Genomic DNA, 144,179 nt, shown 5'->3' on the forward strand with positions numbered 1-144,179 from the left:
AAATTTACAATTAAAAACTCAATTCATTAATTACATTAAAAAATTAGAAAACACATTAAATATACAGTTGTGATTAAAAATACTACATACACGATAAAAAAAATACAGTAGACATGATTAAATGTGATTAAAAATTGTTTACATGATTAGAAATTATTTACATGGTTAAAAAATTAAAATCTTTCTAAAAACATGTTATTGCCAGTGAGGAGTGATTAAAAAATACATTTGTAAAAATTCTATCCAAAAAACTGAGAGCGAAAAAAGTAAAAACACTAATTTGACTTTCTAAACCTAAATTCGAACTGAAAAAAAGTGGGAGGGTATAAATAGAAGCGGAAGGCACTCTCTGCTCATTCCACTCCAAACCATCGGACAGAGCAGATCGCTGAGAGCAAGCCTGTTTCTTTTCCTTTTTGCTGTGTGCCTAGGCCTGAAGAAGACCTTTTACAGGTCGAAACGTCGCCGCACGGGCACACTAATTAATATTCATTTGGCCTTTTTGTAATTTTATTTAATTTTTCTTTAAAAACTAAAAGGTTTTTTTCAAAACAATTGATTTTTTTCTTTTCATTCTTTAAAAACTTAAAAATTTGAGTTAAAAATTTAAAATTCTAAGTTAAAATTTTTATTTCATTTCCAATTTAATTTCATTTGGTAGAGAAAACAAATTAAAAATTAAAGCTGCAAGCAGCGTTATGAGGGCCCTCGCACCCCATCACATCGAGCCACGCCCAACACCTAAAACCAGCACATCCGATCTGATGTCACATTGATGGAATTCATGCATTTAACCACCAGCTAACATCTCACCTAATTCAATCATGATTAGTTAGTCGTCCCACTAGGTGGCGCTCTAACCATTAATGACAAATGGCATAACAAACATTTCCGAGCTCGAGTCTCATCACGCCTATGACCTTTGGGAGAGACTTGACATTGTGTCACAGCTGTAGACGTGATAGGGTAGGATCCTCCTCTGTCAATAGTTTGTATACGTAGCTATTTTCTCTATCGTCAGCAGCTAAAACGTCAGCCAGCTGTCATCTGATGGTTGCTGCTTAAAAATAAAACACTTGGATCACTGCTTTGAAAACACTGCCCTTTCCTGTGTGATGTAATATGTATACTACTAGCAGTAAAAACAACATCCTTTTTCTGATGGCACTATAGCACAGAGTAGTTTGTTTAAACACAAAAGAAAGAATAACAAAGTGCAGCATTTAATAGCTTCTAAGACGGATTTAATCCAGGTTTCAGAGCCCATCACAGCACAGAAACAGCTTTGCTGAAGATCACAAATGACCTTCTTATGGCCCCTGACAGTGGACTTCTCTGTGCTTGTCCTGCTAGACCTCAGTGCAGCATTCAGTACTGTTGACCATATTTTATTAGAGTGATTAAAGCATGCTGTAGGTATTAAAGGTACTGCACTGTAGTGGTTTGTATCATGTCTATCTAATAGTCTACAATTTTTGTCATGTAAATGGAGAGTCCTCTTCACACACTAAGTTTAATTATGGCGTTCCACAGGGTTCAGTGCTAGGACCAATTCTGTTTAAACTATACCTGATATGCCTTGGGCAGTATCATTAGAAGACATAGCATACATTTTCACTGCTATGCAGATGACACCCAACTCTATCTATTCATGAAGTTGGGTAACACACACCAATTAGTTAGACTGCAGGAACGTCTTAAAAAGACAGCTCATAAAGATGTCTCATAATCACATTGATGAAGTGTTTTGCTTTTTCTTTTGCTTCTAATCTAAGAAAAATGGTATCTTTTTTTTATACTTTCTTTTTATTGTTTTTCTTTAAACATTATACAGGGGGGTAGGGGGGTAACAACAAAACAAAACGACTACAAAAAAAAAAAAAAAGAAATACAACAGGTAGGATAACAAAAAAGAAAAAAAAACATGTTGGATCTCCTTGTTTCTACAATTTGATCATTTCTCATTATCAATGTGTTGGTCTTTATCCTTGAAAAAAAAAAGAAAAATGGTATCTAAATAGATGCTTGGCTTGGATGGCATCCTGCTAATTGCATACAAGGTCTTGAATAATCAGGCCCCATCTTATAGTACCGTATCACCACATGAGAGCACTTTGCTCTCTGAATGCTATCTTACTTCTAGGGTTCCTAGGGTATTTAAAAATAGAGTGGGAATTATACTCCTCTCTCTACATTTAATTATTAGTTCTTATTAATCCGTAGTTCTCTTCCGAAGCATGTCTTTGTCCTGTTTTCCTCACCTAAACCAAACCGGTCACAGCAGATGGCCCCATTCCCTGATCCTGGTTCTGTTGGAAGTTTCTTCCTGTTAAACGGGAGTGCTTCTTTCATAATGTCTCCAAAGTGCTTGCTCATAGCGGGCTGTACGATTGTTAGGGTATTCACTCTACCTAGCAATATAAAGCACTTTGATGCACCCGTTTTTGTAATTTGATGCTATATAAATAAAACAGAATTGAATATTCATACAATTGCTTGTAGTTAAGTATAGTATTAAGTATAGTAAAAGCCAGTTCTATTTTCCAAAGCTGGTTAGGTTATGGTTACATTTTTTGGTTTGCAGTAGATCACACATGATGTTTTTCTTTGGTGTGTGTGCGCGTGTGCATGCGTGCGTGTACAGAGAAAAAAAATAGCTTAAGATTTGATCTACTGTAAGGATACATAGATGGATAGATATTCAAGGATAAATCTGTTTTGTTGTTGTTGTTGTTTTCTACTGCATTTCCTAACCCTTTCCCATGTGAGGAAATGATAAAGAATACAAAGTAGCCTCCTTAAAACTGAATTCCTGTCCTTTCTGAATAGAAAATATTGTTTAAATATCTACAGCTGAGAAGTTTTGTAAGCACAACACCAAGTATTTATTAGACTGCCACAGACACCTAGTGAAATGATGGCAAAGAACTGTTTGACAAATAAGCATTGTCTATCCTTCGTTTTTCTGCTGCCCAGAGCTTATCATCAATATCTACAGCTTGGGGTCATTGGTGAGGGTAAATTTACAGCTTTGCTCAGTTCCTCCCTCACCACACTGGACTGGTACAATGTCTGCAGCACTGCTGATGCCACATTAATCAGTCTCTCCCACTCCACTCTTGAACAAGACCCCAAGAAATTTAAACTCCTCTCCATGGGCCAGTTCAGTTCAAATCAATGCAGTTTTATTTATATTGCACCAAATCACAACAACAGTTGATTCATGGCACCTCATATTCTAATTTAAAGGAAAATATATAAACTTAAAACAAATTAAAAGAATTTCAAGAAAACTGCAAAAAATATTTGTCAGACAGCTGATAGATGCGTGACGTTTCCCTTTGGTCTGCAGTCCAGGCCCAGAGACCAAAGTGGTGGATCTAAAACAGACATAACTAAAGTTAATCAATTGGTTAGCTGCACAGAGATAACCAAGAAGCATAAAAAACATAGCTGCTGCAAGCTGCTCTGTTTTAAGTTTTGTTTCTTATAGCACAGATTGGATCACAGGGAAAGAAGGACAGTGGGGAAAACTGAGTTTGAAATGTGAAGTTCAGGTTAACACAACGGTTTTGTTTCTAGGAAGTTCCAAGGGTGCAGGCTCTGGATGGAGTCAGGAGTTTAAACATCATGTTAAATCTTTTAAACTGATTTTATTCCTTGAACACAGGTTTGCAGGCCCGGAGCAAGTATACTTGAGAGGAGAGTTGCTGAGGGTTTTAGAGAAATAATTTGACTAAGCTTTTTCTATTAATTTTATAAGAGGTGGTGAAGTATTTTCAGTTTCACTAGCTGGTCTTTAGTTTATTTGACACATGAAGTGTGTCAAGAAGGGGTGATTTTGTGTTTAATTTGAAAATAAGGGGCTTTGCGATCATGTTAGGATTTTCTGGGTGTTTGATAATTTAGCTATGATAAAACTTACTCATAAGTAATTGCTTTTATGCTTAAACTTAATTGATTGAAAATGCTTGTTTTGTTTTCTCTTTGATTTTTTAGTAGAATACATAGGGGGTCAATGTAAAAACAAAATGCTTCTAGACATAGATAACATGAAGGTTCACTTGTAGGTGAGAGTTAAGACACATTTTGCTTGGAAACTTTTGCACTTGCAACAGTTTTTTAATGCGCGCTTACAGACACAGACATGACGTAGATTAGTTTCTGGGGTAGAGGTGAAAAACATTTTGCTTTGTTTTTGCTTAGCAAGCAGTGATGGTGTGATAGATAAGCATGCCCTGAATAGGTCGACAGGAAACATCTGGAGACTGAGAGAACCATATAGGCCAAATGTGGTAGAGCTTGTAAATGTATGTCTGACTTAAAAGAGGAAGTAAGTTGAGTACAGGACGTGCTTGAGATGATCAGATAAGAGAAGAAGAGAGTTTCTTAAAAGGGTGTCAAAGGTTGTTAAAAGTGTAGCTTACCCAAATGAATAAAATTGAAGATATAGATAGATAGATAGATAGACCCTAGAACATGATTGGTTTTGATACGCATAGTAGACTAGTAAGGCATAGTCGGGAGAGGTGTTTTGTTTCCTTTACAGGAGATTTCGGGACCACAGCAACCACAGGGGTGGCGAGACTCCAGGGAGCACCGGACCGAACGGAACCACCAGAGAGGGGCACCCAAAAGAAGCACAGAGCACCACAGTTGAATAAAATTTGTTGTTTAGGAGATTAAAAGCTTGTCAAGGTTAAATGTGAGCATAAAAGTAATGAAGAGTTATGTAAATTGCCCAAGGAATAGTGTTAGGATCGGATTTATGTTACCCATAGAGGGGGTGGGAAAACTTAACTCTATAGAGGCTGTTTCCAAAGAGTGATAAACGTAAGTAGGCCCTTTTACCAGGAAAAGCTAATTCTATTTGTTGTTAGTAAACAGTAGTTATTGAGGGAGTCAGTTAATTAGGTTAACTAATAGAAATATGGTGACCTTTCTGGGGAAAAGGTCAAGAGGGGGTCTGTTAAGTAATGAATATATAATCTTAAATGCTCATATGCTGATTATATTGGTTTATATAAGAGAGGCCCAACTTTTAGTACAGTTTGTGCCGACAGGACTGACAGGAAATTACATGCTTTTGCAGGTGGAAAGTGAAACTAAGCAGAGGAATATGTAAATTAAAGATCATTTTTAAAGTAAAAAGACCACTTTTGAGCCGTGTCTTTCTTGGCCGTAAAGAATACAAAAGAACCGGAATTTAATACCTTCATTGGGCTCCGCCTCGAGGCAGTCAAAGTGCAAGCAGGATTTCTCTCCGAACACAGAGAGCTACCCACAATAATGGGTACTGTTGCAGCACGGGCAAAGTGGACACTCTTGCGTACTGAACTTCTTGTGCTTGCAGTGTGCTGAGTTCTATGCACGCTGAATTTAATTGCGACCTTGAAATGAAATTATTTCGCAGCCTAACATGTCTGGGCCTAAAAACTAGATAATACTACAAGCATAATCATTGCAATTATTGCACAAATGTAGTACAGAACAAGATATTTATGGTTTTCTGTTAACAATGGCTTTCTTCTTGCCACTCTTCCATAAAGGCCAACTTTGTGCAGTGCACGACTAATAGTTGTCCTATGGACAGATTCCCCCACCTGAGATGTAGATCTCTGCAGCTCGTCCAGAGTCACCATGGGCCTCTTGGCTGCATTTCTGATCAGCGCTCTCCTTGTTCGGCCTGTGAGTTTAGGTGGACGGCCTTGTCTTGGTAGGTTTACAGTTGTGCCATACTCCTTCCATTTCTGAATGATGGCTTGAACAGTGCTCCGTGGGATGTTCAAGGCTTGGGAAATCTTTTTGTAGCCTAAGCCTGCTTTAAATTTCTCAATAACTTTATCCCTGACCTGTCTGGTGTGTTCTTTGGACTTCATGGTGTTGTTGCTCCCAATATTCTCTTAGACAACCTCTGAGGCCGTCACAGAGCAGCTGTATTTGTACTGACATTAGATTGCACACAGGTGCACTCTATTTAGTCATTAGCACTCATCAGGCAACGTCTATGGGCAACTGACTGCACTCAGACCAAAGGGGGCTGAATAATTACGCACACCCCACTTTTCAGTTATTTATTTGTAAAAAATGTTTGGAATCATGTATGATTTTCGTTCCACTTCTCACGTGTGCACCACTTTGTGTTGGTCTTTCACGTGGAATTCCAATAAAATTGATTCATGTTTGTGGCTGTAATGTCACAAAATGTGGAAAAGTTCAAGGGGGCCGGATACTTTTGCAAGCCACTGTAGATATCTATCTATCGATCGATCGATAGATAGTACCCTCCATGGAGAAGAAGGCTAGAGGCTAAGATCAAGGTAGCACGTAGGGAGGTTAGCCAACTATCGGAGTTGCAGAAAGGCACGATGAAGAAGGTGCACATTCTACAGAGGCACTGTTAAGAGTATCCTCACCAGCTCCATCACTGTGTGGTATGACTCCTGCACTGGGTCCTGCTGGAAAAAGCTACAATGAGTAGTAAGAGCAGCAGAGAGGATTGTGTTTTCCTTCACGACATTTATTGCCTCACCCAAAAAGCCCTCTGCACTCAAACAGTTTTTTCAGTTTGCTGGAGACTGAAGAGCCTCTGGGCTAGAACCAGCAGACTGAGAGACAGCTTCGTCCATTAGGATGCTGAATTCTCTCCCTGCTTATCAAAAAGGAAAGTTTTAAGCCAAATTTCAAAAGTACAGTTGGTGTATGTCTCCTGAATCTAAACTGGAAGCTGGTTCCATGAAGAGAGCCCTGAAAGCTGAATGCTCTGCCTCCCATTCTACTTCTAAATATTCTAGGAACAACAAGTAAGCCTGCAGTCAGAGAGCAAAGTGTTCTAATTGAATGATATGGCACTATAAGGTCATTAAGATAAGATGGGGCCTGAGTATTCAACGACTTGAATGCAGGATTTTCAATTTGATTCTGGATTTAGCAGAGAGCCAATGAATGCTCTCTCTTTCTAGTCACTGTCAGTACTCTTGCTGCAGCACTTTGAATCAACTGAAGGGTTTTTAGGGACTTTTTAGGACATCCTGATAATAACAAATTACAGTAGTCCAGCCATAGAGACATAGAGGAGTACAGACTCTACTCTGAGCCATCCTCATGAGGCCTGTATTGCCAAACAGGAGTTCATCTTAACTCTTTAAATACTATGACGATTGTTGACTTCTGACCTGGGTATATCACCTTGGTAACTCATGCTGAAAATCAAAAGTCAAAATATGCCTTATTGTATAAAAACAATATGTATAGATCATACGCAAGAATTTGAAATTGCAATGCTCCCACAGCCCTGAGTGTTATACTAAAACAACATAAAGACAAAAAGATAAAAATCTTATATGCAATATAATACAATACAATACAATCTTCTTTTTTTTTTTTTTTTTTAAAAAAAGTGTCCAACACAATCAGAGTGGTTCTGAGATTTGTATGTTTGGTGTGTGTGTGTGTGTGTGTGTGTGTGTGTAGCCCAGATGCTCTTCAGTCTCCTTCCTGATGGCAGCAAACTGAAAAACTGTTGAACAGATGAGTGGAGTCACCTGTAATGCAGAGGGCTTTTCGGGTGAGATGGATGCAATAAATGTCCTGGAGGGAGGATAAAAGAAAACCCCACGATCCTCTCCACTGCTCTCACTACTACTGTGCCTCAAAGTGAGCAAAAAATGCGTTTAGCTCATCCGGTAGAGAGGGGGAACTGACCAGATAAGCTAAATGAATTTTTATCTTGCTTTGAGACACAGAACTACACCCCACCTCTGTCTGCTTCAGAGCAGGTTAAGATCGAGATTAGAGATCAACACGTATGAAATGACCAGTCATTGACCAATTCTTTAGAAAATAGCATCACTATCCCTGTGCTAATGTCTTCGTTTACCTAATGAGCATCTTTTCAATTTTTTTCATTGTCTGTTTTTACTTTATTTCTGTTGCTAACAAACAATTCCACAACAATTTTATTGGTCTAAATCCTCCAGTAAGGTAAGTAAGGTATCCTGGAGCTGTCTTTGACAAGCTTCGGGCAAATTATAGGAAGTGTGCATAAATAAAAACCAGAGTGCGTGTGGTGATGTGATGTGTGTGAGAGTCCAGTCCTACACCTGGTTCAGGGCCCGAATAGCCTGGGGGAAGAAGCTCCTCCTCATTCTCTCTGTTTTGGCCTTAAGGGAGCGGAAGCACTTCCCAGACCTCAACAGTGAGAAGAGTCCATTGTTGGGATGGGAGAGGTCCATCATAATCTTCCTAGCTTTGGTCTTGCACCGCTTGGTGTAGATGGACAGCAGGTCAGGGAGCTCTGATTGAATGATGCGTTTGGCCGAGCGCACCACTCTTTGCAGATCTCGTCTGTCATGCTTGGTGCTGTTCTCAAACCAGGTGCAGATGTTTGCCGTCAGGACGCTCTCGGTGGTGCAGGAGTAAAAGTTCTTGAGCACCTTCAGTGGCAGATGGAAGTCTCTAAGTCTTCTGAGGAAGAAGAGACGCTGACGGGCTTTCTTAACCAGGGAGTTGATGTGGCAGGACCATGACAGGTCCTGAGTGATGTGGACACCCAGGTATCGGAAACTGTCCACTCTCTCCACTGGCGTGCCACTGATGATGAGGGGCTTGTAATTCCTCGCCTGCTTTGTAGTGAAGTCCACGATCAGCTCCTTAGTCTTGCTGATGTTTAGGAGGAGGTTATTCTCCTGGCACCAGGTCTCCAGGTTCCTAATCTCCTCCAGGTAGGCTGTCTCGATGTTGTCGGAGATCAGGCCCACAACAACAGTGTCGTCAGCAAACTTGACAATGGAGGTGGTGTCTGATGCGGCTACACAGTCATAAGTGTACAGTGAGTACAGCAGGGGGCTTAAAACACAGCCCTGAGGCACTCCAGTGCTGAGTGAGATGGAGGGGGAGACTTGTTTTCCCACCCTCACTGATTGGGATCTGTCTGTGAGGAAGTTGAGGATCCACTGACACAGTGATGAGCTGAGTCCTAGATCCGTCAACTTGGTGAAAAGCTTAGAGGGAATCATTGTGTTGAATGCTGAACTGTAGTCCACGAACAGCATCCTAACATAATTCCCTCTGCCAGTGTCCAGGTGACTCAGGGATGTGTGGAGCAGGTGAGATATGGCATTGTCTGTGGAACGATTAGTCCGGTAAGCAAACTGGAGTCGATGGTAGCAGGAAGTGAAGAAGTGATGTGATCTCTCATCAGTCGTTCAAAACACTTCATCACAATTGAAGTCAGTGCTACTGGACGGTAGTCATTGTGGCAAGCAGGCTGTTGTTTCTTTGGAACAGGAACAATAATGGACTGTTTGAAGCACGTGGGAACCACTGCTTGGGCCAGGGAGAGGTTGAAGATCTCCGTGAACACCGGTGCTAGCTGGTCAGCGCAGGCTCTCAGGACCCGGTCAGGGATCGCATCTGGTCCTGCTGCCTTCCTGGTGTTCACCCTCCTGAAGGTGTTCCTCACGGCATGCTCTGTGATGATGAATGCATTTTCTTCACTGGTGCACTCCGAGCGCGCGCAGCCGTTTGTTGTTTTATTTGCTGCGGCTTCGAAGCGAGCATAAAACGTGTTCAGCTCATCAGCCAGTGAAGCATCGGCATTCATCACTGAAGAAGCTGGTCGTTTATAGTCCGTTATAGTCCGCAGTCCTTTCCACAGACTCCTAGAGTCGCACTGTCGTAGCTGTGACTCTAGTTTTTCCCCGTAGCTCCGCTTTGCCTTTCTGACCGCGCTGCGCACGTTGTAGGACGCAGCCTTGTATAGGTCCATATTACCGGAGACGAGCCCTTCATTGTAGGCAGCGGTGCGTGATCTCAGAGCGTCGCGGATGTTTTTATCCACCCACGGCTTCTGGTTGGGAAACATTCGGATGATAGTTCCTTCTGCTGTGTCGTCCGCTAGTTTCCCGATAAATCCCACAACCGCTTCCGTAAACATGTTGATGTCATCAGAGCTGCGCCGAAACATGTCCCAGTCTGCGTCATCCAGTGCGTCCTGCAGCGCGGCCACGGATTGGTCCGTCCAGCGAGCAACCTCCCTCCTGATTGGTGGTTGCTGCTTTAGCCTTTGTTTGTAAGCAGGCATGAGGAAGATGGCGGCATGGTCCGATTTTCCAAATGCCGGCAGGGGCTGAGCCTTGTAACAGTTCTTGAACGGGGTGTAGCAGTGGTCTAATGTCCTAGTGACCCGGGTGGGGCAGTTGATGTGAAATGTCCGTTTGAGATTCACTCTGTTAAAATCTCCCATAACAATGAGTGCGGCATCTTGGTGAAGTGTTTGTTGATGTGTGAGAGCCTCATGCAGCTCACATAAGGCAGTGTCCGAGTCCGCGTGAGGCGGAATGTAAACAGTGCAGGCAATGACCGCAGTGAATTCCCGAGGGAGATAGAAAGGGCGACATTTAACGATCAAAAGTTCCAGATTGGGCGAGCAAGAGCGTGTGAGTGGGGAGATGTTTGTGCTGTCGCACCATCTGTTGTTCACCATCAAACACACTCCACCACCTCTTTTCTTACCCGACTCCATTGTCCTGTCCATGCGGTAAACCGAAAAGAACCGCGTCGGCTGCACGGCGCGGTCTGGTATCACTGGGTTCAGCCAAGTCTCGGTGAAGCAGAGGAGGTTGCACTCCCGAATGTCTCTCTGGAACTTGATTCTGGCTCGTAGCCTGTTCCTGATGCCGGCTCGTTTCCCTCGAGGCCGTCGCTTAGGGTCGCGTCCTTTGTTCTCTCTCAGGATCTCGTTTGGCCAGGTTGGGTCCGGAGTTAAACATGGTGAAATGTTCGTGTATTGCAGACCAATAGAAACCAGAGTGTCTCTACTGTAGCGAATTTGTGTGTTTTGCATGATGCCCATGCAAGATTATGGCAGATATAGCAAAAAGTGACGAAAAACCGCAAAAAGTGGAGAAGTTGGGGCAGAGCATCCAGCACGGCAGCCGACCTCACCTGCGCCATTTTGCCATTTTGCCCAAGTGACGTACGCAAGTTTTTGGGAGTTAGACCAGAGGACGAGGTCTGGTCACAGAGTTGTTGTTACGATCTTTGTGGGAAAAATTAGCCTCTGCATCTGCCAATCCCTGGCAACCTTCAGTGGGCCCAGGTCTGGGGTTGAGGGGCTTGTCCTCGGCTTGTCTCCTTCCTGGACAAATGTTGATGAAAACTGACGCTGCTCTTGGTTTGTGAAAGGTTGAGCGATGATGGATTTTCTTTTGCACTCAACTTTCTCGGCTAAACACCTGAGAACCTGGTTGTGTCTCCATGTGTATCTGCCCTGAGTAAGGCTAGTCCTACAACCAACCAAGATGTGCCTGAGTGTTGCTGGGACTGTACACAGGGGGCAGGATGGGTCCTTTCCAAACCACAGCTGCAGATTTATTGGGGAAGGTAGCACATCGCATGTCGCTCGGATGATGAAACTTAGTCTATTAGACTCCATGCCCCAGATTTCACTCCATGAGAGTTTCCTCTTTTCCATACTCTCCCAATTCATCCAGCGACCCTGCTTGGCCAGTGCCATGGCTCTGGCATGTCTGGCTGTTTCCTCCTGTCGACGCACCTCCTCCACCACCATTTTTTGACGTTCGGTTACAGATGCCTGTTGCCACCGAGGTGTTACTGCGCCAAGACCAAATCCTCCTCTACCCTGTTGGACGTGACCACATCACAGTGCCGAAGAGCGGATTTCGCCTGTAGCACAGATGTGGCTGCGGTCCACTTCCTCCCCATTGCTAGGGTGGGAGCAGTGCCTCTCACTATGGGGTCCCGGGAGCCCGTGAGTGACATCTCAAGCCTTACTTTTGCACATTTAAACTCCTCAACCAGGCTAGGGATAGGCAATGACAGTATCCCGTCGCTGTAGAGTCCAACGCTGCTGAGGCATTTGGGAAGTCCGAGCCACTTCTTAATGTAGGAGCTCACTAGCCTCTCTAGTTGATTGGCATGATTGAGTGAGACCTCGTACATTGTCAACTTCAGTTTCCCTGGGAGTGCAGTGTTGCTAATCTGCTTGAGGTCATCAGCCAAGTTCTGCCTTAGTTGTTCTAGTTGCCACGTATCATTGAAGTCTGCATTATACCACCATCCCAGGCTCTTTATGGGCTTCTCTAAGACTGCTGGAATTGGTTCTCCACTGATATAGAATTGCTCGGCTGACAGTTTTCCTTTTATGATGGAGATACTGCAAGATTTACTTGGCTTAAACTCCATTCTTGCCCATTCTATGTTTTCCTGGAGCTTCTGTAGCAATCGCCTAGTACATGGTTTTGTTGCTGTAATGATGGTCATGCCATCCATGTAGGCCCTAATGGGTAGAAGACGAAGGCCACTCTTGAGTCTCTCACATCCCACTACCCACCGGGATGCCCGCATAACCAACTCCAATGCCATGATAAATGCCAGAGGGGAAATTGTGCAGCCAGCCATAACGCCAATTTCCAGGTGCTGCCAAGGAAATTGGAGTTATTAGTTATTATTAGTTATTAGTGATGTGTGAATGATGAGCAATACCTTTGTAGAAAGGCAATTTATAAAGTTCGTCCATTTACTAGTATAAAGGGCAGATCTGCCAGATGCAATGTGGTACGTGCTGACTAATCCACTCAATATGCTGTCTACGTCTGAATATAGATTTGAAACCTTATACCTTAAATTCCCCACCCCAACTAAAAAAAAAAACTTCGTTTACGCCCATGGAGCTTAACCTAAACCTAAATCCTTGACTTTAATCCCACTATTTTTAACAGCTTCTGAGCTTTCTTAATATTATTATAAGTTTTAGTGGGGAACGCTGCCTTGTTTATTGTTGTGTCATGAAGCCTTATGCAAACTGCAAGAAAACAGAGGCACCTGTTGCTACTTTTTTCCATCTTGTTCTGTGTGTGTAAGGTTCTTAAATGAAAATAGCTGCAGAGTAACTTGAAAGCTCTACTTTGGAGCTTGGAAGCCTGACACCGGACCAGCATGAAACAATGGAACTGTGAGAAGAGCTTGATGATTGGACTTTTCAACAACCCCAATCATGGAGCAAAGAAAGAACACAGATGTCATGAACAGCATGGAGTAGAGTGAGTGTTTAAAAAAACAAACACAAAAACAACACAAAAACAAAACAGGTGATCACCTTTGGTAAGCCTGCTTAAATTCTCATATTCATGGGATGCAACAGTGTTATAAGAGTTTCTGAAATTATGATTTCCATATCCTTTGGCCATGGTACTCAGAAGTTTACATTAGTTTGGACAATCTAGGACTGGGAATGAGTAAGACAAACACCTAGACCAGTAGTTTGCCCTGTCCTTCTCTACAGAATTTGTATATCTAATCCTAACCTGGAGATTCTACTGACTAAACCAAATCCCAGCGTTATTCCACTTTTGACAACTAGGGTATTCAAAGCACAGGAAATAAATCAGGATTGGACCCTAAATTTAGCTGATTTTATGAATGTAAATTAAAATGTAGTGCTTTTGTTGCCGTCTTAGGTTATCCTGGTGACTGTGCAGTTAGCTATATGGGAGTAGGGAGCAGACATGATTAATGGGGAGTCACGGATTACACTACACTTGTGGTTGGCTTTCTATTTGATTTATTCAAAGCAGTTAAGACAATATAAAGTCAAACTACAAAATCATTTACAATCACATCAAACAAAGTTCCAGGATTCAGTGCCATATGATATATTTTTTTCCTCCACGTACACTGTATATAAAAAGATGGAGATGGAGGCAACCGCCAAGACATTAAGTATTATTTCCGAGAAGCGTGGTGCGTTGAAACTTAGCTGTTTTGAAAACAGATGCAACAAATGAGGGGTGGAGCCCATTGAGGAAACTGAGGGATGCTCCTATGGTAGTGACATGCCAACTACACGGCTAACACCAAATACTAATATGGTCATTTGATTCTAACACCAGGCTATAAGGCACATCCTGTACAAGTGTGATGGATTCTGATTTGCTACAAACACACGATTCACTACGTTATGCCCCAAAACACTTCCAGCCTTATCTTGAAGTCTTGGCATCTCTTCAAAGAAAGGTCTTAAACCAGTGTTTTGTTGGCTGTGAGCTGTAGAAAGACATTAGTTTCTGTTCAGGACTGAGGTTTGATATGACAGGATCATTCCAACAAAAACACAGTGATGCATAATTACATGGTAATTAAATACTATAACCCATTTCTGTCAATACATTGCCCAAAATTTTACACACAACATCATTATTATGCTTGAAGCTATCGGCTGTAAAGTACTAATCAAGTCCATAAATGAATCAGGACATTCAGCATAGTGTAAATCATGATTTAAAGTTAATTCATCACTCTGCCACCAAAGAAAAGTTATCAAACTGGGCCAGTTCAAATGAGCGTGTTCCTATGGCAGCCCAGCCAGCCTTTGGGGTCAGTACCACAGCATTCTTCCACAGAGGGTATCCATTCAGTGACCCTGATGCATACTGTCCCTACAGTAAAGAGAAAAACATCTTTACATTTTCAAATCCGTGCAACAAGATAGACTTTTCATAGGTTAATTCGTAAATTAATGTGGCTGTGACAAGACAGGCATATTGCTGAAATGTTCAGTTACAGTGTGTCAACACAATAACCTACATCAGAAAGGACTGTTCCTGCACAGCTACCAGCAAGCAGGACTGATTACTGCCCCAGTTAACTGTGTCGTCAAGGTTATAATCCTTCACTTTTATTTTGTCTTCATATATGATCACAAACTGTTTACCTTGCCTTTTTTCAGTACAACCTCAAGTGTGACGTCTGTTATTTCTTGATTTTGACATACTGTATTAACACACCTACAAATCTACAAATCACCTAAAAAAAAAACAAAAACCTCCACATAAAATCCAAGTAGGAAAAAGGCAGAATTTTTGCTCTGTCTTGCTAATACATCATCTTAAATCTCTCATGTGATTTAGATGCTGACTCAAAATACTATTGATAATGAGAGTAGCTAATCTGAGTTGACGTAATCGCCAAGTCCTAACATGGTTTATTGGATTACAAACTCCTTTAATCATCATGACAGTGGAAGAAGTGAGAGTACAAAGAAACATTAGAAATAGTAAAAAGTGTCTACTTACTTTTACAGTGAGTGACAAGGTGTACCAGCTATGTACCTCAGTACCAGACTGTCCCTCTGCAAGTACAGTCTCGCCAACTGTTGACAAAAGAACAGTGATGAGAGGCACAGCAACAACAAACTGTCCAACTATGGAAATTATGGAGAAACTGTCTACGAAATAAAAGACTACAAGTGATGATTTTGGTTTTCAGTTTGGAGTTAAGTGTGATGAACCAATTCAATTCTATTTTATTTATACAGTGCCAAATCTTAACAGCAGTGGCCTCAAGGAGCTTTGTCAGTATTTTCAGTACTCTTGCTGCAGGATTTTGGATAATCTGAAGGCTTTTCAGGGAGTTTTTAGGACTTCCTGATAATAATGAATTACAGTCGTCCAGCCTAAAAGTAATACATGCATGAACCTGTATTTCAGCATCACTGAGACATGATATTTCTCATTTTAAAGATATTGCACAAATGGAAGAAAGTAGTCCTACATATTTGTTTAATATGCACACTGAAGGACATACCCTGGTCAGAAACAACTACAAGATTCCACACAGTGTCACTGGAGGCCAAGGTACTGCCAATCAGAGTAAGCCTCTGGTTAGATACTATATTTCTAAGATTTTTGTGGCCGACTATAATAACCTCAGTTTTATCTGAATTCAGAAGCAGGAAATTAGAGGTCATCCAACTCGTTATGTCTTTAAGACATTCCTGCAGTTTAACTATATTGGTGTGTCATTTGGCTTCATGGAAAGATAAAGCAGGGTATCATCTCTATAGTACTGAAAATGTATGATATGCCTTCTAATGACACTTCCTAAAGAAAGCAAGCATAATGTACATACAATTAGCCTAAGCATAGAGCCCTGTGGAACTCCATAATTAACCTTACTGTATGAAGAAGACTCCTTAACAGGAAAAAATTGGAGTCTATTAGATGAATGTAATTCAAACCACTGCAGTGCAGTCAGCCATGGAGCTACTCCAGCGCTCCATTAATAAACAGCTAACAACGCACCCGGACTGCGCTGTGACCATGGCAGGAGATTTTAACCATGCAAACCTGAAATCTGTCCTGCCTGGATTCTTTGAAAACGTGAGCTTCCCAACAAGCGAAAACAACACACTTGACCAGGTCTACACCAACATCCCAGATGCTTACAAAGCCACCCCACTGCCTCATCTTGGACTCTCAGACCATCTCTCTCTGTCCCTGATCCCTGCTTATAAACCTCTAATTCAAAGACAAAAACCATCTGTAAAAACAGTACGAGTGTAGACCATGGAAGCCACTACGGCCCTACAAGACTGTTTTGATAACATGAATTGGAGTGCATTTGCAGAAGGATCAGACTTGGAGGGCCACACATCTGCTGTACTCTCATTCATCAACTTCTGTAGTGAGAGTGTAACAACAACAAAGACTGTTAAAGTGTTCCCGAACCAGAAGCCATGGCTCAACAGTGAGGTGCGAGCCCTACTAAGAGCATGGGACAGTGCCTTCAGATCAGGAGACCAACAAAGAGGCACGCCAATCTCTGCTTAAAGGCATAAAAGAAGCCAAGCGGGAATACAAACAGCGCATCAAGGAACACTTTAACACAAACAATTCCAGAAACATGTGGCAGGGGATCAAGACACTCACTGGCTACAAGGACAGTCGCACACAAACAAACTCCCCGGACATCACCTTACCTGACACCCTAAACCAGTTTTTTGCCCGCTTTGACCAACAAAACAGGGACACCAACACCCATCCTGCTGTTTCAGAGAGGGACGACATGCTTTAACTGCTCTAACAGAATATTATGGGCAACAGTATGGAACGCTGTACTAAGATGATGTGCAACCTTAACTAATGCTGTTTCAGTACTTTGATAAGTTGTGAAACTTGACTGAAACTATTCTAATTTTAGATTTGTTTTATGTCTTATGTTTTTATGATTATGTAAACTGCATGCTTTTATGTTGCTTTTATTATTCTGCTGTGTACAGTGTCCTTGAGTGTTCTGAAAGGCGCCTTTTAAATAAAATGTATTATTATCATTTTTAATAAAATCAATCCTCTGTAGATGATCAGTTACTTGTTTTAGGACTATTCTTTCAAAAAATTTGAGAAAGAGTTGACAAATCTAATATTAATGTTAGGCCAATTTTCAAAAGGTTGAAGACTGGCCTAGAACTAGCTAAGACAGCGGGATCAAGTCATAGCTTTGTAAGTAATGGTTTAACTAGTGGAACATCAAAACCCTGTGGTACACAGCCCATTAATAAAGACAGATTGATCATTTTTTAAGACTCAATCATTAACTAATGGTAGGACATCTTTGATCACTCTTATATAAGGTTGGAGCAGAGACATATTGTACTGACCAAGATCATTGGTAACTTTGTAGGTGCCATCAGCAAACACCCAGAAGAAGACTCCTTTAGCACTGCGGATTGACTGTCCCCCTTTATCCACTCTGGCTGCTATGAACACACCACCAGCATTCATCTTCTCCATGAAGACGTCACATGTCACTTTCAGGCTCTGCCTGTATAAAATAACAATGTAACAGGGTGGAGAAAAAATATATATATATATATTTTGTGTGTCTGTGTGTGTGTGTGTCTGCCTACCTCCTGAGCCACAGACACCCCATGAATTACTTTAGTTGGGTTAGTGATAGTAGTGACTAACCCAACTAAAGTAATCATGGTAGTCACAGGACTACTCACCAGTAATAGTCTCCGATGACACTAATGGTCTGATCAGCATCCGTTGCCCATGTGATGGGCCTTTCTGTCAGAACCTGTCTTAAAGTGAAAACGTGAGGTCCAGGATCAGTCAGGTTAATGTAGTACTCAAACACTCCTGTCTGATCAGCAAAGTATGGAGCTTCTGAAAAAGGTGGGCTTCCTATACAAACACAGAAGCAGATTTAAAATAAAGGTCACATTTTCTGTCATTTTAATGGACGTTAAAAATTCGGTGAGATTTGGGTTCATGCACATGGTTAACTTACGAACATCAAAGTCATCCTTGTACACTTTAGGAAAGCGAGCTGAGGGAGGTGGGTCGGGATAGCTGCCTTTGCTTCCTGTGCTAACAGTGGTCAGTGTGTAAACCTCATCTTCAGCCAGATTCAGGGTAAACGAGCCATCTACAAGCTAATGTCATATAAAGACAGTGTTACAGTTGACAAACTGGTGCCCACATATCACTGAGGTGCATCTTTCTTCAGAGTGTAAACAGCACCTTCAGTGGTTTTAGTTTCTCAAAAAAGGAGGGCTTGTTCGTCTTAAAGTCAAACTGTGACCGCCACACTTGGAGCTCTTTAATGGATGCCTAAGAAGAAATAAATAATCTTGAACATGAGAGATGTACAAGTCAGAAACTCTAAGCAAGATTCAAGAAGATAACATGAACTTACAATAGACCCCTTTAGCCAGAAAGTTGCATTTTGGGATGTTACATTAAAGGGAGGTAGTGGAGGTCTTATGCACACTGAATGATTGTGAGTCTATAAAGGAAACAAAACGCTTTGTTAAAAGGAGCATTAGAAACATTAGAAAGCAGAGTTGGATGTGGCTGATAGTGCTCGTATGTTTGAGCTATATATTTATATGTATTTGAGCTACACACACACACAAACAAACATTGTCTACAAGTGTCTACAGAGTCGGCTAAAATGGTTTTACTAAAGCTCTGTTCCGCATAGTGATAAGATGATAAGACTCTCTGCTTGTATTTGGCATGACTTGTAATGAACAAAAGTAGAGGCCAACTTTAAGCCAATAGTACATCTTCATTGAGTTCTTGATGAAGGCTTTTAGGGTCCTGTTGTCAGTCATGTTGTACATTTCTAGCCACTCCAGGATCCATGTGTGAGGCATTGAGTTGGCATTGGCTTTCTTATAGTCAACCCAGGTGGTGCACAAGTTGGTCAGTCTGGTCTTACGGTCTACAGACTGCTCCATCTACCAGGAACTGATGTTTTGCCCCCTCTGATGTTTATTAAATTTCATTTTGGTTCCCTGCTCATGTATTCAGCCATGTGCCTGTTCATCTTAGCCGCTGTGAGGCCTGACAAGAGCTTCCATGTGTTGTTGAGGCCTGTTATTGACCAGAATGAGACCAGTCCCTTCTGGGGATCCTTACTGGATCCTGTTCAGGGAGGCTCATGGTGTCAACTCTTAGATCCACTAGCCACTAAGCATTGTAGTTATCTGTTGCGTCCTTCTCCCATATGTTCTTCCAGTGTTTCTGTCTCCAACCTGGGTAGAGCTATTCTGATATTATTTCGATGCCACTGAGTACACCAGACTGAAAGTGAATTACTATAAAGTACGTTAATATTTAAAAACATGAAAACTAAATTAAATTAAATTGACGTTAAATGTTCGGTACTTATTTTACCTGCTCTGTGTGTGTGTGTGTAACTAACTTACCATTGTTTCTATGACAACAGTGAGATTTCCCTTCCCATCAGTCAAGGCAATATAGCTTCCACCTTGTGCCAGATGTCCAACAGTCTGCAGGTAGGTCCATCCTGGCTGGGTGAACTGTGTGGTGTGGGCTGCAAGGAAAACATTTGAAAACAAAGGGTTACAAAACAATCACTCAGCCAGACCCAACAACTATCAAACTAATTCACTTCTAAAAAAAAATCTGATTGCTTTCATGCCAAAACTTTCGCCAACCCATCAAATCTGTCTCACAAGTGAGATGTCTTCTAATGACATGCAGTCTACCCCATCAGTATGCAACATACAGTCAACACTAAAAATGCAGTGACATAATGAATTATATTTACTGAGAACCTTAAGGGTTAGTGTCATGATTTCTGGATTTAAAAGTACACTGCTGACCTTTATGATCCGCGATGAATAAGTAACAGAACACTCTCTAATAACTTTGCTATTATGAGAAATGTTATGTTGATCTGAAACACATTTTCAAACTATCTGTCTCTGTATGCAGACCCGTGATCCAAATTGGAGACTCGACCACATAGTTGCCACTCCAGGGCTCCTCAGCTGTCATGAGCCCGTCCCTGCCGAATGGGAGATCCTCATAATAACTGGCCACCAGATTCCAGGAGATGGTGCTGGAGGAAGGATCACAGTCATATTAACCACATTGTTCAACATTAAGGCTTAACAGTCTGTCCAAAGCATGTATTCACCGAGTTTACACTTTATTCTAACTAAAAATAAACTTACCATCAAACTGATTAAAATTCAATAAATTTAAAAAACATTCTGTGTAATGCTTAATATTTTTGCTGGCATGTACTGCTTGTTTTTTAACTTACGCAGTCATTTGTCCATTGACATAGTTCTGGTTGAGGATACGAGCCCAACAACCTCCTCCCACCTCATTGTTAAAGGTGCTGTAGTCCTCTGACGACCACAGCTTCTTCTGTGTCTTCAGGGCCTCTGTTATTGTGGTGGTACCCGGGTAGTGAGCCCTGATCACCACATACAAAAGTCAAGTCAAGTCAAAATTTATTTCTATAGCACATTTGAAAGACTAGTGTACCGCAATGCGGGCAGAACAAGGAACAAGTAGTACAGTTACAATTAAAATTACATTGCATGGTGTAGTGCAGGACACTTGCCATCCCCAAGTTGAACAGGTGTGTTTTAAGCATGATTTGAACGACTGAGTTGATTCCGATTTACGGATATCAACTGGGAGATTATTCCAGAGTCTAGGGGCGGTAATGTCAAAGGCACGGTCACCTCTGGTTTTTAAACAAGACCTCGGCTGCATTACGAGCAGTTGGCTGGAGGATCTTAGTGCTCTCTTTGGGTTGTACAGATCAAGGAGATCACTTAGGTAGCTAGGGGCCAGGTTATTTAGAATTTTAAAAGTGAGCAGAAGGATTTTGAAATCAATGCGATATTTGATGGGAAGCCAGTGTAAGTTAGCGAGGGTAGGGGTGATGTGCTCATGCCTTCTAGTGCCAGTTAAGAAGCATGCTGCCACATTTTGGACTAATTGCAGGCGCTGAAGGAGGGAGAGTTGGAGGCCCAAGTAAAGAGAGTTGCAATAGTCCCATCTGGACATACAAAAGGTCAAACTTGGTGATCACAGTTCAGATTTCTGTATTCAAGCTGTTCCCATACAGCAAAAAAACAAAACAAAAGTAGCTACAAAAGGAGTTAAAGCTGAGTATCAAACAGTCACAGATTGTAAAGCCTGTATTTTATAGCTTGTGAAGCAAACAGTTATGTCTATTTGTCAGGGTTATATAGTGGATTGTCATTTATGCTTAGAAATATCTACTCATATATGCTTAGAGTTTTATAATCAATGTCATGTTGGTAGAGGTTTGATCCTTAGTAGTCTGTGGAGACTGTGTGCCTCCCAGAGCACTCTGGCATGCACACGCAACTTAAGGTCAGGAGAGAGGTTATATCTGCTCTTACTGATATATGGTATAGCAAACACACATATATCTGTTTAAGTCTAAGTGCCTTTTGTTTAGATGATCTGCTGGACTTCCAGACCAGCAGGTTTAGGGAAGTCATTTATGGGGTCACACACTGACCCCCCCCCCCCCACACACACACACACACACACACACACTTACACAACGCACAGGCAAGGTACTCTTTGTGTGTATGTAGACATCATATGTTAATGAACCTATGTATATTCATGTAACCTCAATAAAAGAAGTGCTATGGCTGAGAGTCTGACGGAGGTCAAGTGGGTGGAACGACACTTGGCTCCAGGCAGACAAGCCTCCCTCATGCATGAGTAACACAAAGAACTTTGCCTACTTGTGTCTTGCTTTTGCTGTGTAGTAAATTGTCCTTAACGTTCCAGCGAATAGGTTTATGCTACAAACCTATCACTATTACTTCTGTTCCTTGAAGGAGAGGAACGAGGTACAACACATAAGTATGGGATATCATGCCCTCACGTGTCCTGTCTGAGGAAACCTTTATTCACGCCTTTAAGTCAGATGACCCGTGATGACATGCGTATAGCGCCGCCTGCACATATAACCGCTGTCATCACAGACATCCCTCAGTTCGATAGCCGCTCTTCACCGAGCCAAACTGCTCAGTGGGGCCACCTTGTGTTGTACCGAGTGAATCAACTGAAAGGGAACACGCAGTTATGTCTATAACTTCTGTTCCCTGAAGGAGAGGAGCGAGGTACAACACATAAGTATGGAAGATATATACACGCCCCGCAGAGCAGCCACTGAATTGGACCACCACCACCTTAGTGTGCGGTAGACCCAGCAGAAAGGACAGTGTGAGCCACCGAAGGGGCTTTAATGTCGAACCAATAAAACCGCACAAAAGTGTGTGGTGATGCCCAACTAGCTGCTGCACAAATATCAGCTATAGGCACCCCAAAAGAGCCCATGAAGTTGCCATCCCCCTGGTGGAACTCTACCTCTGGCTGGACTAACGAAACAGATGAACAGCTGGTTACATAAACGCATATTCTGAGTATGCTCAATGTAGGTACGTAGCGCACGCACAGGAAAATGAGAATGTAGCCCTCTCTGCTCCTCAGATGCAAAAGGAGGGGAGCAAAAGCTCAGCAACTCAAACTCCATTGAGCTATAACATGCAGGCATGATCTTGGGAAAATAGGCAGCATCTGAACGCAATACACAGACATGTGTATGTGCACAGACAGCGCATGAAGGTCACCCACTCACTTTGGTGAAGCCAAAGCGAGAAGTAATGCATCTTATATGAGAGAAATTTCATATCCAAAGTCTCAATGTGTTCAAAGTGTTGGCCACAAAGGGCCTCCAGCACCAAAGATAAGACCCAAGCAGGGACACTGGGCCTAAGCATGGGTCTCAGCCGGTGAACCCCTTTCAGAAAATGTAAGGCAAGGGGAGGTGCATCTGGTGTCATCCCGTCAAAGCCAATATGACAAGCAGATATAGCTGCTAAATAAACCTTAATTGTTGAAAATGAAAGGCCCTTATCTAGCAGCTCCTGCAGGAATGTCAAAACAACCACAATAGAGCACTGAAATGGGAGAGTATGGCAGTCCTGGCACCATTGCTCAAAGCTCGCCATTTGTAAGCATACAAGCCTCTAGTGGATGAGGCCCTAACGCTCTGAATTGTCGCTATCACACTTATTGGCAGACCCTTAGCAATCAAGTTTGACCTCTCAGCAGGTAAGCATAAAGCCACCACAGATCCGAGCACTTCTCCTCGCGCCTGAGAGAGGAGGTCCCTGCGGAGAGGAAGCTGCCAAGGACTCGCTGCTAGCAGGCTGATTATTTCTGCATACCACAACCTTGTGGGCCACCAACGGGCCACTAGAATCAGAGAGAGCAACTGCTGATGCACTCTCTCCAGAACTGGAGATGTCTTTTTCACTGGGAGAAATGCACAAGGGAGCACGTCTGGCCATTGGTGTGCTAACGTGTCCATGCCCAACGGTGCATCGTGGTTGATTATGGAGAAGAACATGTGGAAGTGAGTATTTACCCTGGAGGCAAAAAGATCTACTTGTGCCTTGCCTAACAGATCCTAAATCTGAGCCACTATCAAAGGGTGCAACCTCCATTCCCTCACCAGAGGACCCCCCGCTAGAGAGAAGGTCTGGCCCCAAGTTCAGGTGACCCAGAACATGGATGGCTCTTAGAGACAGAAAATGAACACTGCACCATAACAGCAGAGCGAGACAGCTTCAACAGTTGAGAGGAGCGTGTTCCTCCATGCCTGTTTATGTAAGAGACCACTGTTGAATTGTCCGTCCTGACTAGGACATGTTGGCCCTCCAGGACTGGACGGAAATGTTTGAGAGCTAAGAACACTGCTAACAGCTCTAAGTGGTTGATGTGCAGCTCGCACCGGGCTGGGGACCAGATCCCTCTCACTGATGCACCGCACAGCGCTCCCTACCCCCTTAGGGAAGCATCTGTGGACACCACCTAGCGAAACAACACCCTCCCAGTCCAAGAGCCCTGATGCAACAGCCTGGGCTTCCTCCAGGGACAGAGAGCTAGCATGCCTCCTCCCGAGGTGACACGATGCCCACAGGCAATGAGAGAGAGTCCAGCACTGAAACACTCATCTTTAAAAGTCCAAACGGCACTACGGCGATCATAGATGCCATCATGCCCAACAAACCTAATATCGTCTGGAAATGCAGTCTGCGTCCCAGCTGAAACTGAATGAGGCAGCAATGCTACGACAAACGTGAGCGGCTGGAAAGCAAGCATATTTCTAAACCGAGGAAATAAATCTGCTGACTCGGGATTAGCGAGCTCTGAAAGTTCACAGAGAAACCCAGTGTGTGAATGTGTGACAAACCCAGTGACAGCTGAGTCTCCACCTGCTCTCTGGAGCAAGCTACGAGAGTTCAGTCGTCTAGGTAGGCTAAGATGCGGATGCCTCTCTCTCGGAGGGGTGCTAGCGCCACCTCGGCACATTTCGCAAAGGTGCAAGGAGCGAGCAAGAACCCAAAAGGCAGCGCCAAGTATTTGTAGGCTACGCCCTCGAATGCAAACCTCAGAAACTGCCTGTAGTTCGGGTGTATAGCCATATGAAAATAAGCATCTGTTAGATCGATTGTTGCAAACCAATCTCCCGGACCAACTGCATTCAAGAGCTGTCTGAGTGTTAGCATCTTGACCTTGTACATTCGTAGATACATGTTCAAGACTCACAGGTCGTGGATGGGATGAAGCCCTCCCCCCTTTTTTTTTTGAACAAACTAACGGCTGTACCAAATTTTTTCTATCTCAGACTGGGGGACCACTTGTATTGCTCTTTTCTGCATTAGCGCCTTTATTTTCTTCCTGCTGCTTTGATGCTGACAGTCTTGTTTACGACTCTGCGGAAATGAGGCGGCTTGACCTGGAACTGCAACTGGTAACCCATAGCAACAGTTCACAGCACACGAGAGGGGGTGGCCCTTTCTCAATTCTAAGTACGCGAGTACGTACTCGCGTTCTCGGCGAGACAGGACTTGCCGAGACCACACGGGAGTACGGACTTGCTGAGAACGCGAGCACGGACTCGCAATTTGTACAATTGGCACACCAGCGTACTTGATGATGTCACAGGTCCGGAGTTTTTACTGCCGTCCCCTCTTAATATGTTATAAGCTTAACGTTAATCACAGCCAAACCGATTTACTCAGGAACAAATAAAACACTGAAATAAACCAAACATTAACATTTAGAAGTGATCTAAGTGTCTTATATATCATGTTTAACCTCAGTAGCGAAATCTCTATTAATAAAAATAGTGTACATGTATGCCTTAATAAAAACACAAGTCACCACCGATGCATGCTCGATAAAACAGGCGGAGCGAGAACACATCCGGGACTTTTTCGCATTCTCAGCTTGATGCGTACTTTGAATTGGAACAGTACTTGGTCTCCGACTGATGACGTATCACGAGTACATGAGAACGCAAGTACGCACAAGTACGCATATTGAGAAAGGCCCGGTATGCCACCGAGGGAAGTGAGCAGCAAGCCGGCTAATCTGCAGCACTGTTGGCGGGGCGTTGTCGCCCCCAAGTGTGTCTGCAGGGGAATGCATCACCTGCCTGACCTGGCTCATTCTGCCTGCAGGATGACCTTTTTGCGATTATTTGAGAATAAACCCTCTTTGATTGCAACATGGGTACATTCATACATTTTGTTGGAGGCACCTTTCCTAGGGCACAGCAATGAAAAACAGCGGGAAAACTTGATGTGGTCACCTGAACATTTAACACACATGATCAGGGAATTACAACCTGAGGCATTTTGTGTGCAGGGAGTTTGTGCTTGGGAGAAAGTCTTAGGAAAGTGCAGAACCTTCTGGAGCTGACAACCTGAACAGAACTTCAGCGGCACCTCTGGGGCAGCAACAGAGGGGTAAAAGCAGCGTCTCCCTGCCACCGGACCCCCTTCTCTACTCAGAACCACAGCTACAGTGGCTTGCAAAAGTATTCGGCCCCCTTGAACTTTTCCATATTTTGTCACATTACAGCCACAAACATGAATCAATTTAATTGGAATTCCACGTGAAAGACCAACACAAAGTGGTGCACACGTGAGAAGTGGAACGAAAATCATTCATGATTCCAAACATTTGTTACAAATAAATAACTGCAAAGTGGGGTGTGCGTAATTATTCAGCCCCCTGAGTCAATACTTTGTAGAACCACCTTTTGCTGCAATTCCAGCTGCCAGTCTTTTAGGGTCTGTCTCTACCAGCTTTGCACATCTACAGACTGCAATCTTTGCCCATTCTTCTTTGCAAAACAGCTCTAGCTCAGTCAGATTAGATGGACAGCGTTTGTGAACATCAGTTTTCAGATCTTGGACGCCAGAGAAGGTTAGTCACAGGTGCCTCTGCGCTACTACTGTCGAAGCCATCCCTCTGCCCAGGGAGAGCACTGCACAGCGGGATGCATGGAGGATGTAATCCGTGCCGACTCTGACCTCGTTAAGAAGAGGTGCCAGCAGGCTTGTCATCAGGAACCAGCGATGGAGGCTAACACCAACAGCGGCAGTTAAGTTAAGTTCAAGTCAGCAGACAACGGACCTAACTAGCAGCAGATAGCTAGCCCAACTCAGCAGAGGTGTTCTCAGCGAGGGGAAGAGCGTAAGAACTGAGAGACGTCTGTGATGATAGTGGTTATATGTGCAGGCGGGGCTGTGTGCATGTCAACACAGGTCATCTGCCTTGAAGGCGTGAATAAAGGTTTCTGTTTTTTCTGAGTCCACTGTCAGAGGCCATAAGAAGATCATTTGTAACCTTCATCAAAGCGGTTTCTGTGCTGTGATGGGCTCTGAAACCTGGATGAAATCCGTCTTAGAAGGTATTAAATGCTGCACTTTGTTTAAACGCAAAAGAAAGAATAACAAACTACTCTGTGCTATACTGCCATTAGAAAAAAGCATGTTGTTTTTACTGCTAGTAGTTTAAATAATAATAATAATAATAACTTTACTTATAAAGTGCTTTCAGACAAAGTGCTGTACAGCTATTTGAAAATAAAGAGATAAATAAATAAAAGTGATGCATAGCAATACAAGTTAAAAACACAAATTAACAAGTTAAAAACATAATAAAAGTTAAAAACGATAAAAACAAAAAAAAACAAAGGCAAAGAATTAAGACATGTAGGATAGGGTGAACAAGAGGGTCTTCAACTTAGCTTTGAAAACCTCCACAGAGCATGCCTGCCTAATATCTTGAGGAAGGTTGTTCCACAAAAATGGGGCATGAAAAGAAAAAGCATGTTCCCTGATAGTTTTTTTTTCTGGCTCTAGGAACCTTTAAAAGGCCAGAATCCTGGGATCGGAGAGCACGAGATGGAACATAAGGGTGCAAAAGATCAGAAAGGTATGAAGGTGCCACACCATTTAAAGCCTTGTAGGTGGTTCATTTTTAAGCAGCAACCATCAGCTGGCTGAAGTTTTAGCTGCTGAGGATAGAGAAAATAGCTACGTATACAAACTATTGACAGAGGAGGATCCTACCCTATCACGTCTACAGCTGTGCTCAGCTCAGGGTCTAGCAGCAGAGAGAAGGCAATGGGCTCCCACAGGTTGTCACTGGCTATGATCTTGACCCTCTCCAGACCACTCTTATCCAGAGTGTATCGCAGCAGCTGGTGCAGACGGTCACAGTCATAGAAGGAGATTGACAGCAGAGAAGACGGATTCACAGCTAGCACAATTCAGAATTTGTCTATACAATGTTTGCTGCTTCCATATAAAACTTTTATATCCAGAACTAGTTTCTCAAGAAACTGGTGGCATTAAAGATGCTTTTGCAGAGACTTGATGCAATAGGAGGGATAAACTACTGACTACAGTTAAAATTTCAGTGATTCTGTCCATGTTTGGGACAATTTATTATCAATCAATCAATCAATGCTTTATTCGCCACATGCAGGTTGCCCTGCAGTGAAATGGGACCCCCCCCCCGACCATACACACACAACACAGACATCACATGGGGATACAGGTCGGAGATCGGTAGCGTTACAGAAAAACACTGAAATATACACTACAATGGGAAAGTACAAGAGGAAAAAAAGAGACCTCTACTCATGCTGGGCTCCTGGGAGGACAGCATGAGAACAGGAAACAAAAAAACCACATGAATGTCCACAGCACAACATTATGGAGCACGTGACAAGCCACAGGGTTGGGTAGGGGGTGAGGAGTAATCAGAAGCAAACACAGCAGCCATCCTGCCCAGCGCTATTATTCCAGCGTGGGCTCAGACCCACCGTGTTCCCCAGGAGGGAACAAGCATCGAAGGCGTTTGGAAAGGGAGGGGGGATGAGTGTGTGCATATCAGTGTATGTGTATGTGTGTGCGTGTCCATAGTTCAGCTGAGACAGTGTCCTTCGCCCTGCCAGGCTAAGTAAACAGTCTTCCAGCCAACCCAGGTGGCCTTGCATGGAATGGGAAGAACAGACTAAACACTGTCGTTATCAGGGAGTTTTTGTTCGGCTCCAGCCTTGAGCCCACAGCTAGCACTGAAGGGATAGCTGCAATAAATGGTGATTTTTCTTTTATGCGAGCAACTCATGAGAATTTCAAAGCTGCTCTTTAACACACACTGGTCTCTCAATCTCCTGTTGGAGAGCCGCGAGCCTCTCCATGATGTTATCAAACTTGTGCTCCGTGGTCTTGTCATTCTTGTGCTCAGAGAGCCGATTCTGAGAACTCACGATTGCAGTGAGCTGCTCCACGATGTAATCCAACTTTCCCTCAGAGATGTTATTCTGAGTGATCTTCTCCTTGATGTAATCCAATATACGCTCAGAGGTCTTATTCTGAGAATTCACGGCAGCCGTAAGCTTCTCCAAGCTCTTAACCATGCTGCACTCAGTGAGCCCATTCTGAGAAGTCGCACCTTGTCCCACCGTTTCAATCCCAGCGGGCAGCCTTGGGGGGGTTTGAACAGCCGGTTCCGCTTTCTTAATTCTCCGATAAGCCAGGGCCAAGCCAGGGCCAAGCCAGCTCCGATCAGCAAGAACCCTGTTATCATGGTTCCGAATAGGTAGATATCTTCAGCGTACTCGATCGACAGTCCCGCCAGGCACACGATCCTCCATGTCTGCCACCCGTCCATTGTGTATCCGGCAGGGAAGATCCCTCCAGGGCACTCGGGCTCTCCCGAGCCCAGACTTCTCGTTGAGAAAAGGGTGTCAATAGCATTCAGAGACCAGTTGATCAAATCCATAATTCTATCTTAGGTTTTAGAGAACAGACTGTGAGAGAGTGTTCACGGGAAAAGTAAAAACACGAGACAAGACAAGGACACAAGAGGCTAAGCAGGGAAGATAAGGGGAAGGAGGAGAGGAGAAAAGTGTGACTGCCTTCACCGAGAGCCAAAAGATAAGAGAAGATATTATAAGTCATCATTGAGGTTATGGCTCCCAGTCCTTCATATAATGTTTGATACATTTTGGTGCTCTCTGATGCTACAATGTTACTGTAAAGTCTTGAACCTTTCCTTTTTTTTCTTTATATTACACTAGGAAACGGAACATAGATGCATTCACTCCAGCTGTCTCTTCACCAGGCCAGCTATCACAGTCATGTGTCCAGGAAAGGGAATTTGAGGGGGGCAGGGATTGAGGCTGGTGATCAGCTTCATCTGCTTTTACACTAACTCTTGATATTTGGTATGGTTACCTTTATTCCTTAACAAGTTGCCTTTTGTTCTGTTCTGTCAAGATGATCCTACACTGCTTCAGTAATGTTAATGGGTCAGTCCATGACTGACAGTGTTTCACTATGTGTTTGTAGTGGGGTGTGGGGCAGTGTGGATGCACCTGCGTGGCATCCGCAATCACGCCCACCGTGTTAAAACCAATAAATCAATAAAATGGCTCAAAACTGTGATCTATGGACTGTTTCTTTTCACTGGAAATAAGAGGCTGAACACAACTCTTGAAAAACAACTTGTTGTCCTGGTGGCATCCTATGACGGCATCACACTGGAATTCACTGTGTGATGCTGTGAATTCCAGCATCACACATCACACAGAGCGACCCATTCTTTTACAAATGTTTGTAGAAGCAGTCTGCATGCCTAGGTGCTTGATTTTATAAGTGTGTGGCACAACTGTAGTCATTCGTTTTTTTCCTACAGTGGCACATCAACATGCTGTCACCCAGGAGAGACAGATGCAAATTAGACTCCAAATTCAATAAAAAAAATTCTCAGCACTTATGATTACTTTCTGTATTGGGTCAATATTCATGTTTAAAAAATGTTTTTAATGCAGCTTTAAAACCACCTAAGAAATGTGGCAGATCTGAAATTTTTTTCGGCAGCAACACACCTACACATGATTCAGCTCCGACTTTATCTTTCAAGTCCAGCAGAATAACAGCCACAAACATTCAGCTGGGTACTTGTGGAAGAAGAGTGTGCTTTAACAGAGACACACCCAAACTCAGTGGACATTTCGCATTTATGCAATCAGTCGTCAAGCACCAAATAGCCTTCAAGTAAACTTATAGCACATGGTAAAAGTTCTGCTTTTACTGTGCCATCTGGTCCAATGATTTACGCAGTGGGAGCGTTTCATTTCAAACTTCTTGAGACTCTGTACTTACCCAATCACATCAACAGAATTATTAAGATATGGGTCAAGGATCATAGAATTAGCGACGCTCCAATCGCCGTCTGCTGCGATGATGCCAACACCAATTAGACCAACGTTATCCAGCATGTTCCGGAGCACCTTTGGCGACAAAGACATGCTCTCAGTGGAACTCAGCTAGAGCTTTAAAATCATCCCAAACACCGTCACACTGCATCTCTCAGTAGGACAACTCAATGTTAGTGGCTGTTTTTCTACTTCAATTTACACTGCAGGCAAAATTATGACAAAAGTAGAGTGGAAGATTCCAGTAAGTTATGTTTACCTTAATGTACTTGATGTCAAAGCTTCGCTCATTCCAGATCTAAATGGATGAAAGAGAATTTTAGTTTGCAAACAAACTTTTGCAGGTTCAATTTCCTGCTAAGGCAAATCCATCAATCCAGTATCACGTGGTAAAGCTTTGATGCAACAGGCTTTATAGCAAACTGAACACAGTATTTGCAAAATAATGAAAACAGCCTTTCTTTACCTCAACGGACAAAGATGACTTTTATATTCCAGGCAGGCCTTCAGTACTAAGCAACTAATAAATGTCATCTGTCACATTTTACAACAAAGTCAGGTTTTGATACGTTCCCACTTACCATGTTAAAGTCACACTTTACTGGACAGAAACCCTTCATTTTCTAACAGGGCTACTTCCATGCAACAACAGTCGCACAGGATTAAGACAACATGAATGAATCAAAGCCATGTAAGTTACTGTAGAGAGCAATAAGTAACATTTAACATTAACAGAACTACTTTTTTCCTCCCTGTGTTTGTGGGCTGGCTTTCACTTGGTCACATTACCAGATTCACATCTGGTACTAGAGGTCCATCTTTGTTCCAATTCCTGGTTTATATTTGATGAAATACAGAAGTTGGTAACTATGGAACGCCAGGACTGGCATAATGAATTAATTAAATAATTAATTAAATGTGGCAATAATTAATTAAAATTGGAATTAATTAATTAAATAAATAAATAAATAAATAAATAAATAGGTATGACACATATAATTAATTAATTATTGACACATTTAATTTCTTATTTAATGATATATTTATTTATTTCACTTTGGCAGTCCTGGCGCCTGGCTCTCATCTTGAATTAATTTTATCTGTCAGCCTCACCCATCAATCCCAGGGGGCGGGGTTAACGCTGATCGAGTCAAAACCATTGCTTTGGCCTGGTGGCCATTGTTTTTAGCACACAACAACCGGCATGTGGAAACTAACAGAACTGAACTTTGAAAAACCCTGTTTGTGTGTCACCAAATACCGTTTTAATATTTTTTTAGCCGAGAATGTAGCAGTTTAATCTTCATATGTCTGGTCGGTTTGTCAAGATACAGCCTCTTTGCAAAACTGCTTCGATGATTTCGGAGATGTCTGCCCAGTCTCACGGCAAAGCGTGGGATAGACCCGTTCGCCTCGCAAGCAATCGAGCTGTTATTACCACCGACAAAGCGCAGGCCCCGGTACACAGCTGTAATAACCCCCGCTGACACTGACTTCTTTTACTGAGGTTATATTTATCGGGGTTTTATTTCCTGATGATTTCCAGCTGATCTTTGGGTTTTTGTTCAGTAATCAGCGTGACCTGCGTATAAACGCATAAAAGAAATAACGTTGGTGTTTCCGTCATGTAGTAACTGCTGGCTTTAACTGTACAAAGGTTGTTCGACACTATGAAACACATACAGACTTCATGATGTTCGGCTAATATTTTTATTGTGAATATTAATCATGAGGGTAAACGGACCTGTACACCACGGAGCGAGGTCAGCATGTCCACAATATCTTCAGCTCTATGAGTTAACACAGAGTTTCCCAGCTGACTAATCTAACGGTCATCTACGAATATGTCACGGCTCATATCAATATGATTTTACAGAAAATCATCCTTAATACTGCCAACTATTCCAGAGACGTGAACATCTACAGCATAAAGACCAAAAAATATAGCAGTCTAACGCAACACTGTAACAGAGATGAACCGCCAGTTTGTCGCAGATCAAAGTGGAATGAAAGTGATTGGTTGAACAGGTGTCCGTGATCTGTGTTATCTGCATTTTCATCAGCGTAAGAGACTCAGCAGCAGATTAGAATAACAGTTATACATTTAATAAATCACCAAATGAATCCACGCAAGAAACGAGCAAACCTGTTCGGACAGTTTGAGTTTGTGTTCCCTCAGCTGCAGACTCGCTGCTGTTTAAATGTTTGAGAGGAAGATTAGATATAAACAAACGTCATAGACTCAGTCTGCGTTCACATTTGATATGAGGCCAGCACGTACAGTGGCTGTGTCCTGTTTTCAGATCATACATGTAAAATTGTTGTCTGACCTCCGTCGATCCAGCCGCTCAGAGTCCGTGGTTACCATGGTTACTGCATAAGCAGCTATAATGTTAACAGCTGGCACGGCGGAAACTTACCGGGAGCATGAGTGTTTATGTTTTTCATTGCAAAAGAACCGTCTGAATGGTTAACTGAAGTTAACTTGGATAAATTATAGTTAAGGAGTATCACAGATAACGCCCACGGAGCTGTGTGACTGTTCACCACTACACTGAAATCAGCAGGCTATTACTGAAATACACGTGCTATATCGTAAACTATGATATAAATAGGGAGGTCCTACTAACATGTTTAGTTTTAAAGGACACCTTCCTGCCTTTAGTCTCATTCATGAGCAGTATTAGTTTTCTTCTAACATCCAGAAGTCTGCACCATGTGTTTCATAGTTTGTAACAAACCTTTGACAGGTAAACATAAGCAAAAAAAAAAAAAAAAAAAAAAGAAAAAAAAGAGAGAGAGAGAAAAAAAAAAAAAATCACACAAATCATGTGTTAACCTCATTTATTTTTAGTTAAGTAAACTCTAAAAATTCTAACAGACAGCTGGTGCTTAGAATACAGTTGAATAACTATTAAAAAACAGATGATATAAGATTTCTGTGCAGGTTGCAGTCTGCATGATGAACATGCTGTTGCAAACTCTGCTCCTCTCGGTGGAAATGCGCCTTCTCTTTACTCTTTGTATAAAAACATTTTAAAAGTCAGTTTAATCTCAAAATTCACTGTTAAATCCAAAACACACCAGATAAAGAAAAGCGAATAGTTCAGTCTAACACAGTGAACCATTAAAGCTCTGTAAAACTATGCAGTTATGAAACGTAACTTTAACCTCAGCCAAACCGATTTGCACAGTTGTAAATAAAACAGCGAAGTAAACGTGACCCGACAGACAAAACCTGAGTGAATTAAGTCCAGCGTTTAACCACTGGGAGCTAAAACTCAGGTGCTCTCGGGAAAAATACTATATTTCCTTATCTTGTGCAGAAAAATGCGCTGACATTGCGTTATATTGTGCACCGGCTGCCCAGTTAAACTGTGACTATCACCAGGTAACGTAGGCGTGTTTCTTGAATTAGCAGCAGGTGTTAAACAGCTGACAGATGAGGAGGAGGATGCATGCAGGTAAACTGAGGGTCTGTTGAGCTGATCGCTGGTTTCGTGAGAAAAATGTCAGCTCGTTCTTTATGTTACAGAAGCACAGAGACACAAGACCAGGTGGAAAGAGACGATCGTTCGGTGAAAATGAGAATCTGCGAATGCAACATGTGAACACGGAGAGTGGAATATGTAAACAAACCGGTTAACGTGACCCCCTCGGTGCACTCTGCATGCTGACTGTTAGCAGAGCTAGTGAAATCTCTGAAAACATCTGAGCACTTTTGCAAACATGTTCTATGTTGACAACCTGACCAGACATGTGAAGATTACGGCGCGACATTCGCGGCTAAAACACTGTTAAAAGTGTAGTTGGTGACAGAAAAATGGGGTATTTTAAAACTACACCACCACCATTGCTGCCTGTGATTTGAAATGTATTCTGGGATACCTGGCTGCCCCAAGTCTACACAAGCAATCGATTATCTAGGATCGACCTGTTTTGACTTACTTTGCACGGCAACCGATCAAATGTTAGAGAAGCTGCATGGGCAGCGTTAACCCCGCCCCCTGAGTTTGATGGGTGAGGCTGACAGATAAAATTAATTCAAGATGAGAGCCAGGCGCCAGGACTGCCAAAATGAAATAAATAAATATATCATTAAATAATTAATTAAATGTGTCAGTAATTACTTAAAATGTGAAATACATAAATAATTAATTAAATGTGGCAATAATTAATTAATTACATGTGTCATACCTATTTATTTAATTAATTAATTCCCATTTTAATTAATTATTGCCACATTTAATTAATTATTTAATGGTGTATTTAATTAATTCATTATGGCAGTCCTGGCGTTCCATAGGTAACAGGACTTACATTAGAGAATTTACTGTCACTAGGTGGCTGCAAATAACTGCTTAGTGTTTAGAAGTTTTGACCATTATTACTTTTGGTTATAAAAATCCTGAGAATGTCAGAGATACTGAGAGATAATGCAAGCAGTCAGATGTTCAAACAGTTCAACCAGAGCTCAAAAAGGAATGTGTGTGTGTTTGAAATGTAACAAAGAATTATAATTAATAGCTATATTAATTAATTATAATCCTGTTATGAAAGGAAAGTTCAAAACAGGCCAAAAGCCACCAAGCTGCAAAGCATTCACTTTTTGAGGAAGCAGCCTTTGTAAGGACCACAAAAGCAATAATCATCTCTACTTCAACACAGATTTACGTGTGTTGAAGTAGAGATGATTATTGCATGAATTTTGTGGGTTTGTGCAGAGCTGCATTCTAATCTGAGAAGTGGTATACACACCCCAACATACTGAATGTCTAGGTCATGGTACTGCTTGGCACCAAGGATCCAGTTCACCACATATGTTGCAGTGACATCCGGGTAGTCATAGGGCCAGTTCTTGCCACGGCCCACCCAACCGGGAAACGCCCAGGGCAAACCTGTATGAAAACAAGCAGACACACAAGAAAAGACAATGATTCTTTTTGTGTTACATTTAATATAATTTCACTATCTGGTCACATTTCCAATCACCCCCACCATCTATCCAACAAACTGAGCAGACTTGTTAAAGTTTTCAATAATATCAATAATATTATTGTATTATTTACATTCCATATAAAATAACTGCATGCATTGAATTGTAATCTTTATATCAAAACTACTTCAGGCAGAAATTCCATGAGGTTTGCCAGTAGTACCAAATGTGTTCATGCCAAGAAAAGCAGGAGTGGTCATTTGTAACAACACATGTAGATTCTAAATCTCAGTTTCCTACTATGACATTTTCCCTCTGATGTCTACTGGTTTTGGTTTACTGCTGTCACGTTATCAGACAGAAAAGGAAACAATGTTCCTTCTTACCTATGAGTGTGATATGTGGGTTCCTCTTCTTGGCCTCTTTCATAAGCCACCACTCATAGCCTCTGTAGTAGTTCTCATCATTTTCATAGCGCATGTGAGACGGCTCTGTTCCATCTGATCAAGTCAGAGGTTCAATAATACCAAAAAAATGGAGAGAGTCAGTTTATTCTTGAAGTTATACTATGATCCAAAGTGTCTATCACGACCCCAGCACCAAAATATGTGGTGATTATAGCCAATATCCTATCCATACAAGACTTTAAGATCCATATGAAGCAGATGTCACGAGTGCTTCCTTGTTAAGAAGGAATTTATGTCATTCTGCTGGACTTTAGCTGTGGGTCATAATGCATTTCAGACCTGGCAGCAGAGAAATGGAAATGTAACAAGTAACAAATTAGAAACTGTCAGGAATGTAGTGTGACTAAATGTACTTTACCAGTAGTTTGCGCATCTCCTCCGATCTCCACCTTCAGAATGTGCAAAGAAGCTCCAAAGTTTGGCTGAAAATAGGAACACAGAGCAGTGAGTTCCCGTGCTTAAAACTGAACTGTGTGAACGAGTTGCTTCTGTCGTACCTTAAACAGGAAGTCTAGTATCTGGCTGCGGTACGGCTCCGCATAACTCACCAGTAACCGAGACGTCGCCTACATTAAGGCACACGTAGTAAAATGATAAGCTAATCAGAGAAACAGAAACATGCAGGCAGCTTGTTCCTGTGGACGCAGTGTCGTACAAGGAAGTACTCTAGTAAAATACACTAAACTCACCCCTCCGCCGCTTAAACCTCCAATTCCATCAAAAACCCTTCCCAGCCCCCCGTCATCGCTCAGGACATAATTCTGAGCAGAGCACAAATCCAAAGCCAGGAGGAGAACGGACACTAATAACGCCGACTCTCTGCAGTCCATCCTGAGCGCTAGCTGACAAGACGCTGTACGCGCGCGCACATTCTCTATCACATGACAGCGCAGCTGAGCGGCCACGTGACGTTGAAAACCGTCGCACCGGTACTTACTTTTAAACGTTTATTTCGTTCTACGAACGTCCGCAATTTAAAAAATTTAAAAAAAAAAATCTTCAAACAGTGTTCGCAATGATTTTTTTAAGGATACACACGACCCACCCTTAAAATCCGAGGAAAAACGGTGAGGCATTTGTGTGCTGCATTAGAAGAGGCTTTTTTTTTTTTTTTTTTTATTGATGCAAAAACAAGAATTAATATATAACAACATGGCTCCTGCAACATTCCTTTGGAGCAGGTGATTACAAGAAATTAGCTTTCAGTTTTAAAAAAAGGAAGACAAAATAAAGGGGTAAATTTGGGCTTACTAACTAAATCATATTCTTCAGTTGTGTTCAAAGGTTTCACTGCATCTTTTGTTTTAATAAAATTAGGGGCTTTAAAGTATGAAATAAAATTTTTACAAAAGCCACCTTTGTATGTTTAGATCTGTGTATTTAAAATGTACAAAGAGTGATTATAGCATTCACCAGAAAGTCATCTTTGCTATTGTGCATAATGAGTCCATAAACAATATCCCTTTTAGTAAAGTCTTCTAAATGAGAGAACTTTAAAGTAATGGGTTATTAAATATATTTATTGTGAAACAAATTAAAGCAAGTCTAATTGAAAAACAAGAGTGAAATGAGGAAAAACCATCAAATGACATATTCATTGTTAAAAAATAACAAGATTTGTGTCACGGACCCGGCTCTGGAGGACTCGGGGGTCCGTGAGCAGTGTTTATTATTATTATGATTATTATTATTACTACTATTTGGGGTCTGTGTCGTCTACTGTTCTGTCCACGTTTGTATGTAGAGTGTGTGTGCGTGTGTCTGCTTCTCTCTCTCTCCCCCCCCGGTCCTCGTGGGCTGTTTACGGAAGTGCGCGCCGTGGGAAAGGCGTGACCTGGCGACTGTCGTCATCGGGAGTCCCTCCTCGCTGTTGCCGGTGTTCTGACAAAACGTCCTACCCATCAAGCTGCCCTACTTGCTGTTACTGCGTATGCGCACAATTCAAAACGGCCATGTTTCCGAGTGCTACATAATTGTGACAGAATAGGGTTATGAGAGACACACTGGAATTTGGGAGGAAATCTAGGAATTCGCCATTAACCATATTCAAATCTGCCCTCATAATTACAGAAGCAGTTTGGTAGTAGCCTACGATTATCAATAGCAACAAAGATGTCAGAGAAAAACTGTCTATTTTGAGATGGGTTATTAAATTCATATACACTGATTAGGAAGTTATAACAATCTCAACTGTGTGATGTCTCTTTAAGACAACCCAAGTTAATGTTTAGTGATGTCACAAGTATGTGCTACTGCCCTCTGTAGAGTGTGGGAGAAACGTGCTTACACATGGACACATGGACTGAGATGGACCTCGTATTTTCAGCTCCCAAACTCAAAGTAATGTTACAGGTTGTATGACACTGCTTGCTTCATGTAAGACAGCAGCTGTTCAACCGGGCCTTTGTAAGGTTGGTGAAGAGTGTGTTTATTAAAAGACGAACACTGTGGAATTTCCAGTACCAGTGTGGTCATGAGTGTCCTGCTGAGTGTTTCTGCGGCCTCCTCTCAACCACTTAATACAACCCACGTTACAAATTAGTAATGTTTATCCTTGTTTATAACACAAATTACCCAGTGGTCACTGTTGTCATGTTTCGCTGTGTGGCAGGCAGGAGAAAGGACCCACGTACAGGACTCGAACATGGAAATGTAACTTAAAATGGTAGCTTTATTGCTGGGAAAAACACTCCATTAAATAAACACGTGAAAAGCAAACCAACACCCTGAACATGGAAACTAAGAATTAACACTGGAAAACTAGGAACTTGCTCAGGAAGTTACTGAAGCAAAAGTAGTTCGGCGAGGCCATGAAACTCAGGTCTGACTCAAAGCGATTCTAGCAAACCATCAGACAATTCAGAAGGGGAATATAGTGCATTATTTACACAGTGGGTAGTGGCAGTTGGGGTAATACTGATTATAACTGGGGATATAGACAGGCGGTGGAAGGAATACTTTGAGGACCTCCTTAATACCACTGACAAAGAAGAGTCTGGGGACAGCTCATTTTCTTTTCCTTTCAGGAATCAACTTAGCTGTGTGTAGCTTCTGGCTGAGCTTGCTGCTGTGTCCTGCTGATCTATGACAGGGCAGGACCAGCCCCACACAAGGAATACGTTATTCAAACTTGTCAGCTTCATTTTCTCATGCTGGGGATTTTTTCTTATTTGATCAATACTTGATTGTAATCTAAATCTAAGAAACACACTGAACTGAAAGAAATCCACTTGTGAATATCTTTACAGTTTAATATTGGAACAAGCTGTCATACAAGAACAGAAACATGCTTCATTAGAATTCTTTGAATCCGAACTGTTTCCAAAAGGGTTTGTATAAAATTACAAAAAGGTCTGAACACCCCCTCAGACCCTCTGCCAGGGTTATACTTATTGCTTTCCAATTAGCATAAGCATTATTTATTTTTAGGTTCAGAATTTCTAACAGTAGTTATTATGGTCCGTGAAAAATATGCTGTAAACATACACGGCAGACCCAGTGGCATTTTGATGCTTTTTATTAAAGCTTTGACGGTTGCTGTCCACAATACTCACAGAGCTGCAGCTCTCCCGCTGCCCGCTCAACACTATCACAACAACAACCCAACCACAGGACCCAGTACAATATTTAATTCGGCGGGGCGTGATTGCGGATGCCGTGCAGGTGCGTCTGCCTCCTCTGCACGGCACCGCAGGCCACGCCCCGCCACATATGTCTTTTCTTTTTAAACTAAGCCTCCTGATAATGATGCTAATTAAAGTACTAATGTAGTAGCAGCTGTCTGATTTTACAAAGAAAGATAAACCTATACTATGGGAAAAATATGAAGCGACTAAATGGGTTGCTTGATAGGACCAGATTTTACAATCCCTAAAATAATTAGCACAAGTCTTGAATGGGTTGGGGGGGGGGGGGGGGGGGGGGGGGGGGGGGGGTGAGGTAACATAACATAAGCAGCATGGAAAGTGATAGCAAAACAGCATCTGCAGACTGTTCAAGTTTCTTTTAAGTAGGGATGGGTATCGAAAACCGGTTCTTGTTGAGAACCGGTTCCCACTGTTTCAATTCCTTGGAATTGTTTGCCATTTTTGCAAACGATTCCCTTATCGATTCCAGTTGCCCCGAATGACATCACTACGTTGCGGAGCGTCATTTACCTGGCAGGAAACATGGCGGCTCAAACGCTAAAAAGTTTGGTCATACTTTACGAGAACAACAGGGCAACTTGCAATACTTGCAAAGTAGATATTTCATTTAAGGGAGGAAACACTACGAATATGCAAAAGCATTTGCTCACAAAACACGCGATGACCTTAAATGAATGTCGTGATTTTAATTCCGCTCCGGACTCGTGAATCTCAACCCAGCAGCAGCGGTAACGTTTGTACGTCCTCTCCCGTTAATGCAGCAGGTAAATAATCAACTAACAGTGCATATTATGTTAGCGCGATCTGCCTTATTACAAACCTGCCATTACTGTGCATTTAGGTGACCATGATGAGACAGACAGAGTCTGGCTGGTGCTTCCTGGCAGTTGTCGCTGCAGTCTACCGGTAGCGTCTCCTTTCAGGCCAGGATAGACGAATGTCACCGAGCAGTGACTAAGTTTGTGGTAAAAGGCTTGCACCCATTTGCCACAGCAGATGCCCTCAAATTTTCGGTAAGGGAATGTGTTTAATTGTAGGCAGGGACATTACTGGATATTCTTGTGTAATTGCTACAGAATAATTTATGTTATACTTTGTTATTGCTACAGAAGAATATTTATTTTATTATTTTACATTTACAATTTTTTTCCCCGGGGACCCTGTGACACCCCATTGAAGAGCCATAGGCTGGATCTCTTAAGGATCTCTTAATATCTCACTGTTGGGTTTGTAAGGCCATGCTACTCCTAAATTTCTATCTTGTTCAAAGAGAAGATATAAAACAAAGTTCTAAGCTAATCGACCTTAGTGTTCTCCTTTTTTTTAAAAGAATCGTTAAACAGAATCGAAAATGGAATCGGAATCGTGAAAATCTTATCAATACCCATCCCTACTTTTAAGTGTTCTTTATTTTCTAGCGTCGCCTTTCAACAAATGTTTCACAAAACATAAGAACCTGACAGTCAAAATCTCACCTGCTTTATACAGAATTCCATTCACATCTGAACCTCATTAACCTCTACCATCGAGAATATAGGGTAGGCTAAATAACACAGTCTAGACAAAGAAACAGGAATAAAATCATTTTTCCACTTAACAAACTCATTTACCCAACTAAACGGTGTGAAAAGTCAATCTCTTCACTTAATCTGACTCGTGAGGTTATTTTAAGTGAAATAAACAATTTTACACAAAAGAAACAGCCCTTCATTTGGTTACACCCAATTGATATGATCAGTGACATCATATCCTATAAAATCAGGAAGTACTGGGGCGGCCATTCCCATATACCTGTTTCACATATAGGACCTGCACCAAGGAACACACAATGGTAAGTATAACCAAACTACATAAACAAATGAAAGAGTCAAATCAACTAATGATGAAGTGACATTTCGCTTTAAGAACATTTGCAGAGATGTAATGAATAAATGGTAAATGGCCTGTATTTGTATAGCGCTTTATTTAGTCCCTAAGGACCCCAAAGCGCTTTACACTACATTCAGTCATTCACCCATTCACACACACATTCACACACTGGTGATGGCAGCTACATTGTAGCCACAGCTGCCCTGGGGCGCACTGACAGAGGCGAGGCTGCCGGACACTGGCGCCACTGGGCCCTCTGACCACCACCAGTAGGCAACAGGTGAAGTGTCTTGCCCAAGGACACAACGACCGAGACTGTCGGAGCCGGAGCTCGAACTGGCAACCTTCCGATTACAAGACGAACTGCCAACTCTTGAGCCACTATCGCCTCATTAAATAGACAATGCTACCACAAACAGACCCGGGATAGTATGTAGAGCCAAGGTTACATGTGCAGTGTCTACATTAAAGCTAGAGATGTGCGGATTGATACTGAAATATCGATTCCTCCGATACCAGTCATTTATGTTGTAGAATCGATTCTCACATTAAAATATTGATATTTTAGTAATTTAGGGTAAATTTGTAGTTTATCATTAACAGGACTTACTTACTTAGACTTAGATCCTCCCATGCCTTATGTGGCATATCGGGCGGCAAACGAACGCCACCAGGCTCGATCTTGTGCGCGGGCTTCAGCTTCTTCCAATGATATATTCGATGTCTTTAGGTCTTGATGGAATGACCTTCGCCAGGTGTTGCGGGGATGTCCTCGTGGTCTTTTAATGCCCAGGGGTTGCCAGTACATCGCTGTTTTTGGAATCCATGCATCATCCATGCGGAGGATATGGCCGGCCAGTCGGAGTCTTTGGCATGCAACGATGTTGTGAAGTTTGACTGTGCCACTCCTTCGCAGGACCTCCTCGTTGGTGATGTGATCGGTGTAGCGGATCTTCAGAATCCGGCGAAGACATCGCTGCTGGAAGACGTCGAGCTTGGTGTTGATGCAGGCCGATACCTTCCAAGTCTCGCTGGCATTTGGGATCACGATCGAATTAAGCACGCGGAGTTTGATCTTGAGGGAGATGGTTGGGGAGGACCAGATCTTATTCATCCTCCGAAATACCGCAGCTGCCTTTCCAGTGCGGCACTTGACATCCACCTCCGTGTCGCCGTCATGGGAAATCGCGCTACCGAGGTAGGTTCTCCACTTCTTCTAGCAGCTGTGTCCCGATGTAGATCCCCCGTCGTGGGTCCATGGAGCTGACGTGCATGATCTTCGACTTTTCAGAGCTGATCCTCAGGCCAGTTCCATTAACGGGAACACAATGGAAAGAAACTATATCATTCGGATTGTCTACATAGGAAGGAATTACTTCCTCTTCCGCCTTTCATAGTCATGTGCGAAATACGGCTGTATAAATGTGTTGCAGCCCCTTGGCATGCACACTCACAACAATGGCTGCGCGTACATGGAGTCATGTGCGGACGTATTTTACATCCACAAACAGCCGAGGCGTGGTTTGCGATACATGTGGCAAAAAAGTGAGGTGTTGTGGCAGCTCCACTAACCTTGTCAAACACCTCAGAGTAAATCATATCACAGAATATGATGAGCATATGTTGAGGCAAACTGAAGAGGAGGAGAGGAGAGGGACAGGTGCTGCTAGGGCAAGACAGACGTCTCTCACGGAGTCCTTTAGTGCCGCAGGCAGGCAACGTGTTCAATAAGCGCACAACTTCAGTTTTTTTATTTCTATATGATGAATTCTGCATTATTAAGTGATAAGAACAATTAATCGAATGTCCTGTAATCATTATGACTCTATAATTTGAGATACAATAAAAGATACAATAAATAAAATACGTTTTTGTACAAAGTATCAGTATCGGATCAGTATCGTCGATACCACCCTGAATTTTACTTGGTGTCGGATCGGAAAGGAAATCAGTGGTATCGCACATCACTAATTAAAGCATTATTATTGACTATAAGATAACAGAACACAAAATAACAATATATGCAAGTGACAAATGGCATTCAGTCCAGCCACTTTGTCACAGGGTGGGTGAAGCAAGTTTTTTTAACTGACCTTAGGTGTTTTCAGTAATGTAATTCTTCAGTTAGTTGAAGACTAATGTGAACCACCATTTGTCACGAATACGAAACATCATCAGTTGTGCACCCCCAACTCATTGGGTGTTTCAGCTGTTTATCACAATACACCCTCATTTACAGAGTATTTTCCAAAAGGTCTTTGGGATCATCAAGATGTTTTCTTCCAGGCACATTCTTTTGGTGGAGTCATGAACACTGACTTCAACTGAGGCAAATGTTCTGGGATCTTTTGTGACTTCTTGGATGAGTGATCACTGCACTCTTGGTCAGCTGGACATCCCTGGGAAGCTTCACCACGGTTCCATGTTTTCGCCATTTCTGGAAAGGGGAGCAATCACTTTTTACACAGGGCTTGAGCACTCTGATTGAATACTAGAGAGGCCTTTTTCCCATGAAATCTGTTTAAATCCCCCAAAACATTTCTTTAGAATCTTTTTGTTTATTTTGGCATTATCAAAGACAAGAGATAAGCATTCAAATCCAATGTAATGTCCTCTGCCTCTAACGCCTTGCTAGAGTCGACATTCAGACTAAACTCCTCTTCAAAATGACCACGCAGACAAGAGGGTTTGACTTCACTCCCTTTTCTTAGGCCAGTTGAAGTAGGGTAAAACTGAGAAACAACATGAAATGCTCTTAGAAATCATAGACGAGGACAAATACACAATAACAGTACAAATGACTTGTTTAGCCAAAAGCGTTAGCGAATCCTCTCTTTACAAACATTTCTATTAAGTAAACACTGCAATCACATTTCTTCAAGTAGATTTGTTCATTAGTAAGGATGGAACAGAATTACATACCGACAATGCCCTTAAAGACCATCTTAAGGGAGACAATTGTCACTACAGCAGAGAACAGGAGAAGTCTTTTCCCCAAACAATAGCATGCACTTTCTGATGACATCATAGAACAGAGACAGATTTGCGCATGTTACACCAGGTCATGCCAGAAGGGGGCACTAAAGAGTAACTTTCTCAGGGAAAATCTATTTAAACAGAACACGGTTACATGGTGACAGAACATCCAATATTAACTGAAACTGAGAATCTCTGAGCTGTTTCACCTGTTGGATGTCAGAATTTCCTTATCAGTTCTCTTATTGATTCTTATTAGGTTCTCACTGGTTCAGCTTTAAGAGTTACCACCATCTCTAAGCAGCATATGAAAGACGTTTTTTGCATTTTGCGTGTGCACGCCACCCTGAACAACAAAGCACTGTATGATGAACAGTGTGTTTCTGTCCAACAGGGTACAAAGGTGCCATGGATTCAGATGAAAGGAGGATTGTTCTTGTGGGGAAGACGGGAGTGGGGAAGAGTGCAGCAGGAAACACAATCCTGGGGAGAGAGGCCTTTGAATCAGAACTGTCACCATCCTCTCTGACATCTGAATGCCATAAAGCAAAGGGGAATGTTGACGGTCGAAAGGTAGCTGTCAATGATACTCCAGGCCTTTTTGACACGAATTTTACTCAAGAAGAAGTATTGAATAGGATCAAGATGTGCATCTCTCTGTCTGCCCCTGGTCCTCATGCCTTCCTTGTGGTTCTTCAGCTGGGCAGGTTCACCCAGGAAGAGAAAGATACTGTTCAGATGATCCAGACCACCTTTGGTGAAGATGCAGCAAAATACACAATGGTGTTATTTACACATGGAGACCAGTTAAAGAAGCAAACCATTGAAAACTTTATTTCAGAAAGTCCTGATTGGAGGTGTGCTTGGAATTGCAGGCGGTCCAATAGGTTTGGCAGTTGGAATTGCTGCTGGAGCAGCTGTTGGAGCTACAGTTGGTGCTTTAGCAGTGAGAGTCTCAGATTGCTGCCACATACAATGAAGATTTTGGAGGATTAAATTATTCCCCAGAAAAACTTTGGCAGTTTTGGTCAACTGCATCTCAAGAAACATTTTTGCACAAATAAAGAATACGACTTTCCTAATCACTTTTTAATACTTAGAGAAATAATTTGAACATGTACAAGTGAGAGATACTCACCTGTTAATAACTTCACTATTATTTGTAAATGATTACAATCACTAATGGAATATCAGTATCTATATAAATTCTGTTCTGGGGATCTTTTGTATCTTTTTTGTCAGACTGGATTGAAAAAGTGTCATTCTAAGCAGTGTTGGTCAAGTTACTTGAAAAAAGTAATTGGATTACGCGTTACTGCGCATCTCTGATTCTAAGCTTGTTCAAGCACAAACATGAAACCAGCCAGTCATGCTGGTACAATATTCCATAACCTTGGACATGTGAGCTCTAGGAGAGATGTAGCTATCTATGTGAAATCTCTATACCAGCGGTCCCCAACCCCCGGGCCACGGACTGGTACCGGTCCGTGAGTCATTTGGTACCGGGCCGCGAGAGTTGAGACTTGGGTGTGAAATGTATGGTTTTCAGGGTTTTTATTGATTTTTAGCGTTATTTTGTTATCGTTTTTTTCATTAACTCGGTTTTCCTGGGTCTTTTCACGTGTGTTATGAATAAATCTTCTTTTTTCGGTACCGGTACTAGTTTTATTTTGTTTGTATTTATCCGCGACTCCCTAAAGGCCGGTCCGTGAAAATATTGTCGGGCACAAACCGGTCCGTGGCGCAAAAAAGGTTGGGGACCGCTGCTCTATACTATTCTCTCTAATATTCTGGGGATTTTGCCTTGCTGTTGGTCAACAGTGGACTTGCACATTCAACTCAAAGTTCTTGATTAACTCTAATTAATTCTTTTGATGCTGGTGTTTGAAATGGAAGAAACTCATTTATTTTGAAATATGTGTCACCATTTAAATGACCTGAACCCAATTCAAAAATGTTCAGTGTTCATCTTTTGGATATGGATATATCGATATATGGTTGTTGGGTTTTGGCTATCGGTGATTGCCTTAGAGCAGGGGTCTAGTAAGGAAAAAAGATTTGCACTCACTTTTGCAGTTTTGTGTTATACAATATTTACAATATTTAAAATTTAAAAAAATTTAAAAAACATTTTCATAAATATTTGTCAGTGTATTTTTTGTTTTGTTTTTTTGTACTTCTCGAACACTTGAGTGGCCCTCCAATCAGATGACAGTGCTAGCAGTGGCCCCCAGCTCATTTGAGTTTCAGACCCCTGCCCTAGAGTGACTGTCTGCTCAACCTGGTATATAGGTGTATAGACATGTTTGTCTGGCAGTCTCTCTAAGGACTTCAACAGTAAAATCAAGGCTTGAACCTCACACAGACCTTTGAAGGGTTGTAAACACACACACACACACACACACACGTTTTAAAGAAATTGTAAGTCAGCATGTTCTTGTAGGGTGAAAACAAAACCTTTTAAATTAAGTTGCTTACATTTTTTATTAGGGTTTTTGTATTTAAAGTTTCTTTTTTTCCATCTGGGTGTTCCAAATAGGTAAAAATACGATTTAAAAAAAGGGTCAGTAACGTAACCCTAGATTTGTTGCGGGTGGCCTGGTAGATAGAGGTTAAATTAAAAATGCTTATTTGCTAATGAGGGTTGGCACCAATTTATGCACTCATATTTTATTAGTTTATGGAGATTGTTTTTTCAGTCTCTTAGAATTCTGCTTTAATATTGGGTGCTTGACAGTCTGGAAAGGCCAGCTTTTATCTTACACTGTGATGGTGAGCAAATAATTTGTACACTGTACACAATCTACACTAAAGTTCAATATTTTATACAATGACGGCAGAAAAACAAAAAAAACTGAAAAAGAAAAAAGATGTTCCTATGTTTTATGTCTGCAGGTTCTAGGAAGCAGAAGAAGAGTGATGAACTACGAATTATTTTGGTGGGAAAAACAGGAGGAGGGAAGAGTGCAACAGGAAACAGCATCTTAGGAAGAAAGGCTTTTCAGTCTGAACTGTCCCCATTGTCCTGGACATCTGAGTGCAAGAGAGCTCAGGGAGATGTGCAAGGTCGAAAGGTGACCATCATTGACACTCCTGGGGTATTTGACAATAATGTGACTGAAGAAGAAGTGTTAAAAAAATTAAAATATCTATTTCTCTGTCTGCTTCTGGCCCTCATGCCTTCCTGATGGTCCTAAAGCTTGGTAGGTTCACACAAGAAGAGGAAGACACTGTGAAGATGATTCAAAGTACTTTTGGTAAAGAGGCAGCCAAATACTCGCTAGTTCTGTTCACACATGGAGACAAACTAAAGAAACAAACTATTGAAAATTTCATCTCAAAAAATGAACGACTTCAAGAGCTCATTGAGGGTGTCTATGGCAGATATCATGTCTTCAATAACGAAGCAGAAGACTCAGAACAAATCAGGCAGCTTCTGGAGAAAATTGACAGAATGACTGTGGAGAATTGTGGGGGTCACTACACAGTAAACATGTTGAAAAAGGCAAAGAAGGCCTCAAAGAAAGAGAAACAGAGACTTGCAAAGGAACGAAAGGATGAAGAGCAACAGAGAAAGAACAACCTAAAGACTGAAGTCAAAAGAGAAATGAATTTAACAGGACAGTCAGTGAAGCATGCAACATGTCTGTTGCAGTAAGAAATTCTAACTTCATAGAAGCAAAAAACTATTGCCTAGTTTAATGTATTACTTTTATTATGCTTTTTGGCTGTAGACTATGTTGTTAACTTGTTTTAGTCAGAGCCAACTTTGCTTAACAAAGCATTATCTATATTGCCAAAAGTATTAGCTCATCTGCCTTACCACACATATAAATGTGAGTGACATTTTATTTTTAATTCATTAAAATATGATTTAATATGTAGGTTTAATGTGATGTCAGCCCACCCTTTGCAGCTACAACAGGATTAGTTCTTCTGGAAAGGCTTTCCACAAGGTTTAGGAGTGTGTTTATCTGAATTTTTGACCAGAAGCGCACTTTTCACGGTCTTCCTCACCAAACTCATGTCTTTATGCACTGTAAAATGTAATATTGTGTTTAATTAAAAATATTAAATAGGCTGAACTCAATTTTTATCAATTTGTTATTAGAACTCAATTTAAATAAGTTACAAGTACTTTTTATGCAAAAACGCTGATAAACTCAATTTATTTGAGTTGTCTTAACTTAGAAAAACTAAATAAGCTGGAAGTTTTGCTTCTCAGTGCGGAAGGATGAAAGATGTGTTTTGAAAATGCCACGTGACTACCGTCCTCCTCCCTCTCGGATCAGTCCGCATGTTCATGGTGCATTTGTTATGGAATATGTTGAGCAAACCTGGAGAAGCGTCAGCTCAAGAGATTATTGTCATTGCTGTGAATCTTTACCTGATACACTGACTTGGTGAGTAAATGTTTACTCTTATTCAAACTGATTTTGTGGCTTCTCTTAGTTTAGCAGCAGGTTTATAATCGTGCTAGCTAGTTAGTGTTAGCCTAGCGTTGCTGCTGCCGCTGGGCTCATGTTACTTAAAAATTAACACCACAGCCTTAAAAACCTTACATAAAACTATGTCTGTGAAATTTTCTGTTGATTGTTTGAAATAAAAAAGTGAGATAAGAGCCCAGACAAAATTCTTCGGGAGGTGCAGCCTTTAGGGGTGGGGTGGGGTGTGGGGGGTATTTTCAATCCATAGCCATAACTAACTAACTAACTAGCTAACTAACTAACTAATTATATATATCATGTTTAACCTGAGTAGCAAAAGACCGCAGGGGGTTGAAAACAATAAGCCAGGAGTTAGCTGTGCTCCTGGACTCTATCAAGCCTTGACCTCCCGTTCAGCTATCGCGCTGGTGGATAACAGAGCTCTCCGAAAATGTGGAAGCACTTTTGCAAATATGTGATATTTTGATGAATTAAGTAGATATTTCAGCTTTACACAGCTACATTCTCGCCTGAAAATATCTTAAAAGGTCATTTTGTGACCCAGAAAGGGTAGTCTGGGGAAAAGGAGGATCGCATTTGTCGCCGGTTGTCGGAACCTGTGCGTACTTGAGCGCGGCTAAAAAACTTATTACTTTTTCTGGGTCACAAAATAAACTTTTAAGATATTTTCAGGCGAGAATGTAGCTGTGTAAAGTTCAAGTATCTGCTCGATTTATCAAGACATCACATATTTGCAAAAATGCTCCGACGTTTTCGGAGACGTCCATTTTTTTCATGCTTTGTGGCAGCTTTTGAACATCTGTGGCATCTATTAATGTCAAATCTAGCCTTTATTTAACAACATAAGCAAACTCTATGTTACAATAATTGCACAGCCATGAAGGATCAAATCGGTTTCTGAAAAATGTTCTGTTTTTTCTCCCTCTGCTTGCCTCTTTGAGGCTCGGGACCAGCACTCCTGCTGTTGGACAGAAAGACATCAGTAAGTATTTTGGTTTTCCAATATATTAGCAACTGTCAGTGACATTTATATTAATCAGGCTGAACTTTAATCATACTTTAGATCAGCCTGTTTTACTTATTGTTTTATTTGTGCTTTGGTTTGGGGAAGTTGTTTCTGTACTGATCTTTTCCTGTCTTCTTTTATTAGACTTGAGATATGACTGCACGATGCTGTTGCTGGTGACTCCAGTTAATTCTACAAGACATGCTGTGTAAGTAAACAAACAACAACAGTTTGGTTTGCATTTCTAGAAAGATCACATCCCCCAAACTTAGTTTAGAGGGTCTACACTGTATATAGTGAAGTCTGCAAGTTTTCTAACAGCAACATTTGTTTTGTGCCCAAATCATTTTGCACATCATTAGAATGAAAGTTATTGGCCATGTTTGCATAGCCCTTTTTAAAATGATGCTTTCATGACATTATTGTCCGTTGGGTGGTGGTCAGGGCTATCCAGACTGACAATTGGGACATTGAATGTCACCCCTCCGGTGGGGAGGGAGCCTGAGATTGTGTAAATTTGAGTCTGTTTATACCAAATGCAGAAAAAATGTTTTAAGAAAGCAATTAAGTTCATGTTCCAAAAAATATGATTGTTTGCTTGCAGGACACCAGGAGAGATGAGTCCTCCGTCAGATGGTGTGGTCAGTGAAGATGGTCGCCTGCAGGTTCAAGCTCATTGCATCTCCAACCCACATCCACTGCCACTGTACTTAAGGGAAGTTAAAGACTTTCTTCTGCACCTACATTTGGATCACCTCGATCCATGACAGTCATTCAGGCAGTAATGCCTGGACTGGAAACAAGCCATCCTTAAAACATTACAACATTCCAGCTCCTGTGTTGGAATGAAAAACAAATGTGTTGTTTAAATCAGAGACTGCACTTGTGACAGAACAACAAATATTTTATTTTGATTATATAAGTAAAGTAAGTACAAAACAAACTTGTGGTAGGCCTAAACTTATTTTCAGAATAATTACATCTGAGACTTAGTTTCATTGTAAGATTATAACAGTGATGGCAATATAATTGTTTGTTGTTCAGCAGAACAGTGTCCAGTATGTTGGCTGTTATACTTTGTTGTGTTTGAAAATAAAAGTTGGGCTGATTTTAACATCATTACAAAAAGTGTTGTTAATTATTTTTAATCATATTCAGGTTACCACAAATAGTTTTTGCATTTAGTTGAACTTGAAATGTTTGTCAGTAGGTAAACAATTAGTATTGTACAGTCAGAAATATCAAGTTATTCTTAATACTGCAGACTTGCACTGTATAAGTTGTCCTAACAGTCATCTTAAGTAAGCTTTAATTTTTTTGAGTTCTGGGAACTAACAAGGCTGTACAGTGTACTCAAAATAAATAAGTTGTTCTAATTTAGTCATTTTTAGCTAAGCTTTTCTCAATTTTTTTGAGGCAACGAGTTTCCTCAATTTTTTGGAGTTCTGGGAACTAATTAGATTTTACAGTGTGGACCTTGCTTTGTGCACTGGTAAAGAGGCAAACTGCAAACTGTTTACACAATGCTTGGAGCATAAAATTGTCCAAAATGTCTTCGTATGTTGAAGCTTTAAAAGCTTTTTTCACTGGAACTAACTCCTGAAAAATAACTCTACACATAACTCCCCAACAATAAAACTACACTTGGCACTGTGCAGTCAGACAAGTACCATTTTCCTGGCAATGACCAAACCTAGACTCGTCCTTTGGATTGCCAGACACAGAAGTGTGATCGTGACTCTAGAGAACACATCTCCACTCCTCTAGAGTACAGCGGTGGCATGCTTTAGACCACTGCATCTGACACTTTGCATTATGCTGGGTCATGTATGGTATGGATGCAGCTGCTGCCAAGGAAATCCATTGCTTGAGGCTCTCTACACACTGTTCTTGAGCTAATCTGAAGGCCACATGGAGTTTGGAAGTCTGTAGCAATTGATTCTGCAGAAAGTTGGTGACTTATGTGCACTAGACCCCCACTTTGTGATCTGTTTGTTATAATATTATATACTATATATATTAATGTTATAAAATTTGTTATAATATTACTAACTAGGGCTGCCACGATTAGTCGACTAGTCACGATTACGTCGACTATCAAAATCGTCGACGACTGATTTAATAGTCGACGCGTCGTTTGAAGCTTTGTAAGATCCTGAAAGACGCAAGAATAAGTAGTAGGATTTAAGAGTGTAATAACGGACTGAAACAGAAGATGGCAGCACTGCATGTACAAGGACGCCAGCTGCCGTTAAACCCCGAAGAAGAAGAAGCTGTGTCCCAGAATTCATAGCGCAGCCCAGCTCAGTTTCCAACAATGGCGGCAGCTAGTTAGTTTTAATATTACTCTTATTATTCTTTCTGGGTCACAAAATAAACGTTTAACATATTTTCAGGCGAGAATGTAGCTGTGTAAACCTCAAATATCTGCTCAGTTTATCAAGACACCACATATTTTCAAAAGCGCTCCGACGTTTTCGGAGACGTCTGTTACCCACTAGCTCGATAGCTAGCCGGGGCAAGGCTCACTAGAGCCGTGAGAACACCGGACTCCCGGCAAATCGTTTTCAAACCCACCGCCGTCTTTCGCTACTCAGGTTAAATATATATGAGTCACTTAGATAACTTAAAAATGTTATTGTTTGGCTTTTTTTTGTATTTTATTTGTTCCTGAGTAAATCGGTTTGGCTGAGATTAAAGTTATAGTTTTTACACAGATGAATAAACGTCAAGCAGACAGCTGATTATCAGAAGTGTGAGATGCTGGAGAATATACTCCGGTGTCCTGTTATATTTTAGATAGCAAGGAGTGAATTAAACTTCACCGAAACAATCTGCAAATTTCATTAAAATTTAATAAACTATCATCTTGTCTTTATTTTTAGTTAGCACATACCTTAAACACTTAAAGCTGTAAGCTAATGATAGTTATATAAGAGCAGATGCATGCTTGTGCAGTAAGCTGTACATTTTACGTCCAATGGATGATGATCTGATTAGTCGACTAATCACAAAAATAATCGGTGACTAGTCGACTATCAAAATAATCGTTTGTGGCAGCCCTATTACTAACACATGACTGTGGAATATTTAGTTGTCATGGTCTGGGTGAGTGCTGGGATTTTCCACTGGAGCGTGGTCACCACCCCTGGGCGGAGTCACCCTGCACTGGCATTACTACACACCTGCGAGCAACTGAGCTGCCGGCATTTAAGACCAGCATTCACCATTACTTGCCGCCAAGTGATCTGCTAACCTCAGTTAGTGTCATCTGTCACAGGTCTTGTTAAATTTTAGAGGTCGTTATTCTGCCCTCATTAGGGTGGTTTCTAGCTTGACCGATAGCTAACAGGGCCACAATAAACATCCGGGAGTCAGCGGGTACGTGTAAGATGTTTACTGTCGAAACAATGTTAAACTGTGGTACAGAAACAAAAATAAAATATTACATTTCTGCTCTAATTGCATTTTCTTTACAATATCAAACATTAAGCCATGCACTACAATGTACATAACACATAAACACAAACACATCCAGACCCCTTCACTGGTTATTAGGCCCAGGCATTTAGCGATTAACTTAATGCTAACATTACATGGGAAATCCCATAGACGGGCTAACGTGTTAGCATCGCAGCCATTTCTCACACAAAACTCTAAACTGCTACGCAAAACTATCGCGGGAAAGCTTACACAACATATAGCAACTACTTACAGGCATGTGCTCTCTCAGGCTCAGCAAGAAAAAGTGAACAAAAAGTGGAACAGACAACAGTTTGGCTAAAAGACTGTTCTTCACTGGTGAGGCACTACGGCAAGCCTGCTGGTACAAAAAACACAGAACCAAATGATCATTTATGTGCGTATAATATTATTAATTTTATATTTTGAAAGCAATACAACAGAAATGTTTGATAGCTTTTGGATTTTGAAAGGCAGTATTATATTCTAGTTCTTTATTGTTTCTGGTCTTCTGATTATTGTGTTGTTTCTCTCTTTCTTCTTTTTTTTTTTTTTTTGCCTGTCCCATTTGGTTCTTTAGCCATCAGAATTGTTGTCTGAAGACCAACAGGATACCCAATGGATTTACTTTACCAAATGGATCATCACGGCCTTGCCGTATTGGTCCATTTGATCAACCTTTGTTGTTATTATTTATTTTATTTTATTTTCTTTTTCTTTTTTTTTCTTTTTTTTTTTTTTTGTGTCCCGTTTGGATCTTTAGCCATCAGAATTGTTGTCTTAAGGCCAAGAAAGATGCCAAGCGGATTTATTTTACCAAGTGGATCATCATGGCCTTGCCATATTGGTCCATTTGATTGACCTTTATTATAATTATGCATTTATTTTATTTTCGGTTGCTACAAACGGGACAGACGTGACTGGGGGATAGGACAGGGAGAAAGAATGAAAGAAAGAGAGGGAGAGAAAGAAAACCAAAGGGGAGAAGAGACGGTGAGAAGGGGGGGAAGAAAGGAAAAAAGAAACAAACAAACAAACAAAACGCCTGGATCACCTGTATGGAGAAAAAAAACAGAAGAGAAAGCAAACAACAAAGAGCAACATAATAAAAACAGCACCATCACAATAAACTAGCTAGCAGTAGATAACAGTAGATACTAAATAATAAACGATATTGTGCAGCACGCAAGATAGACAGCGCACAATGTGCTTTGAGGCAGCAGCCAAGAAAGGTGTAGTCCGCGTCTGTGAACACCCGTGTGTACACCTGTGTGCATACCTGTGTGGATCAGCATGCTTGTATTCCAAAGGTTTCTCCATGTAACGATCTGCTAGGGAGTGTGGGGAGCCATAGCCCCGTCCACCAGGGTATGAAGCAGGTATGGAGGAGATCCAGGCCCCAGATATCCAGAGGCCCCAGAGTACAAGGACCCGAGGAGGACCACCAAAGGGGGGGGGGGGAACCGTGCCACCCTCCTGGGAAGAGCTGAGTAGAGCCCCAAACGAGAGGTCACCCCGCAGCTACGGAGCAGAGGCCAGAGGGGGTTGCAGTGGCGTGCCCGCGGGCTCCGCCGGCAGCCAGCTGTGCCAGAGAGGACCGAGCTTCAGGCCCAGAGGCCAGAGGCCTGAGGGCATCCCACCCCCCGGAAGGAGCCCAGCCGGGCCACAGGCGCCCGGCCCCGCCAATCGGCCACCAGGAGTGAGCCGGTACATGCATGAGCGCCCAGCCCCAGATGACAAGGACCACCAACACACCAACGTCTAAGGGCATCAGCCACCGGCAGGGAGTGTGGTGAGGGGAGATAGGCCTCCGTACTTTAGAGGGCCTGAGATGTACCCAGAGAGGTTGAGTCTAAGACCCAACCTGACATATAGACACAGACAAACAGGCACACGCGGACACAGACGTGCATTCCCACCCCCATATGCACAACCAAATACTCGGCACTCACCCAACGTGTAGACAGACACAAATAGACACTGCACAGACAGTCGCACTCCCCAAACATACTCTATATCCCAGGTCCAGGTACCCCAGAGGGGCAAGCCGCACCTAGACCCAGGAGATGTAACCCTTCTCTCTGGGGTGGAGGCAAGCGGACCACCTCCTTATCTGCAGTAGCAGGGAGGCCCCGCATCCCAGACCCCAGTCTGACGGCCAGCACCTCCTCCCAGCCCCCCAGCCCTGACGGCTAACAGAACCGGGGTGAGTGAAGACCTCAAACCTCCCTACGCCCGCTCATATGTAATGTTGTTGTGTGCTGTTCTAAAGTGCATTTAAAACTCAGGAGAGCATGGTACTACCTTCCTCTCAGAGAGCAGCACGGCTCCTCCCGAAAACCCTCAGTGTCTAAATGCATTTAAAATTGAGGGTAGGGCACCAGCGCCAGAGGTGGGTTGGAGTACAACGACCATCCTCTGGATGCTGTAAAACGTGCCCACCCCCAAGGCCCTATATGTATGTGTTATGTGAGAGTGTGAGTAATGTGGATGTCTAGGTTGCAGAATAAAATTGAGGCACAGGCGGCCAGAAGGGGACAGAGGGGGAGTGCCTCCCCTGCACCCTGGTGACATACCTGCACCCCAAGCCCTGCGTGTGTGGGTGGGTGTGGTAGAGCGGGAATAGGGAGGCAGCTGAGGATGGGGAGGGAAGAAAGGGAGGGGCAAGCGGCCCCTCCCTGGGGCCAGCTCCCCCGCTGACCCCAGTAGGCACCCCCACGCTCTGGAACCCACCAGGGCAAGGAGGCCCAGGCCCATCCGGACCGGGGCCCGCAGCAGCAGCACTGCCCAGCCCCACAGAGTCCGGGGCAGCCCACCCGACTCCACCCCAGAGAAAACTGCACCCACCCCATCATCCAATCATCTCCCAAACTACACAAGACAATAGACACCCAGGTTGAGTTCATTCTCCCCCTCTCCTATATCTCTCCCCCCACCTGCAGAGTGAGCTCCTGTAGTGAGGAGACCACCTGCAAAGATGTAACAACCTCCCCACCAGTTAGAGAGCCCCCTAGTTGGGCCGATGCACCAGAGGTCCCCTGCACTGGGGCTGAGCCCCCCTGCACCCACCCGCCCACTGCTCTGGCGACACAACAGCCAGGACCCAAGCCCCCAAGGCCCGGCCAGCACCCCAGACCAGGGGGCGGAGCACCCCCAGACCCCCAAGCCTCCACGCCCGTCCCGGACCCTCCCAGGGGCAGCCAGGCTACCAGGCCAGTAACCAACGTCCGCCAGCACAGACCCTCCCCCATCTCCGCTGTACGCAGCCACAAGGAAAACACCATCCAAGAGCCCCAGAGCTTCTAACCAGGTCATGGCCACAGCCCCCAGGTTAGGCCCTCCAGGTAAACGTCCCTAGGGACTCCCCAGACGCCCTAAGGCCGTCCCTACCCCCACATCAACCACAATAGCGAAGGCAGGACCAAACCATGACCCCCCACCCCCACTAGGTGATGAAGCCGATCAAAGGAGCCCAAAGGGATTGATCAAATGTGATGGCAGAGGTTGTATCAAGACTAATGTGATCTATTAGATGGTTTTTATATTGGTTAGAATTAAGATTATTTTTATTTTTCCAGTTAATGAGGACCATTTTCTTGGCAATGCATAGGGCCGTAAAAACAACGTGGGCTGTGTTTATTTCTGCAGTGACCTCATCCAAGTTGCCCAGCAAGCATACTAAAGGGGAGGCTGGAATGTTACATTTCAGACACTTTGATAAGTCTTCACATATCTCACGCCAAAATTTCTGAACTGGTGGACAGAACCAAAGAGCGTGGATGTAATTGTCCGGTGTATTTGCTGTGCAGTGTGAGCAGTTGTTGGAAGGCGTATAGCCCATCTTGAACATCCTATGACCAGTATAGTGCACTCTGTGTAATATTTTGTATTGTATTAATTGCAAACTGGGATTTCTGATCCATTGAAAGGTTTTTAAGCATATCTGAGACCAAAGGTTTGGGTCTAAGTTGATTGATAAATCTGCTTCCCATTTTGCAATAGGAAGGGATATTGATTCATCTATTTTAGAAAGTGTTCTGTATATTTTAGACAATAATTTGGGGGGTTTTAGACTAAGAAATTGTACCACACTTGGTGGTGTTTGTAATTCAGCTTCACTGGGATTAAATTTCTTTTTTACTATGGATTTAATTTGTTGATATTCCAAAAATCGTTTCTTGTTGATCCCATATTGTATAACTAGTCTGTCAAACGAAATAAAGTCTGTTCCTTCCAATATATGTTCCAAGTATTTAATTCCTTTGCAACTCCAATCTGAAAAGTTTATCATATTATTGTTTTGTTATATGTCCGGGTTGTTCCAGATAGGTGTACGTTTGCATGGGATTAATGAAGACTCTGTCATTTTTAGAAACTCCCACCATGCTGTCAGAGAAGAGCTAATATTGATGCTTTTAAAGCATTCATGTCGTTTGATGTTTGAGCTGATAAATGGTAGGTCTGAAATTTCTAGGTTATTACATAGTGCCTGTTCTACATCTATCCAAGGTTCATCTAAGAAGGTGTGTTTAAACCATCTAGAGATGAACTGAAGCCTGTTGGCTAAAAAATAGTGATTAAAGTTAGGCAGATCTAATCCTCCTTTATTCTTGGTCCTTTGTAGTGTTTTTAAGCTGATACGTGGGGGTTTATCTTTCCAAAGGAATTTAGAAATGTACGAGTCTAGAGATCTGAACCAATCTTGTGATGGCTTATTTGGGATCATTGAAAATAAATAGTTTATTTTTGGCAAGATCATCATTTTTATAGCGGCGACCCTTCCCATGAGTGATATGGGTAAAGATTTCCATCTAGCCAGGTCGCCTTCTACTGTCTTTAAAAGTGGGATGTGGTTTAATTTAGTTAATTCTGAAAGTTTAGGAGAGACATTGATACCTAAATATTTTATATTTCCACATTGCAGTGGGGAAGGAGAAGAATTATGGAAGGAGCAATTAATCGGAAGAACTGTTGATTTCGACCAGTTAATTGAATAATCTGAGACACTTGAGAAGGAATTTATCAATGCAATTACCCCAGAGATATTGGTTTGTGAGTTTTGGAGAAAAAGTAACACATCATCTGCATAAAGGCTGATTTTATGTTCTATATTCTTACATTTTATGCCCTTAATTGTTGTAGCCTGTCTAATTGCTGCTGCTAATGGCTCAATAAAAATTGCAAACAGTGAAGGGGAGAGTGGGCATCCCTGTCTTTATTTTATTTTCAGTTGTTGCAGACGGGACAGACATGACTGAGGGATAGGAAAGGGAGAAAGAAAGATGAAGGAAAAGAAAAACAGAAGGGAAGAGGGACAGTGAGAAAGGGCACTTAAAAAGAGAAAGAAGAGAAAAAAAAATCTCCTGGATCACCTGTTGAGAGAAAAAGAAGAGAAAACAAGCAAAAAAAAAAACAGAGCAACATACTAAACACAACACCATCACGTTAATCTAGCTAAGTGTAAACAGCAGTAAATACTAAATATTGAATGTTGTTGTGTAGCAAGCAGGACCGACAGCGCACAATGTGCTTGGAAATAGCAGCCAATAAAGGTGTAGTTTATGTCTATGAACAGTGAACACCCGTGTGCACGCCTGTGTGGATCAGCGAGCTTGTATTCAAAAGGTTTCCCCATGTAATGTTCTGCTAGAGGCTGTAGAGAGCCATAGCCCCGTCCCCCAGGGCATGAAGCAGGAGGAGATCCAGGCTACAGACATCCAGAGGCCCCAGAGTGCGAGAGCCCGAGGAGGACCACCGGAGGGGCATCCGTGCCACCCTCCTGGGAAGAGCTGAGGAGAGCCCCAGATGAGGGGTCACCCAGTAGCCACGGAGCAGAAGCCAGAGGGGGCTGCAGTGGCATGCCCGCAGGCCCAGAGGCCGGAGGCCCGAGGGCCCCCTTTGCCCCGGGAGAGGCCTGACCGAGCAACAGGCACCAGGCCCCGCCAAGTAGTCACCGGGAGTGAGCTGGTACATACCTGAGCGCCCAGCCCCGGACACCAAGAACCACCAACGCACCGACCCCTGAGGGCATCAGTTACCGACAGGGAGTGTGGTGAGGGGAGATAGGCCTTTGGAGGTCCTGGGAGTTCCCAGAGAGGTGGAGTGTAAGACCCAACCTGACATATAAACACAGACAAACAGGCACACACAGACACAAACATGCATTCCCACCCTCATGCACACATATACAAATACTCAGCACTCACCCAACGTAGGGATAGACATACATGGACACTCTACACACAATCACACTCCCCAAACAAACTCTATACCCCAGGTCCAGGTACCCTCGCAACTGGAGGGGGAAATGGCACCTAGACCCAGGAGATGTTACCCTTTCCCCCGGGGTACAGGCAAGCAGACCGCCCCAGGCTCCGCAGCAACAGGGAGGCCCCGCATCCCAGATCCCAATCGGATGGCCAACACCTCCTCCCAGCCCCCCCGCCCCGATGGCCAGCAGAGAACAGGGGTGTGTGAAGACCCCAAACCTCCCTCCTCTCGCTCATGTGTAGTGTTGCTCCGTATTGTTCTAAGGTGCATTTAAAACACGGGAGAGCATGGTGCTGCTGCCAGAGAGCAGCAGGTGTCAGCACGGCCCCTCCCGAGAACCCTCAATGTCTACATGGATTTAAAATTGAGAGGTGGGCACCGGCGCCAGAGGTGGGGTTGAATACACAGACCGTCCACTGGACGCCGTTAACGTGCCCACCCTCAAGGCCCTATATGTATGTGTTATGAGAGTGTGAGTAATGTGGATGTCTAAGTTGTGGAATAAAATTGAGGCACAGGTGGCCAGAAGGGGACGGGGGGGGGGGATGCCTCCCCTGCACCCTGGTGACACACCCGCACCCCAAAGCCCTACTTGTGTGGGTGTGTTGGAGCGGGAAGAGGGAGGCAGCCGGGGATGGGGAGGAAAAGAAGGGAGGAGCAAGATGCCCCTCCCTGGGGCCAGCTCCCCCGCTGACCCCAGTAGGCACCCCCGTCCTTCGGCACCCACCAAGGCAAAGGAGCCCAGGCCCATCCAGATCGGGGCCTACTGCAGCAGGACCACCCAGCCCCACAGGACCCGGGGCAGCCCACCCGACCTCACCGCAGAGGAAACTGTACCCACCCTAACATTCAATCATCTCCCAGACTGCACAAGACAGTAGACACCCAGGTTAAGTTTATTCTCCACCTCTCCTATGACTCTTCCCCACCTGCAGTGTTGTTTCTTTCTTGCTTCCAGTTCTTTGTTTGATTTTTAGTTCTCTTTTTGTGTGTGGTCTGTCCCAGTCTCATTTCTATGTCTTTGTCATCAGCATCTCCTGTGGACTTCAGTCTCGTTTCTGTGTTTTGCTACCCTTTCTGACTCCCTAGTCTGGTTCCTGTGTGTGTCTCTGGCTGTTTGTCTTGATTCCCCATCAGTTATGTCTCCATGTCGGTTTACCTTTTGTCTATCAAGTTTGAGTGTCTTAGTCTTAGCCTTGTCTTGACAGGTCATTCTCGGTTAATTTGGGCAACTTCTCGTCTTCCTCGGTACCTGTACGCTGTGGTGTGCCTCAAGGATCTGTATTAGGCCCTATTCTCTTCTCACTATATCTGCTCCCTGTTGGAGCAATTTTTGAGAAGTATAATATTGCCTTTTATTGCTATGCTGATGATATACAGATTTATTTTGAGATTACTGACGATCTTGCTATGTCTTTTCACTATTTTCGAGAATGCATGCGTGAGGTTAAAGATTGTTTCAAGAGTAACTCTCTTGTCCTGAACGAAAAGAAAAAAGAGATCGTGGTGTTCGATAGTAAAATCCCCCGCGACCAATTGTGTGCTGCTCTGATGCTTTTTGCTAGCTCCCCTTCTGATTATGCCAGTAATTTGGGCATATTACTGGATAGCTCGTTTAAATTTGACAAGCAAGTGCCTGCCGTAGTGAGGTCTAGTTTTAATCAGCGGCGCCTCATTTCTAAGGCTAAGTGCTATATTCCGCATAATGACCTGGAAAAACTTCACACATTCGTGACTTCCAGGTTGGACTACTGCAACATTGGCCTTTCCTCCTCACTTCTCCTTAGATTGCAGACTGACCAGAATGCGGCGGGACGCCTTTTGACAGGTAGCAGGAAATTTTCCTCCATCACTCCTGTTCTTGCTGGCTTGCACTGGCTGCCAGTTAAATACCGTATTCAATTTAAAATACTACTTTTCACATACAAAATTATCAATAATTTGGCACCGAGCTACCTCAATGAACTTCTTAGGTTACACACTCCTGTCACAGCACTTAGATATGCTACCCAACTTCTTCTGGAGCAACCTCGTTCTCGGCTGAAGTCCCGGGGTGACCGTGCATTTGCTGTAGCTGCCCCGGTCTTATGGAACAATCTTCCTGCTGCTATCCGGGCGTCTGACTCTATGCCATTGTTTAAATCACGGCTGAAGACTTATTTATTTCATCTTGCTTTTCCACCTAGCTAATATTTGGTGTGCGTTGATACATTTTTAACCATTATGCTTTGTAACTACTTTTATGTATTATATTTGTCATGATTTTATAATTGATACGTGCCAGGGCCTTTCTCTTTTCCCTCCCATCTCCTTTTTCCTAGTTTATTTTTTTTTGTCAAGCACCTTGGTATACACTTGGTTTTTTAGTGTGCTTTATAAATAAAGTTTATTATTATTATTATTAGTCTTGGTCTCATTGTTTGTTATGCCGTGTTTTATTTTGATGCTCTAGCTTCTCGTCTGTGGGATGTTCAGTTTTGTTTCTCTTTACTTGTTAGTTAGATTCCGTTCAGATGTGCTCCAAGGTGTGTCCACTCTGCCCTAATCTTCTCATGTGTATATATTATCTGTGTCTCCCTGTGTTCCTTGTAGCATCCTCCCTCAAGGTGTTTGTAGCCTGTTAGTCTGATTTGCCTCTCTGGGGTCCGTTCTTCGTACCTCGCTTACTACATCCAAGATCAAATGACACATCCAAGATCAAATCATCGCGCTAACTTTGAGCTCGCTATTCCGGTTCTCCGAACACACCTGTTGTTGACGATTAGTACAGCTGGATGAAGTAATGCGAGATCACTGGGTGGCTTAAAAGGGGCTACGCATCGATAGTAGAAACATTGATCGGCAACCCTTTGATTGGTCGGCGAAAATGTCGAAGGTTTTTTTTCGGCAGCAGAGCAAGAACTCTTGATTGAGGGATTTCAGGAGTTCCAGAGTTTAATTAAAATGCAAGGGAACACTGCAAAGGCTGCAAAAGCAAGGAGAGAGGGCTGGCAGAAAGTTGCTGACAAATTAAACTCGTAAGTAATTTATTATATTATATGACATTATATCATATTATATTATATCATATTATATCATATTACATTATATCCTCTTTCACATTAGAGCCACAAAAGGACCCACTAGAACATGGGAACAAGTAAAAGTGAAATATAAGAATATTCTACAGAATGGTAATATTTATCACTTATATTGCTTTTAGTCTCTTGAAAAGAGACCCTGAAATAATCTGTTTGTTTGTGTATAACAGCAACCAAGAAAAGGGCAGAGTAAAAAAAGACAGGTGGTGGTCCTGCACCCCCTCGTCACACCCCGGCAGAGGAGCTGGCCCTAGGGTTGAATGCCACCAGACCCATTGTTGAGGGCATCCCTGGGGGCAGCTCTTCCTTAGACCAGCAGCCGGGGTGCAGTAGCAGCAGCACCTTCATAACTGGTAAATGAGCTCATAATTCTATTTGTACAATGTAAAATATTTGGTTGTTGCCTTAATTAACATGCTTTTTGTACTTTGACATTTATTGACATTGTGGGTTTTTTTGTGTGTAGTTTTACATAACACTCCATCACTTTTACCTGTTCCCATGCAAGGAATGACTGAAGCATGCACAGTAAGTTGGGAGATATATATATCTTTTTTTTTTTTATTATTTAGACCAATAGGCTGTACCACATCCCTTTGTAACACCATTTTGTTTCCATTGCACAGGACAGTGACGCAACCCTGTCAGATGACTGTGGTTTGGAGGAAGTCCCTGTAAGTTCATGCATAATTTGGCCTGAATTTCTATCTACTTGTGTACTTCTATGTGTTTCTGACTGCAGTATGATTTGCAGGCAAAGAGGCCGGCAGAGAGGCCTGATACAGAGGTGGGCAGTGTTGTAATTAATTTTACTTCCTATATGACATGTATTGACCGTTAAATGTTGTCTCTACAATTGAAACAGGGTGACATTCGTTTGCTCTATAAGAGAAGTCTCCAGCAAAAAATGGAGTATACTGAGCTAAAGAAACAAAAGCTTCTAGGTGAAATCGAACTTCAAGCTCTAATGAGGCAAAAACTTCAACTAGAAATCGAGTTGCTTCAAAAGGAACTTCAGAGTAAGTAAAAATACACTTTCATACAGAGCACTATTGATGACCTTGCGTGACACAGTATATATGATTTTTTTTCCAGGCAAATGATGACTGGCTTTTTTTTGATGAGACAGAAAAAGATGCTCAAATAAATTTCAATGAAAAATATGTTTTGTCATGTTTTTAATATTCGAAATTGTGTTGCACAATTCTGTCCCGTGCAGCTCTGCCACTAGGTTGGTCCAAGTGCACTGGCTGGAGGTCATCATCAGGCTGCACCTCCACCACAGGAGTCCTCTCTTTTCTGATGGTGGCAATGTTGTGCAGTACGGCACATGCAACAATAATGTCACATGCCCTGTCAGGTGCAACCCTCAGACTTTTCAGACACTGAAATCTTCCCTTTATTTGCCCAAAGGTCATTTCAATGCGTGCCCTTGTCCTGGCTAGAGCTGCATTGTAGCGGGTTTGTGGCCCAGGGTTGGGGTCAGGGAATGGAGTCATGAAGTACTGCCTGCATGCATAACCCCTGTCTCCAAGGAGAATCCCATCGTAGGCCCCTGTGTAATGGAGAAATGCTGTTATGTTAGGCCCAAAATAAGTATGAAATATCAAAATAAGTCTCTTTTTCTTACCACGCTCAAATAATGTGCATAACCCTGACTCTCTGAAAATCCTTGAGTCATGCACTGATCCGGGCCATTTAGCTTCCACATTTGTGATATGGCACATAGAGTCACACACCATCTAAGAGATGTCACTATATGTGAACACACTCCTTTTCATTATATATTACCATCTAAAATATTAGTATTACTCACCTGCACATTTATACTGTGAACCCCCTTTCGATTGACAAAATCCCCTTCATTGGGGCCTGGGGGGGCCTTGATCGCGATGTGTGTGCAGTCTATGGTACCAATCACATTAGGGAAGCCTGCGGACAATCGAGCTATAGTTACAGACATAGGTCATGATTGCATCACATTCATTATCGAATGTAATGTACCTGCAATGGAAAAAAAGCCCTGTTTGACAACCTGTGGTCTTAAGTGGCTTGGAAAAACCACAAACACACCCAGGAAATGCTTGAGTGCCAGGTATACTTTGCGAATGGAACGGCAGACAACACTTTTGCCAATGTTCTCTGCGTCTCCAACAGCGTACAGAAACGTGCCACTCGCAAAGAAACACAAGGCAATGCACACAGTTTGTGCAGTTGTTAATGCCCGACTACGGTGAGTGGAACTCTTAACATAGGGATCCAACAAGTTGGTTAAGTAAATAATACCCTCACGGGAAAATCGATATCTCTCTATGAGCACACAGTCGCGCTGAGCTAAAGGATGAGCTTCGGAGAACCGAACGATCCAAGATCACGCGAAATCGTCAACAATCAAATCCAGCTAACTTACTTAGCGAGGTACGAAGAACGGACCCCTGTTCCTACCCAGCTCAGTTATTGTTAGTGATGGACAAAGCGAGACTTTGTGAAACACAGAAACAGGCTGTATTCCAAGTCAGGGTCTGAATTTGAAGGCAGATTATGTCCCAGCAACGCGACGAAGGCTGTGCCAATTAGAAGGCTGCTTCAAATGCGGCCGACAGATGCATCCTTCATTTCCCCGAATTTGAAGGATGGGTCAAGTGTGTCCTTCATGGCCTAACCTATCCCAGAATTTAAAGCACGGCGGTGGGTGTAGATAATTTTTCCGAAAAAAAAACGGCGGATGGCTGTAGTGGGGTGTCCGAAGAGTAAACTTGTAAAAGTAAGTACTGAATATTAAAGCTTTGTCCCAAAACCTAGGCCGCATCCTTTGGAGGACCCGGCCTTCGCGAGCTACATGGGTCCTTCAAAGAGCGAGAAGGCCAGAAGTGCGAGGCTTGTGAAATGGGATGGTCTAGCCTTCAGATTTGCGTCATCAGCTGTTCCCGCCCTTACTGCTTCTCCCTGCCCTTACTGCCCCCCCCCCTTGGTGGAATGATGGGTGTTGCTGAAACTCTCACTCTTTTTCTCGTACTTTTGGTGATTGAGCTACAAAAAAAATCAGCTGTCTGCTCCTTGCTCCCTAAAATATAACAGGACATTGGAGTAAACGCTCTACCATCTCACACTTCTGTTTAATCAGTCTTCTGTTTGACGTTTATTTAGCTGTGTGGAAACTCTAACTTTATTCTCAGCCAAATCGATTTACTCAGGAACAAATAAAACACTGAAATAAACCAAACATTAACATTTAAAAGATATCTAAGTGACATATATATCATGTTTAATCTGAGTAGCAAAAGACCGTGTGGGGTCTGAAAACAATTAAGTGCCGGGAGTTTGCTGTTCTCGCCGGCTGTAGTGACTCTCGACCTCCCGGTCTGCTATCAAGCTGACGTCTCCAAAAACGTTGGAGCACTTTTGCAAATATGTGATGTCTTGATAAACCGAGCAGATATTTGAAGTTTGTGTCAACAGCATACAAGTTTGGGGAGCAGTGTTCAGCACCTGGAGTGCAGATATAAAGATGATGATGCCAGTGCATCCGGGTGCCCCTTGGGTACCAAAATATAAGGGTCCGAAAGCAGATGTTTCGTATGGAGACTGGAAAGAGCAAATACAAGGTTTATTGAACGCTCAAGAAATAGCTGAGGCCCGGAAAGTAGAAACTTTAATTGGGGCTTTAACCCTTTAAAGCCGGTCGGAGCGGACACGCTCCATTTTGCGTAACTATTTTTAAATCCCGGTAGCACTGCAACCACGTGAGCTAGCGCAATAATTTTTTTTGCATATGAAACCGGAGGAGTTGTACTTACATCTTGTGCCATCAGCTTGTCCTAGGTCACGGTTTCCTTCCACATATAGCTTTGCAAAAACTGCATAAAAAGCACTTGTAGCAACAAAAACATAATATTCCAGAAACACGCTTTGCCGATCCGATCAGCTGTTCATAACACTTCCTACGTCCATCAGCGTGAACTATCACATGTCCGCCATGACCTGCCCAAAACAGGAAGTGACGTCATTTTGCGGAAATGTAGTTTTTTTTTACCATCGTGGCCTTATGAGCCTCTACTGGTGTTTTTAAAAGTTATCTTTGACTTTATGACTTTCTGTGTCGTTTCTGGGATGCTTAGAACTCATATTGCACTGCTGGAAATAGTTTATTTTGATGCATATGCTGTTTTTTTGCAAATTTGCAGTATAATCTTTATTTACCTTTTTCCTGCAGTATATAAAAATTGGTGTATTTCAAAAATAAAACTATGAAGACACTCAAAATAAATTTCCTGTGGTGGGAAACTATTTTGTGCAACTTTTTTTGTATTTACAGTTTTGAGGGATAAGCCTCTTAAATTTCTCTAACTAGAAATATATGTTAAAAAAACAAAAACAATTTTAAATTTTTTTGTAGTTTATTGCACTTTTTTGCAATGTATGTAATTACTATGCACTTAATGCATACATACTATTAAAATTTGGGCTGTAATGGTTGTATTGATGTATATCAACTTGAAATGCTCCCAAAAATGGCACTACAGCATGTAAAAATATAAAGTAAGCTCTGGCGGACTTGGTTCTATGGTAGTTCTTAAAGGGTTAAGCAGCGAGGCAAAGCATCAAGTTGGGGTGTTAGAAGAAAAAGACAGAGACCAGATTAGAAAAATATTCACGTATCTAAATTCTTTATATGTTGACAATACCTCCCTTACAGTTCTGAGGTCGCAGTTTTTTAGTTGTATACAAAAACCAAATGAGTCAGTAAAATCTTTCACCTTAAGGCTGAGGGAGTTGTATTGCAGGATACAGCAGCGCAATCCTAATCATGCACCTACTGAAAAGTGCCTACAGGAACAGATGCTGTTGGGCCTGTGGGAGGGCCCGTTGTCACAAACCCTGCAAGCCTACGTGCATCACCATCCAGAAGAGGATTTTGCAACAGGGAGGCATTGCTTTTGGAGGAGGAACAGTTGGGACACCAGGGATTGCAAGCTATGTTCTTGGCAATGGGTGAGTCCAGGTGTGTTAAGCCACCTTGTGAAACAGATTGGAAAGAGAAAAAAATAAATTATGGAGGATGTCAGGGGTCAAATGAGAGATCTTGTCAAAGATGTTGTTAATGAGATTAAACCTCTCCTGCCACAGCAAAGCCTAGCCAGCTCAGCTTTTAATAAATCAAGGTTTAAGCCAAAGCGTTCTGGGTATGCTAACAACTGGACCCGAGAGGGAGAACCCATTTGCCATTGTTGCAAACAAGCTGGGCATATTGCCAGGTTCCATCAAAGCACACTAGACCAGCAACCACCTTTAAAATGATAAACCCCACTGCTGAGGCCCAGGAAGTGGGGACAATGGACATGTCAAACAATCAGGGGGCCAGCACAGCTTTTGTGGGAGAATGTCCACTCATTGAGGTGTGTATGGGAGGAGTGAAGATGACTGAATTATTAGACACAGGCTCTCAGGTTACACTGGTGCAGCAGCAGGTGATGGATCTCCATTTCCCTGAAGTGAACAAAACTGACACACCCCTGTTGTTCGCCTTAAAGGCCGCAAATGGGCTTGAGATACCATACTCAGGCTATGCTGTTATGGATTTTGAGGTGGAAGGGGTGGAGATAGTAGAAAAAGGGGTTGTGGTTGTGAGAAATGACTGTTTGACACACCCTTTAATTATTGGTATGAATGTTATTAGTGCATGATGAAATGATGTTCTTGGCAAAAGCAAGTCTGCTTTTCGCCCTCAAAAGCTGAAGTCCCGCAGAGCATGGAAAGCGGCGTTTGCCGTTTGTCAACAGATGGCTACCACCAAGACTGATGGCTTTCTGGGCTATGTTCGACCTGCTAGCCGCAGAGGAGTCCGGGTGCCCCCGAACTGTGAAGTTATGGTCTGGGGTCGGAAAGGCAAAGGTAAGGGTGGGACAGAACGCTTCGCACTAGTGGAAGCATTACCTGATGCTGGACCCTGGGGGGTAGCCAGAACCCTGTCAGTAATCAAAGGAGGAAGGCTCCCTATCAGGGTCTGTAACCCTAATCCATATGAAGAAAATGGGCCAGTTGTACCAGGTGGAGGAGTCGGATGTGCAGGGGGACAGTGATCTTAGCCTGACAATGGGATCCAATGGTGTGATCGAAGTGGGCGTGGTTGAAGCAGCTTGGCTGGAAGAGCCTACGATCCTTGAAGAGGACGTGAGTCAACTGATTAACGGTATAGACTTGACCCCCCAACAGAAGGTAGACCTCCAGGCCCTGCTGCAGAGATGATGGAAGGTGTTTGCTGTGAATGAAGAGGATTACGGAAGAACTGATTTGGTCTAACACCAGATCCACACAGGTGATGCACCACCCATTAAAGAAAAATATCGCCCCTTACCACCACTGATGTGTAAGGAGATTAAGATACTCCTGGCAGATATGTTAAAAAAAAGGTGTATCAGTAGCAGAATGTCCCTAAAAATAAATGTCCATGTGTTTTTTTCAGTTATATGAAGCTTTTAGTATTTTCTGAGGGTTGTCTCTCAGGCAGTAATAATTTCACTCAGTAATTTAAGTCCATCTAACCTACATAAAAAGGAAATAAACAATGACAAACAAAATTCACAAGATTTACAGTAGTAACCCATCATGCTCTATGGATTTTTATTATTTGAATCTCTTAAAATATAGAATGTCAGTGTAAAAAGCTTGAAATACACTAAAGCTAATACTGAACATGGTCAGTTTTTTTCCTTCTGACAGTCTGCTTATACCATCTGCTGGTGTATTCTTTCTGTGCAACAAGCCTGAAACATCAGAATGAATCAGCAGTGGTTCATTCTGTGCTTGGTTTGTTTTCTGTTTAATTATATTGAATGAATAATTCTACCTTATTATGCAACAGCCTGAAAATAAGTTAGTACAAATCCACTGTGAGAAATATATTTATAGTAATATAACGATGATGAAGCCTTTATTTGTCACTTGCAGTTGCCTGCAGCGAAATTGGACCCCATACATACATTACACAAATATCACATTGGGGAGGATGATCAGGATAGGTAGCTTTGAAGAAAAACAATGAAATGTACAAACAACATAAGGGGAGTGGAGAAGAAAAAAAGAGAATTCTACTCAGACTGAGCTCCTGGTAGGGGATGAGACCAGAAAACAAAAACTCCTCAGCACAAAAAGAACATGAATCTTCACACCATAGAAACACATGACAAGCAACAGGGATGGGTATGGGGTGAGAGTGAGCCAGTGTAGCAAGCAGCATCTGGTCCTGCAGGACCAGTGAGTGTATATCTATGAAGCGCCTTGAGGTGACTTTTGTTGTGATTTGGCGCTATATAAATAAAATTGAATTGAATTGAATTGAATATCTGTGTCTGTGTACATGTGTGTGTGTGCATGTGTATCCTGTGTTCAACTGAGAGAGTGTCCTTTCACCCGGTTAGGGGAAAGTAAACAGTCCTCCAGCTGACGCAGGTGGCCTTGAAGGATGTAGGCAGAGAGTCAAAACACAGTCCCGTTATCAGGGAGAAGAATTTGTTGTTCCGGAGCCGCATGAGTGAAGGAGATTGTTGTTTGGGTTAATGCGAACAGCTGCCAATTTCACAGTTGTTCTAATGTCCGTCACTGGCCACTAGGTCTATCAACTGTGAGCTTCTTCAAGATCTTATTCATATTGCGTTCAATAAACACAGTCTGAGTACTCACAGCCCTGCCCATCGTCAATCATGTCGACCAGACTTGTGGGGTTTTGAACAGCTGTAGCCGCTTCCTTTGTTCTTCGATAAGCCAAGTCCGAGCCAGCTCCGATCAGCCAGAACTCTGTTATCATGGTTCTGAGTAGGTAGATGTCGTTCAATGTCCTCCATCGAGAGTGTCGCCAGGCACATGACCATTGAGTATCTGGGTATCATCTCTGCAGGACAATCGGGCTCTCCCGAGCCCAGGCTTCTCAACAAGGTGTCGATTTTGTTAAGGGACCAGTTGATCAAATCCATAATTCTTTAGGTTTTGGAGAACAAGACTGACAGACTCTCGGAGAGTTAGAGTGAGAGGAGACTAGACAAGGACCTAAGAAGCCAAGCAGGAAAGATAAGGGAGAGAAAAAATATGTGTCTGCCTCCGCCAGAGCCAAAGAAAAGACAAAAATTCATAGTATTATTAATAGATTGGTAAGTTAGAAATAATACATGACATAAATAATATTGTGCAACTTTGGTTAAGGAATTTCTGTTGCTGAAAGTAAGTTTAGTGAGGATGTCATGGTCCTGGGTCTGTGACGCAGTGTTTTGTGTTGTGGTTTAAATTCTATTCTTTGATGTAGTGTTATTCATGGTTCATTTTCCTTGCTCTTCCTAATTTAAACATTTTTATTTCTAGTTCTGTTAGTTATTTTATTAGTCCTGTACTGCACCTCCCCCGTGTTCCATGTTTCATGTTAGGCACTGTGGCGTGAATAAGGCACGGCGGGACCACAGATTGTAATTCTGGCGCGATCTGCAGATGCCGTGCTGGTGCGTCGGCACAGCATTGCAGACCATGCTCCACCACACACCCCCATCGCCCAACTGAGGCCGGGGAGCCATCCGGCCGAACCTACTCCCCCCCCCCCAACCGGCCTCCGACCCGACGACGGGGCACTGTCTCTTGCGGAAGCTGCCCAAGTTTCCAGCAGTGATGGCAACGCTGGTCCAGAGGCCGGCTACACCTCCAGTGATGACGCTGGTCCGGCGGTCGACCACCTGGCAAACCGGCACGACCCTGCAGGCACAGCCATGAGCACCTGCTCACTGGCAGCTGGTCTGGCATCCGTTTTTCCGGGACAGCTTGTGTCTCGCGTTCAGCCTCAGGTCGCGCAAGTCCCCCTGACATGGCGACCTCCGTCTCCCTGCGCGGCTCCTTCATCGCCTCCGGCTGGAGCAGCTGCTCCACTGCTACCGGCTGCACAGGACCCTCGTGCACCTCCTCCCTCTCTGGCTGGAGCGGCTCCTCTACTGCTCCCAGCTGGAGCAGCCCTTCCCACAGTGGCTCCTCTACCTCCGGCAGGTGTAGACCCTTCTGTGCCTCATCCGCCGCCTCCGGCCGAAGCAGCTCCTCCACCACTCCTGGCAGGGGCAGCCCTTCACCCAGCTGCTCCCCTCCTCCGGCCGGCGCGGACCGCTGCGTGCCTCGTCTACCACCTCCAGCTGCTGAGGTGCCTCACGCGGCTCGTCCACCATTGGGACACACCTGTGGGGGTTGCGTCCAGGCCCAGAGCAGTGCCGTCAGATCCCCAATCCTTTCCAGGTGGTGCTTGGTCTTGTCCCGCAGCTCTTCCTGCTTGCAACGCACCTCCGCCACCTGTTCCCACTGGGTGGCCGCCATGTCAGCCATCATCTGGGACAGCTCCTCCCTTCCCTGGCTCTGCTGTGGGCCCTATGTGCTGCGTCCTGGGTTTCGGCACCAGTGTGCCATGAATAAGGCACGGCAGGACCACAGATTGTAATTTTGAGCCATTTATTTACACCAGCTGCTGCTCCCAAGCTGCCAACCGCAGCGATGATGTTTTGTCTGCTTGTCTGCTTGTTTTACCCTTCGTGTCTCTCGCCCTCTCTCTCCTTCTGTGTTTATCTCCCTTACCTGTCCCCATGTTCTCCTGTTTTTGGTTCTTCCTCAGTCTCCCCAGTCTGTCATGGGCATCTTTTCTTTGTTCTATTGTCAAGTCTGGATTTCAGTTTGCGTGCCACTCAGAGGTGGAAAGAGTACTAAAATAACCAATAACCAAACAACCAAAAGAACTATACAACAGCTGCTATAAAAATGTTTTTTACAATTGGCCCTGCCCTACTGCACCTCTAGATAACAGTTCCTTTGTGTCCATCCTAGAGTGTTACTCTCTGAACTTCCTGTTCATTTTGAGAAGCAGTTGATTTTCAAAGATAGTAGAGTTCAGCCTTGCTTGCTTCGCAGTGAACAGTGGTTCAGCACAGCTAAAGAGATGCTCACGGGCAGCTGAGGCAGTCAGGCCAGTGTTGAATTTAAGAGAAAGTTTTTTTTAAGTATGGAAATGACTTCAGCAGATCCATCTTCTTTGAGACACAGGCAAGACATTTTATTTGGCAATTTACCAATCCTGTAAAGAAGTATTTAACTTGTGTGGACGTGCCCGTTAAACAGCAAGTTGCTAGTACCAACCAACGTTAGCCATGTCATTCACTGATGTCTTAACTTAATGTGATTAACTTGAGCACAACCTTTTGCTTCCACAGTGGTACAAGTTTCATTTGCTCAGGTGGCAGAGCAGGTCAGCCACTCACCAGAAGGTCGATGGCTCGATCCCAAATATCCTTGGGCAAGATACTAACCCCATGTTGCTCTCCGATGCATCCATCGGTGTGAATGTGTATGAATGTTAGATAGAGATGATTATTCAAGATGTGTGTGCAAAGAAGGGTTTTAAATTCAGCAGTCAATCGTATCAAACACTGCACTGAGGTTTAGCAGGACAACTAACTCCTTGGGGAGTTATCAAGATACGCTGAGCATTTTTCTTAACTCATGTTAGATAGAGCACTTAAGAGCTTAGAAGAAGTGCTTGTGTGAATGGGTGTGATTGGGTGAATGAATTAGTTGTATAAAATGCTTTGAGTGCTAATACAGAGTAGAAAAGCACAATATAAGAACCAGTCCAGTTACCATTTAACTTCTACATGCTTGCGCAGGTCTGATGTTGAAATTTTAAAAGCTGCTAACTCGGTCTCTCTGAGCAAACACAGCTAACACTGCATAATAAGCTTGAAGCCAAAATGGTTCCTTAAATAAGGCCAGGGGTTCACAACGTTTTCTTTGAGTTCAATGTCAGCAGAATTCAACGGGGTGTCATGGTCCGAGTGTGTGCTAGTGTGTCTCCCTCCGAGCCGGCATCTCCACCCCTGGGAGGGGCCTCAGTGTTCTGCTGATTGCTCGCACCTGTGGGTAATGAAGCCGGGGACTCATAAGGCCAGCGCACTCAACCTCTCTTCGCCAGATTCTTAGCTAACCCTAGTTAGTGCAGGCCACCACTGTGATTTCGCACACTCCTTGAAAACTACCTTGTCTCCTCATGTGTTTTCTTTCATAGCCACGCACCAAGTTGCCAGACACAAATCTCCGCCAAAGAGCTCCAATCCGGACGCTGGACCTCCTGACAGTCCCACGGGCTGTTCACCCGACTCACCTGCCTGCCTCCCTGCCTCAACGCCAGGAATTTCGGACCACTCACCCCTTCATGCCACTACAGACCACCCACGGCAAGTACGCAGCACTAAGGAAAATTCAGAACGAATAGCTTGCTCGAACCATACCTGAACGTCTGTACTCTATTTACAGTGACTCTGACCCTTGCCCCGGACCCAGTTTGACTCTCCCTCCAGCTCAATCCCCGGAACAGCTGTTTCCACTGACCAACGACCAGATTGCTTACTTAGCCCAGGCTGCTTAAAACCCCTTTGGTTTAATTGTGGCATTTAGCACTTGTTAAACTCACATTCCAGTTTCCTGATTGTGAACACTTACTGAGAAAATAAACGTTGTCACTGAAACTACTTACGTGCTGTTCGGCGCCCAGCATTTGAGTCCTTTCCCTTTTGAGGCGGCCTCGGCCTCCGTCTCCATCTTTATTCTGACCTTAGCGCCAGTTTGTTCTTCTACCCATTATTCACTGCAGTATTTCCGAGTCCAAAGCACTATGTTTTTTCACTCAGTAACAGGTGTGATTGAAAATGTAGTGAATTACAATACTTTTTCAAAAACATACTTAAGGAAAAGTACAATTACAGATTTTAAAAACTACTTTAAAATGTACAAATACACAAAAATAATACTCAATTACAGTAACACAAATAAATGTAATTCATTACTTTCCACCTTTGGTGCCAGTTCCTTGTCTCATGTGCTTTGTGTTCAGTGGCTTCTCCTGTCTCATTATACTTAATTTGTTGCTGCTGTGCTCCCATGTGTTTCTGCTTTCCTTGTCATCTCTCTGTGTAAAAATTGTTTCAGACTTCCTTTGTCCCTTTGTCCGAGTCTCTGCTCCCCTCCTCTCGTTTCTTTAAGGTTTTCAGGTTTCTTAGTACTTTTCCAGTTTAGGTTATTTTTGCATTCTTGTGATCGTGGCTCAAAGAGTTGGCAGTTCGTCTTGTAACCGGAAGGTTGCCGGTTCGAGCCCCGGCTTGGACAGTCTCGGTCGTTGTGTCCTTGGGCAAGACACTTCGCCTACTGGTGATGGCCAGAGGGGCCGATGGCGCGATATGGCAGCCTCGCTTCTGTCAGTCTGCCCCAGGGCAGCTGTGGCTACAACTGTAGCTGCCTCCACCAGTGTGTGAATGTGAGAGTGAATGAACAGTGGAATTGTAAAGCGCTTTAAGGGCCCCGAAAAGCGCTTTATAAATGCAATCCATTATTATTATTATTATTATCAACACTCAATAAAAGGCTCACTTTTGTTTTCAAGTTCCCCATTTCCATGCGTTGTCTGTGCCTGGGTCTGCACCTTGCCTCACATGATCTGCACCCGCAGATCGTTGACAGAGGACGGTAAAGTAAATGTGGTTTTTAAGAATAACACCAAATAGTAATAAATAATGTCTTTGTACATATAGCAGTTTTTACATTTAAACAAGATATGGAGGAAGAGATGCAGTTTTACAAACACAGAGAAGCGGTTTTACTTTAAGAAGCACTAAAATATTTTTACCATCAATTTCCACTCAATAGCACAAAAGAAAAAAGTGCTGGCGGCTTCCAGTGATGCACTAACCCCTGATCCAGTCCTAGCTATATGCTTTATCAAAAAGGAAAGTTTTAAGCCTAATCTTAATAATAGGGAGGTTGTCTATATTCCAAATCCAAGAAGACGGGTTGACAGCTGAAGGCTCTGCCTCCCACACTACTTTTCAGCATCCTAGGAACCACAAGTAAACAAGCAGTCTGAGAGCGAAGCGCTATATTGGGGTGATATGATACAATGAGGTCTTTACAATCAGTGTTGGGAAGGTTACTTTTAAAATGTAATCCACTACAGATTACAAAATACATGCCCCAAAATGTATTTTGTAATGTATTCCATTACATTACTCAATGAGTGTAACGTATTCTGAGTACTTTGGATTACTTACTACATGAATGTACTATTGCTGTGTGATTTATTACTATTACTGAAGGCTACTCGCCATACCAATACCGACTAGATTTTTAAATCTTAATATAAATGAGTAACAGTAGGGTAGGCATTAGGTAAGGCTGCACTTTTTGCAGCGATCTCGTATAGAAAACTATTCCACACGTATATAAAACAAGTCCGCGGCTCCGAACCATATTAAAGGGACCTCTGGCTAATACGTCGGGCTTGTAGCCAAAAACTAGCTTTACTTGTTGTCTGGGTCAACTTTGCAAGCGAGAGACAGGGAGAGGCGTTGAAAGGCTGCTGCAACGGAGCTTATTGTTTCGGAGGAAAACACGAACACGGTGTACAGTGGAGTCTTAATAGCTTACTTACAACTGGGCTCGTCGGGCACTCTTTTTGGCTGCAGTGGTTATTATTATATTTACATGCTTCCAGCTCCCGTTTCGGGTCGGTGACAACTTTTCGACTCTCCTACTATCCCTCCCTCGCGCTCACTGACACATATTGGGTATGGCAGTCCATTCTCCCTGCAGCAGGGACTACACTGCCCATGAGGCTACATTCTTTAGGGCTATGCCTGTAACACTCTGCCTGTAACACTATTGCCTTCATATTAAATCATTTTTGTGAATACGTTTTTTTTAAAATATTTAATATTTCAATGTATTTTCACGCGGCCCCAAATAGAGGTGACATGACATGCGCCGCGAGATTGAGACACGGGCATTAGAGCCACTTAATGCGTGATTTGCTTTGGTTTCCACCGGCGTTGAATTACCAAAAATAGAGAGGGCATAGCCTAATATATGAAACAGGAAAAAACCATTTACTTCAACAAAGTAACTGTATTCTGAATACCACCCTTTTAAACAGTAACTGTAACGGAATACAGTTACTCATATTTTGTATTTTAAATACGTAACGGCGGTACATGTATTCTGTTACTCCCCAACACTGTTTATGATAAGATGATTGTTCAAGATGTGTGTGCAAAGAAGGGTTTTAAATTCAGCAGTCGACTGTATCGAACACTGCACTGAGGTTTAGCAGGACAACTAACTCCTTGGAGAGTTATCATGATACACTGAGCATTTTTCTTAACTCACCTCTTGTCATTACATTATTATCATTATTATAAGGCGCTCTGTCGATGAATGGGTCTGTTTTCTGCTTTGCTCAATGCGCCTTATAATGCGCACCAGATTATAAGGCGCACTGACGATTTTTGAGAAAATTAAAGGATTTTGGGTGTGCCTTATAGCCCAAAAAATACGGTAATAACAAAGTTACAGACTATGTTCATATGAAAGAATAGTATACTTTCCTGTCTGTCTTTACTGTGTATACTTCCTACATTTGATGTATTTTAACCATATATAATACATACTCCAGAGTGTAACACCTGAACTGGCTTTGATTTTGCCAACCCATCTGATTTCCATTCTACCCTCACACCATGCTAAGACAATTTCCCTTCATCTACAACTCATTGTAAGGTCTTTCCTTTACAATATAAAGTGCCATTAGATGACTGTTGCTGTGATTTAAATAAAAATATATACATTAGCATTGAACTGAACTAAAAAATTGATTTATTTGCCTGTTTAATTTGCATGTCTCCTCTGGAGCATCAGGGCCTTTGTTTTCCCTTTTATTTACTTTCCCTTGTATTTATCATGACTCATAGAGAATCCAGCATGTTTATCATCAGTTACTGTTTATACAGACTTCTCTGTGTGTTTTGGCAGTAATGAATTCTATGATTAATATTTTGATGTATGCTTTATTGTTATATATAAGTCTGGTGAGAAATTAATGAAAATTGCAATTTAAAACTTGAACAATTTTTACTTAACTTTATTTTTAAATGTGCACTATAATGCAAATACACACTCTTGACCGGCATCTGTAAATCGCAATCCCATATTTTATATCCTTACTGGAAACATTACAGAGGAGAGTGTTGTATCTGCTTACTTATATTGCTCATGTTGTGAGAATATTAATCTAGTTACGCATTTATGTTGTTGGTACATCCATCTTCTAGATATGCAAGAAACAACCTCCATACCATAAATCAATACATTTTTTAATTAACTTGGTTTAAGAGAGAAAAAGGTTAGTCTGTAAAAAAAAAATATAGGTCAATGAAATGTCCTATGATGTAATGGAAATATAACTGTGTGTGTGTGTGAGTGTGTGTGTGTGAGTGTGTGTGTGTGTGTGAGTGTGTGTGAGTGTGTGTGTGTGTGTGTGTGTGTGTGTGTGAGTGTGTGTGAGTGTGTGTGTGTGTGTGAGTGTGAGTGTGTGTGTGTGTGTGAGTGTGTGTGTGTGTGTGTGAGTGTGTGTGTGTGTGTGTGTGTGAGTGTGTGTGTGTGTGTGTGTGTGTTGGGGGGGGGGGCTACACAGACTCTGCCTGACTCATTGACTTTGTCACAATTTATTATGTGCCATTTTTCTTCAAGCTGTGTCACGTTTACGGTATCTGCCACAGTGGTGACTGGGCAGCCTTAAAGAGTATTATCAGGAGAATAGTTTGCATATATTACAGGGTTAAGTGCAAACCAATCTGCTTTATCCAAACACAGCAATCCAAACAGAGCGATGTGCCTTGGAGACTGATGAGTAACACACTCAACTGGGGCCCCAGCAAACCCTATACTCCCCTTTCTACCTTCCCATCACACATTGGGCTCACACTGATTGGCTCTGATTGGTTGTATAAAACACAGCTCTGACTTTTTGATTATATTACGCATAGTCACGCATGGGTTGGTGCCCTGTGCTGCAGATAGCAGATCCTCAGCAGTACAATTGCCAGTACTCCAGATTACTGCAAGGACGAATAGGGGGGGAAAGCTCATGGCTGTGATTGTAATTACTTCAGAAAACATATAACACTCACTGGGATAGCCTCTGATGTTGATGACACAACTGTATTATATGCATTCTTGCTTATGGTTTGCAGCATTTGAGTCCCACAGCAGGTCCAGAGCAGCCCTAAACCCCTTTGCAGGTTACTCTGGGTTCACTGATGTCACAAGTGGCAGATGACCTTCAAAACAGGCTTTCAGCAGGCCAGAGGGAAATTGTTTTGGCATTTAAATGGAACACCTCCATATACAATCCACTGTGACCGCTCATGTGCCTATGTATCCCTAAATGGAGATATGGGGCTGAGGCTTTGCGGTCAGGAGCACTGGCCTTGAGGGACCGAGGGAGCATGGAAGATAGAGTCTAATCCGTGAAGCCTTCAGCCAAAGCTGATTTCCCACATAGGCCCATCAGCTTGAGTTACAGATTAAAAAGACAGGATCCTGATTGTACCACTTGCCTTTTCACCTCTGAGCTCTGTGTATTCTCAGTTTTAGCATTCTTAATCCAACAAGAATTCCCAAGCAGTTCACTTTAAGAACACAGAACGAGCACAAATGTTTTGGGGTTTTTTTTTATTAATTGCCAGTGTGACAGTTTCATTCTGATCTGTTGTATCTAATTCATTGCATAATAAACATGAAGGAATACTCCTAGTTTGGAAGCTCTTGCGATTGAACGTTTTCATTTTTTACAGCCTCAAAACATCATTTTTTAAACTTGTGTGAATCTAGATAGTTGCAGAAGAGGAGTGACCAAAGAGTTTCAGTGCCAGGTAACTTCACATTAAACTTTTCAAAAACACAAACTGTTACTTATGGTTACTGAGGGTTTGTCACCAGATGTGTCTGCTAGTCGAAGATACAGCTGCTGTATTTCCTAGGAAGGGAAAATCGTTAATATGCAAAACTAATAGAAGAAGCAAGATAAAGAGACGAAGATGAAAAGTTATTTTTAAATGTAAGAACTGTTCAGCAAGTAAATTTTTATAGATTGGAAATTTAAATCTTGCATGTAAGACATGCCTTGTCTCCAAAGGCTTCCCAATGCTATGCACATGCAGTCATTTTCTTCTCTTAAATAGTCACCATAGACGTTTTGGTAAATGGACTGGTTCTTATATAGCACTTAATATAGCACTTCTACTCTAACTGAGCAATCAAAGCACCTTATATGACATGTCTCATTCACATATTTCACAAACACTTTTTTCTTGTGCGTTTTCTCTGTAAATGCTTTATATCTAAAATTCCCACATAATCATGCTCTGATGGATATATCAGAGAGCAACTTGGGGTTAGTATCTTGCCCAAGGATATTCAGCATGCAGGCTGGAGCAGTCGTTGATCAAACCACCAACCTTCCGATTAGTAGATGATCAGCTCTACCTCCTGAGCTACAGCCACCCCAGTCTTTCTCACGAAAACACTCATCATCTAGCGCTAAATGTTGCGGTATGTGTCTGTGAACTTGGGGCTTCCAGTTCACAACATATAAAGGTTGCATTCATACTAAGCATATTCATCTAAGTTATCTATCATGTGCAGCTTCCTGTCCAGTGCTGCAGATGGACAAAAAGGAGTGATGTTGAAACACTGTTGGGGGAGAAGTTGAAGCCCACCCAAAATACAGACACGCACACACACACACACACACACACACACCCTTTTCACTGTTTGACATTTTGTTTTCTCATGGTCATTGTGGCGAGAGCTGTCACTAACAGAGAAACTGAGTGACCATGTTGATTAGATAAACCTTTGGGGCAAGGAGTGGAAATATGCTGTCAGCTCATTACCAAAATACATAAGCTCTCACTTCCAATTACTCACTTAGCAGTTGGAGATTAGACATGAGAACCGATGCCAACACCGCACTATTTCTGGGGTCAGAGGAGAAGACTGCAGTCACAAATTATAACACTTTATCCCCCCATACTTTTTTAAACATATCCTGCTGTCCTTGTATTCAACTCACCTGAAAATTAACATTGAATATTTATACATGCATGTTAGCTGCCATTTAAGTGAATTCATGAAACATCACAGCGGTTTTTGGATTAGTGTTGGCTTTTCTTTTACCCAGATCAAATGACACATTTTTGGGACACACTGGGTGATTGTCAAGTAGATCTGAAAATCTGGAACTCAGATTGCCTTGAAACCTGTTAAGTATTAAATGAGACAATCAATAATCTTACAGCTTTCCAGGCTTTACCTCATACTTCTCATCAACCAGTGATCAATGGTTGCAGGAGCATACATCTGTTTTAGGTTGAAAAGCTCAGATAAATGAACTGCAAATTTTATGTTAAGTGTAAAACTCAGGAAAAATATAGTCAGAGGCTAACAGATGAAGGTAAATGGCCTGCATTTGTATAGCGCTTTTCTAGTCCCTAAGGACCCCAAAGCGCTTCACACTACATTCAGTCATTCACACACTGGCGATGGTAAGCTACATTGTAGCCACAGCCGCCCTGGGGCGCACTGACAGAGGCGAGGCTGCCGGACACTGGCGCCACTGGGCCATCTGACCACCACCAGTAGGCAAACATGGGGTTAGTATCTTGCCCAAGGATATTTGGCATGCAGCCAGGAGGCAGCCTGGGATCGAACCACCGACCTTCTGATTAGTGGCTCACCTGCTCTGCCACCTGAGCTACAGCCACCCTCAAGATGAGATGAGATGAGATAAACCATTATTATAAGTACCAAAGTGGGAAATGTTTTGGTCACGGCCGAAAGTGGAGAGTACAAAGTTAGGAGCAGCTAGGATAAATAGGATAAAAATACTATACAAGTTCGAATAAAATTGCACTGGTACTATTGCACATTGCAGAGACTGGGTGAAGGCTGTCTTGGTGTATTGGATGTGTGTGTGTGTGTGTGTGTGTGTGTGTGTGTGTGTGTGTCTTCACGTGTGTGATCATCTGTAAAGTCTTTGTTGTAGAGTCTGACAGCAGTTGGCAGGAAAGACTTGCGGAATCTCTCCGTCCCACATCGTGGGTGCCGCAGCCACTGAAGGAGCTGCTCAGTGCTGTCAGAGTCTCCTGCATGGGGTGGGAGATGTTGTCCAACAGGGATGACAGCTTAGCCACCATTCTCCTGTCACTCACCACCTCCACTGGGTCCAGAGGGCATCCTAGAACAGAGATGGCCCCCCAGATCAGCCTGTTCAGTCTCTTCCTGTCCCCGGCAGAGATGCTGCTGCCCCAGCAGACCACACCGTAAAAGATGGCTGAGGCCACCACAGAGTCATAGAAGGTCTTCAGGAGTGGGCCCTTCACTGAGACCTGAGCCTCCGCAGCGGCACAGCCTTTTCTGTAGAGAGCATTTGAAATGTGAGTCCAGTCCAGTTTATTGTTCAGATGAACACCAAGCTACCTGTAGCTGTCCACAGCCTTAGTGTCCATGTCTTGAATGTTTAGTGGCTGCATTGGAGGATTTTTGTGCCTGTGGAAGTCTACCACCAGCTCCTTGGTTTTTCTAGTGTTGATCTGCTAGCACCAGTCCACAAAGCCTTGGGTCAGTTCTCTGTACTCCCTGTCGTCCCCATCAGTGATGAGGCCGACTATTGCAGAATCGTCAGAGAACTTCTGCAGGAAGCACTGGGTGGAGTTGTGGCAGAAGTCTGCAGTGTAGATGGTGAAGAGGAATGGAGGCAGAACCGTTCCCTGTTGGGTCCCCGTGCTGTAGATGACCCTGTCTGACACACAGCCCTGAGTTCTCACGTACTCTGGTCAGTTGGTGAGGTAGTCCAGTATCCATGTTGTGAGGTGATGGTCCACTCCTGTGTTCTCCAGCTTGTCCTTCAGGACTGTGGGAAGAATGGTGTTGAAGGCACTGGAGAAATCAAAGAACATGATTCTCAAAGTGCTCCCAGTGGTCTCCAGGTGAGAGAGGGAACAATGCAGGAGGTGAATGATGGCATCATCCACTCCAATTCTAGGCTGGTAGGCAAACTGAAGTGGGTCCAATAATGAGCTCACCAGGGGCTGAAGCTGAGCCAGGACCAGCCGCTCTAGGATCTTCATCAGGGATGTCAGAGCCACCGGCCTGTAGCTCTTGAGGTCCTTGGGACGTAGAGTCTTTGGCACTGGTACCACACAAGAGGTTTTCCAGAGCTGTGGCACTCTCCCCTCAGGCTCAGGTTGAAGATGTGCTCCATCACCCAACGCACCACCAGGTGGTAATCTGTTGACAACTCAGCCCCTCTCTTCACCCAAGTGTCCAGAACATATGGCTGCAGATCTGATAGTATGACTACAAAATGGATCATTGACCTCTGGCCTAGAGTATCCTGGTGCCACGTGCACGTAACGGCAACCTTATGTTCGAACATGGTGTTCTTTATGGACAAACTGTGGTTTGCACAGAATACCACTCGGGTTCAGATCTAGCAGGCCGTTCTTCCCAATCATTCCCCTCCAGTTCTTACTGTCGTTGCCCACATGAGCCGTGAAGTCTCCCAGTAGGATCACAGAGTCCCTAGGTGGAGCACCCTCAAACCCCGCCCAGGAACTCCAAGAAGTTGTTCTTGTTCCGTTGTTCAGCGTATAAGCTCAGAAAACCACCAGGACCCATTCCCAGACCTGATGGTGCAGGGAACAAACACTCTTATCCACCAGGAGAAACCTCAACGTACAGGCAGCAAGCCGAGGGGATATTAAGATACCCACTAAGATAATTTTATTCCTAATAAATTTCTAGTGAAAACATGGCTGACTAAAATATGTTTGTAGTACAGCTGTAACTAAAGCTACAATTATGCACATGAATTAAGATCACTAACAAAGAATTCAGCTGTCTGCAATCTACTGACATCTAGTTTTTTTAGACTGTGCCTTTAAAGCAGGGGTTGGGGAACTCAAGGGCCTGCAGGTTTTAGATATCACCCTGGGTCAACACACCTGAATCAAATGATTAGTTCATTACCAGGACTCTGGAGAACTTCAAGACATGTTGAGGAAGTAATTTAACCATTTAAATCAGCTGTGTTGGATCAAGGGTACATCTAAAACCTGCTTTAAAGCAATCAAGTAACAACAAATCAAACAATGATATTATTTCACCAGAAGGACAAAAGCAGTGCACTAAGTTGTGGCGAGCCTGCTGAGAAGAAGAAGTGTAGCTGCTTAGGTGGGAGGCTGTTGGCTTTAGCAGTGTCATGATCTAAATGCCCTGATGTGTCAAGAACACTTGCTTTGCTAAGAGGAGCTCTATAAAATCTGCATAGGCTCCTCTTGTTGCCCGGTTTCTTATTCTTTTTATTTATTTTTCAAAGTTTTTTTTTATTATTCTCAATAATGTATGTCTTGTGTAATAATGCCAGAGCTGACAGAGAGGAAGAAAAAAGGAATAAAGAGAAAAAAGGGGATGAGCACAACGGTTCACCAAGTGCTGCAAGAAAACACAGTCTCAGAGGTAACAGCACCTGAAAGAGAGAAAGCAAACATACAATGTTTTATGTTTACGTATGTGTGTGTGTGTGTGTGTGTGTGTGTGTGTGTGTGTGTGTGTGTGTTAAAAAGTGCTTGATAATGAGGATGGTATAATTAATTATAAGTGTGTAATGTATGTATTATATTGTACAAACCAGCACTTGATAAACTGTGCCACTCTCTGAGCCTGGTTCTGTTCAGGGAGTAGCACATTTCATACACTTTTCCTCACAGCCATGCAAATTGTGAGGAGAAGATTATGATCATTATATACTCATCTATAAAGTATAATAGCCCATGATTGATGATAGGAATTAGTCGTGTCTGCTTATATACATGTTAGAATCACAAGTGTAAAAATAAGGAAACACTCTAAGAGAGAAATGAGGCAGGTGTTGTATATTTACACAACTCGGATCATTTATTCATTGTAATTATAGCTTTATTCCACAAGAGGGCACAGGCAGCCTGTGTAGACAAAGATTTTAACAACAGTTTAAACATTTGTGATTTGCATATGCCTCTGCATCTCTGCATCCAGAGCATGCTCTGTCCTCAGCACTAAACATCCATCCACTAGTTATTTAAAGCAGAAGTTGGCAGCCTGACAAGCAAATCTAATGCGAAAGTCAATTAGTAATTACTCCCTGATGCAGATGCAGCTGTTCTTCAGCTTCAGGAGAAGCTCTATAGGACATACATGCTGAAAGATATGGAACACTGAGCATGGGTCTTTAGTCTAAAGATAATTTATTTACACTTGCATCTAAATGATAAACAGAGGAGGTGCCTTAGGACGCCAACTGTCTGCCACCTCTATAATTGAGATTTAAGATCCCTTCCTTGACGCCCACTTACATCTTGCATCACTTGATCTCAATGGGTCACATGATACAGTGAGGCAAGGTCTCACAATGGTTTCACTCGAAACCTCTGCAGATAATGACCCATGCCTTTTTTCACACTTTGGCTCATGAGGCAGATGATCAATAGTGGGTCAACTACCTTCTTAAGGGAGAACTCCCACTAGGGCTTAAACACCTGGGACTCTCAACCATTTTGTATTTAGTATTAATACAGAGAATCTGCAAGTACAAGCGTTTTTCTCTGATACAGGAGAAGAGGTTGAGACACAGGCTATAGAACTGCTTGAATGTGTTTAGGTTCTGTGTTAGTTTTAGCTCTTGGGACACAACTCCTAATCTCTGAATCTTTGAATTCCAGTGTTTTCAGTCCCATTGCCAATGATGTATAAATTCAAGTTCCAAGCCATGCAGTCTTAAATGTAACAAATATTTGTAACAGAATGGGTTGCTGTGAAGACCTTTCTGAACTCGAGTGTGGTACTGTAGTATCACTGTCACCACCGCAGCAAGGGAGTTGGTGAAATTTCTTCCCTTCAAGATGCTCAACAAGTGTTAATATTATAAATTGGAGATATTTACGAACCACAGAAACTCAGCCACCAGGTGGTAGCAGCGCGTCGACACTCAAAGTTGATGTGTTGCTAGTGTATAAAAGTTGCCAACAATCTCCTGGCTCAGTAACTGCAAAGTCCTAAATACTTTGAGTTTTCGGGCAGAGTAGAAAAGCTCTACATAAGAACCAGTCCATTTTTAATTTACTATAAAACTTTTGGTGTGGAAACTATGGAACTGTCTCTTTGGAAAAGGGCCTTTTTCACACTCATTGACTCAAATGAGTCACATTACAATATTATGCTAAAAACAGTGTTATAAATGTGTGGGGAGTATGAACTAACACTCGATGGAGTAAATTTGTCAGCCAGTTGTGCAGAAGGAAAAGGTGCATTTGGCAGTGTAGATGAGCTGATGGACAAATATTGACTTGTTTAGGACTTGAACTTGGCTTGACTTGTTGGTTTTGGCTTGGGACATGACTACATAGCAAAGACATGAGACTTACTTGTGACCTGCAAAATACTAGCCAACTACACAAAAACATTGCAATTGCTGGTATCATATGAAGAGATTGTGCTTGATGTGCCAGAACCCCCCACCCCTCATCCATTCTTATCAAGTGACAAATAAATCTGGAAAAAGTCCATGTCTTCAGTGATGAAGACCATGAAAGGTGGTTAATAGCTTGGAAAAAGACTTGTGAGCAGACCCTAAATAAAGTGTGCAAATGATTTTTCGGACTAAAAAACATATAATCAGTTATATAAAAAAATAAAGGTTAAATAGGTGTTTTAAAAATTCTATGTAACACAAGCAGCAGTGGCTTTCTTAATTTCTGTGCATTTAACTGAAAAATGTATCACATTCTCGCATGTGAAGAAGCACCTATCATCACATAAGTAGACAGAAGAGACTCTTTGCAATTCATGGTGTAGTCTTTTCCATTGATGATCTTTTTCTGGGGTTTTGTGTGTGTGTGTGTGTGTGTGTGTGTGTGTGTGTGTGTCTAGGGAGTGCAATTCTGTTGTTGATACAGCCCATAATTTTGATTTATCCTTTGGGTAAATAGAGAGCGGTTTGCTCTGGCCCTTGGAAGAACATAGCCATCAAATCAGATGATCATTAATCCACACATTGTTTTATTTACCCCTTGCTCTCAGCAACTAGGAGACAGAGTGGAGGAGGACAAGGGGGGACACTCTGGGGTCAAAAACAAGTGATCTACTGTGAGCCCCTGCTTCGAGGTAGGTGGGGGGAGGATGGGCTGACATAAACATGCTGCTTTTTAGTTTCAGGTGGTGCTGTGGTAATTTTTTTCTGGATCATGTTGGTAACAGAGGCAAGCAGCAGCTAAAAACCCAGAAAGCCCGAGGGTGGGATTGAACTTAGGGTGAGCGTTCCCCCAGATGTCAGCAGGGCATGTACACCTACAACTGCAATACCCACCCCCAGAAGCCAAACACAAGGGCCCAGACAAGTTGCAAGAACACTTCAATCACCACATTGTCATTTATCAACGTACCCAGCAAATCAAGAGCTACAGGCTTTTCTTGTTTGGGTCAAGGCTCACATTAATTTATTGGTATCACTGTTTCTACTGTGATACCACATGCTATATTGTTGGGGGGCTTTTGTTGCCCCCTGGTAGGGTCTCCCAAAGCAAATTGCTCCTGGGTGAGGGGTCAAACAAATGATGATGAAAAAAGTCAATTAATAATAATAATAATAATGTAATATGGAATAAAAAACATTTTTGTTAGCTTTAATTTTTGAAGTAGAATTAAAAAGCAAGTAAAAAATCAAGTAACATTTCTGCTTTGTTTTTAGCACAGAGCTGATGCATTTAGCCTCATTTTACCCAAACTAATATCATAGAATCCTCAAATCTGCTCCTTATTAAAATGTTCAACATTTGAGATTTACACTCTGCAACAGGGTGTAACAACAAGCATGTATGTCTTCAGTGCACACGCAGACTTCTTTCATGAACCTTGAGCTTTATATCAGTAATTACAGAATTTGCTTATATTCGCTGACACAAAGACAAGATTGTTCACAGTCAAACAGCAAATGATGCTTCAGTTCAGACTGAAGGTGGTTAGGTTTCAGCCCCAGCAGTGCAACAGCTTCTTCCTGTGGTCACATAGAGTCACACTTGTTATCTACACTTTAATAACTTTCTGATGTGAGTAGAGCATAATGAATGTATTCCTACACTCTGAACAGCCAAGTTAGGAAATTTTAAATGTAACACATTTTATGTCACATTGTTGTACGTAGCACATAAAATGATGCAAGCACTGCAGCTCGTTCTGTCAGTGCTGTAATTATGTTACATCTTTTACATTGAGTATTTTCATGCGGTTGTATTGCAGCAATGCCATGGCTGGCAGTTATACTACATTTCTTTCAGCCTTAATACTTTATAAATAAAAAGGTGAGAAGAACAAGACTTGTGTTTAAAAATATTGAAACTTTTGTTCAAAGCAGTCAAATTAGTCACTTTAGCCTGGTTTCAGAGGTCAAACCCAAACTCAGTCACCTCCGGAAACCAAGTTTCAGTATCTGTTCTGAAATAGACTAAATGGATCATAACAAAATTTGGTGCAAACATTTTGCCCAGAGGATATTATTTCTCAATGGGTCAGAGAGGAAACAGACCTGAAACCTTCAGCCATAGAGGGCAGCAAAACACTACTTTTCAACTTGCAATGAAATTACTTTTTCAGAAAACCCAGTAGCTGGTTTTATGTTGAGTGGTGTTTGGTAATTCTCAAAATGGTCTCATTTCTGTGAATTTCGTCTGTTCACTTAGTATTTTTCACGTTGAAACATTTTAAGAAAATTAAATTACAGTCTCTGGTTTCCTCTTCTTTTAAACGTTACATTAACATATGTTCTTTTCCAGGAGACTTGCTATAATCTTAACTATGAATACTAGTCGTCATAACTTGACTGTGCAAACGCATTTAGGCTCCACAATCGGAAAACTACGTAAGAAGTGTTTCTGATATTTTTATACTTGCTTTGCTTTTCCGTTGTGGCTTCAATGAAAACAGCTTCACTTTGTTTGCGCTGCTGTGGAATCTGACGATTAAGACTTGACTCTTTTTACACTTACCTTATGTTTTTTTTACTCAGCCTCCAAAGTGTTAGGAAAAAAATCATGCTTTAGGGTTGTTCTCTGTTGATCAACTTACTTGTTACACATTTTGCTCTTAGAGAGGCTTTCATTGTATCTCTTTAAATCTGCTTTCTGCCTCCTACTCATCATCAGTATCTCCCTTTCTTCTTGCTGCCTCTCTCCCTATAACCTGCAGCCCCCAAACCACAACCTGTCCCTGTAAACTGCAATATCAGCTGGTGATATGTGGTCAGACATTCATCCCAGTGGCTTGCTCTCACAAACTGAAAGAAAAACCACACACACACACACACACACACACACTTATTGTATCATTTGGTTTGTTTTTTAAAGATGTAATAATAATAATAATAATAATAACAACAATAATAAAGTAAAGCCCTTGAAAATTCAAAAATAATATTTTTATTTATTACTGAAAAATCTCGATCGTTTAAAGGCATGTAAAAAAAATTAAACATTTAGCTTGTGAATTGTGACTTGGAAATAAAATTAAGAGATTCAGTTCCTCGGTAACATATTTTGATGGTGTCTTTTCTGTCCCTTCTCTCCTTTTTCAGTGATGTCAAAGTTATTTTGTCACTTTGAAGGAATTGGCTGCAGACTTTTCAGTCAATATCCACTGTGAAACAGCCAGCAATAAAGTATTGATAACAGGGAAAGCAAAGTTTATATTTGCAGTGTTGGATTACCCAACACAGGCAAGCTTTAAGTTGAGTTTTATGCTACATAGAAATGACAGGAAAGTACAGAGTTTTCATTTATGGTTACAGGTTACAGCATGCACATTTTAGAACGAACCTTTCTTTTGGAGGCTTGTGAATTACCGTGGCTTTACCTTGAAATCTTTTACGGTGGTTTAAACCTGAGTTGTCACAGGCTTTATGATCTCCTCCTCCACCATAGAGATCAGTGAGCATTGGCAGCGCCTGGCTTTGACCTGCACTATAGCTCCTCAGATTTAAGGTTCCTCAGTGATTTTAAGCCAGCCAGGCGGGAGTGCCAGGGGGAGCGGCTAATTGAAGTCAGCAGATGGCGGGTGTGCTGTGATTTGTGTGGTGACAAGCAGTGTAATTACACGGCTGGTCAGAAAGAACATTACAGTAGTTAAGGGGTTTCACGGGCGCTAACTCGGCCAATAAAAGGATACTTACATTTTGGTATTTGTAAATCGTGGGGAGTGCTGCAACGCTGCTCAATACAATGTATGTTTGTGGTGGGGTGTACGTCTGCAGTGTAAGTACATTTCTTTATCCTTCCTTGGACCAAGAAATCTCTAAAACAAAAATCTCTGTTAAAAGATGTTTCGGGACAGAGTGAGTAAAACATAATAAATTCCCTTTCCCTTTCAGACAGAGCTAAAATTATAATTCCATGTGTGCCCCTGAGATGCAATTTTGTTTTCTCCAGACACATGACATTTTTTTAATGCATGTAAAGGTGATACTTTTCTTCTTTTTATAATAATGGAAACTATGGTACCTATGATGAAGACTGGTCTTGAATGCAGTCCTTGTATGTGACTAGACAGAAAATGTCCAACACATTTTGACTGACTGAAAAGCTTAGCACCGACATCTGTTCTATATTTACTTTACTCATCTAGTAACTAAAACACAATAACTATATTTCATAGTTTAAAGGCAGTTTTAAAGTTGAAACAGCTCTGAAAAGTGGAAAACACAAAGACATAAATCAGTACATATCAGACTAGGCAGATGATAAATCATGTTTAGATTTAATTGCATTCAATTAGATTTTGCTATTTGTAATAGTCATCTTGTCTGCACTGATTGTGCATAAGAAGAAGACAAAGTCACCGCTCATATCCAGCATATCTTTTTTTAATTTTTTGTTATTATTTTATTATTATTTATTATTATTATTATTATTTATTATTATTATTATTATTATTATTACATTTGTTTTTATCTTATTTTTTGTTGTTTGTTACAAGAACAGAATGAACATTTTGGTTATTTTTTTGGTTTCTGTCTACAAAGGTTAAATACAAATTTAACCAGCTAAATGGACATCCAGCTATTTGGTAGTGTAGCACACCTACAAGTAGTGTCACGATGTCAGCATGAGTAACACAATGTTGTCTGTCTAACACTTGAATGGAGGGGTTCTTATATAATTCTGCTCTACTCTTATCACAACATTTTACATGTCTAGTTCATCCAAGTACTTATTTCATACTCTGAAGAATGCGTAGCATGTGGGTCAGAATCTTGCCCAAGGATACTTTGGCACACAGACTGGAGCAGCCAGGGCTCAAACCACCAATCTTCCAGTTAGTATGTAACCTGCAATACCTCCTGAGCTGCAGCCACATACACATGCTGACATGTTTACGCATTAACAGCAGACAATATTTGTGACCAAAGCATGTTTTATTTGAGTACTGTGTAACCTATGGCCTAAATAAGGGTGAAAATATTGAGCTGATAGTTGCCTTGACTTGAGTTGTTGTGACTTGACACTAGAGAAATACAACTGCATTGAATTGAACTGAAATATTATTGGTTTTGCAGTAAATCCAATAACTAACACAAAAAAGTAAATGAAAGGAAAACGCTTTTAATCCAACAAATCTCTGTGGAAGCAAAACCAGGGATGGTAAGACAGTGAAAAGGCAACTCCATACAGCAGCCACATGTTGGGTATTTAAATGGCTGTGGTATGACTTTTTCCACTGTGTATTTGTACATGCCTTTATGTGTAGCCATGTATCCAACCAACTTTAATCTGGCCTCAAGAGTCAGGCTCTCTAGAAAGATCCAGAGGCCAAAAAGATAGTCGTGGACAAAAACAAAAACAAACTTCAAACCACACGTCATCCCAGTGATATATGGTAATAATACAGGAGGAAGTACATTTTGTAAAAATATGCATTATTTGTCTTAGCTTTCATTTATGACTGGCTGAGCCTGCCATGATGAGGGAGGCCATTTTCTCAAATGTTTCTGGACGTGGACCACAGAGCAGCCAACACCCCTGTCTATCTTTAGAGCAGGGAATCCACCCAAGAGCTGTCAGTCCAGCCGCCAAATCCAGGACTGCTAAAACTCTCCAGACCCCCAAACACTAACAGCATCGTTTAGAAACATCTGCACACACACACACACACACATCCACGCACGCACAATGCATACACACTTGTGCGTGTGTCTGACTGTCTGCAGATGTGTATGCATGCATATGTGTATGTATACGTGCAAACACACACACACACACACACACACGCACAGGCTCAGATACTATAGACGTGGTGGTATTTACTAGAAAAAAGTAAATAAATCAGACCTCAGCATCATCAGCTGGGCTTACGTAAGTGCAGCTCACCCACAGAAAATTACACACAATCCAAAAAAATGAAAAACAACTTCATTTTTTCCCCTAAAATGCTTGCACAAGGAGTAAAGATTTATCTACTCTGAAAGTTAACTCAATACCTAATTTTTCTTGGACTCCACCTTTGTTTTTCCAAGTGCTGGGAACAGTATAAAAAGGTCAAAGAAAGAAAATGTTTTTTTTAAACTGGTTGCATTAAATTTGTGAAACAGAAAATTACTGCAGCTGAAAAAAAGATAAATGGCTCTAGCTGTGGGCTTTGTGGATCTCACTGGAGCTCTGTACAGAGGTACTTAATAAATCACTGGTGTCTATACAAGGAGTTAATTGGGATGGTGTTTTTCACTATTTGTGCGGGTGCCAAGTCTCAGGGAGCTTGAACTGATCCAGGCTCTAATCTGTTTTTTAAAAAGTCTCTTTAGCAGCCTGCTTCTATGTTACTCTCCTCATGATCTGACTACAGCCACCACAAAGCAAGGGGATTTCTTCTTTGATGGGAGCCTGTGTGGCATATGAATGTTGATAGACTGATCAAAGCAAGATCGGCAAGAAAATCTATGTAAGGTACTTTTCACCACTTTGTACTATTAATAATTGAAAAGCCATGTATAGCTCTGTGTTTTAAATGGAAAACAGAAAAATGTTTAATGCTAACTTTGAAAATTCTTGTTTATTTGTTCTGTCAGCAAATAACTAAGTGTAATCCATTTCATTTAAGTCTGTACATGAATTTAAATAATAAATTCATGTACAGGTAGGACAGTTAGGATAATGTTAGGAAAAAAAGATGGAGAACTTAAAAAAAAATCTCTAATTTCTTTTAAATTTACTCGAGTAAAAGTTATACTCTATAGTGGTGGAAAGACAAATGCTCAAAGTGATTAATTAGATTAGCCACTGAAAACCTAATTACCCATCCATCCATCCATCTTCTTCTAGTTACCCAGTTCAGGGTCACTGGGGTGCTGGAGACAATCACAGTTGTCATAGGGCAAGAGGCAGGTCATCAGGTATAAAATTATTTTTTTACTTAAAGCTTTGAATTTCTGCGATGTTTTCTCTCTGAGTTAATGAAACAGAAAATGTTTTATGCTCTCTTTGTAAAATACCAAGCTGGCTGTGTTACCAAGAGTGAATTAATTTAAGATGCTATTGTTATTTTACAGTGATTGCTGAAAGGACTGTGATTACAGTGAGGCACTGCTTTTCAGTGACTACAAAAGATAATGATGTGAAAAACAAAGTCGTGTTTGAGTTGACCTAAAACTAAATTATTATAAGCAAACAGTTGTTGTGGTATGTAATAAAAATACTTAAAAATCTAAAATAAAAAAAAACAGAGAGAGAAAAATTAAGGTCTTTGATCTAAAAACATTAAAAGGCTGCCTTAAATGTTTACATTTTCATGATTTCTTAATTTCATGACTTTCTTTGAACTTAATGGTTCCTTGTTCTAGGGTTTTAAGATTGGGAACAAAGGGTTCTCTGTACACCATCTTCCTGACAGCGTTTGGGTAATTTCACGTTATACTCTTATTCTGATTAATGGGATGGCATTTATGTAGAGCTTTCAAGTCCTACTGACAACTCAAAGCACTTGTAACCATAAATTCTTATAGTATTGTAAACAATTGTATCCTCTAAAAATTTCAACAGCAGCCACCCTAACATGTTGTCTTTGAACAGTGGGGGGAATAAAAACCACCTGGGCTCACAGACACGTGCAAACCTCACACAGAAAGACCTCAGCTGGGGTTCAAACCAGAAACCTTCTTGCCACCCAAACCTGACCGAACTCATAAAAATGGCAATTATATGAGCTATATGCACTAAAGAGATATGATTGTTACATGTTTTTGTTTCGTACAGGAATGACACAGTAGAGGTCACGAGCTGCAGCGATGAAGATTTGTGTTGTGTGTCCTTGCATGTCGGAATGGTCAAGGTTAGACCGAGATTTGCATAAATACTGAAAATGTAAATATGCTCTGTCAAACTAAAAAGAAATTGACTTATTTGCAATCTTTAACTAAGCAATAATTTTCCCTGATCATGTGTGTGACTTTCCTAAACATAACCATGAAAACACAATGATTTTTAGAGCTGATTTTGTGTAATAGACTGATGGGATCTGGGCAGCAAACACATGCACTTCAAACCATATTTGTTGTTCTACATTACCAGGCTTTGGGTTGTCCTGATGTCATTCCTCATCATGTTTAGACATGCTCTGATTAGTGTAAAAAATTGATATCTGATAACTGTAAATTGTACTTTCTTAATTTACAACGTGCTTGTTTAGCTGAACATTGTGGTTTGTGTTGTGGTGTACTCATTAGTTTGAGGGTTTGTGCTCCTCATGATGCCAGCTGTGTTCCCTTCTTTGAACTCCAGCTTCTCTCCTGGTTGTCAAAAGAAGTGATTCACAGCATCACTGCTTTTTCTGTCTAGATTAGGGCTGTCACAATATCAGATTTTCACTTCATAATTGTTGTGCTAATGTCTGTCTAAAACCTGCAAAAATTGCTCTAATACTTTCAGTCAAATTCATCTTAAACTTCATTTATTTTGTTTTGTCATTTTTTGGCAAATGAATTATACCAAAAATGCAACATTAAACCCAAACCTTCCAAGTTCATAACTATATAAATGCATAAAAACAAAATAATTGTAAAATAATTTGTCGTATGATCTGTTTGTCATTTTTAACTGTGCCAATATTTTTACTACATTTTTTAACATAATGTTTTTTTAATTTTCAAAATTCTAATTCAGTATAATATAATATTTTTTTTTTTACATATTATTAAAGTATTATATTTAAAGGGTTTTTTTTGTTGTGGTTGTGTTTTTTTTTGTTTGCTTTGCTGGAAAACTGAAACTTGGTCCTAGTTTATGACAAAAATGACATAATATAAGACTAGCAACTGAAGTTCTCAGAGGCACCAAGAATAAATTACAGTGAGAATTATAGCAAAAATATAAACATAAATTCTTATGTTATTTGAAAAGACAAACATTTGGGGGAATAAAAGACATTTAATACAAAGCCATCATTTTTGCAGTGAAATCGAACATTTCTTTTTGGACTTTCAATATCATCTGCCTCCAGAAAAGCAGCACTTATGGTCACTGACAGAGCATAAGGATACATGTGTGTGCTGATGTCTCTGCTTCAGGATGAGTGGCAGAGTGCCCTTTGATATGTAATATTTTAAAATGATGACATGTAATATTTTAAAATGAGAACACATGGCAAGCATTAACTCAGTAAATAGTCCCAGCTAATACAACTGCACAAACAGGATTGATTTTACCGTGTGGCTAAAAAAACACTATACAAAAAGCTGAAAAACAATATTAAGTCAGTGGGGAGAAATTGACTCAAAATGACAGAGGGACAGTGTGACTCTGCACTCTGTTGTAGGACCTAATAAAGTGAGATTAAGTGAAATATAATAAATTAAATTTAAATATGTAGTTAAAACCATAGCTTGTATAACAGCAGTTTATTGCACAGGTGAAGGACTCCATCTATGCTGGCACTACAGCAGAGTTTGGCTGCAAGTAAAATAACACCGGTGCTGTGGTAGGTTCATTATTCCTGCAAGAATCCTCAGTTCAGTCTTTTACCTGCTGAGAGGTATTTGGAGTTTTAAAGGAAAGGTTAAGTGTCAATTTAATTTAATGTAAATTGGAATTAAATAATCTTACCCAGTTTGAATGTCGATATATAGTTCAATTACATTTTATTTTTACCAGCTGACTCTAACAGTTGTCTCCAGTCTCCAGACTGTACGATGAATATCCTACAATATTAGAGAGAAAATCCCAACAACCAGACTAGCTTGATGTGAAAGTGTGGTGCGAGAATAATTCCTCTTTTAGAGCAAACGGCCTCTCACAGAACCAGGAGAGGCATCTGCTACGACTGGTTAGGCATCGAGAGGAAAAGAGAAGACAGAACAGCAAACAGAACAAAACACAAATTAGAGAAAGTATGCGAACGTTAATGACAAATAATTAGGTGTCATCTGTAAAAATCCTCAAAACAATATCTGCGTTTAAATAAAGCAACTCGTGCAACATCAGCTGTACTTCAGTCCTCAGTGAATTAAACACCTTTGTTTTAATAGTAATTTTCCTTTAAAATGGTGTCAAAAGGATGATTGATTGATCGGTGGATTGATCAATCAAGAGCGATCGATTGATCGCTGAGTCTGCAATCAATCATGTTCATGAAAAAACACCACAGACACTCACCTCTGAATACAGACAGCACACAGCGTGACGGTCAGGCAGCAGGTCTGCAGAGCTCTGATGAAAACTGAATTCATAAGAAAGAAATAATGTACTTAAGCACTGGTTCATCTGCTCTAACTTAATGTGTCATCGTTGCTGTGCCAGCATTTATATTACAACAGAACCTGCATGCAGCAGAAGTCTTTACCCCAGTATGCCGTGGAGACTACTTTTTCCAATGCATTTTAAACAACAGCTCATAACAATATTTATCTTTTACTGTAAACAGCTAAAGAGGTGGGTAACACCCTTTCATTAGGAACACTTAATAAAGCAAATTTGAAATTTCACATACAAATGCGCAAACCCTTTAATAAAGGGTACAACACAAAACACACAAAAAGTGTGTGAATTTTTCTTTTTAATAAATATGACCTAACAGCAATCACAAGCAGTCTTTTCTGTGTGGATTTCAAAGTTTTAATAGCTTTTAGAACGCCATTGCTGTACACAAACTTTCAGAAATATAGAAGCTAAACTACTCATGAATACACTTTCATTCGTGTAAGATTTAACAGTTGATATAAAAGTGTCAGTTTACACGTGATTGTTTTTTCCAATACAAATGAGCAAGCAGCTAAAGGAAAACCCAGCGCAGTATCTTTCTAATCCTCAGCACAGATAGTCCACGTCTGCTGAAATTTGCTCTGAAGCGACAGGAAACATTCTTTCAGAAGATGGGAACAGAACTCCGAGCTCACCGCCACATGTGTGAGAGCTGCTCTGGTTACTGTAAAGGTGAGAACATGTGACCAACTGTTTCATTTTCATCAAGGAAAGAGTCGTGAATGATACCTACACCTAAAGACGATCGCTCAGAATCATAGACTCAAACCAAACCAGCACAGCAGAACCTGCAGAACCTGCCAGACTTCATCTGTGAGCATACTGGAGCGTCCGGGTCACTTCATGTTGTTGCCTCCAGCTGAAAAATGTGAAAAGAGCAATAGCCAGCGCAACGCAGTTGTTATCATTATTTTTATTATTATTATCATTGTTATTATTATTGTTGTTTTTATTATTATTATTATTGATAATAATAATAACATATTTGTATAGCCTTTCTGAAGAACCCCGAGGACGATTTACACAAGAGTAGGAAAAAAAAGAAAAGAAAAGAAAAAGAAAGAAGGCTAAAGGTTGCGGGTTTTGTTGAAGAAGGGAGTTTTCAGAAGTCCATTTTGATATGGTATTATGACTTTAAAGACAGTGGATGTCCCACACGTGTTTGAAAAGAGAAAGGTGAACCCGATTTTAGAGCTTGATTGTTTTTCCACTTGTATCGAAAAATTAAGTTGCTATTGCGAAAGCGTGGAGGCCCGGACTCCATTCGTTTATCTGGCCACTTTTATTTCTATGTAGATGTATTTAATGAATCATTGTATTTAGCTGTGTGTTTACTGCATCAGTTTATGGATGCAATCACATTGCCCCTATTTCATAATCACATTGACCTTTATCTCGTATGTGGCATTTCTGACCTTGATGCTGTGTTTATCAGCAGCTGCATTTGCTCATGTTTGCTCATTCTAAACGACACGAGGAGCTCAATGTGAGCTGAGCCCTGTAACTGGGGGAAATAATCGAGAGGAGGCCATAAAGAGCGCAAATGTGAAGGCACTGTAAAAAAAAATAATAATAATAATTTTTTCTACAATGTATATGGAGAGAGAGAGACTTCGACACACGTCCATACCTTCTCTTTGCTCCTCTGTTTCAGCTTACACTGACACTTTGATCCAGATCTGCTGAGCGGGCCAAACGTTTCTGGACTGTTGTTGTTGGTTTGTCAATGATAATAAACGTACCAAGTTTTTTTTTTAAAAATGAAGGAAATAGCTGCAGCTGTTTGTTGGCGGTTGTTTTCTCCACGGTTTCCATTTAAAATGATCGGCCTGACCTCTCTAACCGGTCCTGTTCTGATTTTTTTTTAACTAATTGCCCAAAAGATGTTTTAAACAAACCCCAAATGGTCAGCGGGACATAAAAGAGCCACAGTTCAGGTGTGATAACAATAAAATCATCTTTCATTTCATTTACTTTCACATAAGGGTTTTTATGTGTGGAGGCCTGCAGCAGCTTTTCTCCCTGACGTTTTGGAGGCTAAAAACAAAAAACCCAGAACGTTCGTTTTCTTCGCGCTATATTTCACAGCCTGCTTACAAGCTCGTTTCAGTCTGTGGTTCTGCCGCGGAGCGCAGAATGAAAGCGCACACTGTTTAAATGAGCGCACATTTATCTGTCCTTTAAACGTTTCTCTTGTTTTTGCCAAAGACAAAAGAACAGTAATAATAATGATAGAATTACAACATTTAATATCCATGAAAATATCACATATAGAGAACATCACGATATATTCACACATGTCAGTCAGTTCAGAGGGCGTCTCATCCCTGTGTGTGGAACATTACAAAAGCAGCTTAAATTAAATTTAAATAACGAACACAGTCAATAATAAAATGTAGATATATATACAACTGTGCAACATGGCAACACCACACCACCACAATGTCTCGGGGTCCACATCGATTTCCACGGGACAAGCCGATGAGGCCGTGTTAGGTCCGCTCTGTTATCAGCTGTCCGAGTCCACCTCGCTCTTACTCTCTTCGGGTTTCTCCGCGGACGTTTTAGTGGATTTGTTCCATTTCTGAGAGTTCTCTGATTCTTCCGATGAAGACCTTTTCTGCCTCCTCCACTTCGCACGTCTGTTTTTGAACCACACCTGCGTGACAGAGAGAGAGAGCACACTTTGAACGTGTCTGTGTGGCGACTGATGCTGAGCACGGCCACAGCTCAGCCACACCTGGCAGTGTCTCCGGCCCCTTATTCTTAATCTGTTGTTTTCAATGGATTATTATAACTATCACGATGGTGATGGTGATGATGATGATTATTGTTTTGTTGTTGTTATTGTTTTTGCTTTGAAGCAGTGTTACTTGCTGCACATTGTAGATAAGCATCGACTTTGTTTTCAGAATCAGGGCAGAAGATAAACTGTTGCAAACAGAAACATTTAATAAGATTGAATTAAATTACATTTCTGTTCAATATTATACAACCTCTAACATAGTGATTTTTGTGAATTTTGTTGAAGCAACAAAAAAGATAATAATAATAATAATAATAATAATAAAGGTGAGCAAACTTTAATTATTATTATTATTCGATAATAATAATAACAGTGTGAGCGCGTGTCAGCCGGGTTTTAGAACTCACTGCACGTGAGTGTGTTTATGAGTGGAGTGAAAGCTTTGAAAGAAGATAGCTTTTAAAAATAAAAGCGCTGACCTCGACCTTCTCCTCGCGGAGGTGGACCTTGCGGGCAAGTTGTTCGCGAGTGCCGACGTCCGGATACTTAGTTTCTTGGAAGAGGCCCTCCAGAGCCTCGAGCTGCTCGTCCGTGAAGATGGTGCGGTGCCTTCGCTTCCTGCGGCAGTGCAGCTGGTTGAGGAGCTGCAGCTCGGTCCGCGACAGGCTGCTCATGTTCATGTAGGACATCATCTGGTGGGGCACCGGAGAGATCAGCACCGAGCCCGGGCTGTCATAGCCTGCATGACGGACAGACAGCACACATCATGGCTGGGTGGAAATCCTATATATACACTCAATTATTTGGCGTATTAAAAGCACTCCGTTTTTTACTACAAAACAAAACAAAACAGAACAAATAAATAAAATAAAATAAAATAAAATAAAATAAAATAAAATAAAATAAAATAAAATAAAATAAAAATAAAATAAAAATAAAATAAAATAAAATAAAATAAAATAAAAATAATTACATTAAATAAACTGTGGAAGAGGCTGTTTTATGCATGACAGAATGTGTGGAAACACCAAAACAGATCCCAGCGATGGAAAAGCTCAGCTCCAGTCTTTCCTGTATTCAAAGTTAAGCTCGCGCACGTGCCTGCGCGCTTCTGCTTCCTGTGTATGAATCCAGAACAGGTCGGTGATATTCGTCCTGCTTGCGAAACAGCAGCGACAGTAATGTCTCACAAAAAGACTTCACACGTGAACATTTGCGAGGTTTTACAAAGCTTTGAAATGCAGTGTGGAGTCTGAAATCATTTTACAAACGCGTATTTCAGGCGTGTTTACACTGAATCGCAATTGTAAGATAGTGCGATGAAATATTACGCATGATTGTAATTAATTTGTATTAATAACGAATAATTACTTCACGGTGGAATTACGCGCGTTGACCCAGAGGCTGATGGGCCTCTGGCCTGGAAGCTACTTCGCTCCACAGATGCTTTCTCTGAGAAATACAGAGTGTGAGGAAAAGAAAAGTTCCCGTGGCGGATCCTTCACTGCGTAGGTCTTAGCTGAGTCTGTGACACTCTGTGACTGGCCGTGTTACCTGTGGGGATGCAGGGGCACTGCTGCGGGCTGAGGCCGGGCACGGAGCCGCAGCACGGGGGCCCTGCCGCGGCGCCCTGGACGTGCAGCTGGCTGTAGTAGTAGCCGTTATATCCGATCCTGCTCCCGCTCACGGGCTGCACCGGGGGGGCCACGGGCCCGCACGTGGCTGAATACAGTCCGTTGTAGTCGGTGTAGAGAGAGTCCGTCAGGCCGGCGGACAGCACCACCGGGCCGCTCCGGTGCAGCAGCAGCGGCTCCTTACAGCTCGGCCGCGCGGACAGGATGCTGTCGATGCTGAACATCCCGGCGGGCATCACACCGGTGTGCGGCGGGAACTCTCCGAAAAGTGGGAACCAGCTGTGAGCGTCCTGGACTGACGGGATTCCGTGCTCCGGGAGGACGTAAGCTACAACTGCGTCATCGCGGCTCCGGGACTCGTGTGTGCTCTCTCTCTCTGCTGGAGAATACGGACAGGAGGTTTAGGGGAACCGCCTGAGTCCGGGGCTGCTCTTATACACTGCTGACGTCACAGCAACGAGTCTCCTTGAGCTCGTCGTGCTGCGTGAACGCGCCACGGAGCTGTGTATTGAATTAATTCAATTAAGATAATCCAGAGTGTTTGCAGACTTTTAGAAACGTGTCACTGGGCCGCGGGGGCTCTTCCTACAGAGTAATCCGATTATCGCGGTGTCAGCGAGACTTTGTGCAGGACATCACAGCAGCGTTTACAGGCTGCTTCAACGTGCCCGTCAGCACAGATCAAAGTCCTCATAAAACCAGTGCACCGGTCTCCGTGAGCTCTGCCCATCACTCTGGACACTCTGACACCATTACTGACTCAAAGCAAGAAAGGCGCTAAAGCTCGAGCAGTGAGCAGACATGACGGTTATTTTGTTGCTCATTAATATCTATCACTAATGGCCCATTTAGGACTACTTAACAACCAAGAAAGCATTAGATTAACAATCTGTGCGCATGAGTGCGGTGAAAGCGTGACCGGGGCTTTACCTGTTACCTCCTCTGCCTTCCTGCATGACTAAATGAAAATGATGTCACCCTGAAACACGCTGTATTAAAGCTGGGGGTCATCTCATTATCCACCCTCGCTGTTCCGTGGGGAGGAAGTCAGCGCTTTCCTCCACAGTTGTCTTTCTTTCCCCCTGACCGGGCGAAGGTAACGGCCCATTATCGCTTCCATTCAGTGAAGGAAAGGGGAACTTATTAAGTATTTACATGGCTAATCAACATAGACTTAGCGGTCGGGAAACGGGCGCTGGCTGCTGCAGAGGAACGTGGATTCCAGCTCAGACCTTAATGGGACGATGATTGCATTTAACACTCTGCAGGATGTTCGCACATGCTGCTGTCAGGCGGCCAGATAAGCCTGAGCTGTGAAGATACGGAGGTGATTAGCACTGTGTGGCCGCACAGTTTACACACAAGCTCTGTTCTAAGTTAACACTCCTCTTACCTGCAGACCATCCATCAAATTGTTTTTACAGCATTTTAAAAATGTGGATGAAATACCCCTGTACGTGTCAGCCTGTTTCGGAAAACGAAGACACTGCACTTTTTTTTTTTTTAACATTTTCGCAATTGTTTGAAATATCGGGTGGAATAAAAAAATCTTCCTTTCTTTTTTTCTTTTCTTAATTTTAGAGCAGTTGAATTTAAAATGATCGATTTATTATCTCTAACCATCTACTACGAAATTTCCCTGAAAGAGATATTCGGTTGAAACCTCTGTACAGTAACACTGATAAGCACGATGGCTTTTCTGTAAGGTAAAAACAAGTCGCGTGAAGTGTAGAAAAAGGCAAATAAAATGCGTTGGTCCTTCAGCGTCATTTTAGACACTGTTTGTGATCACAGATGCATTTTCCTTTCTTTTGTCACGTTGCGTTTGGGCGCTTTTCCGGGGCCGTGTGTGTCTCTCTTCTTTGCTTTGACAGTTTTGCAAAAATCGTGAAAGCTAAGCGCGCTGCTGCCAGCCCTCAGTAGGCTCGTGCCGGCGAGGCGAGGCTGACTCCTGCCGTTCAGCCGCAGCCTGACCTTTAAACTACAACCTGCTGCTCTGAGGACGCTGTTTTACAGATAAGTGCACGGCAGCACTCTGAGCCAACAACCCCAAAACTGCATCTTATTTTATAAAAAAAATTAAATGCGCCTTTTATCCGGAATGAAGCTCTTTCAAAGCTTTTGCTTCCGTTTCATCACGCTGCAGCATGCGTGCATGGGAAATTCGAAGTATGACACTTGATCTGAAATCTATCAGCCATGTAACCAAAACAAAGCGAACCTTAGATGGGAGCCGATGTGGACACGGGGATGTTCACAGGACAAAGACTAAACTTACTCTGTTCTTTATCATGCGTCCACGAGCAGTGTGCAGTGTCAGGCCTTCGGTGTGACTGTGGTTATTACATATATACAGTATAAGAAGCAAAAGATGATTTTTTCGTTTTTAAAAAAATACATAAAATGCATTACTTATCTACATTCCAGATGAAAAAAATTCAAGTGGATATTGATTGATTTGACTGTGACACATTTTGATTTTGTGTGTAGTGGGAAATCAGTGTGACTTTTTTGGGTCTGGAAACACGCTCCCGCGGCTGAAAGCCTTTTCTGTAATACAGTCACACTTTGATTCTAGCTCAGAGGAGACCGGGAGAGAGAGCAAAACAGGACCGTGCGCTGTTATTATTTTCACATTTCTTTCTATATTTCTACTTCCAAGTGGCAGTGAAAGCAACGAGTCAAAAGGGATTGCCACAAAACGAAATGTCCATTTGAAATTAAAAGCCGTTGAAAAGCACCGTGAAGGCAGCACTTACAGGTGAATAGAAGCGTCAATCAGGCTGCAGATGGAAGCTGAAGAAGACTCACAAAGCTGCAATAGCAGATGCATCTTTTATATATCAGAGCCCTGATCTTTAAAACCTGCTTAAACAGGGTAAATAAAAACAGACAAACTTGTTAATGCTTCCCTCCAAGAGGTGATAAATATATATGGTAAGGCTGAATAATTACATTATCAGAAAACTAGGTAGATAGATAGATAGATATATATATAGATAGATAGATAGATAGATAGATAGATAGATAGATAGATAGATCCAGGAAGTTTGGAGGATGGGTCAGCTTCAGCCGTTTATTGCATTCCTCAAACTGTCCATGTGTTGTTTTTGTCCTGGTTAAGGAAACCACTTGGTCAGCAACAATTTGTGTGGTTTCAAACAGCGTTTTTGGGTGTGGTGTGTGTTAAAGTAGCCACATGAAGGGAAGAAACCCACTGTAGTGTAATAACAAGGTCATCAGTGTTCAGTTCTTGTGGCATATCAGTGTATGTTACTGTCATTGCACTGTATATACCGTTACTCTACCATAACTGTATAGATCATAAAATGAAAAATTACTGTAAACAGCATTGCATAAGTGATGTGAATTCAAAGGAAAATGCATAAACAAACCTAAAAAACACACATAGTACCAGTATTATGGATGTGTGTGTGTGTGTGTGTGTGTGTGTGTGTGTGTGTGTGTGTGTGATTGAATTTACTTGCATTTTATTTGAAAGGAAACTGAAAACTAGATTAACAGACCTTCAAATTCATCAACTCACAGACTCAACCACCCCCAACACACACACACACACACACACACACACACACATCCATAGTTACATATGCACATGTCAGATCTGTCATGTAGAGTCTGGTTCCTGTTGTTGGATCAGGGATCCACGATGGAACCATGTGTTTCTAAGAACCACTTGCTAGGTTCAAGGAGGCAGCCCACCCTTCCTCCGTTCATCATTCCCACCACCACCCCATGCAAACCATCTTTTGCTCAAAGCAAACCACAAAGTGCCCGTAACCTGACCACAAATTTAATATCTGCCTCACACATGAAAGGACGCGAATCACAAAATGTCATTTTGTTCAGCACTCATTTTCTTCGCACATGAGCTTCAAGTAAGTTGCACACACAATAATCCTTTCACAAAAAGCCGGCCTACTAGAAAAAAAAAGTGATGAATGATGCTTCCCGACAATCCAGTCTCCAGACAAATCTGTAATTCACTTTTTGCTTTGTGTTGCATAAATTGAAATCATGTAAATTTTTTGTCAAACAACGTCACAAATATGAGTTGAAACCATTAAATGGATCCCAACAACCCTGCAGTGCAGAGAGTGCAGTGCATGCAGAGTTTTATACAAAACTGCTCAGACAAAATACCATGTCATTTACATCCCAGCCAAATCCATCCATTCATCCGTCCACTTATCCCAGCTGTCACTGGGCAAAGAGCAGCGGGATGCACAGTGAACAGATCAGCTGTCATTGCAAGGCTAACAGACCATCATTTAGTCTCACATTAATAATTATGCACAACTACCAGTTAACCTAACCATGTGTGATACACTATCACATATAAAAAGTGTGATGAGTACATAATTCAATCTAAAAAAAACCAAAATGATTCATAGATAAATATGATGGAAATTTTAATACAGTGTATGATAACGATTAAAAACACAGGCAGGGTTAAGTCCATCTGCATGGGTTTTAAAATGTCTGACTGTGGTGACTCCTAGTGGTAGTGCGACAGTATGATGACTTAGATTTGTAAAAGCAGAGTTAGCCCTTCATTATTCAGCCTGGGGTTTATGGTGTCATTTCTACACATTTATGTCGTGTTTCTGAATGCATGGTCTTATTTTCAGTGCGGAGTAAATAGATTCAAAAAGTTTTTAAAGGAAAGGAGAGTAAGCAGTGAGTATCTTTGGACTATTTTAAAAGCATATAGACATATTATTATTATTATTATTATTTTAAGTAGTAACAAATACCTTCAAGATTTTTTATAGGAAAAACAATAATATTTTCCTTTCTTAAATTATAATGAAACAGGAGTGGGCTGTATCTCCCCTTCCTAGACTGTAATTACTCATCACTCTTGTAGGCTATATCACAGAGTAGCCCAACCTCCCTAGTTACACTGTAGTTAAACATTAAACACTGTTTGGGGTGCAGACAGTAACACACTTGAGTTGTGTGGTGGCAAGCTTGCAAAAGGAGGTGCTTTGCTGTCACATTCACAGGCCTGATCACAGCTGTTTTATGAAGTGTTAGCATAACTTATAAATATCTGGACGGACTCTGGCCTTTACCACTTGAATGTACAAATTTGGTAGCATCTGCCAGATGCTGCCATTCAGGAAAGCCACTCTCAATTGTGTTGTGGGGTCAGTGTGCCTGAAAATACTCACCACAGATATAAAAACAAGAGGTACGGTATAAAAAGTACTCCCATTAAAGATGTCCACACAGTGGACATTTAAATGTTTAACTTGTTTTTCTAGTCTTTTTTTAGCATGTGTTAGAGGTGAAAACAAACAAATTAGTGTTTTGTTTTTTGTTTGTTTGAGTGAAAGACACTTTTAAAGCATTTTAGTTCATCTCGGGCTTGGATTGATTTTCCTATGAACACTTGTGAACAGTTGGCAGCGGCAAGAGCTCAGGTTTTAGATGCACATGAATATACACAGTATTCAAAGACAGGGTGAATGCAAACATGTCTATTTCCAAAATGGTAGCGTGGTACCTGCTATCGAGCCCTCGCTTGTGTCCAGTCATTTTCTACTTAAATGGTTTCAATTCAGTGCTAACGTCATGCTGTCAGAGGACAGAAATGGCCTGGCCGCTCTCTTTCAGCACTCATCAATCATTCATTATAACTAGAATCCATCAACCAATCCCGGTAATTACTGATTACAGGCAGCCAGTCATATGGAGGGATCAAGGAAACACACACTTACACACACACACTGCCATCTGACTTTGTGTCGTGTCAGGAATCAGAAACACATTTGCACATTAGAAGGTCTGAAACATGCGCTCCGACTCCCCCCTCTTTTCAAAGAGGTGCTACTTAACACACTTTGGAATTATAAGAAATTCAAATCAGCTCTACAGGCTGTGGCAGGAACATAATGGAACCTAGAATTATTCTATCAAAACAAGCCAGAAGAGATGCAGCCAGGATGGATTGAACACACTAGAATTTAAACCTCAGGCCTGTCTTAACACAGCACGGCAAAGTAGTTTCAGATGTCTTCCAGTGTTCCACGTGGAATTGTCATGGCAATGTTTGGAAAATGTCACCTACACTTCTATCACATCTGACATTACAATATGCATTTCACTTCATGACGCTTTTCTGTAATCCACAGGTTTCCTCCTATGATCATATGTTGTGTGCAGTTTTATAAAGATTTGCCAAACACTATATATATATATATATATATATATATATATATATATATATATGCAAAGGATACAATGTTATAACATCCTTCGTATATTTGTTTGTACATTTGCATAAAGGGACAGATGGGTGACAATTTAAAGGAAAAACAACATTTTCTTATGAAAATGAACATGCTTAGAGCTCTCTCTAACATGTTGGTCCAGAATCTCTCATATGTGTTCAATTAGGGGTAGATCTGATTTCTGCGAAGGCCATGGTTTGTGATTCACAGCATTTTATACACAATCAGTGAGCCCATATTCCCTATGCATGGAGGGATTGTGATTGTGGGCTCACATTGGGAGGGTGGGTAGGTGGGTGAGCAGTCATAAGGTGGCCATGGCTAATCAGAAGATTAAAACATCAAAGATATAAATTCCCCCCAAAATCTAAACAGACGTCAGGAGATATAGCATAACCCAGAACAATATGGAAGTCACAGTGAAGGAGTCTGGTTACTGTTTTAAATAAGTTTTATTCTAATAAGAGTTTGCAACACCCAGCCCTCCCTTTATCCAAACCCCTGTTAGTACCACCTGGATAAAAGTGTTTCATCACTTTGTCCTGAGTTGCAGTGCCCCTTCCTTCTAAAGAGACTAAAAGGAACCAGTCCATCAAAGTGCAAAGGTCAAGTGTTCAGGTTTTATTTTTGATTTGTCGACTGTCTGTAATTAATACACTGATTGTTTTAAACTAATCTCAACATTTTTAAGCCACAACATAAAAAGCAGGAAAATAAAAACTGATCACACACTTATGGGCTGATCTCATTCATAAAGGCAGTATTTTCAGACGAGTGATTATCAGAGATATGGAGACCAAATGAAACAGGACTGAGGTGACATGTTGACATGAAGCAGCTCTGAGGCAGCTGCATTTCACCATGTGTTTCTGCATCCAGTAGCTCTGGTAAATGGCCCAGTCATTGAAAGCATCCAGGGTTGCTTGTAATCAATTGTATCACAGATTACTGGCCTAAGATCTGTGCTTATTGCAAAGTCAATGAAATGGTTAATATCAACTATGCTTTGGAAATTAGGACCTGCACCTGACCTGAGCTGCAAAACGTGGGGAAAGTAAAATATTTAGTCATTTTTAAAATAATAATAAATAAACAGTTTTCATTATGAACAAAATCAATGGTGCCCAGATAAAAGTGGCAATAGCTGCTCAGCCAAGTTAAAAAACTGCCTAACTCTCAGCCCTGAAATGGAAAATTGATTGCCCCATTGTTCAGTTCCCTTCAGTTTTATTAATATCACAAATACAACGACAGGCGCTTTATATTGTAAGGTTATAGTTCCATTAGACCAGCTGAATCCCACTATCCTGGGTGAAAGTCTCAGCTCTGAGTTGTGAAAGCACCTTCACACATGAGCAACAGAAAATTCTGTGAGAATCAGGTAAACTGATGCAGCATGAGCCACAGCTCCCTGCTGGAAATACTTTGTGTGGATTAGCCACCTGCTAGCTTTGAATTCGCTGTAATATTACCTGCACTATTCTTAAAATTGATGCAAGTACACATCACAAGTATTTTATTACTATAATTACAAAGTACAGGCAAGTTAAAGGCCATTCACTGTTATTTGCATTTTAATGTGCACATCAGTCAGGTAATCTGAGACAAAGAAGGAGCTCACATACTTCAGTAACATGTTGAGTTTGAATTAGGAAGTACAGAGATGTAACTTCACCAAATGAACATCTATTATTTTATTCAAGGCTCTATGCTAAAGGTATAGGCTGCTGTCAACCAGCCCTGTTTTAAGGCAGTAACATTCACTCGTCTGCTAATTGCAGGATGTGGATTCAGTTTAAGGCTCCACCTCTCTTTATCCTACATTTCATTCATCAGTTGCTTAGTGAATGCTAACCAGCCACAATCTGTCTCCAGTCAGCCAGTGAACTAAGCTGTCTCATGTTCTCTCTAAAGGTAAAATGTCTGTGATGGATTTTATTATCAATACCAAAAGCACAACTTTTCGTGACAAACTCCTTGGTCACTTCTTGCTCCTGTAAGTTTAAAGCACAAAAACAGTGAATGAAGCAGCACATTAAAGCACCTTGGCTGCCGGGTAACAAAAAAAAAAAAAAAAAAAATCAAGTTACTTCTTTGTTTAATGAGTAACTGATACTAACTGAGTCAAATAACTGCTCACTGCCTGATAATATGAATGTGTCGGTAAAAGTCAGCATTTTATTGAGTAAATGCTCGCAGAGGTGCAGTTGAGTTTAGGACTGGCCTTGAGAATCTAGCATCCCTTTCTTGGTGATTCACAGAGCTTCCTCTTCTATCAGATAAATATCAAGTGTGATGGCGTACTAGCAAGACGTAGAACAGCAGGGAAAGGGGAGAACGCAGCAGCTCTAAAACAGAACAAGACTGTTGAGATCTGGGATGTTTTTTCCCCAGCCAGCACCTGGCCTGCCTGGGTCCCACCCCTATGTGTAACTCAATCTAAAAGCTTAACCGTGTTGTGCGATAGAGGTCGCCCATTAATCCGGTACAGGTGCTTAACAGCCAGGTTCCACATTGCAGGAGGAAAAAATTTGGTGCACGTTTGGATTCATTTTTGGACACATTGTAATTTGTTTTTGTTCTTTTCCATGGCTGCTTGGCAAAGCTTGCATATTTTCCTTAAGACACGAAAAATGGGTGAAAACCATAGCGCAATGTTTCAGCAAATGAACTAAGTCAGGTAGCAGAAAATAAGGATATTATTATCAACAAATTGATGTAACTCCCTTTAAAACCTCGAGGTCTTCCGAGGAACTGATATGAAATGATACCCTCCTTATACTTCCAGGTCTAGTTGCCCCTGGAAATTAAATCTGATTTAAAACAGGGCCACTATTGTGATTTACAAATAATTTGACACAGCAGCTAAAAGTCTTTAATATCCACTGATGACAGAATGGAATTAGCCACATATTTCCCTCAAAACTTTCAATTTTCTTAGTCACTGTGTAAGCCTGGGCCTTAATCCCATCTTTATATGGCTAGAGTATTAACCTTGGTCAAAAACGCTCACACAGGTTGCCAGCCCGCTTCAAGGACCACAAAGTGTTTACCAGCCTCAACGTAGCCTTTGTTGGGCAGCTAAGGAGGGGCTTGGGTTGGTGCTGCCTGCCAGCATGAAGGGTTATTCAGGAGCCTGAGAATCAATCCAGTATTATAGTTAAGCTATGTCATAATTACCATCATTAGGGGTAACTGGAGCGTGGAGATGACCAGCCTCATAAACCCGAAGCTAATGCTGCATGTTCCTTGAGATGTTTGTCATACACATAATTCAATAATCCTGGAAATACATATTAGCATTCCCATGCAGCTGAAAACTGTCAGAGCCTTGCCCTGCAGTGCTTGGAATCTGTACTCTGTCTCCCAGGAGTTTACAAGGTCAATTTCCATATTTCCTAACTTCCTTTCCAAGCACAGTCTTAGGGAGGAAAAGAGGCTTTCACTGCAGAAATCTGTGTAAAATTCAATTACTAACTTGGTTTTGGGAATAATTCCAATAACCACTATAATAATGCATTTTAAATATGTAGACAAATGTTGTTTTAGGAAGAGAAAACACACAAAAGATACAGTTCTCTGCAGATATTCATGTACTGTAACGGGAATATGGGCATTTAACAGATCTTATTAGCAAGTGGTGGAGTCTGTGTCTGATGGATGGAATTCACTGCTATGTCTCCCCTGTTTAAAACACTTCATGCCTAAAATCAACATAACATTTCATTACGGCGAGCATATCTGTTGTAATAAACAATGCCTGGTAACGCTTTAAAACTTTTACTCAACCTTAAACTGCACTCTCTTAAAATATACCCCTCCCAGTATATTGTTCTTGGCACATAACTGCTGCAGATTTCTATTGCAGGTTTGTAATTCAATAAGAAGATAGCCTCGAAGCAATTCACTGGGTTATGTTATGCTTAATGTAATAGGGTTTTTTTTATATGCATTTATGGGAAAAACCTGTAAGATATACTGATAAATTTAAACTGAGAAAAAGCAGCACAGTGTTGCAAATGTTTTCTCAAAGGAAACTTGATATGTGTAATGCCTGTAAATCATAAATGAGTGCTTCATACAGTTCTCAATGAAATATTCACATGCTATCGCTATTGTGCATGGCTTCAGACATAACTTTAAATACAAGTTGTTCCTCAATTCTCTTGATTCTTTCTAACACCTGTTTCAGCGTGAATGATGTCTTGTGTTTTTCATGAAAATCCAAAGGATGTGCTGCTCATGCTCAAGTCCCAAGCCTCTTTGCAATTCCTGTGTCAGAAAAAACTAGCTAACTGTAGCTTAGAAGTGGAGTCCACTAACAAACTAATGAATCGTATAGCTTGGGGACAAGTCATTCAAGCGGTGTTTCTTTTGCCTGATGCATGCCTTTTTACATGGATGATTACCTGCTTTAACACACATCGAAATATTGTTTGGAGTCAGCTTATTCACTGAAAATATCAAGGCTGATCTCATAACTTTGTTGTCCATTTTGTCAATTAATTTGTCTTTTAATGTTACAAACTAGCTATTACAAGTTGCAGCTTAAAGGGGGTTCTTCCTTCCCATTGTCATTAAGTGCAGCTTATCTGGTTGTTCGGGTTTTTCGCTCTAATATCATAGTACCTTACAATGTTAAGCATTTTGAGGTGACTGCTGTTGTGAATAGGTTCTATATTTAAAATGTCTGAGCTGAAATTAAGTCAATTAAAGCGGTATAAACTCAAGAATCGTTGATTTTAGCCAGTGTGTAACCATATAATGCCAAAAGCAAAGATGTATGAGTACCATTTGTTGTCCACAGAAATAGCCAACATGCTAGGCAGTTGTAACTTTGCTACACCTTGAATATGAACCTTATTGTAAAAATTGAAATGTGTTACATAGAGCTCCTCTAACTACTGCCATATTTAACCTCCTAGGACCTGCGTCCACATATATGAACATCACATTTTAGGGTTGTCTAGACCAAAATACTAAATTTTGCTCTACAACGGCCTGATCATCAAATGCAAAACCACCGGACGGAGAAACAGCTTCATTCCAGAAGCTGTGAGACTTTCTCAATACATAAATGGACAAGAACTGCTATTGTAGCACCTTAATCACTACTGACACTTACTGACACTGTCACTTTATCAATGCTGGTCAACATGCCCTTTGCTGCTAAAGTATTTATTTACACCTACATTTATACCTACACTCTATACCCATACTCCATACTGGTACTCAGGTTGTTGCACTCTACTTATAGTATTATTTATTGTATTGTTTTATTACTTGTCATTCCTGTTTGTAAAAAAAAACACAAATAACAAAACACAAAAAGAAACCCAACTATTTATTTATTACTTCATACAAAAAAAAAAATCTGTTTCTTCATTATTTTGTTTCTCTTCACTCCGGGACAATGTGTGTACATAACTGCGTTCCACCTCATGTTAACATGTGATGCAAATGACAATAAAGCTCCTTGAATCCTTGAATCCTTTAATCCTTGATATCCACTTACGAGGACATTATACTGCCACTGTTCTATCGAAATTTAAAGCAAATGTCCTCATATGTGGATCTCATTTTTCTCAGAAACAAAAATCAGGTAAAAAAAAAATCACTTAATTCTTTGTTTTTACATTCATCAGGTCCCAATCAGCCCAAACAGCAAAGAAAAATTAAAAATGCATGCCATGAAAGAGTTGGGTCTTAGGAGGTTAAAGGTGCTCTGTGGAATTTGTGTTTGCAAAAAACAGATAAAATGTGATTACAAAGTTCAAAAGCAACACCTGATTTCAAAATTTGCCAGATCTCAAAGATTTTGTTACATTAGACTCCGACTGACAGTCTGACCCTGGGGACAAATGCGCAGTGCTCACAGTGTCTACCTGGTGCCTGTATTTGGACACTTTGTACTCTTCTACTGCAAAATGCTGGTCTCCTCAACAATAACGATCTTGGACATGAAAACTACATTAGTTTGAAACTGAGCTCTTCTCTGTGTAAATCTGAGGTGAAATCACATTATTAAAATGGGAATATTACAGGAAAATATTCAAAGGGCAATCTTAAAAATAGATGCAGATGCTTAAAAAATTGTAACATTATCAGCTATGATAGTGATTATGCATTTGGTAAATGGACTGGTTCTTATACAGCACTTTTTTACTTCAACTGAGTACTTTGCACAGTGCGTAAAGTGCTTTCACACTAGCACGTTTTTCTATGCTCTTTTTCTTTAAGTGCTTAGTATCTAACAATCACACTGCGATGGATGCATCGGAGAGCAACTTGGAATTAGTATCTTTGGCATGCAGACTGGCGTAACCAAGGATTGAACCACTAACCCTCTGATTAGATGACTTGTTCTACCTCTTGAGCTGCAGCCACCCCCATTAATCCCAGAAATAGCTAGAGTGGTTAATTTTGGTAAAATAGCATCTTTTTGATAGGCTGGATGAACTTCATCAAACCAGAAAAGTAAAGCGCAAATGCCATGTTAGTAAGTGTGTCTCACAAGACAAACCTATGGAGTGTATTATGCCTGAACATTGAATGCCCTGACTTAGTTTGCAGTTGGATTTAAAGAAAGAAAACACTCAGAATGTTTGACATTCCCGCTTTTGAGCGTGTTAAAGGGAAGGCCTGCGCATAAATCTCTGGTAGTTTAACCCTTCTACTTCTGTTTACACCTGCAGCAGAATACACATCCACCCAGTCAGAGGGATTAGCCAGGAATTTGGCCAGCTAATTGGGTCTTGATTTTCCAAAGAGAAAGCGAAAATAGCTCCTGGCATGGTTCAGCCTGAGAGAGGAGAGACGAGGTAACAAGGTATGTTTGAACTTTATTTGCCTTAATTTCCTCTGCAAAGAAAGAGACAGGAGATTAATGAAATATCCCCAAATCCATCGTGTTTCATTTCTATTAAATCAGCAGTGAAACTGAACCATTCTGCCCAGGCGCAGTGTAGCGAGAACTCTGGGATAAAGTTCCCTCATGTTGCTAAAGAGATGTGGGCTGCTTTCTGCTGCTGAGCAATGATATACTAAAAATTGCTATAGTCCATATCAAGTTGCGCTTTGATTCTTTCAAAGACTTAAAGTTAAGTGGTTCTTAAAACATTTGGGATTAATAAGACTGCGTTTTTGCTCTTTCACTCAAACTGAATTTTTCAAAAAAATAATTTTACTAAACACAGCATTCTTTGATTTTGGGTTTCTGTGTACAATCGGAATGAACCATTGTTTTACAGACAGATGTACCAAGTAGGTCACATGTCAATACAATTACAAACGGCATCTCCTGAGGAATTACTGAAAAACACTTAGATAAGCCACCTGACTTAAACCCCATGGCATCACCTAATCCCATGTCAGTTAGAATGGACTTATTAGCAGCCTGTAATTACTTACAACAGAGAAGGCTGCAGAACAGAAAACATTAGTGTGTATGTGTACATGTTTAGACATCTTTGTGAGGACAGAAAATTGGCATGCTACTATACTTATGGGGACCAACAGTCATTCACTGGGACAAAATGCCTCAAAATGTGGTTTGGGTGTCATGGTTACAGTTAGGTTATGGTTAGGTTTAGGCTGAGGGTTAGGATTAGGCATTCATTTTTGATTGTTAGGGTAAGCAGCTAGGGAAAGCATTATGTCCACTAGATTACCTCTCTAAGATATGAAAACATGTGTGTGTGTCTGTGTAATGTGCTACATTTTTGTATTTTGGAGATAATGGTGTGCCACCCAGTCTCACCATGTTTCTACATTAACTTTTTGTGCGGGGAAAGTGCAATTTCCCAAATGATGGACCTAAAGTGAATAAACTGATTATATAATGGAACTATATTAATTATTGTGGAAATTTGCCATGAGCTAAAATACTGTAGTGTAATTTTATTTAATTAGCACCAAGCACCAGCGATAACATAGCATTTCATGATGGTGGGGAAGAAGAATTTTCTTAACAGTAAGAGAGCTAGAACAGGACCAGGTTCAGGGGGTCCAGCTGGGGGCTGAGGGGAAAGAGACAAGGGAAAAGACAGAGCCATAAACAACAAACCAGGCTTACCACAAACTAGACTAAAATAGACTAAAGTTAATCTATCCACAAACATATCCTGATTCCTGTGTTAAAAACACAATAAGATCCTCTAAAGGTTTTGCATCTTGGGGGATGCTGCTGTTGTGGAAACATAGCTTTTAAAGTGCATTTTTTGCCACCTGCTCAAACGCGGTCAATTATGGTGTAAAATAGTAGTGCAACATAGTGCAATTTAATGCTGTCTGAAACAGACCCTCCTCCCCCCATATGATACGTGAAAGAAGGGGCATGGCGAAGCTATTTAACTTACCAACTAGCATCTCAGACAGTTGAATTGCTATTATTTAGTTTGGAGTATTTGACTTTTAGTCTAGGCTTTTTTCTGAGTCTTTTATATTAATTTTTTATTTTAAAAAATACATACCTTTTTTCTTAAAACATGGGATTCATGTTGCTTCCTGTGCCTTATTAATCTAGGAAACATTTAATACAGGAGAGTAATGAAACATGTTTCGCTCTAAAAACCCAAAAGATCCTCACAATTTAAAGAAGAGAATGATCAAAACCTGATATTCACTGGATGGTTTCCTGTTTCACCAAATGCATCTCATTAGTATGTTTTACCCTATAAATTTACCCTATATTTTTGCTGTCAGTATTGCAAATATTCAAATTAAATCATTTGGTTAAATAGGGTGTGTGTCTGTGAATAATATAGTTATAATAATAATACATTTTATTTGAGGGCGCCTTTCAGAAACCCAAGGTCACCTTACAAAAAACACAATTAATAAAAGGAACAGTAGTCATAAAATACATAAAATAAGTTAAAATTACAAAACAGAGCGTGACAACAGATAAAATCAGCATTAAAGCGAATAAGCCAGTTTAAACAGATGTGTTTTGAGCTGTGTCTTAAATACGGAAAGGGAGTCAATATTTCTTAGTGCAGGAGGAAGAGAGCTCCAGAGCCGAGGAGCAGAGCGACTGAAAGCTCTGCTCCCCACAGTGATAAGGTGTGAGATGATGATCTGAGAGGGCGGGAAACAGTGGTGATATGGAGCAGGTCACACAAATATGCAGGAGCAGATTTATGGACACACTTGTACATGAGAAGTAAGATTTTAAAATTTATCCTGGCTTCTACGGGCAACCAGTGAAGCTGCTGAAGAACTGGGGTAATATGAGCACTTGACGGAGTGCAAGTTATGACCCGAGCTGCAGAATTTTGAAGAAGTTGGAGTTTATGAAGGGACCTTTTAGGGAGACCAAATAGGAGGGAATTACTGTAATCAATACGGGACGTAATAAGACTGTGGACAAGGATGGCAGCAGCATGGGGGGTAAGGAAGGGGCGGAGTCGGTTAATATTACGTAAATGGAAGTAAGCAGACCGGGTTATGTAATTAATGTGAGACTGGAATGAAAGAGTATTATCAAGTATGACACCCAAAGTTATGTTTAAATGCATACAATCAAATGCTCTGTGGGAATAGATGGGAATAGTGACTGGTAGTATAAATTTGTATTCTCATTATGAGCAGAAAAGCATTATGTACTGTAGGTACAAGTCCACTCAGCGTTTACCAAAGTGCATGGTTATGTGAGATGTAAATCATCACTGAAGTGTTAATTGTGACAAAATTAGAGAAAAGATGAGAATTCATGAAGACTATGAGTCTTTGACAGCTGCTCAAACTGAGGGCAAGAAGGGGAAAAAGTAATTCTACACATTGTGTTTCTGTGTAGGTGGCATGTGGGAGAATCGTGGGTAGCAAATTGCCCATCAGACTGAGGACAGTTAGATGAGCAGACAGATGGCACAGTCAGGATATGTGGCTTTTAAACCCCCATAAACCTGCTGAGCTGCAGGCCTGAAACTCAGCTCCTTGAGTGTGAACTGACAGTTGCCATCTATCTTTGACAGTTATTGGTTTCAAGTATATCTGTACTTGCAAAGACCTCAGGTAGCCTCAATTTTCTCTTCTTCCAATTCTTGGCATAACACTTAATTCTTATAGGTATGGATAATTCAAAGCAGGCTCACACTGATACCACCACCATCAGCCCTGCTCCTCCACCTTAAACTCTGCACTCTGTCATTTCGAACAATAATAAACAAGCCTAGAGGGGAGCAAAAAACTGCTGAAATCTGTTACAAGGGAACAGTGTGGTTATGTAGTGGGGAATGTTTGGGGGGTGGGGTGGTACTTTAACATCAGTGTAATTCCAAATGCCATCCTGAGTTAGGCCAGGCTTGCCACATATACTTATCTGATCCTTACGGGTGGTCTTACCAGTGCCGCCATGAGAGTCTAAACCTCACTGATCTAGATGTCTTCCCAGCGCTGACGAGCTTCCTGTGTGGATTTAGAAAGAGTTTGGAATGACTGGAATGATCGAAAAGGAAGGGAAGGGAAATATATGTGGTTTTGGGCTGGAAGGTATATACTTCTTTTTTCTTTTTTCTTTCTTTCTTTTTTTAAAGAAAAAGCTGCTATTTTTATTTTGCTTTTTTTCCGAGTTCAGTATTTTGGGGGGCTTTTTTTTTTTCAAATTGATAACCACAAACATAAAATGTCAGGAGATTTTCTGGCACTGGATATAAACCAGGTGTATACAGCCAGTGTTAAAAGAACCCACAGAGGGCTGAGTGTAGTCACACGAGCAACACAATGAAAGGCATTATACTGATGGCAAAATAAGTGTAGAGCTTGTGAAGTAGTGAAATTAAAAGGAATACTACTTACAAAAAAGAAGTCACAATCACACACATACAGTATGCCTCAAAAAACCTTGCATTTCATAGAAAGTTCAATGTTCACGCAGTTAAGAACGTGAAATTTGAATGTATTTACACAGACAAACTGTAAAACACACTGTGATTTTTCAAGACTTCTTTTTGTATTTTGAGTTGTACAGTTGGCCCACAACTTAGAAAAATCTCATATTAATAGTGTATCTCAAGCGTGAGAAAATCTCTATTCAGACAGATTAGTTCTATTTTTCTCTCAGTGTAGATCAGTACATACTTAGACATGTCCAAATTATGATTATATATATATATATATTAGGGGTGCAACGATACACAAAATTCACGGTTCGGTTCGATACTTTGGTGTCACGGTTCGATATTTTTTCGATACAAAAAAAATGTTCATGCCTTTTTAATTTGTCATTTATTAAAATTATAAATATATATTTTAACTCAAAAGTACAGTTTTTAAATTTAATGTTGCTGAAACAACAAAATAATAAAAAAATAAATAAATCTGATGGAGAAATCACTCATCTTTGGAAAAGAGAGTTTATTACAGAGAAATGGCTCTTTCCAAAATAAAAGCTATACTATACGCTTCTTCTGGGCTATATTCTCAGCAGCATATTAAACATATCAGGTCCCCATAAGGAGAATCCTGTGCTAACGGCTGTCTAAATGACTCGGGTAAAGTTTGTAGCATGCGTGCTTGTTGTTTTTGTCTGCTTCCACTTGTCTTTGCACTAGGATGATGTCAGAGTAAATGTGCAGTCATATTCGTTGTGTTCCCACTAGTGCTGTCAGCGTTAGTCTGAAATGACATTAAAGCCATAACGCCGCAAATCTCCATTAACGAGCTACCGCGGATCGCCCCGTGCGTGGGGCTGGACGGCGTCAACACGTTAACGAGCTAACTGCGCTAACACACTAGTTCCCACCCATGCAATTGAGCATTGCGTGGCACATCCGACATACTGTTTTACTTTTGTCCATGACGCGCTTACCTTCAGGGTCATAGTTCACATGAAGACCAAAATAGTTCCAAAGGCCAGATCTGTCATGGTCCTGGGTCGGTGACCCAGCGCCTTGAGTTTGTGATTATTATTTTCTAGTTATTCTAATTGGTATTGGTTGTTGGGGTTTGGTTGTCGTGTTTATTTTCCCTACTCTGTACGGGTCCCCGAGTTTTGTGTTGTAAAACAGTCTGGGTGTTTCCTGTTTTACTTTGTAGGTCTGTCTCGTTATGCCCATTAGTTCCAGCTGTGTCCCCTCCTGTGTGCCATTTCCTGATTACCTGGTGTGTGTATTTATAGTTGGTGTCTGCCTGTGCTTCTCGTGGCGTCGTCTGTGTTTCTCCATGAACCTCCCGTGTAGTCTGCATTATTCCATGTTTCTTCGTGTCTCTCTGCTCCTCGCTTCATGTCCTCCATTTTGTATTAGTTTTCCCAGTTTAGGTTTATGTTCGGTTCTGCCCACACCTTGGTTTTGTGCACTGTAAATAAAACCCACTTGCACCTCCGCCATTGTCTGCTATTGGATCCTCCTTTCTCACCCTCCACACGACTGCCACCCCAGCCGTGACAGTACGACGCCACCACAAGATGGATCTAGCAGCTTTGTCTGGAGAGAGCGACCTCGCACGCATCCAACGCCTGATGGACTGGGTAACCCACACCACCAACGCAAGGGCAAAAGTGGTGGGGTTAAAAGCCATCGAGGCAATCCTGGAAGGAAATCCCTACCTCTGCCACCTTAAGGGAGTTTCAGGCTTAATTTGCAACCTGCATAAAGCCCGGGGGGTGGTGCGAGCTCGGGAATCCACAGACTTTGTCCAGCAGCAGTGGACTACGGCCGCCCCGGAACAGTCACGTCAGCTTCTCCTGCCGGAGGTTTTACCCGGTCCGCCGGAGGTTTTGCCCGGCCCGCCGGAGGTTTTGCCCGGCCCGTCGAAGCCGTCGGCAGGGAGGAAGCGACGATCGCGCCGTCGGCGCGTCACCCCACAGCCGGATATTAGGACTTCAGAACTGCCGGCTGTGGTGAGTGAGAAGGACCCTTTTTCTGTTTTGGACTGTGGGACAGTTTATTCAGGGGCTTTGTTTGGTGCAGCAGATGACAAGGAGAACTGTTTGTTGCCTGTTCATTCTCCTGCTCAGCTGTCTTTACCTCGTTTAGCTGCACAGCCACAAGCTCGTTTAGCTGCACAGCCACAAGCTCGTTTAGCTGCACAGCAGCATTCAACTCAGCCTCCGGTATCCCCGCTAGCCCAGTCGTCTATGCCGTCTCCGTCTTCACCGACTCCCTCTGTACGGGAGGCTGCGTCTGTGCCTCCCATTTTGGACTCTTTTTCTAGTACGTATTATTTGCAGAGAGACAAACACGTTAAAAATGCAATCGTTCCTCAACAGCTGCAGTCTGTTTTGTCCCTGCCAGAGGCCCGTGTGCCTGCTGGTTCTGACCTGTTCCTGCCAGAGGCCCGTGTGCCTGCTGGTTCAGCCCTGCGTGTGCCAGGGGCCCATGTGCCCCCTGGTTCAGTGACTATTTCTGCTGGGGGTTCTGGAGAGCCCGGCCAGCACTTTCCTGTCTCCGCTGGAGGGTCCGAGGGGCCCGTTCAGCCGCCTGTCTCTGCTGGAGGGTCCGAGGGGCCCGTCCAGCCGCCTGTCTCCGCTGGAGGGTCCGAGGGGCCCGTCCAGCCTCCTGCCTCGTCAGCTGGAGGGCCCGAGGGGCCCGTCCAGCCTCCTGCCTCGTCAGCTGGAGGGTCCGAGGGGCCCGTCCAGCCGCCTGTCTCCGCTGGAGGGTCCGAGGGGCCCGTCCAGCCGCCTGTCTCCGCTGGAGGGTCCGAGGGGCCCGTCCAGCCTCCTGCCTCGTCAGCTGGAGGGCCCGGGGAGCCCGTCCAGCCCCAAGACTCGTCAGCTGGAGGTTCAGGGGAACCTAGCCAGCTTCCTGCCTCGTCAGCTGGAGGGCCCGAGGAGCCCGTCCAGCCGCCAGCTGCAGCCTCATCATCCTCGCCGGCTGCAGCTTCATCCACGCCGCCGGCAGCAACAGCAGCTTCATCCATGCCGCCTGCAGCAGCCGTGTCTTCATCCACGCCGCCTGCAGCAGCCGTGTCTTCATCCTCGCCAGCTGCAGCCTCCGTGTCTTCATCCTCGCCAGCTGCAGCCTCCGTGTCTTCATCCTCGCCAGCTGCAGCCTCCGTGTCTTCATCCTCGCCAGCTGCAGCCTCCGTGTCTTCATCCTCGGCGTCGCCTGGTCCGGCTTCGGCATCCTCGGCGTCGCCTGGTCCGGCTTCGGCATCTTCGGCGTCGCCTGGTCCGGCTTCGGCATCCTCGGCGTCGCCTGGTCCGGCTTCGGCCTCGCCTGGTCCGGCCTCTGCTTCTGCCTCGCCTGGTGCTGCGGGGGCCACGCAGCCTTTGGGTCCCGAACCGCCACCTCGACATCGGCGGTCATCTGCCAGGCCGCTTGTTGGGCGTCATCGCCAATATGGACGACCTCCCAAACGCCGCCGCTACTTTCCGCGCGGCCGGCCTCCGGACTTGTGTCACCGCCGCCGTTGCCGTCCGCACGGTCGGCCGCCTGAATTGTTTACCCGTCGCCGCCGTTGCCGTCCGCACGGTCGGCCGCCTGAACTGTTTCCCCGTCGCCGCCACTGCCTTCCACTGCCTTCCACTGCCTTCCACATGGTCGGCCCCCGGAGATGAACTGTTCTAGGCTCCTGAGTTGTCAGCCTCCGGGCCGGCCTCCTGAACTATGTTTTGGGATCCTGTTCAGGGACTCCAGTGTGTGTTGTGTTTTGGACAATTCTTTTGGATCACTGGAGCTTGTTTTTTGTTTGGTTTTGGTCCCTCCGTCCTGGGCCCCCCGCCGCCCGCCCTGGGTTGGTCGTCTGTTTTTGTTTTGGGCTGTCTGGAGCCAGCGCTTGGAGGGGGGGTACTGTCATGGTCCTGGGTCGGTGACCCAGCGCCTTGAGTTTGTGATTATTATTTTCCAGTTATTCTAATTGGTATTGGTTGTTGGGGTTTGGTTGTCGTGTTTATTTTCCCTACTCTGTACGGGTCCCCGAGTTTTGTGTTGTAAAACAGTCTGGGTGTTTCCTGTTTTACTTTGTAGGTCTGTCTCGTTATGCCCATTAGTTCCAGCTGTGTCCCCTCCTGTGTGCCATTTCCTGATTACCTGGTGTGTGTATTTATAGTTGGTGTCTGCCTGTGCTTCTCGTGGCGTCGTCTGTGTTTCTCCGTGAACCTCCCGTGTAGTCTGCATTATTCCATGTTTCTTCGTGTCTCTCTGCTCCTCGCTTCATGTCCTCCATTTTGTATTAGTTTTCCCAGTTTAGGTTTATGTTCGGTTCTGCCCACACCTTGGTTTTGTGCACTGTAAATAAAACCCACTTGCACCTCCGCCATTGTCTGCTATTGGATCCTCCTTTCTCACCCTCCACACGACTGCCACCCCAGCCATGACAAGATCTGAATGAGGGTGGGGGAGGTTCAATTTGCCGTGTTGTAACGAGCTTAGCTTCTGTCTTGCTAGCTTGTGCTGCGCTCAGTGGATCTGCGCTCGACAGTGCAGCCTAGGCGGAGTAGTCGAACGCAGATCCACTGAGCTCTCAACACAGACAGCATCGTCAGAAGAAAAGTTGATCAAATAAATTAAAAATTTTGTATTGTTCGATACATATGCGTACCGAACCGAAAGCACTGTATCGAACGGTTCAATATCGATACGAGTATCGTTGCACCCCTAATATATATATATATATATATATTTTTTTTTTTTTGTGCCTGTCCCGTTTGGTTCTTTTGCCATCAGAATTATTGTCTGAAGGCAAAGAAAGATGCCCAACGGATTTACTTTACCAAATTGACCATCCCAGCCTTGCCGTAATGGTCTATTTGATTCACCTTTTATTGTTTATTTTATTTATTTATTTTTATTTTCACTTGCTAGATACGGGACAGACTTGAATGAGGAAAAGAAAAGGGAGAAAGGAAGAGGTGAAAAAAAACAGCGGAGAAGAGGGACCGGGATAAAGGGCAAAAAAACAAAAACCAACTAAATAAGCAGACAAAAAAAAAAATACATATATCGATCACCTGGATTACCTGTTGAGAAAGAAAAAAGAAAACAAGCAGAAGAAAACGAGAGCAATACAATAAACAACATCACAATGATATATGGGAATATAACAGTAAATACTAAATATTAAACATTATTGTGCAGCACGTAAGATCGACAGCGCACAGTTTGCTTTGAGGTAGGAGCCAAAAAGGGTGTAGTTTGTGTGTGTGAGCACCCGTGTGTACACCTGTGAGCATGGACGCGCTTGTTTTTTTTACATGGGTTCTCTCCAAGTACTCCTCCTAAAGACATGACAAGACTAGATTAGTGGGTTTTCCCATAGGTGTGAGTGGTGTGAATGGTTTCCCAGAGGGAAATTGAGTTGTCATAGCAGCGAATATACAACAAACACCACTCATATAAAAAAAGTGAGAAACAGAGATACTGAAATATAGGTATAAATATAAAAGGACAAGTATGTGTGCAAATATATATTTGACCGCACTGGAGGGCCAGAGTCTCTGTACCAAGAGTGATAGCCAGCTTTGTGGTGTCAACGCAGGCCCCCAGCGGGTCAGCAGATCAAGGCCGATGATGCACTAGTCTTGGATGTCAGCAAGCCAGAAGTCGTGCACCAGCTCCAGATCCTTCACTCGGATCCGCAACGGTTTCTTCCCCTGCATGTCAGTTCTCTCCCCCGTCACCGTCATCAGCTGGGTGTCGGTGGGCGACCAACCCATCGCAAGCGGCCCGGACGTTCCAGGGAGCACACCAGGTCGTATTAGGAAATGGTAGACCCCGTGTCCACCAGGGACCGGCAGGGCTGGTCCTCAACACAGCAGCTCAGGTAGAGTCCCTTGAGGTGCCCGACTAGGCCCACCACCGTGCATCGTTCTTGGAGGAGGGGCAGGAAGCTGGAGCGGTGGTCCCCTCGCTACACCACTCCCCCTCTCGTTTCCCTGAGGCCACATAGTTCTGGTCTTTGGGGCGGGTGCCAGGCAGTCGCGCACCACATGGCCAGGCTCATCGTACTGGTAGCAGCGGTCGGTCTGTCGACGGGGACACCTCCAGGGCACCGGGCTTCAGCTGGCATATCTCTGCGACCTCCCCCTCCCTGTCGCAGTCTGCGGCTCTGATTTGGGGGTAGTTTGGGAGGGTCACCTGCTGGTTAGGTCGCAAGGCGAGCACCAGCTCGGCCCTTTCAGCCTCAAGGAGCGCCTCACGGAGAGTTCGAGGCATGGCCAGCCAGATGTGTTGGTGCAGTCGCTCTGGAAAGAGTCCTCGCAGAAAAGCATGCAGGCTAAACTCCTCACGGGCTGCTGCTGGGAACTCTGGGTAGCCACGACGAGCATATAGCAACACATCAGCTGCAAAGGTGCCCAGCCTCTCCCCTGCCTGATGGCTCCAGTTGGTCAGCTGCTCCCTGCTCTGATCAGTGGAGTGCCGCTGCCCAAATCGCCTCTTGAGTGCCATGGTGAGGGCCTGGAGCTCATGCTGCTCTGCCGGGGCTAGGTCAAGCAGTACCTGCAGTGCATGTCCTTCCAATGCTAGTGCTAGGAGCGTAGCAGCCTCTTTGTCGCTCCAGCCACTATGCCAGACTTGTGAGAGGTAGGGCTCTAGCGTTGTTAGCCTGTTGTATTTCGGTACCTTAGCTGGTGTTGTAGGCATCACTGCTCACTGTTTGGGGCTCGGCATGTCGGTCAACAGAGGCAGCCCACGAAGCATTGTCCTAGCCTCTGTCGCGATGGGCTGCTGCCGCGGTGCGCTCGCGCCGTCGGGACCCGTCGGGGGACTTACACAGCCGGTCGCTTCCTCTCTCTTCAATCGCCAGCTCCTGGATGGCTTGCTCCAGCCACTGAATGTCTCTCTCCATTCCGGCGAGGGTGAGCTATCCCACTTCTGACACCAAAGTGGCGAGCTCAGACAAGGAGGAGACAGAGGTATCATTTGGTCTTGCTTCCCGCAGAGTTAGCCAGGGAGCACAACCGTTTATTAGCATTCAACAGAAAACACACGCCACTAACTCCACTGCTCGGTGTAGCACTAGCATAACAACAAAAAGGCGCTCTCTCCACCCAGAAACACACAGTCGCAGAGAGAGCGTCACCTGTAACCATGGCAACATAACAGACAGAGGAAAGAAGTGTTATTGGACAGGGAAATGAGAGAGTCGCCAGAGGTGACTAAGTATTGCAGGGTTGATGTGCTTACTTGCAGGTGCAGACCGGTTAGTACAGGAGGGGGGTTGCTGTGAGAGTGACCTGAGGAGGAGGAGTACGTGAGCCGGGGTGGTCCAGGTTCCAGGTGATCCAGAGGAGGGGAGAAATCTGAAGGAGGAACGAAGGGCAGGAAGGCAGGCCAAGAAGCGAGGTGAGCATGAAACTTTTAGTTTGCAGGGCAACCAGTAAAGTAAAGAGGAACAGGATCAGCGCTGCTGTGGAGCACAACTGGAGACGGATCTGAGGAGACTGGGGACAGGAAAACAGCGTTAACCACAAGATGGGCTAGCATTAGGACCACGTGAGGTGCTGGAAGCTCCATCCCAGAGGACGGACAACTGGTGCTCCCATCACGACCAGAGAAACCATCCAGACACTCCCACGGCACATGACAGTACCCCCACCCCCCAAGGGTGGCCTCCAAGGGTTGGGAGGCTGTGGTTCAGGTGGTAGAGCAGATCAGCTACTGATTGGAAGGTTGGTGGTTTGATCCTTGGCTTCCCCAGTCTGCATGCCAAATATCCTTGGGCAAGATATTAACCCCAAATTAACCTCCGATGTGTTCATGTTGTGAATGAGGCATGTTGTATACAGTGCTTTGAGTACTCCGGCAGAGTAGAAAAGCACTTTATAAGAATCAGTCCATTTATCATCCAGGCGGAGACATGCGAAGAGAAATGTAATAATCAGAAATTAGAGATGGGTCCAGGATGACAGACCAGGGGACCCGGAGGAATGCTCCTCCAGGTTGCATTCCTCCCAGTTCACCAGATACTGGTTACCACGACCGCGGTGGCGAGGGGTGAGTGTATTGTGTGCGTATTCAACCCAAGGCAGCTGGCAAGTGGTGGGTTTCTTTGATGAAGCATAGATTTGGGGACCAGGTTCTTCCTGCAGTCCTTGGCGAATGGCCTCCTCAACCTCCCAGGTGAAAGAGCCGGTCCTGCAGGTGGGGGGAAGGTTGCTGGATCCTGAGGTTCCAAGTCAGGGGAGGACTGATGAGACAGTGTGTTGAGGTTAATATTTCTGGAGCCAGGGCCATAGGAAACGGAAAAGTTGAAACGAGCAAAAAGCAGGGATCACCGAGCTTGGGGAAAATTGAACCTTTTAGCTGATTTGAGATATGTTAGATTCTTGTGATCAGTCCATATAAGAAAGGGGTGTTCAGCTCGCTCCAACCAGTGGTGCCATTCCTCCAGGGACAGTTTTATGGCCAGTAGCTCTTTATCCCCCACATCATAATCCTTTTTAGTGGGGGGAGAACCATCGGGAGAATTAGGCACATGGCTGGAGCTTATTTTGAACCTTTTGAGATACTATGGCCCCCACACCCACATTAGAGGTGTTGACTTTTACTATGAATTGTTTATTAGTGTCTGTGTGAGCCTGGAGCAGGGCTGTAGTAAGAGCAGTTTAAGCTTAGTGAAGGCTGAGTGGGCTTCAGGAGACCAGACAAAAGGTACTTTAGTGGACTTGAGATGAGTAAGGGGTGCGGCTACCTAGCTGTAGTTTCTGATAAAGCATCTGTAGAAGTTTGCAAAACCCAGTAGACATTGCAATTGCTTACATGAGATGGGGGTCGGCCATTCCTCCACTGCCTTGATCTTCACGGGGTCCGTCTTCATCTGCCCTCCCGCCAGAATGTAACGCAGGAATGAGACTGAAGGGGAGTGGAATTTGCAGAAGAAGGCACATGGATAAAGCTTACCGTTCCTTTGTTGCGAAAGTACAGCTCCTACTCCAGAGTCGGAGGCGTCCACTTCAACCACGAATTGCAGGGTGAGGTCCGGTTGTGATAGAATGGGTGCTGAGGCAAACCGTTCCTTAAGGCAACTGAGTGTCTCTACCACACAGTATTGACAAATTAATCAAATTTATTAATTCCTGCATTGTCAGGAACTTGAAACAGGCACAGTTTTTCAGGGATAGGCCTTTGACATTTGAAGTTTTGACATGTAACAGAAGGAAAAGCAAAAGTGAAATGGAACAAAGAATTGAGTTTTGAGTTTACTGCCAGTTCATAATTTCTTCTTGGTTTTGAGAAGGGATGTATGCTCTAGGTTTTCTGTTAATAGTGTTTGTATTTCCTTGTGTTTAGAAGTTTCATCTTCTATTGCCTCTATTGGGTCCCAATTTGTTTTGTTTTTGTTTTTGTTGTGCCTGTAGTCTTTTGTTGCTTATAGATGATTTTTGGTTTAGCACACTTTTGCCGTTCCTACTTTGTTCACACCCGGTCTCCATGGTTGTCTTCTGTCTCTCAATGTTTTGTTTGTATCTTTGACTCTGTCATCTGTTTAGTTACTTCCTCTCTTACATTTGTGGTCTTTTGTTTCTTAGACTTTTGTATCTAGTTTAGCTCCCTTTGTGTCATTATCCCAGATTTTGTTTGTTTTCTGTGTTTCTTGGTGTCCCAGCCTCATTTTGTTTAACTCTCAATTAATGTTATACCAGGGAGTCAAACACTTCTGATTTGAGGCTTTTTTTTTTTCAGATAAGAACAGTATCCTGGGGGGTTTGCAGTGAGGTTGTAAAACTATTAACGAGATAATCGAATTCTGTGGAGTTCAGTTTAGATGGCTGTTCTGTACTGTTTAAGTAATTTAGGGGAGTAATAGTGGAGGTATTATGTATTTAAGTTTAGTTATAGCACTTTCTAAATGAGGTACAGTAGGAAGGAAAAACTCCCTTTAAACAGGAAGAAACATCCAGCAGAACCAGGCTCAGGGGAGGGGTAGCCATCTGCCATTGCTGGCTGGGGATGACTTAAGATTTAAGGATTTATCCTTAAAGTATCTGTTACGTTGAAATTGTTAAATGTTGTCATTGTGTTACTGAAATTTGTAAGTCTTGGTTCAAACTGTATGATCAAAGACATTCCTTTGTTTTTGACCCCCTCCCAAACCTGTTGAATGGTGGGGGAGGCTGCAGTGTTTTATTATAGGCACATCCTATGTGAAGGTTCTGTTGTCTTGTTTAGTGAGGATGTTTTACTTCCTGCCATTTATGACCTCACCTGTGCTTGTGTATGGTGAGACCGTTAGAGGGGTTAAGCCATATACAGGGTGGGGGAGATTACCCTTTGGTGAGCAGGAGGTCACACAAACGCACCCCCAAACACAAACACACACACCCACACATTCTCGCACATGCATACACACACACACACGCAGTGTTTTAACCTTTTGTGACCATAGGTGTCACGGTTTGCCAGGGCAAGCCGTGGGGAATGTTGGAGAAAGGACCCAAACGCTGGACTTAGTGGAATAAGCAGTGGGTTTATTTACAGTGAGGTAAATGTACACCACACAATAAATCTCCAAAGTGCTCCCTCGACTCCCGTGACGTGTCTTCTCCTAAGTGCTGGTATTTCGTGCTCTCTGCCCCTGTGCCTTCGCACACCCCGTGTGTCTTGCAGTCCTGTGTTCCGCTGTCCTCCTGAGGAAAAACACAGACACAGCCGTTATGGCACCAACTCCAGCAGGCATACACTTAACAGTACTTGAGACACTGACATGGAGTCTAACTCAACGATCCTGCGCCGGAGGAAGCTCCATCGCTCTGTTAAGTAGCTCCCCCGACGAGCCTGATCAGAAGCAGGTGTGTGGGAACCTAGGCGTGACCAGCAGCTGGCAGGGCCACACCCCTCAGGCTTGCAGGTGGCTGTCCTTCATCCTCCAGCCACACACACGTACACACACCAGCATGGAACACGAGAGCACAGTGCAGCAAACATACATCCAATAATAATAATAATAATAATAATAAAGGTCCACACTGTTCACGGACCCCGAGTCCCCGGAACCGGATCCGTGACAGTACCCCCCCTCTAAGGGTCGACTCCCGACGACCCTAAAACAAAAACCAAAAACCCAGTACAACCAACCCAGGGCGGGCGGCGGGGGGTCCAGGACGGAGGGCCCCAAAACCTCTCCGCTAAACAGCCACCACAAAGCAGCAAAAGAAAAACACAGTTCAACAGTCCAATCCCCTGGTCCAGTGGCAGCAAACACAGTTCTGGCGGCCGACCCGCAGGACAGCAAAACAAGCGGGACCTGCTGTGGGTCAGGCAGTGGCGGCAAAACAGTTCAGGTGGCCTACCTCTAACCCCTTGATGGAAACGCAGCAGCTCCGGTGGGCGGCCACGGGTCTGGCAGCAGCGGCGGAACGGTTCTGGTGGCCTGCCACGGGTCCGGTGGCGGCGGCGGCGCTGCCCCTCCGGCGGCCTGCCACGGGTCCGACGGCGGCAGCGCTGCTCCTCCGGCGGCCTGCCACGGGTCCGACGGCAACGGCGCTGCTCCTCAGCTGGTGGCTCGCTGAGCTGCTCCGGCTCGCCGAGCTGGGCAGGTCCGGGTGGCGACATAGCAGCCGGTGAAAAAGTTGGCAGAATGGTGGCTGCAGGCAGATGAGACGACGGCGGTGCTACAGCTGCAGATGGTGAAGCAGCGAGTGGTGTGGAGACCTCTGACCGAGGTGATGTTACCTGCGCTGTCGGCTCGTCCACTGCAGACACAAACACAGATGGTGAGGGAAATGGAAAATTGTCCGTACTACTCACCACAGCCGGCTCTTGAGATGTCCGTGGATCAGGCTGCGGTGAGGAACGCCGTCTCAGGCTGGGAAAACCACCAGCTGTCCGGGCCGGTGAGCAGCCTGAGGAGGAGAGTGGAGGTGGAGGGTGGAAAGCAGGAAGTCCATGACGATTGGATTGAGATCGTCAACCAGCCAGGGAAATTTAAAAAGCGTCTCCTGCAGCCGCCTCTCCACGGCACGACGCAAACCTTCCGCGGGCTTCTCCCACCATAACTCACAGAGTCTGTAAACCCTGTCCATAATCTCCCTCCTGAGCCTCTCCTCAGAGACCGCTGGGTCCATGTCTGGCAGGATCGTTCTGTCACGGTTTGCCAGGGCAAGCCGTGGGGAATGTTGGAGAAAGGACCCAAACGCTGGACTTAGTGGAATAAGCAGTGGGTTTATTTACAGTGAGGTAAATGTACACCACACAATAAATCTCCAAAGTGCTCCCTCGACTCCCGTGACGTGTCTTCTCCTAAGTGCTGGTATTTCGTGCTCTCTGCCCCTGTGCCTTCGCACACCCCGTGTGTCTTGCAGTCCTGTGTTCCGCTGTCCTCCTGAGGAAAAACACAGACACAGCCGTTATGGCACCAACTCCAGCAGGCATACACTTAACAGTACTTTAAACACTGACATGGAGTCTAACTCAACGATCCTGCGCCGGAGGAAGCTCCATCGCTCTGTTAAGTAGCTCCCCCGACGAGCCTGATCAGAAGCAGGTGTGTGGGAACCTAGGCGTGACCAGCAGCTGGCAGGGCCACACCCCTCAGGCCTGCAGGTGGTTGTCCTTCATCCTCCAGCCACACACACGTACACACACCAGCATGGAACACGAGAGCACAGTGCAGCAAACATACATCCAATAATAATAATAATAATAATAATAATAATAATAATAATAATAAAGGTCCACACTGTTCACGGACCCCGAGTCCCCGGAACCGGATCCGTGACCATAGGGTTTTTTTACAATGGGCGGTGCTTGTATTCACTGTATTCAATGAAAAGGCTGCAATGAAGGCTGTTTATTTGAAGTTGGCTAGGAAACAGGTGAGGAGCGTTCAGCTCCAAGAGCCTGGTTCCGACCAGCCTCCCTTGCTAGCAAGTAAAACCCGGTTCCATCATTGTCTTGCTTCCTTCATGAGGAACAGACCCAACAGTATCTACAGTCATATACACTGACACTGTAACACTTATCAATGAAATTATCAACCTCCGTGGGAGTAGAGTTTGTCTGTTTTTGAGTTTTGTGTGTAGTTCATTATTAGAAATGTAAACGTTCTTTAGAAATGGTCAGGCAAAAAAAGGTTTTCAGGTAATACAGTAAAATTTTCAGTTTCAGGGCAAAATCTAGAGTCTGATTAAAGTGGTGGGTAGGGTCATAGATAACAACAGATAAAACAGCTTTTTAAGTTTTCCAGTTACCCACGTAAGAGAGTCAGGATTTCAGATTAATTAAGACTCAGTCTGGGTCTTTGGTTGATTACTACACTGGAGTGAAAGACTGCTGCCACTCCCCCTCCTCAGCCAGTATTTGGAGAATTCTGACAGTTAGTGTAAGTTGGGAGTGTTGATTAATTTAAACTAAAAGATTGCTGCTGCTTTAACTTTTTGACTTGTTAGTGCAGTTGAGGATGCTATATTGTTTTTTCTTTGTGAATTCTTATAAATAAAGAAAGAAATTAGAGAGATAACTCTTTATTGTCATTGCACAGTCATACAGTCATAGTACAAAAGTACAACGAAATTGGAAACTTTCCTGCATTGGCACTACGCACAACACAAACAAGACAACACAACACAGTAACTTAACTTAAATAAATAAGAAATAAAAAGAAATAAACAGAATGAGTGTATGAATGAGTGCTGTAAGCCTCCTGCTGTAAGCACTGATTAGGTCTGTTGCCCTGTTGTAAAAGCTGTCCTTGAGTCTGTTTGTCCACGACCTCATTAGCCTGAATCTCCTGCCAGACGGCAGCAGCTTAGACACCCAGTGTCCGGGGTGTGTGCAGTCCCGTAGGATGCTGCATGCCCTATTGAGACAGCAAGTGCTGTACAGGTCCTTCAGGGAGGGAAGAGGATGTCCAATTATTTTTTTGACCCTCTGAAGTGCCTTTTTGTGTGCCATGGTGCAGCTTGAGAACCTTACACAGATGCACTATGTCAGCACACTTTCAATGGAGCAACGGTAGAAGACGATCAGCAGTTCCCTCTTGAGGTCCATTTTTCTGAGGATTCTCAGAAAGTGGAGACGCTGTTGGGGCTTCTTTACAACCGCGGAGGTGTTTGAGCTCCATTGGAGGTCTGTGTCTATGTGCACACCAAGGAACTTGAAACTGAACACCTTTTCCACACACTCCCCATTAAAACCGACAGGCCTTGTTACCCTACTATTACCACTTTATTACCAAGCTGTTTTTCCATATTATTACCCCCAGTGTGCCCATATTATCTATCTAATTACATAAATTTCAGTAAAAAATTACTCAAACGTAACCACTGTTGATACCATGATATTACTTGGACATTAATATTAAGTTATTACTCTGCTAATGGTAATAAGTGGTAATAATTTAGAAATTACCACATTATTATGTTCTTGGTTACTCTACTATTACCACCTTATCACTGAGCTGTAATAGAATTAAACTTAATTGAACAATTAAGTAGATCGATGAGTAAAGCCGACATCATTGTCTAGACACCACTCAGACAGACAGCGGTTTATGGAAAACATGGCTAACATTTCACTCCTGCAAAGACAACATTGTTTCAGCAAATTTACACATGACTTCCAGGTGTCACTTCTCCCAACATGACTTAAAATTTTACCAAATCTACAGTTATTCTTAGTCAGCATCTTTAGAGTTACTTCACTTTTGCCTGCTATGGCCCATGGAATATAATCAGTGATGGTTGCTGAAGTCTGTAGTATCACGCAGGGAGTTTTCTCATCTGCATGTGTGTCATAGAGTGAGGAGAGTATATTTTAAATATGCATAGGTTGGCAAGTAATTCTAAAAGCCATAAGTCTGAACAAATTAATACCCCAATATTATCCCGCATTGCAGTCGGCTATTTACATAGATAGCCTCCTCCTTTGTAACAGCAACCCTCTGCATGTCCTTCACTACATCAACAAGTCTTATCTGTGGGCTTCCTCTGTTGATAATAGAGCTGTCAAACAGGAGGAACACCTTTTCCAATATATGTTCTATCACTCGTCTGCACACATTTAAACTATCTCAACCTTGTCTCTCTAAGTTTGTCTTCAAACCACTCAACTTTCCTTCTGTTTCATTTCTAACCTTGTCCATCCTTGTACCTGCCAATGAAAACGCACCATCTCACAAGCTCTCCCACCTGCAACTTTTTTCCTGTGTCTTTTTGTTACTGCCATGATCTCCAAACCATACATTAACAGCAGTATATCACTTTCAGATTGCGCCTTCCTATGTGTACTATCCTCTACTCTTTTACATCCTTCTTGTCACGATCTGTGAGGCAGATCGTCAGGAGATGACAGGAGTGTGGACCCAAGTGCAGGCACTGAGTGAGTTTAATTGTAGTAGAGGACAAAACGCAAACAAAAGTAGAGCATGGTGGGGACTTAAACTAAGAAAACCTAAACTGGTAGAAACTAACAAAAGAACATGAGGAAAGTAGAATACATTACAAAAACCTGAACACTGGGAACAAGGAGACTGAGATAAACACAGAGGATGAGACGCAGGACGAGACGCAGGCAAACCAGCAGCAAACAGAAGACACAGGGCTTAAATACACAGAGGCATAAGGAGGGAAATGATGCACAGGAGGAGGAGAGCACAGCTGGGAGTAATCAAACATGATGAGACCAAGGGGAAGCAAAACCGAAAACATTAACATAGGACACAGACTGTCAAAGTAAAACAGGAAACATAACACAGAGATGCGGACTTGGCAAGGGGATACGGCGGATAGGGGAGACAGAGCAAATATGGAACACAGAGACACAAACCAGAAGACTAAGAACCCTAATACTGAAAACAAAAGATTAGAAATGATCAATAATGAACTCAAAAGACTATATAATAATTCAAAATACAAAACACTGGTACCGTGACACTTCTGTTAAAATTCACCATCATCTGTCCTTCTCTTCTTAACACCAACACCTCATCATCATCTGCTCCAATTGCCATTTGCCTCACCTGAAACATTCTGTCACTTCATCCAGCTTATTCCAGGAGTCTTTATTTATCTTCTAACTGACCTGTGGGGTAAGCATACTGACAACTTTCAACATCAATCATTTGATTTCCAACTTCAACCCTGTGATCCTGTCTGACTCTCTCTTCACCTCCACACTAGTATCCAAGATTGCCTCCACTCCATTTCTCTTCTCATTCACACCATGGTAGAACACCTTTAACCCACCTGAAATGCTTCTAGCCATCATATCAGCCAGCTCTTTCACTTTAATAGTCATAGTTCTGTGATTTAAAGTCTCCATTCTTAACTCCACATCCCTGCCTTTCTTTCTCTCCCACTGCCTCCTAACATGTCCTCCTACTTCCTCTTCCTATATGTCAGTGGCATTCTGCCAGGACAAGCAAGGCAAGTAGCACTTGTAATCTTTCGTTACTATGTGCATCCATTGTTTACATTACTGCCTTGTGGCAGCAATCAGCTATTGTTACTGTCAAGTGAAAGCGGAGCTGAGTAAGCTGAGAGGTCAGCAGCTTTTTTCCAGTGGCTCAGCTTTTACTGTTCTGAGATCAGTTACACTTTATATGGAAACACAGCTAGCATTAGAAAGTAGATAAGCTTCAGTGATTTAGCATCTTAACAGATGAGCTTTGGCTTTCTAACAGCCTTGGTCAACATGTGTGATGAAGAGAAAATGTGGTCCTCACAGGACAGCCACTGCAAACATATGATTTATAGAATATGATACTGGACATTAAACCAAATATAAAGTATCTCAAACATATGCAACAGCAACATTAGTCCATTTAACACTGATGGTTTTATTGCTGCTTTTCCTAAGGAAATAGTTTGAACAAAATCTCATTTGTAATTTTGAGCTAATAATAAATACTTTTTAGTAATATGGTAGATATTTACTTAACTATAGTAGTAATAATATGTTATTAATATTTCTTCAGCCAGGAAGGAGTTCAAGAAATCCATGAAGAGTGCAGACAGGCAGCACAAATTGTATACTTTATTTTGATCCAGTTTATTTTGTTGCATTGGTAAATAATGGGTGGCACGGTGGTTAGCACTGTTACCACACAGCATAAAGTTCCTGAGTTCAATTCCACCATCAGGCCAGTGTCTTTCTGTGTGGAGTTTGCATTTTCTCCCTGGGTACTCCGGCTTCCTCCCACAGTCCAAAGACCTGCAGTTAGTGGGTTTAGGTTAATTGATCAATCTAAGGCTATGTCCACTAGCCCAGATAGATTGGGAAACTGCGTTTTTGTCTGAAAATGCTCCGCGTCCGCACTGTCGTTTTCATAGAGTTGTGCATCTACATTGAAACGGCGAAACGCTTGTGTTCCAGTATTGCACATGCATGGAAAAGCAAGAAGATTCGAGCTGCCTCATTTCTGTCTGCCGTTTATTTACTTTCCGGCTCTTTGAAACATCGCAGCAAAATGTCGAGGAAAAGCAACAACTTTTTTAAATGGACTAACAATGAGGTGGAGTTGTTGCTGCAAGTAACACAAAGGTACAAAGTTGCCAAAGCGAGTGAGAATTAAAGAATTTGAAGAAAAGCTATCTGAAGCATGTACAAACTGATATTAATCTTTCATTAATCTTTCATTAATTGCTGTCAAAATTGAGAACAAACAAATGGTAAATGGCCTGTATTTGTATAGCGCTTTACTTGGTCCTAAGGACCCCAAAGCACTTTACACAATCATCCACCCACACAGTCACACACTGGTGATGGCAGCTACATTATAGCCACAGCCACCCTGAGGCGCACTGACAGAGGCGAGGCTGCCGGACACTGGCGCCACCGGGCCCTCTGACCACCACCAGTAGGTAACGGGTGAAGTGTCTTGCCCAAGGACACAACGACCGAGACTGTCGGAGCCGGGGCTCGAACCGGCAACCTTCCGATTACAAGACAAACGCCCAACTCTTGAGCCACGATCGCCCCGAGCAAACAAAACAACTGCTCTATAATGCCCTCCGCTATCTTAGTTTAATGGGTCACTTGACTGCATCACATGACTAAAATGTGTCATCGTTTTCAAAAACTCTCCATTTTCGCTGTCCACACTGCGACACGAAACCACCATTTTCAAATGTATGCGTTTTGGAGAGCGTTTTCAAAACGCTGCGTTTTCCTTAAGCGAAAACGCCGTCTCAGTGTGGACGGGGAGGCCAAAACGGAGAGAAAAAAAATGTGTTTTCAAATGAAAATGCGAAATTAGTGTGGACGTAGCCTAAATTCCCATAGGTGTGAGTGCGAATGGTTGTCTGTCTCTGTGTGTTAGCCCTGCAACAGACTGGCGACCTGTCCAGGGTCTACCATCCATTCATTCGGATAAGCAAATGGATGGATGGATGGTAAATAATGGAGGAAGATTGGGCTGTTTGGGTGTGTTTTGGGGTCAGTATCTCTTTTTGCCTATAGACTGCTAAGGAAAAGAAGAACATGAAGATGATCATGGATAAGAAACATCAAAAACCATCATGGGACCCTTTCCAGCTTCAATTAACAACACAAGAGGGAAAAGCCAAACCATGATAGTGTATGAAGAGTGACCAAAGCAAACTGCTACAAAAATATTTCAGCTAGTAGGACATTTCAGGATTCTGGATTCTCCCTTCCTCCCCTCATTCCCCAACCGGTTGTGCCGTTCCTCCCGGAGCCTAGTTGTGCCATTTGTATCATCCCGTTAAAAGCGAGTTTTTCCTTCCCACCGTCGCCAAAGTGTTTGCTTATAGAGGGTCACCTGGTTGCTGGGGGTTCCTCTGTATTATTACAGGGTCTTTACCTTACAATGTCCGCTTAAACTGACTGTTGTTCTGACTTGGTGTCATATAAATACATCTGAACTGAAGTGAATAGAATAGCCAAAAAGAAAAAAAATGAACAAAACCCTACTGCCTACTGATCTGAACTTGGAAAGCAGAAATACAAAGAAGAAATGTCAGTTTGTCAATTTCCTCATAATTTCAGAATCAGCTCCATGGAAACTGAGTGAAAAATACAGTAATACAAACGCAAAGAAAGATTAACTATAAGAAGCATTGACTGTTGACAGCTCAAGCTGCAGCCTCATAAGAAACTGAAGTCATGACTCAGATTAGGTAAACTCTGTGTATTTGACTAAAAATTAGGTAGGCCTTGATTAAATGCCTATATATATATATATATATATATATATATGTATATATACAAAAATAAAGGGAAACAATTAGGGGTGGGCGATATAAATGATATACGATATATAAACGATATAAATTTGGCCAACAATAGAGATTTTGACTATATCGCTCTATCGCGATAGCGCATGTTGATGATGTCATCAAACTGCGCCTGTTTTGGTCGAAAGCATCGCAGCGGCTAAAACCATTATCATCTGCAAATTATGCCGAGAGTCATAGCAAAGAGATGAAGCACTTTTGAAATATGGGGAAAGCCAAAAACTGTGCTTCCTCCACTTCCGTAACATTGATTCATTAATGTTGAATTGTCTCGCAGCTGCTCTATTCCCATGTTGTTGCTGTATATTAATAACTAAGCTCGTATTGTGGATGAATGATCTCAGTTGTTCTCCTGACTGAAGTTTGGCCGGTGTACAGCATCCTGCTATGCGATTGCATTTGTCCCTGACCACCAGAATCCCTCACGTTAACTTTTATTGAGTATCAAGTTAGCGTTCATCCTTCAGCTTCACTGTGCTAATGTTATGCTAACGTAGCTGTTTTACTAGCGATCATGTAGGACATCATTATGTACCAGCTAGTCCAACTTCAGTAACCCTGCAAACGTCACTGCTGTTTAGTTTTATGTCTTCATTTATGTTGGAAGTGGCAGCAGAGCTGTACGTTTGAATTAGTTTCAAAAATCTCTCAGTCAGAACATGGTATGAAATGTTTAGGTGGAAGCTAGCGAGCTAACTTCCTGCTAACTTCTAACTCAGTTAAATTTAATAACTTCTGTTTTCATGGATGCCTGGATGTTAAACTTAATTGTTACACCCGACAAAGCAGCAACGCTGATGATTTTATTAAAGATGAAAGAATTTAGACCGTTTTTAACTCTCAGTGTTCGTTTGACTTTGGGACCTGAACAGGACGGAGTTTTGGACCCAGATTACTCCATGAAGCTCCTCACTACGGCAGCCGTAATGCTCTGACAATCCATCAAGCAGTGCGGCTTACCAAAGTCGTACTAAAACATTTTTTAACAGATTTCTGCAGCCAAAATCAGTTCGAGATCAGTAAGCAGAACCAGAATTCATACATAAGGCACACTCTGGATTTTTGAGAAAATTAAAGGATTTTAAGTCCTTATAGTGTGGGAAATACGTTATACAGAAGAAAAGAATATATCGCGATATATATCGTTACCGCACATGCTTCAAATTATATCGCGATATGAATTTTAGTCCATATCGCCCAGCCCTAGAAACAATGTTTTTGTTATCTTAATTCTTAAAATGAGGAGGAAAGAGTAAAGATCCATAAACGAGAGGTGACTTTGATTTGAACGTATTGCAAATAAGTTAAATAAATGGTGTTTTTCAGCACCTGGGGGGCCTGCTTTGACATGATCCAGAGATTCAGTTTTACAATGGACCATTTCACTTTTAACATGAAGCATCAGGAGAGGATCACCATTCCAGCTGTGCATGGTCCCTCTCCACCCACACACACACACTCCCACACACACACACACACACACACACTCCCACACACACACTCCCACACACTCCCACACACATCCTGGTTGATTTCATCAGTTTTATGACCCAATAACTGTGAGTGCACTGTCATAACAGTCTTGTATCGCATTATCAAAAATCACAATGGATGATGAGCTAAAATGAGCTTGAAATTTGGACCTGATTGGATGGCTACATGCCAGCTACAATTGGCCACACTAGCAGTTGATGGTAGATTGAACCATAGACTAATGCATGCTAAATTCAGTGGACATCATTTTGAACTTGTCGACCTTCTATATTTGAGAGGTCTTTTGCATTTGAAGTTCAAAGAACATTTGGTGAAAACAAAGAAGAAAATGGAGTCTAAATGAATATGAACCCTCCTCCCTTCAGCAGCCTGTTAGAGGCTTTCTTAAGTTTCCAGTGATGCCGTAAGCCAAAGAGAGGCACAGGCAGAGCGAGAGGGGCTTAAGAGTAGAATTTCCATCTCACCTCCTATGTGGTGCCCTCACCGGGCCCAAGCTTACTCCATAGCCACATTTATCTTATTACACCAATCTGCTGGGATCTACTTCATACACTCACAGTCGGAAAATATGCAATGTGATGACATTGACAAGAAGCCACATTTGTGGTGCATATCATGTCCATGAATATAATTCCAATCGATTTGGCCTGCCAAACATCTCAGACTGGCTTAATACCTTTATATCAAATCCCTCCAAAAGCATATAATTTGTAGTGATTGCTCACACTTGCGGCCTACTTACATTCACAATGACAACCAAGCAGTGGCGTGACTCCAGAGAACACACTCTGTCTCTCTAGTGTTTCCTTATGTTGCCAGCTTATTTATTCTGCACAGTTTAAGTGGTGGCTGTGGAAAAGGCAGGAAACAAAGAGTCATTCTCAGAGCATGTATAAAGTTAATATAGAACTTTTTTCTCACTGTTCTGCTGCTTAGGGGAAAAATCTAGCCTGTTTTTAGTCTTTTTTCAGCTCACACAGCTCAAAGTTAGAGTAGAGAAACTGCAGAGCATTTACATCATCTTTTTAAATGACGAATAACATAAAAAGTGTAAGTGTGTTTCGGATGTACCGATGGATGACAAATTAAAGGAAAAACGTGAGCCCTCTCCCCAGACAAAGCAAAGTGGCTCTTTTACAGTCAAAAGGTTTTTTTATTCTAAAATATCTTTGCCATAATAGTTATTTGCGTTTCAAAAAAGATGAAAAATCTGTTCAGTCTATTCATTCAAAACATGCTATCTGTAACTAAAATGACTAAAATGACTCGAGAGACGTCATCGTTAATTAAAGCTTCAGTATCATTACCCATGTTTTTATATCAGCGTTACAATTATTAAGATTAATTTTTAAGCAAAATTGATCATGTGTACAAGTAATGTACGAGGGCTCTGTTGTGCCCCAAATGATCAAATGCAAGTGTGCATTGTTGTTCTCTATGTTTAACATTTTGTTGTTTTGAATGGCTGTGAATTGTTACTTGTGTATTAAAATTTTGTGTAGCAGTACTCTGTTTAGATAAAAAAACAAAAAAAACAAAGCTTAAACATTTACAGATTTTATTGAGCCTCAGTAGTGCAAGATTGTGGTAGCCTTTACTACAACTGATGCTAAGAAACAGAAAGCTAAATTGGTCTCTCAGAGCTGGAGGGTTTGGGTTCCCCCACAAATCGTGGCGTGGCCATGTTTGTTTCTATGTCCTCTGTGAAACAAACCACACATAGTAAGAATTTGCTTTTCTTTCCCACTATGAGTCCTGATGACCGCCCAGTGACCAAAAAAAGGTAACCTGATCTGTTTCTATTTGAACATCCCTCAGTGTAGCATGCAATTTTCGAGAGAAAGCCTGCTCCAAGAGGTCAGGTTCCAGTAGGGTTAGGGTTTGAACATGTGCACCAGCATGACTCCAGTAGCCGTTATCTAAAAAGTCTGTGCAAGAGGTCACAACAGTCCCTGACCACACCTTCTGGGATACTTTTAAAGTCACAGCCACAACAGCCCATAATGATCACAGCACATCAGGGCACAGTATCTCTGTGTGTAGCTGAGACGTCTGAATGAAAACCACTGATTTATGTTTCTTGCCACTGTATTTGTGTGATTTGGCAGCTTCAACTTTTCCCAGACTTGGAAAGTCAATTAATTCTCATTTGCAGCCTGGACAGAAGCTAGGGAATATTTAGATCAATCAGAAAGATTTGTCTGGCATCGATATGTTGAAGGAAATGGAAAAGGTCTTCTTGCACAGATTAAACAATAGCATAATTGGTGAAATTTGGCTTTATTGTGCTAATATGAAACAGGTCCATTCTTTGAAGTCTGTTAAAGGACTTAAATAAATAACGAATGTATATTCGTTGTAAAAGAAAAAATGAGCATTTTCCCCCAAAACACACATGTTTTGAAGAAGTATTTATTTCAAACTTTTTATGGGTGTTTTCTGCATTATTTAACCGGCTTAGGTGACATCAGATTCATAGCCATCAGGTGGCATGAACAGGTAACATCAGATTTATGGCCTGAATTATTCAGAAGGCATATAAAGGTACAACTTTGGTTGAAGTATGTAGTAGAAATATTCACCAGGTCAGTCACGTATGTAATTCACTTCATGGACTGTATTGCTTTGACAACAGACAATCAAACAGGCTTCCTCATGATATCAGTTTTATTTCAGACAGATGAAGGACAGAAGCTGCTGACTCGATCTAACTTTTGTGTTTTATAAGAGACTAAGCAGATCACTCAGCTCTCTGCCGTAACCATGTCTATTTACTCATCATTATGTTAAGTAGCCATTAAGCAGAGAACTTGTCATGCCATCACAATAGTTTTTTCCTGTGTCTAATAATCTCATTTAAAGGCTTGTTTCTGTGCACTGATTAACGTATGATTAATTAAAGTACGTCTCCCCGAGCCCTGCCATGGCTGAATGTATGACTGCCTTATGAGGAGGGGGGTGGGGGCTAGAATGACTTCAGGGTTAGAGAAGTCAATGGCAGGCGAACTGCTTCAGCTCCCATTACATCATTCTCCCCACATGCTGAGCTGGGACTCAGTGATGTCACTCAGTTTATTCAGCTTCCAAGCCATTTGTTTTCCTATGAGTAGCTCTTTTGTTTATTTTCATAATTCTGAAGATCACTCTATGCCAGTTTTACATAGACTCTAAAACTCAATTAGCCTAATGTGTCTTGCGTTCTGCGGGTGCTGCTGCAAGTCTCAGAAAAGTGCCCATTAAAACACATTTCTGACACTTTGTTTGCTTTGCAGAGCTCAATTATCAATGCACCAGCACCTTTTACAGGACCCTTGGCTGCAAGGTTTTAAGAGCTCCACGAGAGGTTAGATCTGTGATTTTTGTAGGACTTTCCAGAAGGAACCTTTGGGGGCGCTAAACACCTTTACTGCTGCCAATGTCTCCAATTACATAAAAAGCTAGAAAGAACCCAGAGATATAAGATATGTTCACAGAACAACAAGTTTGCTCTTGTTGGTACCAGTTAGCCGCTAGATGATCTATACTGAAATAGTGCAAGTTAAATATATGCCTAGTGCATGAAATGAACGTATAGATATGGTATCATGACCTGCCTTCAGGGATACTCCAATAGCAGATGGATTGGACTCAAATTTTCTGGCTGTCTTGGCGGCTTAGGATGTCAAACTGATAAGACACTGTGACTGTATCCATACATACACAATAATACAACACAATCATGCAAAGAAGAGGGAAAAAAACGCACTTCCTCATACCGGGCCTTTACTTATTACCTCACCCCGAGGTAATTGTTAAACTCTGCAGGGATATATTTTGAGTGAAGGCATCAGCATCATGCTATAAATTCTACCTATGAGCTGTGGAGGGAAGAAAAGAGACCGAAAGTCCAAGTTCAGTGAAAGTGCAGGCTGAAGAAGGGCCCTGGAGCCAGTTCTGGGTTTCATCTGATTTGTGGTGGCAACAGTGGGCCACATGCCGGTCATCTCAGATGTGTTTTGGATTGAAAATAGGATTAATGTGCTAAGGTGTGATTAGAATGGTTAAACACAATTAATTGGAACAGACTCCAGTCGCCAGGGGAGCTGGGGTGGGGGTAGGAGTGTGAGGTGTATATGTGTTTGTCAATGGATGTCAGGGTGTTTCTGGATAGATTCCAGCTGAACCTACTGAACAAAGTGCGCTAACTGTCCAGGATTTTCCATGTCACTCCTTCTGTATGTGTATGCGCTTTGTGTAGGTGTGTGTCCACGAGCGCACAAGTGCCTTTTCCTTTTGCATTTTCTCATAGCCAACTTGTCTCAGCGCAGATTGAACACAGCTGAGAATGTTGGTCTAGGCCTGCAGTGCACCATCCTGGGGGAATAGGCAGGAACCGCAAGGCTGGACTTGGCTTGCTCTGCGACGGCTGAAAACTGCCATGCACCCAGGGCAGGGGTCCAGGTGGATCGGCTGGGGAGAGGGGAGTAATTTGGGGGTTATTTAAAATGATCTATTAAACCCCTGAACTTTAATCAGGGTTGCTACTATACTGACAGCCATGATTTACCTACAAATCAGTAGGACGGGGATGGGAGGGGATGGATAGGCTCAAAATGGGACCACTTCATCTGAATTATTTTCTAGGTCACTGGGGTTGGGGCATTAACATTGATGAGGCCCGAGGAAAGAGACCAATAGGTCTTAACAAATCTGCATTCCTTTCCAAATCCAACAGCTCAACATCATCCACGTCTGGCTGTTGACAAAGAAATTGCTTTATTATCCTTTTCCATCAACATATCCTTCTGGTATTAAAATGTCTTAGCTGGGAGAGGGCTCAGCATGGTGAATAGGAAACCTTGGTCTTGTCAGCGAAAGGCAGAATACCTCACACGGGGAGCAGACCTCACTTGTTTGAGTTATGTATAAATACAAGCCAGTTCTGACAGACACCTAAAGTCAAACTGGTTTACGGAGGCCCAGTGAAGCCAGAAAACAGAACCAAACTCTCACAGGTCATTACCACTGCCTGGTCTGTCACTGGGGTAATTGGAAAACCACGGGGGTGTGATGTAATCCACCGCCAGATTACAGACAAGTACACACATAAATATCCAATCATCACAGTACAAGGACTGAGACAAACCAATGAATGCATAATTGTGAGGATAGTGAACCTATGGGCAACCCGTTTCATAAAAAGGTCTTGTTGGGTTAATATCTTCTTTGATCAAACGAACCTCAGCTTTGGAAGACGTCCACTTTATAGTCATGACCACCAAGAACCACCACGACCGCTGTTTACTGTTGAAATATTTGTTTTTTCCGTGACTTGCTTCCCAGGCAAACAATGTTTTAAAAACCCATGTAAACACTCAGTAATACTAAAATCC

The 144,179-nt window shown here is 42.5% G+C and overlaps 2 protein-coding genes, 2 long non-coding RNA genes and 2 pseudogenes across 5 annotated transcripts; 3 read left to right on the plus strand and 3 right to left on the minus strand.

The window, feature by feature from the left end:
• Window positions 1-13,568: 13,568 nt before the first annotated feature.
• galcb (galactosylceramidase b) lies at window positions 13,569-36,992 on the minus strand. Of its 2 annotated transcripts, none has more exons than XM_084914489.1 (17): window positions 36,807-36,992; window positions 36,615-36,683; window positions 36,476-36,539; window positions 36,037-36,150; window positions 35,473-35,612; window positions 30,974-31,012; window positions 27,557-27,687; window positions 20,386-20,541; window positions 20,054-20,178; window positions 19,520-19,647; window positions 18,502-18,591; window positions 18,327-18,416; window positions 18,094-18,238; window positions 17,807-17,987; window positions 17,459-17,622; window positions 15,096-15,172; window positions 13,569-14,459 (listed from the first exon to the last, which is right to left on the minus strand). In XM_084914489.1, the coding sequence occupies exons 1-17, from the start codon at window positions 36,945-36,947 to the stop codon at window positions 14,316-14,318; spliced, it is 1,998 nt and encodes a 665-aa protein (XP_084770615.1). In that variant the 5' UTR covers window positions 36,948-36,992; the 3' UTR covers window positions 13,569-14,315. The 2 variants fall into 2 exon arrangements, with proteins under 2 accessions (XP_084770615.1, XP_084770616.1); XM_084914490.1 differs by lacking the exon at window positions 27,557-27,687 and adding an exon at window positions 30,662-30,789.
• Window positions 36,993-43,361: 6,369 nt separating this feature from the next.
• LOC146365137 (uncharacterized) lies at window positions 43,362-53,872 on the minus strand. The gene is made up of 2 exons (XR_014798681.1): window positions 53,779-53,872; window positions 43,362-44,070 (listed from the first exon to the last, which is right to left on the minus strand). It is a non-coding gene; the product is annotated as an uncharacterized LOC146365137 (long non-coding RNA).
• LOC146365138 (GTPase IMAP family member 9-like) lies at window positions 45,008-46,754 on the plus strand (annotated as a pseudogene).
• LOC146365139 (GTPase IMAP family member 9 pseudogene) lies at window positions 46,773-48,638 on the plus strand (annotated as a pseudogene).
• Window positions 49,767-51,221, plus strand: LOC146365140 (uncharacterized). The gene is made up of 3 exons (XR_014798688.1): window positions 49,767-50,039; window positions 50,208-50,271; window positions 50,668-51,221. It is a non-coding gene; the product is annotated as an uncharacterized LOC146365140 (long non-coding RNA).
• Window positions 53,873-98,243: 44,371 nt separating the features above from the next.
• gsc (goosecoid) lies at window positions 98,244-101,390 on the minus strand. Its single transcript, XM_084915008.1, has 3 exons — window positions 100,895-101,390; window positions 99,820-100,079; window positions 98,244-99,253 (listed from the first exon to the last, which is right to left on the minus strand). The coding sequence occupies exons 1-3, from the start codon at window positions 101,208-101,210 to the stop codon at window positions 99,104-99,106; spliced, it is 726 nt and encodes a 241-aa protein (XP_084771134.1). The 5' UTR covers window positions 101,211-101,390; the 3' UTR covers window positions 98,244-99,103.
• Window positions 101,391-144,179: the final 42,789 nt, after the last annotated feature.

The sequence above is a fragment of the Perissodus microlepis genome, chromosome 19 (assembly GCF_051167445.1).
Source record: "Perissodus microlepis isolate ML-2025 ecotype Zambia chromosome 19, ASM5116744v1, whole genome shotgun sequence".
Taxonomy (NCBI): domain Eukaryota; kingdom Metazoa; phylum Chordata; class Actinopteri; order Cichliformes; family Cichlidae; genus Perissodus; species Perissodus microlepis.

Coding starts and splice junctions, on each gene's coding strand:
- galcb (XM_084914489.1), bottom strand. CDS start 36,947: ATGGACTGCAGAGAGTCGGCGTTATTAGTGTCCGTTCTCCTCCTGGCT. Junction 20,542..27,556: donor ACAGCTGTAGACGTGATAGG/GTAGGATCCTCC, acceptor TGTGGTGATCAG/GGCTCACTACCCGGGTACCA. Junction 15,173..17,458: donor CAAAGTTACCAATGATCTTG/GTCAGTACAATA, acceptor TTTTGTCAACAG/TTGGCGAGACTGTACTTGCA.
- gsc (XM_084915008.1), bottom strand. CDS start 101,210: ATGCCCGCCGGGATGTTCAGCATCGACAGCATCCTGTCCGCGCGGCCG. Junction 100,080..100,894: donor GTGCCCCTGCATCCCCACAG/GTAACACGGCCA, acceptor TCCGTCATGCAG/GCTATGACAGCCCGGGCTCG. Junction 99,254..99,819: donor TCCGCGAGGAGAAGGTCGAG/GTCAGCGCTTTT, acceptor TCTGTCACGCAG/GTGTGGTTCAAAAACAGACG.